The sequence below is a fragment of the Hydra viridissima genome, unplaced genomic scaffold (genome assembly GCF_058129835.1).
Source record: "Hydra viridissima isolate aposymbiotic clone 2 unplaced genomic scaffold, HvirCarnegie_v1 scaffold_10, whole genome shotgun sequence".
Lineage (NCBI taxonomy): Eukaryota > Metazoa > Cnidaria > Hydrozoa > Anthoathecata > Hydridae > Hydra > Hydra viridissima.
Window position 1 is genome coordinate 17,211,595 of NW_028324309.1, and position 143,417 is coordinate 17,355,011.

A 143,417-nucleotide genomic window follows, 5' to 3' on the forward strand; every position below is an offset into this window, starting at 1 on the left:
TTCAAAATGCAAATTAAGTCCATTATAAACTCAATTCCAAGGAGGATCTTTTGTGGAAAATTTTTTTTTAAACTCTAACACCAAAACAGAAAGCTACGCTTTTTGTTGTAAATTTTGATGCATTAAAAAATTTAAACATCTTTTTTTTAAAATTTATAAAGTTTAATTTTTGATAGCTTAAGTATCTTCTTTTTTTTTTTTTTTTAATTTGCTTTTAAATTTCTGCCGACCAATTCCGTTTGAGTACACGGCAGAAATTAAAGAAAAAACAAAGAAAATAACAAATAATGTAAAAGATCAAATAGCAAACTTGCATCAACTGTGGTCGAAATTCATGGACGTCAAATCACTATTCGTCATCAACTTCATTTTATGATGATAGATGGGAAAGTCGCACAGTGTTTAAGCGATACACCTACCAATTCATCATGTTTCATTTGTAAAGCTACTGCTTCACATTTCATTGATTTTGAAGGAGAAAGACAAATCAATAAAGAAACACTGTTATTTGGTATTTTTCCATTACACACGGGAATCAGAATCATGAAACATATTTTGCACATTTTTATCATTATCTGTGATATTTTAGCTTTGGAGAAACAACTTTTATATAAAATAATTCTTTTTTTTTTCATCCTCTCGCATTTTTTTATTTGCTGTAGAAAAAAATGCGAGAGGATGAAAAAAAAAACGAATTCAAAGGGAGTTCATAGAAATATTAGGACTTGTCATTGATATTCCAAAACAAAGCTGTGGAAATATAAATGATGGAAAAACAGCTCGCAGAATCCAGGATCCATTGTTCTTCCCACAGTATTTCTAAATGTTTAGTTTCGTAACTTTTTGATTTTTATTTCTCGCTTATTGACAAAAGAAAACCGGATAATTTGAGTCGAAATGGTTGTCTCGATTACTTTGACACTACTCTCGCTTACATGTACTACCGACAGAAAGTTTGCAGCAGGGTACAATATCTTGATAAAAATCCATTTAAGGATCCAGAGCTTATAGCTGATATCAAAAAAGTCAATTTTGAATTTATTAAGAAAAACAAAACCATCCTCACCATCAAAGTGGGCATAAAATGAGCTCAATTAAGTTTGCAGAATATTCACACCAAACTCAAGTTTGCAGAATATTCACCAAACTGCCGAGTTATGGAAGAGTTATTACAGTTGGAAGCAAATGTCAAGTACACTTCACAAGATATCATACTATGACGAACAAATTATCAAGAAAAACATCTTATCTCTTGGAGAATTCTCAGAAGAGGCCCAAGCAACTAAAAATAAAGGCTATAAACTTTATAGGCAATGGACAGTAGGAAAAGTTCCTGAAACAATCAAAATCACGATCTGTTGTTCATGTTACTTTCATCACCTGATCCTTACTTAAGTTATCTTAGATGTAAATGGGCCACAAGCAAAAGTGAGTTAGATCCAGAAGCCTTACATTTACTTGATTTGGACAATTTTAATGTCTCCATTTAGCATGTGTCAGTTTGTTGTTGTCGTGCAACAATAGTTTACAAATGTTATATTTTCTGTTGAGCTAATTAAATATATTTTGCATATTTTGCATATTTTGCATATTTTGCATATTTTGCATATTTTGCATATTTTACTTGATTTGGACAATTTTAATGTCTCCATTTAGCATGTGTCAGTTTGTTGTTGTCGTGCAACAATAGTTTACAAATGTTATATTTTCTGTTGAGCTAATTAAATATATTTTGCATATTTTGCATATTTTGCATATTTTCTCATCGTGTGTTCTAAATATGTAGTAACACCTTTCTTATTTCCAAAGATGTGACCACAAAATGTGACCTTGAAATGTGACTTTTATTAGCGCTAAAACTAATCTGAAATCTGCTTCCGTTTTGGAGATAATAATTTTGGCCACGTTTTTGACTTTTCGTCACATTGTGCGTCGGTTTATTCTATTATGAGAAATGAATATACAAAGTTTTAGCTCAAATGTGAAAGAGTGCTAGAGTAATCGGGTTTTTAAATTTTAATTTGTTTTTCAAAGAAAAACTAATTTTTATTTCAGTGAATTTTATAGAAAATGTTTTTAAAAATGTTGTGTCAAGCATTTAAAAAGATTTCAGCATGAACAATTAAAATTAAGACTAAACATAACAGCAAGGTTCTCAATAAAAAATGGACACTTACACCTCAAATAACCACAATTTTTTTTTTTTTTTTTTCAACTGTTTTTATGGTTTTTATATGTTTTAAAAAATCAAAGCTAAAAAAAATTAAAAACGTACCTGATGCTACTTTGCTTTTTTTTTTTCAAACTTATTTTCAACTTGTTTATTATTTCAAAGTAAACCTGTTCTTTTAGAACTGTGGGTTTCTGTGAAACTAATGCTTGAACTGGATTTTTTTACCCCCGATATACAGGGTGTCTTTTAGCTCCGCTTAATTGTGCTACATTTCTCGTTGCAAACGTAAATCTGCAGTTGCAATCTACTTCAAGTTTCTATCTTTAAGTTTAACAAAAATTTCAAGCTTTACTTATGATAAGAGTGTTTGGTTTTTCAGCATACATTTCAAACTTTCTTGCGTCTTCTTGAATGTGGCCTAAACTCTTTAAAATTTATTTTAAAGACAATTTACATTGCGTAATATAACGTGCAATATATCGTGCAATATACTGTGAAATATATTTTCTCGAAACTGAAGTTTGAAACATGTTTTATAAATTTTTCTTTGTCTTTGTGATAACAATTGGAAACGGAGAGAAAAGATAAATAAAGTATAAAATCTTACGGACGTAAAGTTTTATCGCGGCTAAAAACTCAGGTTTAACTCAATAATTTTGTTCTCAGATGGGGAGGTTTATGACATGTGGTGTGTTCTCAGGTGAGGAGGTTTATGACGTGTGATGTGTAATTTATAGGTAAATAAAACAACATCGCGAGGTTATTTTATTAAAAAACTTTTCTTTGGAAGCCGAGAGGTTTTATAAATCTCCATGAAAAAAGGATGTAATGAAAAATTGAGAATAATGATAACTATATATATAATCGAAATTAATTATTTATATACGTATATTAATATCCTCTCTTTTTACTCTCTTACGTCATATATGATACATTTAAGCATATATTTATGTGTATTATAAGTATGATTTGTGTTTAAACAACAACTTTTTCTTCGATATCTTCAAAAATCTATATCTCTTCATTTCGTAAATTTTCCATTTTTGTTTTGTTTTTAAAAAATACTTTAAAGTAGACGCTTATTGACAAAAAAAAATCGGATAATTTGAGTAGAAATGGTTGTCTCCATTACTTTGACACTACTCTCTCTTACATGTACTACCGACAGAAAGTTTGTAGCAGGGTACAATATCTAAATAAAAATATACATATAACCTCAATTATGCATTGGATCGCTATCCTTATAATATATTGTTATTCTAAGTTAAAAACTATATTTATAATCATTCATACAGACATTATTTTACTTTTACAAATAAACAAATCTGTTTTTTATATTATTCATTTATATTAAGGATTTTGATATTACTGAAAATAAAGTTTTTGACTAAAAACTTAACGTGTTTTTTTTTCAATAATAATTAGTTTCTTTTTTACAGGACAAGATTGTTCTGTAAAAGAGAATGTTTTAGTTAAATATTTGTTTATTTTTCTCCTGAGACATTTCAAAAAAATTTAGTTTTATTTTCATATTTTTATATTATTGTAGAGCTCATGTTTTTGTTGCCATAAAAGTTTTTTAAAATGGGAAATAGGAAGGAGTAAATAGAAACAGAAATCGAGGGAAAACCGTAGGGGGGTGGGGGGATTTGTTTATTCTGAAAAAGGATACTCTTTCGTAATGGTTTTCAAAAAAATGAAAATACCACGTGATTGCATACAAAAAAAAATTTCAACACTTTCAGAGTACTGGGTCACTTGCTTTTAAAGCAAGTCAACTAGGCTTACAAAATAATCAGTTTGGTTGGTAGGCAAATTAAATGGATATCTTTATCTAATAGAACACTAACAGCTAAGAAAATTCGATCGAAGTCTAACTAACATAATGAAACTGTACATCTACAGTAAAAAATCGCTTATGAGAAATTGGCTTGCAATCGCTTATGAGAAATTGGCTTGAAACCGGCCGTGTACCTCACAGAAAACTACTTCTAAGACCAAAAAAAAAAAAAAATGATTAATTTAAGCAAAAAGGTATGATTGCATGTATGTATGTATGTATGTATGTATGTATGTATGTATGTATGTATGTATGTATGTATGTATGTATGTATGTATGTATGTATGTATGTATGTATGTATGTATGTATGTATGTATGTATGTATGTATGTATGTATGTATGTATGTATGTATGTATGTATGTATGTATGTATGTATGTATGTATGTATGTATGTATGTATGTATGTATGTATGTATGTATGTATGTATGTATGTATGTATGTATGTATGTATGTATGTATGTATGTATGTATGTATGTATGTATGTATGTATGTATGTATGTATGTATGTATGTATGTATGTATGTATGTATGTATGTATGTATGTATGTATGTATGTATGTATGTATGTATGTATGTATTGTTGTTTTCTCGCAGCGAACACAACGTTTCAGCTCTACATTTTCTCTTCTCCTTAAAATTCTCTTTACAAAAAGTTTTCCTTCAATTTATACTATACAAAGAATCTCAAATATGCTCATAAAATAAACCGCTTAAACTATATTTACAACATATCAAATAAACTACGTCAATCAAATCCGCCGTAAATAGTTTCTTCACGCAATTCAATTACACTCCTCCTTGATCCTTCGGGATCACATTTAATTCAAAGCAACTCTTGCTTTGCGGAACATCACAACAATTGTTTCTTTTGCGGATCCAAATCTCAAATACCGCTTCTGGCAATCCAACTACAACGCCAGTCGCACCCTCTCGTCAGGCTACTCTGCCAAACACGAGAAACGTTTTAGATCAGCAAAAGAGACATCCATTTGTTCCTCATCTCTCATCTTCTGCTTCGTACACAAATCATGCCACGTAGGCATCCGAAGGAAAAACTCGATAAATAAAGACATCTTCGATTCTCTTCACATCCTTCTTATCTTCTACTCACAAACAATCGAAGACTAAGTATTACTTCGCAACAAAACTGGAAAGAGCACTGTCAACTCAACGCGTTGCTTCTCTGCAACAACTTTGGTTCGCTGCGACCAAATTGCGGCATCGGATATACCATCGTATTTTTCAAAGATGTTCTAATTATTCGAAGATGGCTCCATCATGTGCCCGGTTAGCTTGTTGTTTTCTCGCAGCGAACACAACGTTTCAGCTCTACATTTTCTCTTCTCCTTAAAATTCTCTTTACAAAAAGTTTTCCTTCAATTTATACTATACAAAGAATCTCAAATATGCTCATAAAATAAACCGCTTAAACTATATTTACAACATATCAAATAAACTACGTCAATCAAATCCGCCGTAAATAGTTTCTTCACGCAATTCAATTACATGTATGTATGTATGTATGTATGTATGTATGTATGTATGTATGTATGTATGTATGTATGTATGTATGTATGTATGTATGTATGTATGTATGTATGTATGTATGTATGTATGTATGTATGTATGTATGTATGTATGTATGTATGTATGTATGTATGTATGTATGTATGTATGTATGTATGTATGTATGTATGTATGTATGTATGTATGTATGTATGTATGTATGTATGTATGTATGTATGTATGTATGTATGTATGTATGTATGTATGTATGTATGTATGTATGTATGTATGTATGTATGTATGTATGTATGTATGTATGTATGTATGTATGTATGTATGTATGTATGTATGTATGTATGTATGTATGTATGTATGTATGTATGTATGTATGATGTGTGTATGTATGTATGTAAAATTTGGTAGAAAAACAAAAAGAAAGATGATTGTTGAAGGAAATTACTGCAGTGAGGAGAGTAATGCAAGTAATAGGGTTGGCACTTTTATTTTGATGTAAAAAAAAAAGTTACTTTTAAACAAAAACTACTTTACATAACTTAGATTAAATTATTCAATATATTTACATTTTCAAAGTGATTCATTTTTTAAAAAACAGCATTATATTACATGCAAAAATTACTTACATAAAGTTAATTTCAAAAATGCTTAACCTTTATTTTTAAAAGTAATTTATTTTTACAAGTATTAGTAATTACAATAAAAGAGTTATTTACTTTTTGTAAATTACTTTTAAAAGTAAGCCATGTTGGCCGCCAAACGGGACGCGGAAATTTTCCTTGAGCCGCCAGAAAATAAGAAAGAAAATTCAACGCTTGTTTTCACATTATTAAGCAATTTAAAGATTAATTAGTGCAAAATACATTTTTCCAAAGAGTAGATTTTTTTAGGCGGGGAATAAAAGATCTCATAATGGTAGAAAAAATTTATTATGAGAATTTTGCTGATGAATAAAAATTTTTACTGATGAATAAAAATTTTTAATGAGATTTTCATCGTGGGAGTAAAAATCCTCATACTGCATCGTAATTTAAAACAAATAAAAAAATATTCATAGTAACTAAAAGCAATTAACAAGCAATTTAACTTAAAAAGCAATTTAACTAAAGCAACTCTGTTGCAAAAAAGTAAATTCTATTTAGGAAAAAAATTTAATTATTGTAAAAGCTTTAATTATTGAAAAAAATTCAATTAAAGCCGTTAATCAACTATAACGTCACTAAACATATTTCATAATTCGTTTAACGCATTATGAAATATGTTTAGGGTGGGACATAACCGTTCAGAAAATTTTGTAAAAACTGTAAATCAAGTAAGTGTAAATTATTTGATTAAAAACGATTTCTGTCAGGGGTATGATAAGCCGATAGACTTTCTATTAAGGGTTAATGTACCTCATTTTGATTATCTTGGTTGTTAACAACAACCACCCTGAATATTCGAGTCGAAATTTAGAAAATGATTGAAAAATGCAGACCAATTTATTCTAACTGTTTGAAAAGTCTAAAACAAAAACAAAGAAACCAGTTTTTTAAAACAAATTAAAACTAAATTTTTCACACTTTCAGAGCAAATTAAAAACAAGATAAGATTTGATTAATTTTGTTTAGGAATGTAAACAACGTACAATTACATAACAAAATCAATCGCTGGAGCAAGAAAAAGCCATCAATTAGCCATATCATCGAGCCCCATTTGAAGCGTATTTGTATAATCTTCAAAAACTATCCTTTATTAAGGTACAGCTTTTTAAAAAAAAAAAAAAGCGCCTTAGATAAAAAGAGCCTCTTGAATCGTTAGGGTGGGGGGGAACCCAACCACGCCCCTGCTTACAAACGCTAAAATGTTTAGGAATTGCATAGATAATAACATACAATTTTTGTGGTTTGTCAAATCGCCGAACCCCGTATAGGCATTTTTAAAAGACATATTTCATAATAAAATGAATAAAATTTCTTCCACAGCATCATAAAATATATAAAATATAAACGATATAAGTGAATTACTTCCATTCTCAGTTACATTAAATCCCAAGTTTCATAGTAATTTTGATCTTCTCTTCTTTTTATCTTCTCTTGTAATCTTCTCTTTAGGTAGCGTTGAGTATCGGAAGTTTCTTGAGCTCAAGTTGCATCTTTTATTTTCGATGAATAATACTAGCAACACTGAATGAGGATTTTACCCCTTACCGAACTAGCAGGCGAATAACAAGCCACTTTTGCTTTAGCAGCTAAATTGGAATATTTTTTGATATTTGTACAAAAATTTATCAAATTTCCATTTTTTTTAATATAAAGTGTAGTTAAAAAAGATGACTCTTCTTTGATATTTTCGCTTTGATTGTGTTTATTCTACACATAGATTGATACCACACAATGTTGCAAGTGTAGCAAATCCATTTTTTTGTTTCACAGACTGTTCAGGTGAATCTTGAAGTTCGAATCGAACATCTGAATTTGGCACTTCTAAAAATGAAAATGAGTAATAATATTTGTCGATATGTAAACCTTTTTATAGTGGTATTTTAAAAAGTTGTTTAAATAAGTTTAAATATATTTAAATTTAAGAATAAATAATATTTTATAACAAACCGCTTCTCCGCTGTTTTTGGTCATTTTGCAAACAAGTATTGGCGTCAAAAATCAAAATGGCATTAAAAATCAGAACAGTGCAAGTCAAAAAAAAAAAAGTTTTGGTCATTTTGCAAACAAGCGTTTACAAACGTTGACTGCTTGGATATTGTCGGAGCATTATATTTGAAAATGTTTTCAACAGTTTACTTTCTGTTTCCGGATATTCTTTTTCTGTGAGACACTCGTAATTTCTCGGATCGAAGGAACATGCCAGCAAAGTTTGTAACTTTTGTTTTAAAGATATCTTTTCATCAAAGTATACCTTCATAAATTTGAGAAGACTACTTCGTAACATGTTTTCTTTCTCCGCCAAAGAAGATGATTGTGATAGAAAACATTTAGCTGAAGATCCATTGAAAATTGTTAAAAGGACGGCCATATTGAATAATGCAATTTCTTACGGCTTCATCTATTTCATCTTCGTTCTGATTCCCAAGTAATTTATCTTGAACAAGTTTTTTTTTTTTTGAGAATTGTAAAGGTACTCTAATTATATAAAAAGTAATTTTATAAAAAAATGCATTTTAAAATACTTTTATGTAAGTATTTTAAAATGCAATTTTTTTTACAATCAATCTAAAATAATTTTTTTAAAAACAAATTCTTTTTAAATGTAAAAGTAAGTTACGGTTTGAGGTGAAATTATATTATGCAATGCAATTTTTAAAAAGTAATTAACTTTTAAATGTCAAAGTAAATTACTTTTCCATGCTACTCAATTTTACATGTAATAAATATAATATGTAAATTTATATGTGATAAATTTTATATGTAAATGTAAATTACTTTTTGATGTAATTTACTTTTACATTACATTTGAAAGTAAATTCACCTTTACTTACAAAAAAAAATCATTTTCTAAAAGTAAATCTATTTTGTAAATTTACTTTGAACGTTTATAAATAAATACGTAATTTACTTTTTCATAAAAGCTTACTTACTTGAGTAAAAAAAAAAAGTAAGAAAAAGAGCCATCCCCATCAAATATCAACAAGGTTGATTTTGAGTCTGATAAACCATGTTTGTATTGTGATGAACTCTATATGGGATCTTGCTCTAGAGAGTCATGAATTTGCTGTCAAAAATGCAAGTTTTGGTATCACTGTTTGTGTGCAGGCGTGAAGATAAGAAAAATATTAAAATTGTGTGAACTGTGCTCATAGACTAAATGTTTTTTTTCTAAAATCATTTATGAGATGTTGCGTTTCCGTTAAAAAAAAAAAAAAAAAATTTCTTAATTACCTAATTTCTTTTAAGTGAGCAGCTTGTTGCATACCAGTGCTTTTTTTTTTTTTTTTTAATGTTAATATTTTGTATAAAAACAAAATTATTTTAAAAAATTCTGAAACTCATCATTTTTAAGCATCGTAGAGGGAAAACAAACCTGTCAAAAATTATTTTTAAATCTTTACGTAATATATCACTGAAGCGTAAAACTTCAGTTTGACATCATAGACACCAATTTTCACCAACTTTACCCTGTTTTTCAGTTTAAGCAATCCTCACTATTGCAGCAAATCCTTTAATAGAAAAACAAGAACCAGAAAGCATTGTTCATTTTGCATAAAATCCAATTTTGCATTATTATTGACGAAATCCTAATTTTCTAATACACCTATTTTTACATCACATATCTTGACAATATTCTAAACACAGAAAATGTTGGTTCGCTAGAATTCGGCACTTTACAAAGTTATTTTTTCCAGCTCTTCAAAAATGAAAAAACCCTGTTTTTTCAAGTCTATTTTTTTTTTAAAAAAAATTTCCTTCAGCTTTTTGACCTTTCCAGTCTGTGTGACCACCATGTGGAAGTAATGCGCGCTCTCATAGAACGTTTGTACCAGCGTGCATACATCGGAAATCACTTGCTTTCATAAGCATCATTTGTCCCAATGTCTGTAAAAAAATTTCATTGAATTTTATCTTAATGTAATTTCTTAACAATGGAGAATATCACCCAGGAGGGTGATTCTTAATTATTTGTTTTACACGAGTTAATCCTTTTGGGAAGGAATAACAATTGAAAACCAATGACGTGATAAATTCTTATACCTGTACCACAAATGTTAAAATTTGTTCAGTTCATTAGAGTCATTTTTTTTTTCAAGACCCGTTTGCTATTTGTCGATTAAAATTGTTGCCGGTGGGTAAATGATTGGATAATTACTCTAATATAAGTGATGTTAATATTTTTATATCATAAATTTATTTTTTATATTACATTTATAAAAACTACTTTGAAATATGGTTATTGAAAACAACCAGGAATTAATGATATCCTAGTCGAAATTCTATTACTGTTTTATATTATAAAGTTGTTTTATATTTTAAAACAATTATCAAACTTTGACTATGATATAATTAATTCGTGATTATTAACTGAAGTATTTTCAAAAACCATATTTCAAAGTAGTCAAATTTTTACAACACGATTATTACGCTTTAGTTAAAACGCAATGAAATTTGAGTTTTTTCAAACTGTCTTAAGGCAATTTTATATTGAACTTTCACGCTTTACTGTTGGGTTTGGAGCTAATTTTCAACAAATTTTATTCAATAAAAACTATAAAAATATTTAACAAAAAACATATTTAAATGATTATTTCGGGGCGTAGTCGCCATCCACTTCGAGAACTGCTTTCTATATTCTTGGGAGTTAATGATTCCACGGGCGAAGAAGTCACGATTCTTGGAGGCGATCCACACTTTAACATCGGCCACCGCATCATCTAAATCGCCAAAAATTCTGTCCCTTTCCCAGTTTTTCAACGAGCAATTGACGTGGTAATTTGTATCAGCTTCAATCAGTGAATAGGGCAGATTTCATCTCTTATTGGTCTTCGATTCGATGACACGATCTTCAATATGAGGACGGGCCTTATCCAATTGGAAAACAATATGGTTCTTTTTTCGTGGTCGTTTCGCTTTGATTGCAGAGTGAAGGCGGTCAAGTTGAGCCAGATGGATGATCCTGTTAATGTTGGATTCGCCATTTTTGCCGCTCATTTGTGTCGTTCAACCAGAAACAAATGCCGTTTAATATAATTTCCCAGTGGATGATTCCGCTTCTATCCCACCAGACTCAGCACATAGCCTTCATACAGTGGACATCTTTTGGAAATCCTTTGGGTGAAACACCTCGCGATACTAAAACCTTCTTTCTTTTGACGTTTTTGAACAACAACCACGATTCATCCCTAAGAACAAGATTTTTCAAAAATGGTGTTTGTTGGTATCGCTGCTGTAAATCGGTAAAAATACCCACACGCTCTGCTTTGTCGTTGTTAGAGCGCTCGTGAGGGACCCATCCAGCCAGGTTCCTCACCTTTCCGAGCTTTATGAGACGAAGGACGATTGTTGAGTGGTCGACATTGAAGTCTTCAGCCAGCATTCGTGTTGTCAAGCTTTCGTTCTCTTCCACCATTGTCAGAAGTACCTGATAGTCAAAATTCGATGGCCAACCTCTTCCTTCTTCATCTGCAAGGTTTGTGTCGCCCATTTTGAACCTCTTGAACTATCTTTCAACTTGACTCTTGTTGATTGTTCCCTCACAGAAACGTTCGTTGAGATCGCGAAAATCGTTGAGATCGCTCGTTGAGATCACGTCTTCCAACCTTACTTAAAGCAGCAGAGCAAAATATGGCGAATATGAATATAAAGGCACTCATTTTTGTTGCTGAAAGAGACTAAAATGCGTGCCTTCATATTCATATTTGCCATATTACAAAACTCCAATTTTTTCAAGAAAAAAATGGCGAAGAAAAGCCGCAATAATTATGAACCAACCCAATATTTTATATTCTACTACTAATATATTTTATATTCTACTAATAATATAAAATATAAGGTTGGTTCAATTTTTTTTATAGATAAAGTGTTTCAAGTAATGACCTGAGATTTCGAAAGTTAAAAGTTAAAATCCCAGGTTAACGAAAGGATTGCGAAAAAGAGGGGCGTCAGATTAATTCAGTTCGATACCGTCTATTTCAAGCATCAAAAATTTTTACTTAAAATAGTGACAAAAAAAATCAGCATCTAGGAGGAGTACTGTTGGTATCCCGGGAGATAGGAGAATGTTTGGAGGGTGAATAAAATTTATAATTTTAATGTTTTTATGATAGTCATTAGATAAAGTTGTTTAAAATTTTCGTTACATAGTAAATTTTACGGTTGTTCTACTATATGAGTTACAAGTCGCTAGCTACCTGTAATGAAACTGCAGTTGGCTGATGTATTTCTTTTAGCAGGCTGAAAATTATTGATTACCTTGATTATTTTTGTTCATCCTTTTAGAAATTAATTAAACAATAACTTTTAATGGGTGTTTTTCATACTTTTTATTTATTAATTTTATTTCACCTTTTTTAGCTTTTGTTTTACAATTTATGATGTCTGCTGATCAATTAGCAGCACAAGCAGCAGAGCAGTTGAGAATTCATGAAATAGCTGAGCGCCGCTTAGATGCTGCAAAACATCAGCAAAATGCTTCACTCCAAGAAAAACTTACAATGCGTTTAAAAAAGAAAGAAGAAAGTGCTCAAGCTCAAAGAGAAAATCAAGAAAAATCACAGCTATTAGCTTCAGGCTTAGTAAAAGTAGAGTTACCTTAATATTTGATCATTTTTGAATCTATACATACATACATACACACATACATACATACATACATACATACATACATACATACATACATACATACATACATACATACATACATACATACATACATACATACATACATACATACATACATACATACATACATACATACATACATACATACATACATACATACATACATACATACATACATACATACATACATACATACATACATACATACATACATACATACATACATACATACATACATACATACATATATACATACATACATACATACATAAATATAGACACACACACACAAATCAATCATGTGCTTTTTCAAGGATTAGTTTTTATTACGTGAGTGGTAAAACACACTCACTAAAGCACTTATATTTTAAAAATTCATTGTTAAAAAAGGAAAACTTACGTAACAAATATATTGGTATTTTCATCTAACCTGTTTCTATTGCATTAAGCTAGTTGATTACTTTTTTTTAGAAATACAATATTTCTTTGAATTTTGTTACTTTAAATTGTATAAGAGTCAAAAGGGGATTTTATGTTTTGCTTAAAAACATATCCTACTAAACGCATAGACATTTATAAATGTCTATGAGTTTAGTAGGATATGTTTTTAAACTAGCTAGTTGCTTTTAGCTTGTTTCTAATTCCATCTGAGCAGGTTATTTAAAACTCATTAAAAGTTGTTGGAAAATATATGGAAAAGTTCTAAATTATTTTTAAGATAATTTAAAATGTTTATGCTTAAAACTATGATAGTCCAAATTATTAGGAGAAGTTTAAAAGTGATAAAAAAAAAAAAGAAGAAAAGATACATCATTAAATTAAATTTTTTTAACAAACCTTCTCATCAATAGATTTGCTAGAAAAGTTGAGTCACAGATCAAAAATTATTTTCCTATTAAGGAAGCAATAAGTTTCTATAACAAACAGTTTTTTTTAATTTTTTAATCTAGAATAAATAATGTGATTATACTAGTTACTGTAATGGCTTAATTTTCAGAAAGAACCACCTGCTGGTGTTGTTACATTTGGCTCTATGTGTATAAAGAATTTGGCAGATATCCTTGAACAGACAGAAGAAGAAACAGCTCTTAAGTAATTTTTTTTTTTCAATTATTTTGGATTTCCTTTTTGTAGGCTTTTTTATTTTTTTTAAATTCTGAACTATTTTCTTAGTTTACAGCCCATTATCATAAAGTCTCATAAGTATAACATAATCTTCAGTTTTCCTTCAGTAAAAATGTTAATGTGAATAAAGGAAAACAATTTTTAAACTTAATTGACTATATTTTTCCAGTTCAACACAACTTTCACAACATATAGAACAGGAACTCCATCAAATTTGATGATTATCTTTGATTTCATTATAATTTTTTAATTTTTAACAGTCTATTACCCTTACTGAAAACACATAATGTTCTTTACAAAAACATCTTTCTTTTAAATACATGTAAAAATTATTTGATCAGTAGAGATTTGTTTGATGACAGTATTAATGTTCTTTCCTAAATACTTGCTTAAATATGTTTGCACTTATAACATTTTAGATTTCTTGAGGAAATTCATGAGTTAATTTTAAACGAAGTGAAAGTCTACGATATTTACACAGCTAAAGAAGAAGTAAAGAAATTTTTTTAACTAAGTTTTGGTTTCTTTCTCTTGCTGCAAATAGTTTCTGAAATAACATTCGATTGTAAAACTATTACTGTCAAATATCATATTGTCTTAATCTTAAATCACATTATCTTAATGTTTGATGATATTTAAAAATCTAACTGCTGATTTTTGCTTGAAAACTGTGAAATTATATTTTAAAAATAAGATTCAAATAGAAAAATTTTCTGTAAAAATCTGAGATTTAATAAAAGTTATGCAAGGCCCCTTAAAGTTCTGAAAACAGTAAATACTAAATTAAGAATTGTAGCGTTTGTTTTGTCATTTGTTACTTTAAAATTAAATAATTCTGGTAGCTAATGTAAATCCATAACTAGTGAATAATTCCAAATCAAGTTAAGAAGCATTTAAAAGAGCTGATTTTGATCATAACAAATAACAAATTTTATTTTAGGTTGGAAAATATTTGTTTGCATCAGAAAAAGTTGAAGATATGATTAATTTGTAAGCTGATGAATTTGAAAGTTGGTTGTTGTGTCTTCATGTTATGTCTTCTTGTTTAGCTTTTATGTTTTTTGTTTAGCTCACTTTTGTTTTGTAATTTACTTTAGTTCACTTAAAATACACACCAGTCTAAACAATTACAATTGGAATCCAAACATCTTAAAGCTTGTTTCTTGTAAAAAGGTTTTTTGAAATTTATCAACTGTTTTTTTTTTTTTATCAACTAGTCCTTGAATATATATCATAAAACTTTTTTTGTTACTTGTTAAATTTTTATAGTTTGGTTTCTTTAAGTTTTTTTTTTTTCTTCGATATACTTTATTTATTACAGTTTTAAAGTTGTTTTTGTATAAATGTAAAAGTTTTTTTATTCTTAGCTTTTTCGATCTGAGGACAGCAAAGAGGGCGCACAACCTTTATTCAGTGGACCTCATATGCAAATTGGTATACATAGGTAAATTAAACTTAACTTTCTAATAAAGTTTTTCTTTTTCTTTTTCTTTATGTCTGTAAATAACTTTATATATAAAAGGTACTCTTTTAATTTTTAATTTAGTTATTTTTACATAATTTTTTTATTACTTTTGATATTTATTTAATGGCTATTATCTTTAATATTTACAGTTTTTATTTTGATAAAGTTAGTGTTAATTATTTGTAATTTTTTGTGTTATCTTTTTGTGTTAGTTATTTTTAACTCTATGTTTTTTATGTTAAAAATTATTTCAATAATTCTTATAATAGCATTTAATTGTCAATTAGCAGCTCAATATATAGTTCAAATATATCAAATATATAGTTCAGCTATTGTATAGTATTGTCTTTTGCCTGCATCTTTCTCCAAAACAATAAATCTACTAAGCCCATAATTATTGTTAGCTAGGAAGCATTATGATTATTAGTATGATTGAATGCAATGTGATCCCATGTGTCTTTGATAACCAAATTTTGTGTGCATTTCTATGCAACATTGATCCTTGATTGCTATGGTTTATTTTTTTATCAAATCAATAAGTAATGAAAGTTGTTGCCTAATAAGCATTTTAAGTTCTAAAACTTTCAGTTAGCAAACAATGTAACCATCTATACATAGAAACTATGTTGGTATTTATCACCAGTTTTTTCTCATTTTTCAGCTCATTTTATTTACACAATATTGCACCTGTTTAATGTGCATTGTTTTATTTATAGCAGGTTTATATCTCATCAAAATATTGAGCTATTTTAGATACTTTAATGTTATCTCATTTTAGGTATTCTATCTACTCAGTGTCTCAAAGTTAAAGTTTTTTTCTTATCCAACTGTAAAAATCTGTGACAGTCATTAGACATAACTTTAGTATGGTTACCATTTCTTTTTAGGAAATCTGATTTTTTCTTTTTTGGCTTTTTTGTTTACTTTGTAAAAACCAAAAAATGTAAAATTGAAACTGTGCCTCTGCCACTTTATTTCTATGCAGAATGAATTCAAACTTTTACAAAATAGATCACAGATTTTCAATATATTTTTGAAAATACTTTAAACTAAAATTTAAAGTACTTTCCACTTTACAAGAGGTTAAAAACTATTGGTTGAAGTTAAATTTAACTGTTAATAAATTTAGGCTTTGCCTTATATTGTGCAACTTTGTTCTCTTAGCTTTTGTTTTTTGTACTTGGATCCGCCATTGACCAAGATTTTTATAAACACTTGGATAAAGCAAGTTCATCCAAGTGTTTATCAAAATCTTGATCAATGGCTGCTATTTCCTTTTTCAATAATTTTAATGAATAATTTAATATCTTCATTTGTGAAAATTACTGACACTCACTAATATCAAAAAATCTACAGCACATGAGGTGTTCTGCTATGCAAATTATGATATTCTTTTTTTGTTATTTTTACTCTATTTATTGTGGCTATTATATTATTGTGCCTCTATTTCTACTCTGTTTATTGTGGGTTTTTTTGTTTGAAACTTATATGGTTTTTGTATTCAAAACTGTGCCATCTTTGTTCTAAATATTGGAACAATCCCATTTCTATGTTTTTGTTTAGAGGTGAAGCTACACTGAAAAAAGATGGGTCATACTCTGGTCTAGCTGTATTAAAAGTTGGTTCAGTTGGTAACTTTGCTCAAGGTGGTCAGGTAATAATTTGTTATATTTGTTTTTTAATTTTTTTTTTTTTATGTAAGAAATACTCCTAAAGTGTGTCTTCTTTTTCAGACACTTCTTACCTCAGTGACATGGGAACAAGTAGATGCATCTAAAATTGATCAGCATAATAAAACTGAACCTGGTACTTTCAAGCTAGATGGCTTCAGCTCTGGTTGTAAAGTAGTTGAGGTGATGACTGAAGAAGTTAAACTATTTTTACTTTTTCAGCACCAAAATTGTATACTCAATGAATTAATTAAGTTAAATTATTATATTAAAAATATTTGTCAAGATAAACTGTATTTTATTCTTAGATACTTCCAATTAGTCTTAAAGACCGTTCCAAATTCTTTGGTTCAGTCTGTGCCCACTGCAATGGTGTTATAAAGCCTAATGAGCAGTTTTTTAGGGTAACAATATATTTGGATGTTCTGCAGCTTCTTAGTAATTAATTTAACATTGCATTGTTTTCTTAAGCTTTTTCTTACCATAAATAACTAACCTAATTTAACACAAAGCAATTTATTTTTTTGACTTAAATGTACCTTCTTAATTTAGGCTTTAAATTGTGTGTGGCATATGAATCATTTTCGATGTTTTGAATGCAAGATTGATCTTCAAGGTTCTTACATTGAGGTTGAAGGATCACCATTCTGCAAAAATTGTTACTTGTTAAAGAATGCCCCAAAATGTAAAAGTTGTTCAAACTCTATCACTGCAGGTTACATTAACGCGCTAGGTGGTTATTGGCATCCAGATTGCTTTTGTTGCAAGGTATATTATTTAAAATAAAACATTTGTGTTTTGCCCTACATTTCTCAATATTTTATTTCTAAACATGACAACTCTGATTTTTTTTAAGCGCTGCTTGAAAAAACCATCAGCTGAAGTACAAATCTATGAACATGATGCTTTCCCATATTGTGCTGGCTGCTATGAACTAGTTGCAGAGTAAACAAAAGTAACCTTCTGGCACTAGTTTTATCTTTATGTATTCCTAAAGACAATTTTAAATGGATAAATATTTTTTGTAAAACTTTAATTTATAAATCATTTATGTTTTGATTTTTTATTGTATTTTTAAATGCTAAATTTTATTACACAAACATCTTTAGCAATTAAATTAATCTACTATTACCTTTTTTTGTTGATAATGTTAATTTTTAGTTTTGTAATGTGAAAAATGTTGCATAATATTTATGATTGATATGACAGAACATATTTAATCAAGAATTTTTTATTTAATAGAATGTTTTGTATACAAATTTAGAATTAGCACAATCAAATAAATTGTTTACATTAAAGAATTTATCTTTTTTTTTTTTATTTAAAAAATTAAGTTTTAGTGTATTTTGGAAGTGTCAGAACTAGTAAAATGTGTTATTCACAGAAAAAATTTATATTTTTATAAAATCTGTTAGTATACTCTTTGTTGACAGAGTTACTTGATAAATCTTTTTACTGTTTATGTTAAATATTAGAAAATGTTTAGAAGTTGAAATTCCAGTTTAAGTTGATCCAGTAGAAAGGCTACAGTTTTTAGGATTATAGAAAATGGCTATGATAGATAATGACTTGGTTTGTAATTTCAAAAAATGTAGAAAAAGACTAGTCAATAATGCATGGGTATGTTTTTATATATTGCTGTTCATAAAATTTTAGATTAGGATATTAACATAGAAAAAGTTAATTTAAATTCTGTAATAAATATAATATATTTATACAAAAAAATTACTTAAAAAAACCGTATATGTGTTTTGTTTATATTCAGGTTACTTCTTGTTCACGTATCTTTTCTTTTTGCTGGGTAACTTTTAAAGAACTATTATCATGATAAAAGTTTTTTAAAACTCCTATCAACAATTATGGAAATTTGTTTTAAAAAATGTTAGGCAAAATATGCTGCAATAACCTGATATTATTTTATAATTAAAATAATGATTTTTTAAATATTTGATAAGCTTACTATAGTCTTGACTAAAATATTCAGATACATTTTGTGATGAGGATGGAACAAGAGAGTTCACTAAGGCATTAGTTTGTCCCGCTTGTAAGTAAAAAGTTTGCAAGGTTCCAAAGACTTTCAGGTTTAAAAGATAAACATTGTACGAATAGTGCAACTAAAGTTTAAAAAAAAAGTTTTAAAGGTAAATACTTTTTTAGGTGAAACAAATTTAAGTGGTAAACATGACATTGTTCGTCATGATCTACAACCTGCAGATCAGTACAAATCTGTAAGACAAATATTTTCTTTGTCAGCTTCCTGTATCTTAAAATGTAAAACTTTTTCTATATTTCTTTTCCTCGTAACAAAGATTGCTGTATCAATATATCAATATAAAAAACAAAACCTGAAAAGAACCCTTAATTTTTTATCATTTTTGTAATTTGCAGATGATCTTGGCTGGTTTAAAACCAGAAGTCATCATGGAAATAGCATCAAGGGCAATAGCTTTCTGGACTTATCAGGTTAAAATAAGCTATGAAGGTTTCATTTCTTCCAGATTTCCTTTTTTTTTTTTTTTTCATGCTTACTTGAATAATATGTGCGTGTTGCTTAGGTAAAAGTTCTCAAAATTTCCATTTTTTTAGTCTTTTTAAAAAAATTTTGTGCACTTTTTTCTTTTAATCTGTTGAGGAACTATAAACGTTTTTTGAATTTATGAAATTATTTAAAATTTAAGTCGCAGCAAGAAAAGTTGTTCCATGAGTACTCTTCAAATAAAAACAAAGAATCAAGAAATAAATTGGAGCATTATTACGAACAACTTGTTAACAAATTGCAAGCTGAAATTAAATGTATCCTTTTTTACACTGGTGTATCTGTAAAAATGTCTAAGTTAAAATTGGTAAAATGTATGTTGTCGTTTATGTATCTGAAAGAATGATACTTGGTTATTTTTACTGCATAAGGTAGTTAAAAGTTCTTTGTTAATTGTGTTTTTAAAATTGCAAAATGAAATTTGATAAAAAACATTCTAAAGATTTGTTTCTTCCTTTAAAAATTTCTGCTTTTTTTCTTAATTTCTTTTTTGAAGCTGTGAAAGTAGATTTGACGTGTAAGTGATTTGACATGTAAGCATTTTTTTAACGTTTAATTTTTTTTTTTGGCAAGATGTTTTTTTCTGTTGCTATTATTTCTAGCGAAAATAAAAGAACTTTCAGAAACAAAACAAAGGTTCAATGAATTAAGTGAACAGCACCAGGAAAAGTCCAGGCAACATCAAAAATTGCAGGTTAATAAATAACAACAAATTTCACGAATTAGTGTATTGCCAAGATTTATATCCCAGCAGAACACTTTTATTATTTTTCAAAAAAATGCAAATATTTACATTCTTGCTAATTTTTCTAAAAAATAATTGAAAAAAAAAATTAGAAAAAGTAATGATCAAAGTATTTTGTTATAAGTGCTACCTGTTTGTATCTCTATTTTAGTTTGAGATTTGGTCTGCAAAATGTTGATTTTGTATTATATTTTCACATTGGAAGACAGTATTTATTATAAATGTAATGTTGTAGTAGACAGTCTTAACATTGGAAGGAATCTGATGAGTGCATAACAAAATCATGACTAAACGCAGACCGAGTTCATGAAAGCTTTAATTTATACAAGGAGTGTTGCCTATATTAATTTATTTTATGTATTTCTTTAGATTATGTATGACACACTCAGAAGGTGATTTGTTAATTGATATTGTTATAATGACGCTCTATGCGGTTGATATCTCCTAAGATGAAAAATTCATTTTAGGCGTTCAATAAATCCCGCCGTCTTGGAGGAAGTCCCCCAAAAGTCATCTTCTGCTAGTTCAAAAAGCAATCAATTTCAAATTCCGTTTGGTTCGGTTTCTTTTGGTAACAAGAAAACTTATTATTATTGGTTATTTTTCTTGTCTTTTACTGCTTCTTATCTGAACAATGAGGAGACTTTACATTTCAGGTTCAAATCGACATTCTCAACCTTCGTTTATTGATTTGCCTAAAAATGTTTGTCAAAAGATTTCGCAAAGTTGTCACAATTCTCCAGCACATGTGGATGGTAAGATTTTTCCGTCTCTGTGGAAAAGTACGTTTAGCCGTTTTTTCTCAAAAGCATAAAATTCACTTTAGGAGAAAGTTTTGTTTTGAGACCTTATCCTACACCTGTTATCCATCAAGAGCAGACGGAAGAAAATTTCGGCAATCGCTTCACCTTACAGTTAAACACCCCAAGATCAAAATAAAACAAAAAAACAAAAAAAGTTTGAAAATGTTTGTTATCCAACATTTTTTTTTTGTATCCGTTAGTTTGTCACAAATTGTATTTTAAGTGTTATTTGAAAATATACTTGAAAAAAAAAAAAAAAAATGTTTATAGATTCTTATTTAACAAAATTTCTGACAAATAAAAAAGTAAGTGAATCGAAAAAAATTCCCTTTAAACGCAGCTCTGTAAGAAGAGAAAGAAATGTTTCGTCTGTGTAGCAAAAGTATTACCTGATGAATAAGTTTAACCCCATGTTCAAATCCAGGGTCGGAGGACTGAAGTACGTAATTTAAAAATTGTCTTTTATTATTATTTTCAATTTATGCGCTCTAATCTGCCAGCCCTAAATATATTTTCTTGCTATTAGTTTAACGTCTCTCTGCTATTTTCATCCTCTAATGCAGTATTTTTTTTTTAGCTTAAATTTCTAAAAACGCAATTACTTTTAAAATGACAAACATAACGCGATGCTTATTACATCTAAAGAAAATTTTAAAAAATTTAATTATACTTACATGGATTATCCTCTTTTTTCACGTGGTTTTATAAGAGAAGCGTCCATTGGCTGATCAGACAAACAAAAATTGTATAGTTAAGGTGGTCGTCTAGTAAAAAAATATTAAGAAATCAAGTTTTTGTTTTTGGTCTAGTTTAAAAGAGAAATTTATGCTCTTTCAGAAAATAGATACTTTTGCACATTTTTTAATTAAATTTTTTTTTAATTTACTTATTTTAAAGACATGGATAAAATTTTTCCCTTAGTAACGCCCTTAGGAACAATGCTTTTGGTTGTTTGGGGCCAAAATTGTTAACCAAAATTTATAATAAAAACTTTCTTAAGAAAGCAGAAACTTAAGCTCTGATATAGTGTAAACCGAGCTCTAAATATACGGAACTTCAATATTAACATCTGGCAAAACTATTTGTTTTGTTAGTAAAGCATGGTGTTTAGTTTTATCTAAAACCTTTACGTGACATTTTAATAACTAACTTTGTTTAGATGGCTAATAAAAATGATAAACTAAGAAAGAAATTTAAAAAAAAATTTAGTGGGAACCAACATACTAATAGAAAAATAGAATTTCTGGACAAAACTTCACGGACATTAATGACGTTAAGCACCAGTTTTGTCTTAGTTCTGCAATTTCATGGTGCAAATATCAAGTTGATAAAATATCGGGATTGTCTAAATACAATTCAAAAGGTTTTATTCCTGAAGTTGTTAAAAAAGAAATTGAAAAGATTTTTATTGATTTGAGTAGTGATGAGCTTTTGTCGCGATGCTTAGAAGGCACGAATCAAAATGCTAACGAAGAATTTAATCAGATTCTCTGGCGGAAATGCCCAAAAAGCACTTTTGTTTCAAAAGATGTACTAGAAATGAGTACATTTTCATCAGTAGTAAGCTTTAATGACGGATTTTTAGCTCTAGCTAACGTCTTAAAGAATCTTCATTTAACACCAGGGAAATAATTTATTGATCGTGCTTTAGTATTTGATAGTAAAAGAATAAAAAATATACAAAAAAAATCAACGGATAAAGAAAATTACCAGGAAGGAGGAGAAAGTTGTTCTAAAGGATCATTTTAAGTTTTTTTAATTTCTTTGTTAGTTTTCTCTGTGATATTTCAAACTTAAAACACACATATCTCAGCTTCTATAGATTGTTTCTTAATGAAATTTTTAGGGTTTATTCATCTGTATATAAGTTAGTATGTGAACCAGAATCTAAATTATTCTTTGAGTATTTTAGAAAATATGAAATGGTTTTTGTTGAATTTTACCCTTTTTTAAATTTCCCCAAATACATTGAGCTGCCATTTTTTAATGATTTAATATTTAATTATTTTAATTGTTTGTAAAGGTAAGGGGAAAGGGGAAGGGGAAGGTTTAGAGTTATGGATTAGGTATATGGTGGTTAGGATTGGGGTTAGTGGTGTGAGTATTACTTGGTTAGGAAAGGGCGAAGTTTGGGGATAGTTTGGTTAGGAATGGGCAAGGTTTAATCTAAAAGTACTAAACTTATATTCATTGTCCTCAGTATATTCTATAATGTAATAAAACTCAACAAATGTTCTGTTGATGTGTAATGGTTTGCACTCTTATATTTTTAACTTTTATATAATACAAATAAAATTTTCTTACGCTTCTTGCAGTGTTCAATACTGTTTATATCAATAACTCCTCTTTCTTTTGTATCTTCGTTTATTAAATATCTCTTCTTTAATTCAATCTTTTGGTTATTCTCCAACAATCAATATTAAAATCTTCTTCTTTTCTTCTTTTATTCAACTGCTTATTAAACTGCTTATAAAACTGCTTGTTCATCAAAGTACTCTTCCTATTACAAAATTCTCTCTCTTTTTAAAATTCTTCTTAAAAAAAAAAATCTTCTTCCAAAGAGACGACCGCACTCATCAGTCGCTCTAATCCCTCTATCTCTAATTCTATCAACTAACCAACTCTCTTAACTTCACTTAACTGTTCGACTCCTTCTTTTTTGAGCTTTTACAGTTTTTGCTTGTTTTCCAGTTGCGATATCTTTTTATTTATTTATATGGCAGGTTGATGAGTCTTCGTGTTTACGTCTTTTCTCAGTTGTTGTTTTTAACTTAATTCTTTTTGCTTTATCATTTATTTACATGAAGAGTGGGCGAGTCATCTTGTATGTGTCTTTTCCGATCGTTGTTTTTAACTTTTCTTTTAATCTAGTTCTTCCTCCTCACAGATTTTACTCTACAAAAATTCAAGTTGATAATTTTATAAAACAGTTGAGATTTTTAACACATTTCAGATAAAATTTCTAACATACAATAATGTGTACAAACAAATACTGATTATTCATGTTGGATTCTAAAATTTTTCGAGAGGAACCAAGAGTTCTTACAAATGCTTGCTGTTATAATCAATAAGATATCCCTACAGATTTAGTAAATAATATGGGTGATCCACTGGTCTCTTGTATCTTTCTCAGTGTGCCCTGAAGCTGTGGTGAGTGACTCTGTGGCCTGCTCAATTTACTTGCCGAGGGTTCTTTCAAATGATAGATAAAGTCTTTGATGTGAAAGAAAACAGTTTGGACTTTTGAAGTCATTTGCATTTGACAGAGCAAGGAATGAATTTTGAAAATGTGTGATTTTTTCAGCATAGTCAAAGTGCAATTATTTTCCAAAACAAGAGGGTACAACGGCATAAATTTTCTGAGGGTATCAAAAGAAATCCTTAAAAAGCGGTCTTTCTATGCAAGTCTTTGAAGAATATCAGTATATCTCAGAAGTTTTCGACAATAATTGCCAGCAAACTGACCTCCATGGAAGGGTTGAAGCTGGGTGTAATGGGGTTTTTGCCATTCATCAGCTTTATGCCAGCTTTCTTTTTGTGCTTTGAACAACTGGTCACACTAAGCAAAAAGTGAAGTACCATTGGCGGGATAATGTCTAAAACAGCTATTGAGTAAGACACATTCAAGAGTGGCTCATGCACCACATTTTAAAAGTGCTTTGCTATTTAAGAATTTAGGCCTGAATCTTGAAATGAAATAAATCACTTTCTAAATGAACCAAATGTGCGAAGGTTTCAAAGTCTTTTTGCCTGGTGGGGGAGGGGATGAAGGGAATCTTGCAGTGAACAAAAAGCTGCTATCGCTGCTGCAGTTTATTGTTTGTCACAGATATGTATGTGTGTGAAAAGCTGTCAGCTAATTGTTTCCCAATGTCAAAAAACTTTTCGTTAAATTTTGATTCAACAATGAGTATTTGTGACTTGACTTATTGGTGAAGCCACTTTTTGATGTTGTTATTTGACAATTCAGTGTTGTTTTGAATGTGGACAAAATCTTGAGCTTTTAAAAGTGGAGCATCCTCAATGAGTCTTTTAGCACATGATGGGCCTTAATGAAAAAGTTGCAAAAGAACATTATAAACATAATTTGCAAAGACCAAAAAAAAAAGCATAACATTCTAGCAACATGTATCTAAAACTTCTTGTGAAGTATAAGCCAAAGCTAGTGTTTACTTAAAGTGATTAGCATAGGACGGCCTTCACCACTGCAATTCTGACAGTTCCATGAGGTGAAGATTCTTTTGAAGAGACAAGAGTTGATGCAATTTGTTCACTGACATTTGGATCCTTGGAAGCAAGTTACTTTATATTCTTTCTGAAAATGTATTGATTGCAATTTGGGTAGGATATTCAGAACACCTCCTTTGGTTTTGTGAAGTTCCAGAACATTGTGAGCTATCCAGAGGGTGGGTTTTGGAATACCTTCATTTGACTAATTTGACAAATGATGCAATCACAAAGCTGATCACGTGTCTTTGAGAGAGCCACATTCTCACCCTTACTCTTTTTTCCTAAAAGAACTCTGCAGGAATTGCATATTCCATTTGGCACCTTTGGGTCAGAAAAGTCAGATAAGAAAGAAAAAGATTTTTTGATTTGTTCAATCAAAGAACTTGTCAGTTCTCGTGAACATTTGCTCAAACAAAGGATACAAATAGTTTTCTTACAATCTTCATATCTTTAGGGATAGTTTGGGATTTATATTTTAAATATGAAAAAAATCCTTTTGAGAATGATTAAAAGCCTTAAGAAACCTGCCTTTTCCCGGAATTTGAGATATTTATCTAGGTTGTTAAATACTCTTAGGGCTGCGCAAAATTTAAAAAAATGATGTTAATTGATTAATGGGCCATTTAAACTCCAATAATATCATATTATATCTTTTAACTTTATTTCAAGATCATATTTAAAATTATATCTGACTGGTTGATTCAAAATATTGAAATTTTCATATAAAATTTTTTTTTTTCGGATGGTCATGAAAAATTTAAATTTTTTGATTTTTCTTTTCAGAAAATTGTTCACTCCGATGGAATTACATTCCATTCTGGATAAGTGTGATGATATCACTGCCTGTAATCTATATTTAAAAATGTTTTTTCATTTGATTGCAATAAACATATGCAATGGACATTATTTGTCTGTTGAAAGTTTTGTAATGGGATTGTAATGACATAATTGTAATTGAAAGGTTTGCAATGGCATGAAAGGTTTGTAAAGATATAACATGAAAGGTCAGTAATGACATTTGTCACATGAAAGGTTTGTAATGACATTGTAATGACATCTTTCAACTTATCTCATTTAGATCGACTTACCCAGGGAGATGTTATAAAACATTAAAAAACTTGATATCTCAGTTATTTCAAATGTGTACTGAGGGATCATGTAAGAGAATTTGATTACATTAGTGATTTCGTTAAAAGAATTAATCGAGATTTTCAATCCAAGAATCTGCTTTACGATGAACTTTTTTCTTAACTTGCGGATCTTCATAAATTATCCATATATAAATTTTTTTGACCTAATGTGAAATTTAAAAAATGCTTCTATTTTTTGCCGTCTATTGAAATACTGTAGATGCAAAATTCTTCTTATTTCAGAAAATTCCTTTATTTTGTTTGATTTCATAAAACGAAATTATATTTGGAAAGCTTTTTACGACGTTATGTAAGGCAAGAGAACACATCTTTTTGCATCACTCAAAAACGATGCTGCACGACCATTTTCCCTTTTGCTTACTTCTTCATTTCTATAAAGGAAGAAATGCAAATGAAGCAGTTCAAAGGATGAAGAAAGTATACTTTAATGCCTTCTTAAGCACATTAATGACTTATAGTTGGTTTGCGAAATTCGCCACTAGAGATCGAAGTCTGAGAGATGAGCCATGTCTACTAGAATCTCAGCCAGCGTTGCCTAATAAAAGGTCCTTCTGCTTTATGACGTCAGATTACACTTGGCGAAGAAGACCGAATTAAAGGTGATGGAGCAGGAATAGGAAGTTCTGTCTCATCCTTCATATTTATCAGACGTATGCATGTAATGCATGTAATGCATGTAATGCATGTAATGCATGTAATGCATGTAATGCATGTATGTATGTATGTATGTATGTATGTATGTATGTATGTATGTATGTATGTATGTATGTATGTATGTATGTATGTATGTATGTATGTATGTATGTATGTATGTATGTATGTATGTATGTATGTAAGTATGTAAGTATGTATGTATGTATGTATGTATGTATGTATGTATGTATGTATGTATGTATGTATGTATGTATGTATGTATGTATGTATGTATGTATGTATGTATGTATGTATGTAAGTATGTATGTATGAATGTATGTATGTATGTATGTATGTATGTATGTATGTATGTATGTATGTATGTATGTATGTATGTATGTATGTATGTATGTATGTATGTATGTATGTATGTATGTATGTATGTATGTATGTATGTATGTATGTATGTATGTATGTGTGTACTAATATGGAACTAATAAAAATAAATTATCACTAAACTGATTGTAGATTTTAGATCAAACATCTAAACTTTAGGAAAGAATAAAAATAAATAACATTTTATGTACAAAGTAAAAAGAACTAAGCCGTGATATTGGGTTTTATCACAGAAAAATTATAATTACAATGCTAATAACTAAACACCCTCTATTTGGGGTATAAATTTGGCTTAAAAACCTACCTATAAGAAATTGTGTAGAACAATTTGGTGCATACGAAAAATTGCGACAAAAAATGTGTTTCCCCCCTTTTCTTTTTTTTTATGTTTGTCAAGTTTATTTCGAGATAATTATAATTTAAAGCGAATCCTTTCCAAAAACGTTTTGATACTACATTCGAGTGAAATCAGAGTACTGTAAACCAGTAGCAGATATACAATCTCCCAATCCAACTGTTTTCTTTGCCTCTTTACACACAAGAACAGCGCAAAAATTATATTCTATTCCATTATGTGACCAGGATGTCACTGGATCAGCGTCATCTCGTTTAACAAGAAAACGCCTCAGTTCCCAAAACTTAACCGAGCGAGCGAATACTTTAGGAACACGCATTTCAACGTCGATAGGTTCCAACTTTTCTTTATCACAAGCTTGCTTTGAAGCAGCACGAGATCCAGCTGCCGTTGCTGCCAAACTATTGCTCCAGTACTCTGGATAAACAGCCATTAAATGATACGTTAAGCAATGGAAATGTACCCGCGTTAATCTTGAGCTCTCGGCACCATAACGTGTGTTTCTTCCATAAAATTGCAACAACCAGTCAATTATATCAGCCATCAAACCTAAAGAAATGCTAAATTAAGAAAACTGGAAAATGGAAGGAAATTCATCAAATATTTTATAACCCAAAAAACATAACACTTTATCAATTTTACCTATTTCTGGTGGCCATTGTGCGAGCTCATCTGGAGAACCAGGTCCTTGTAGAGAAGTTGATATAAAAGCTAACTCTTGTTCGTTCAAACCAATTGAGTCAACAACCGGAAATATTTGCCCTGCTAAATCCTTCATAAACTGTACTGAAGTCATACTTGCCAACTCCAAATGTATAGGAGTTGTAATGGGCACCTGCTGTAAATAAGCACGAAGCTCACTCAATTTTTTTTCAATAACACTTGGGGCTTGGGATTCTAATAAATGAAGCCCAGACACCATGATGAGATCAGGTTTAAAGCTGATCAAAGAATCTATAAAAAAAAAAATTTTTTAAATGATGTAAATGTTGCAAGTTAGATAACAACATTTTAAATAATCGTTTTTAAAAATTCGTTTTATTGAAAAGAAATAATAATCAAAGATTTAAATTTGTTAACTTTAAAAGTATAAAAAATTTCTACCAAAAAATTTCTCCATAGCTAGCATTTCACCATTTGCTTTGTCGTGTGTTATTATAAATCGATTGGCACAGGCTGACACATGTGCTCCCCAAGTATCACCCTTTTTGTATTCCATAATCAAATGGTATTCATCATGATCTTGTTTCATAGAATCAGGAATGATTATTTTATTGCCTAATAAACTTTCTAATTTTGGACCAATAGGACCTCCAAGTAAAACCTAAAAAATACAATAAAGTTACAAACAATGAAATATAAAGAAGAAATCTCTGAAAGAACAATCAATGTCTTACTGTGGTATTTTCACCAGTTGCCAACATTTTCAATGCCATCAAAGCAGCGTTTCCTCCCACATCATACTCAGATAAAAAAAAACAGAATAATATACTCTTCATGCAAAAAATTACACAAAGAAATTTTAAACAGATGCTAATTTTTCAAGACCACATTTAAAGAGATAGTGTAAGTGGAAAAAATGAGCTAAGCACAGGCTCTAATAATTAATTTAAAAAAGCTTAAACACACTAATGCAAAAGTAATATACTGATTAAAGCAATTAAAAACTGTTGCACCAATTGGACCAAGTAACTCTACACCAGAAGCATGATAGGTTATTACTACTTTATTGAATTTTATTCATTATCTTTAAAATGTTTTACTTTCAAGATTTTATCATAGCAAAGTTTGGGCCAGCAATCTATAGTTCTGTGTACTATTTCTGAAAAACTCTAGAGTTGTTAGTTAAACCGAAATAAACAACTTATGTTTATTTCTGTTTTTGATTATGCTTATAATAATCTTCACTTACACTAATCTGTTGGGTGTCGGTTTGTAAGTAGATAAAATTTAACATACACAAGTTGTGTCATTTGAATTTTAAATATAGAAACCATTATTAATTAGTCTCATTTTAATACAATTTCTGATGTCCACAAATGTCCTACTCACATAATGATGTGGCTTGCTGATTCCACATCTCTATTTCAGTTGGATTCACCAGGGATTCGCCTGGAGTGTCATGATACTCTGCAGACTTAAAGCTGTATTGAGAATTTTTGTAGCATGCTTTGAAAAACAAATAACAAAGAAAAGTCCTTAGAACTTGAGGCAAGTGATTATGGCTCACAATACTTAAATCAGGTCCCAGAAGAATTTTAAAAAAAGTTGGTATTGCATAATATCAAGTATTTATCGTGTTTTCTATTTGGTTAGAGTTATTACATAACAAGATTTTTTTATTTGAGATGGATGACTGTTGCCATTTTTTGTCAATTACTTTGTATACTGCAATGCGAATATTATACTTTTAACAGGTGCCAACAGGTTCTTTAAGTAATTGTTACAATAGGGCATTTATAATGATACAAAAGAAAACAAAAAAAAGTGATTAAAACTATTTTTTAAACAAATAAAGGTTTTAATCACTAAATTTAATCATTTTTTGTTCAAAAAATCACTTCTTTTTTCTTTTAAAGAATTAAAGAAATCGTTGAGAAACATCTTTACTTTCTTACTATTTACAAATATTTTAAAATATGCACAAAACTTGTTAACAATTTATTATCAAAATTCATAAAATACTGTAAAATTTACAAAAAATAGTGATAAATGCAGAATACAAATTAGGTTTCAATTTTACATGTTCGGTTTGCATATGTAAAAAAGCTTACAATTACTGATTTAAAAAATCAAGATTTTGAGAAAAATATACATCTTACATACAATTTTTGAAAAGATTTTAGAAATTTTGTATTATCATTTTAAGTTCTTCAAAAAGATAAAAACGAGTTGACTAGCAATTTAAACAAAAAGTTTAGTGAAAGGCTTTTCAGTATTTCTTATCATTTTGAAGTCAAAGTAAAATGGAAAACCATTCTTCACATTTTAGAAACCTTTTTAAATTTGGTTGAATACAAATATTTGAAAGTGATAAAAGTAAAAAAAGAGACAGCTTAGATGGTAATAAGTTCAACCATGAAGCAGCAATATCTCAAAATGTCTTCTGAAAGATGCATTTAATTTTTTTAGTTGCATTCAAAAATAATTTTATTTATGCTTCAATATATTTACAAAATGTAAAAATTATAGGATAAGTCTCAACTTTTAGTCCCTCAACTTTTTGTTGAAATTCTTTGAAAGTTTAAAAAACTAATACAATTTCTTTTAAAGTAATTAATTGCAAACCCTGATACATTTAAACATACTTTAAGTATGTTATTTAGATGTATGTTATTTAGATGTATGTTATTTAGATGTATGGCATTTAATCAAAAAAAAACTTTTTTAAATACTTTTTTTAGGTTTTGTAAAATACATGAAAATTTTTAAAAAACTGACAATTAGAAACTTCGGTTGTTGAAAATTATGAAATTTAGAACTAGAAAATCAGAAAAATTGATGTAATTGATTTCATACTTTTGAGTTTTGAAATTAATACTTTTAGATTTTTTTTTTTTAATCTTGTACACATTCATTTGTTATATAAAATATTTTCTTATACAAAATTTCTTTTCTTAGAAATCAAACCCTTAAAAAAGTGTAACACTTTTAAAAATTGTTACACTTTTCTAAGGGTTCAAGTTCAAATCAAAGGTTAAAAAATTTGTTTAGCATCACTGATTGCATTAAAAATATAAATAGGTAAATATAAAATACCTCAGCATTTTGGATATTTTTTGCCACTTGAAGAATTTGATCAAATAATGCTTTTGATGTAACAAAGCGCTCAGCAGCAGCGCACTTTTTAAAATGAAAATAAAAGCATTCTTCTAAATCTTCCAATGTTGATATTACAGCATGATCTTTAGATACCAACTTACTTTCTATTTGAAGATTTGTAAATACTTTTAAGGCAGGTACAATTAAGTCAACATTGGCATTTATACTAAAAATAAGAATAAAATTCTTTTTTTTTCTCAATTATAAAGATGTTTAAGTAAAAAAAAAGAAATGCTATAGTAAATTATAACTATTTGCATTTGGGTTTTCGGTTTTTAACCTAAACAACCAACCTCTATGCCAGCCTTTAAAGATAAATGGAATTTTCAGCAGTTTAATAAAATTCTTTATTTGTTTAAAGCAGCAAAACTTTTGGTAAGACAGGTTTATATGATTTTTAAAATTTTAAAAGATATTTAAAATTATAAAAGCTACTTAAAATTTCTTATAGAAATAAGATCAACAGTTTTAACTGAATAGAATTTTTTTTTCTGGAACCTTACAACTTTGTATAAATATATGGACTGTTTTAAATTTGATTTTCTTCAAATAACTGATATAAATGTTTGTGCTTTATTTATTATTATCTTTTAAACCAAACACTGATGCTTAATAAAGTATTTGCAAACAAATAATCAACCAACCAAAACTAGATTTTTAAAATATTAGCTCATATTATTTATTACATAGATATTTAATTTAAATAATATAATAAGATAAATAATATAATAAAAGGATTCCAAGTTCATAAACTCAATTAATGAGTTAGTGGCTAGTCCTAGGAATTTCTTCATCAATATTGTAATAAACTTTCTTAGTACCAACTAAGTAGAAAGCTCAATCAAAATAAAAGTAAAAAAGTAAAAAAATTAGAATGTATCATGAACAGAAACTGACTTTTTACATATCATCAAGAGAAATTTAGCTGTTGCAAGGAAAGGTAAAAGATGGAAGATTCCATCATGATATAAAAGTAAAAAATCATATCAATTTTTGGTCATTATTTAATTGCAGATATGATGCCAATATAGTGGAATAAAATTGGAATTCAAAAAATCATAGGAAAAAAATTCATTTTTAAGTGTCTTTTTTTGCCAAATGTACTTAAGATTGCAAAGAGTAAATATTTTATTAAAGAAATTACACTAAATCAGCAATTTTTTGAAATGGAAAGCAAGGAATAACTCTTTAAAACTAAAGATCCTTTAAAAATATTTTTAAATTTAGTGTATTAGAACTAAATACCTGCTTTACTTATACCATCAGTGAAATTTTGTTTCTAATGTGGCTGTGTAATTATTATTATTTGCTTAAATTTTCCCAAATGATTCTCTAGATAGAGAGGGTTTAGATGGGATTATTAATAGTTAATTACCGTTTCCTTTACTCACTAAACTCATTTAAAGAAACGTCGTTTCAAATATTTCATATAAAATTATTTACCATAAAAAATATTTACCCAACACCAACTCTTGCAAAATGCGTCGTTGAGTTACCAATTGTAATTTCAAGAGCATTCATGGCTTCGTCTTCTCTGGATTTTAAATATTCCCATATAACTGTTTTATTTGTTAATATTATTGATGATAGAAGAATTGCTATAATAAAATGTTCGAAATAGTTAGCCATATTCCTTTACTAAAAACAAAGTGGATACAACTAATGGCTTATATAGAAAAAAAATTTTCCTAACTACTAAGCATGCGCCTAACAGCTAATGAAAGAAAAAACCTATTTAGTTGAATAATAATTGCTAAGCAATCGCTACTTAGATGCTTTGCTTACGATCAATTCAAAATCTGTTCCGAATGAATTAGCTAATATAAGAAAAGAAACCCTTTAGTGGAATGATTGTACTGGTGTTCATGGTCTAGAAAATACATATATTTTTTAATCATCGATTGTCATCAGTTGAAATCATGTTCAGGCTACAAAAATAAAGCAATTTTTAAGTTTTTCATTTGTCACTCTAAAATTTTTATGTGTTTTTTTCTAACGTCATAATTTTTTTCCATACCAAACATTAATTTCGTCTAAAAAAAAAAAATGATTTGATTGCATGTTGTTAAACACAACAAAAATAGCAAAATGCGAACATAACATATTTAACGTCCATTTGTCTGTGGTTTGAAAACAAGTTTTTCTACGAAGAAGGTATAATCCTCTTTAAAAAATAGCAGGAAATTTTTTTTTTTGACAATACATTATTATAATTTTTAGCCCAAAAAAAAAGCAACACATCACTTAAAACTTTTGATTTTAATTTTGCTTGTAGAAAACCATTTAAAAAACCACTTCGCAAAGAAAGAAGTTAAAAAAAGCGACAGGACTTTGACTTAATTTGTGATTCAAAAAAAAGTGTGCGAACTCGTCAAAGACCTGTATTTTGAAACCTCGAGAATCCCAACCGGCATCTACCAGCTGAGCTTAAAAGAGAGAAAGAATTTCCCTCGAAAAAAATGTTTTAGACCCTCTTCTGTAGAAAAAAGGCGAATGAAATGTTCTTCCGAGAGCAAAGGACCAAAACTGCATCATTTGAACATGACAACAACTAGCTTCCTCAGCTAGTTTAATTAAGCTTCTTCAAATTATCAATGTCCTTCAATCAATGATTGGAAGAAGTGGAGCTCCCCAAGTCTTCAAATTTATGGCAACACTCAGGAAATTCAAAACTGTTTCTTCTAGTTGATTCGGAGCTACCCTAGATGAAACTTACTAAAAGTTGATCAGCTCAAGAACTCTAATTTGTTGACATTTCATTCTTAAAGCACACGAGTTCTTTTATCATGTTGCATATTTTATTAGAAGAAAGAAAGCTTCGATTGGCTTCTTTTTTCGCAGTGTTTCGCAGCCTTTAAAAGATTTTTTTTGTGCTTGTTTTAGTTGACCATGCGGTGTAAAAGAATGCAGAGGCACTGCATTCCAACTTTCAGCAACATTCAAAAAGAAAACACCATCCCCACCCAAATCATAGAAGATCATTTTGTGACGTTGTGGAATACAAACGCTTTTAACAAATCACCAAAGAACGCTTTAAAACAAATCCGAAACTTTAGAATAATATACCAAAAAATAACGTATAAAAGAATAATATATTAAAGATGGAATTGTGGTGCAACTACAGAATACAGAAATTAGCTATTAAATTTGAAAAATGTTAAATGAATATCAAGCAGCTGGATGACCATGGTGTTTTAACTTCTGAAAAAAGCACAAAAACTGCTATGGAAACCAGAGCGACAAAGTTAAAGGTTGTTTGTTTCAATATTTTTTATGTTGCAAACTAAAGGAATAATATTTTTCTTTATCCATTTTTATTTGCTCACCAGAGAATATGACAATGAATAACCATAAGAGTTGCCTAACCTTAGATGCCTTTGACTTGGGAAATAAAAACTGTATTATTCATAAGCCTTTGCACAGTACAGTTTCTGATCCGTTTAAAGTGTATAGTAAATATAGAACTGCATAGTAAATAAGATAGGAAAATCCATTACCATTTATGACATGCCAACAATATTACATCACACAAAACATACATACATATTATGAAAAGGGTTTTCTCTCATTTGCTTATTTGCTCATTTGCTCATTTTTCATCTCATCTGCTTCAAACATTTTTGTGTTTAGAACAACCAGAGCATATTCCTTTTTAACAAGAATGTGTTCCAGGATCATCATTTTTTTCCATCAGAAAATCATCTCCATTGAAGACATTTACAATAGAGACATGAGTAACAATACTTTCAGTTCTAATCAACTCTCCTGAGTTTAAAACTTTGAACTCATCCTTTCCCAATGGCTTCCAAAAGAAGAAAGAAACTTGGTAAATTTATAATAGCTACACACATGAGAATAGAGAATAAAAAAGAGAAAAAAAGAAATGGAAAAAAGGGAAAAGAATTTTATGAATGGTCTGTTTGCAGTATTAATTTTTTTAATTTCCAGAAAAATTTTTTGATTGGTGCATGCTTTATTCAACAATCATTTCAACGTCGTTAAATTTTAGAATCAAAGTTCTTAACTTCTCTTTACCCAATATTAAATTGAGATTTCACAACTTTTTATTTATTTTAATGTCGGCAAAAAGATTACATCAGTTCTTTCTAACAAGGAGGAGGACACAACCTACGGAGCATTCACCAGCGCATTTCTTTATACAAATTTAGACATTTGTTTGTTGTTAGGGGTTCTGTTTGTTAGCTACCCGCAAAACAATATCGCTAAAACCTTTCTGTTAATTGAGTTCAGTTAATCAGAACATACGCTGAGAACAAAAACGGAGAATCAATTTCTTGTTTACGGAAATTTATTCATTTTTAACTGAAAAAAAGAAACAGAAAAAATAATGGCCATTAGAGCTCTTTTATAAATCGTTAAAAAGCTGAAGAACCGAGATAAAAATTTCCCTTCTTAACTGACGTTTGTGTGGGTTGCCACAGAATGCTTTTCATTTCAATTATTCATTTTTATTCTTTAATGATTAAAATTTATTGGTATATTAGAAGATGTCAGTGGTTGTGAGATTGCTTTATGATAGCCTTGTGTTCTTGTGGCATTATGGAAGTAGGTACTAAAATGTATGTATAGAATTAGAACGTCACGAGATATATAAGGTGTGCAGGGTAAGCACCTTCGCATCGCCGTTCTTCGTAGTAAATCGAATTACTTTGTAAACTTTGAAGAACCATTCGCAATTACGAAGTTCTGAATTTCCAAATTTTTTCGAAACTTCGTACCGTGGTGTGACCAAAGTCCTATGCTATAAGAAAGTCCTAATGTCACAAATGATAGATTTTTTATAAAATAAATATTTATTACATTATAACTTTTAAATAAAACTACTAGATATCTAAACTACTAGATATCTAATTAAAATAAAAAAAATCATTCTCCCCAAATATTTGATACAATATAAAATCTATCGTTTGTTGCATTAGGCCTTACAGCATTGGACTTTGTTAGGTCATACCGCGGTAATTACGAAATTCCGAACTTGCGAATATTCACATCTCGTAGATAAAAACGAAGTCCGAAAAAAAATTTTTTTTCGCATCGCTTTCGTAATACTTCGTATGCAAAGGTATGGTGCTGATTGCAGAGGAGATGTGGAAGATGTCTATTAAGGTAGGAATTCTGAGTCTTAAGCATATACAAAGAAATATTTGAAGTATATCCGCATATTTTAAATGTGTCATTTATCGATATATTTTTCTTTTCTTTGGGTTTTGTAACTTTTTCAAAATTTTTAAATTTACTAATGTTTGAAAGTTGCGTTAAGTCTTTAAAAATATATTTATATATTTACATTTATTTCCAATACATTTAAGAATTAATAAACTATAGTTAAAATATATTTATTTTATCTTAAATAGAGGAATACTTTTGTTACAGAAAAAAACCCTGTTTTTATTTTTGTTGACTTGGATTCAAACCACAAAGAGAACTTCATGTGGAAACCAGCTCCAATGACCTCAAAAAAAAAAAAAAAAAGAAAACGCTGATAATTACCATAACATTATTTAGCAGCAAGAATTTTAGTAATTATATGCCCTTATACGACACCTTACAATAGAAATATGTCCAGCGCTGAAAAGTAAACATGGATGGATTGGAAATCCAGTCGTTTTTTCTCCTTTTTTTTATGAACGACTTTGGCTGATTATTCTCCATCTCATAACTTTTTATTATTTTACTTTTGAGAATTTTATTTGTTAGGATTTCGTTAGTAATTCTTAACTGCGATATTTTTCCGAAAACTTTCATTCTGACTTGTCTTTTTGTTCGACTTGAAAAAATCTGCTTGGTATAGCAAAAGAACCAATTTTCTTAACAACTACATATGAATTATTAATAGCTGCACCAGTGATCCACGCCGCACTTCCAATTATAGGGGTAGCCATATTTCTTGCGCTGCCCACGAGAGTGGCAGTAGTGTTATAGGCAGTTGATGTTACCTTGGAGATAATACCTGTCTGTTCCAAATTTTTGATTTCAGAGTGTTGCAGATCTGAAGTTCTTGAATTTGAATTTGAAGACACTAACTATAAAGAACAAAACGAAACCAAAAACACAAAAAAAATTACATAGAAGTTGATTGAATTATATACATTATTTATTTTATTTTTTTCAATTTCTTCAGGACTTCGGTAAGCAAAAAATCGCAAAAAGGCAAAGTAACTAAAAATCAGTAATTAAAAGTAAGCTACATATTATAATAAGAATGTTTTTTTAAAAAATATTGTGGTGTTACAAAGGAATACGAGAAAACTTACATTAATTTCCTCTTTCACCATTTTTATTGCTTGTTCCCAGTTTTGAAATATCGCTTAAGAATTAAGTAAATAAATAAACCAATGTAGACTGCGATGTTATTAACTTACTGACTTTTTTTAACACGTCGCTTTTTTTTATTTTATTTGGGTAAGTATAGCCACATAAAGTTCACCTGTATAAAAACTCATTGTTTGCATCGAAAATTCATTGCTCTATTCATCAAGTGTTTGTTGTTAAAGAAAAACTAATTAGACGTTTTTAACGCACTTTAAGTGAAAAACTTTTTAAAGTTTCGGTTTCAAACTGATTTTTTGCATTTTTTTATTTGACAAAATTTTTTGACAAAAAATCTTGAGTTTTTAAACTGTTATGTTTTCATGAGCGGAAAACGTGGTCAATCTTTTGACAATTTAACATTATAGCAAAAATAAAATACTTTCTTCTGATCCGGAAACAAAATGGTATGAAAACAATATTTATTTTATTCACTCAATGATCCCCCCCCCCCTCTCTAGCTAGTCTCCCCCTCTAGCTCGTCTCAGTCACTGTTTTAATGATTTGAATTAAATGATTTGAAAGCAAGATGAAAGCGAAACAGTTTAAGGAAAGAAACGTATTTAAAAGAAAATTTAAAAAAATGGCATGAAAAAAACTATGTTTATTTTTGTCGTTGAAACGATTCAACTTCTTAAAGAACTTTTGTCTCGTCGGAGAAGTCCACTTTTTTTGCGATAAAAGTTTTCTGTACTTATTTCTGAAAATTTTAGCTAACTACATTTTGCCTACGAACATAAAAAACTGCTATATCACAAAAAATAACTCGATCTTGTAATCTGCGTTTACAAAGAAAATTGAGATTTAGAAATAATGACTTGTAAAAAAAAAATTTCATAATTGCAGTGCGACATTATGACGACATTCTCATGATTTTATTGCGGTGGTGGGTGACGGTATGAGTTTTGATGGTTAACCGAGTTTTGATGTTTAACCGAGCATCGGAGAAAGATTCAAATGCTTGAGTTCTGAACAAATTGCAAATTTGAAGGCAGAAAAACAATGATGCAAACAAGCTCTAGAAAATGTTATAAAGTGAAGCACAAAATAGGCGCTATTTTAATTTCGCACCCCCGCCGCCCACCCCTTATTTTTATTGCAGATTATAAAAGATCGTCGTTCAAAAGTAAGAAAACGTTTAGGAAACTATACTTTTAGACCAACTTAATATTCTCTAAATTCAATCTGAAAAAGTTAATAAATTCATACGAAGCGCTAAAATTCGCCAATTTTTCAACGTGATGACGAATTTAAAAAGTGAAAGTAATTATTTAGAACTTAAACGTGGTTTAAGTTCTAAATAATTACTTTCGTGGTTAAAAGATATCTTTCAAAAAACTACCTCCTGTTGCGTTTTGAAACGCGAAAAACGCGAGTTTTTTTTTTTACCGTTTTAACCAATCGAGATTGGTTAAAATGGTTAAAACAGTCGCTGAAAGTTACAAATGTGTAAAAATTAAATTTTTCTACCATCCAACAGTGAAGCAAAACTGGGTTTTTTGTGGCAAACTTTTTTTTTATCAGTTTTAGTTATTAAAATTATTTTAATTTACGAATACAAACCCTGAAAAAATAAAATCTTGCATATTTATTGCTCAAACCTTAAAATCTATATAAAAAGTAAAATCATATAGAAAAAAAAAATTACATCAAAAAATAAAAAATTGGTTTTATCTTCATTCTTGCGAATAAAACAGCAGAAGGAAAATTTTTTTGTATTAATGAAACAGTTTTTCTATAAACTGGATCCAGTTGCGACTTTTTAATTTCTTTTTTGTCCACTCCTGGAATTTTTACCGATGCACCTTCATAAAAAACTATTTTTTGTATTACCGATCTGGTGCCTAAAAACTACATGGTTATAGCTAACAAATCATCACAAAAAAAAAGTCTGAACTTAAAAAAAAATAAAATTCATAGAAAGCAATTTAAAATAATTCTCAGTAAAGTTTTATTTAAAAACAATTGTAAGAAAGTTAAAAATTAATAAATGAAAAAAAAAAAGGGTTTGGAAACACTTCGTTAAACTCATGTGTCACTAACAGGAAGAAATGTGAAATAAAATTTTTAATGATATTTATATGTAAACAAAAATATTTATACTGATGAATGTGTCAATCATTGAAAAATTTTCAAACTTCATTAAATCATTTTAATAAAATCCAATGTGACTTGTTAAGTCACATTTAAGATTTTTTTTTTTAGATTTTCAGATATGAAAGTTTACAAAAATAGGATAAAAGCTGTAAGCGAAGCAAATAATAGTTAAGCGAGGCAGATAATAGTTAAGAAGGATGACTTCAGGATCAGAAACAGAGAAATAGATTATTCATTACCAAAAACTGCTTTAGAAATATTCTGAAAACATTTAAAACGACAACAGGTGGCATTCAACGTCACCCAGGATCCGGAAGGTTAAAAAATAAAAATTAAAAAAATAAGGGAGCGTGAGCAGTCTTAAATATTTTGTCGAGTAAGAACCCATCCAAAGTTTTATCAGCAGGCATGCTGATAGATAAAAAATAAATGGTGGCAATTTCAACAAGATATGGTTCCTGCCGACACACTGCTCTGTCAAAGCTTTGAGTGTTGTATGGGGCTGTCCATCTGAAAAAGAGTTTGGGCAAGTTGTAAACCATTTAAATTTATTTGGTCTCAAAAGAGATTTAGTTGGATTGACTCAGGATCAGTCATATTGCATTAAGAAAATGATGATATTATTGATTTCCAGCCATTGTTGAAACGTGTTGAAATGTGCTTGTAATTTGGTGATATTCATTTGGAACTCAACGGATCGTAATCATATAATTCCAGAGCTGGTTTTAGATGTTCATAGGCTCTAGGCGCCAACATTTAAAGAGTCTTTACATATGTAAAGTGGCATGATTCCTTTTCGGGTCACTTTAAAAAGCACGAGTTAAATGATCTGATAAATTGGTAGCCACTGCAAATTCTCTAACAACATCTGCATAAAAATATATTTGTATTCAAAAAAAGAAACTATTTGCTGATGAATTTGGAACAGGCAATTTTATTATCAAGAATACTAGAGATTCCACATTCAATGCTTCTATCGTTTCGTTGATTTTAGAAATGGCCAGATGAAGAGAGTAATGTACTAAACTTTATAAACGGTTCAGTTTCCTTGTTGCTTGTTCCATGTAAACGGTTCAGTTTCCTTGTTTGCTAGGTCCAATAAAAACAAGTTCTACAGAAATCTCAAAGGTGTTAAATTGTTGACATTCGATAATTCGAATTATTGCAAAAGACGAAAAATAAATTTCTGAAAATGTTTAAACTTAATGACTTTTAGAAAGATTTACTTTCAAGTACTTTTAAGCTTTTTTACGTTATTTAACACTCATTTACTTATGGTAAATAATTAAAAAATTTTAGATGATAAATGAAATTGACAAAATTTGCTTATTTCAGTATATTTTCTAGTATTCCAGATAAATAAAAGCATTTGTAAAAGATCACCTTGGCAACCAAGGTTTAGATATCAGTAAAAGCCCGACAATCTTTTCATTTTACAATCTTAGCAGCTTTTTACAACCTTAGCATCTTTTTACAATCAAGATTAAAAAAATGATAGAACCAAAAAAGATATTTGGTTAGTAAGGTAGTTTTGAAATTTCTGGTACTCGCCCACCTTTTGATAAACAACACGAAAAACAGTATTTGTCATAAGTTGCAAAAACGAATTATCAATTTAAATGCTTATTGCGTTTATGATCAGCAACTTTGATTTAACTTAAACATCTAAATACTATTTAAATGCACCTTGCATCGCTGCATCGACAAAGAAAAACTGCGTCATCAAAAAGCTGCTAAAAGATTGTAAAAAAGTTGCTAAAAATTGTAAAAAGCTGCTAAGATTGTAAAAAGCTGCTAAGATTGTAAAGAAAAAATACAAACCTTGCAAACTATTTGTTTATTATGATGGGAAGTTGCTACCAGATGTTTACTGGAGATTTAACTAAGCAATTAGGCCGATTACCTGTTATGCCCTCATCACGTTTTGATGATACCGCAAAGCTCTTTGAAGTTGCAAAGGATCTGGTTATTATCATCTTCAAACATTTTAAATCATGGAATTCACTATTTCGAAGTTGTTTGAAGCTTTGATGCTACTGCATCAAAATACTGGAAAAGTTTTTGATCAACGTCCAGTTGTGGTTTACTAAGTAGAATATTTTTGACGAGACCTTACAACTAATTAGATTAGAGATGATGATTCTGCGACATAAAATGGATTAGGGTCCAAAGCTAACAATTATTATTATTTTCTCATGATTGCTGACAATTCAAAAAAAAAAACAACAACAAATAAGAAGAAAAAAGAACAATTTCGTCCAACTGAGGCTCACACGCTGAAAATACCTCCTTGTCGTAATGGAGATTTATGCGCCTCTCGAACATTCTTTCAAACAACAAATATTGACTCTACTTTTCTCGCTGTTTCTGACACCCGGAACTTGAAACACCATTTTTCATGCAGATTTAGCCGCAAGTTTGTGGAAAATTTGGTTTGTGTCAATAATTCTGCTAAGCGAGGATTCGACACTTCAATGACACTAACACAAAACGAGAAGAACAAAAATAATTTTTGGTATTGCTTATAATTATTGTGGGGTATACGTTAAGAAAAACATACATTTCTTTCGAATGTTCATTGTTGAATTCATTTAGAAAATATATTTGAATATTTGTTTCAGAAAAAAGAAATTTTAATTAGTCTTATGTATAGTTGCACGAAAAATAAAAAAAGTAACATTTATCGTAACTTTCGTAGACTCTAGGAACGGTACCTGTAGCATAATCTATTCATGCATATTTCAGTCAAAAGACATTTAGAAACTCAACTCAGAAATCAAATTACATTTTGACGTTAAACATAGATGGATCTCAATAACTACAACGATCGCTCCCCTCGTTTTAACTAAACGTTTTAATAAACTTGAATTCAATTCTCTTTACATAAATACGAGTTGGATTTTCAAACTTTATAAACACTTCTAAATGCTTTGGCCCCTAAAACTTGCTTTAGAAATATCAATTTTTATAAAAAAGAAATAGCCTATTAGCTTAGTTCTCCACAATCCTAAACACATACGATATTCACTATAAGAAAAACTAATTGAAATTTTCTTAGCAATTGATATTGTGTAAATTCATTTTTGGCAGTAGCTTTTAATTTGAAAGGATCATCAGATGTTGTAATTATGCTCTTTTGCAGACTTGGTTTGCCAAAAGAGCATTACTACATTATTTGATCAAGGTGCCGATGCTTTCAAATTAAACGTTTCTTAAAATTTAAATATAAAACTGTAATTGTGTTTTTAAAAAGCCACTTCTAGATATATGGGTTTGTAAGATATTTTTTGGAAATTCCAAGGATTCATAATTCGTTGTCAAACTTTAAATTTCGATATGCAGAAAATTACAAAAAAATGCATTTGTGTATTTCTATTCACCGACGATTTTAAAAATGTTATTTTAAAAATGTTTTAAAAATGTTATACAAACTTTTTTTGAATTTTTCATTTTCATTCGATTCTCCCCAAATGCAAATAATTTGATTTTAAAATCTATCAGTTCAACAAACCATCAATCATTTTTTACTACTATTTTCTGTAACTTTGAAGAAATTTAAAGCCATAAACATAGGCCGCCACTAAAATCATCAAAAGAATGGTTTAAGACACGAATAAAGATAAAACTCTCATTGGGTTGTGAAGATTATAAAATACATTTGTTAACAAAAAAATTACTAGAATTAAAATTATAAAATAAACAAATACGGCAAACTATAAGAAACTTCTCATAAACGTGAGAAACATTGTGATCTGCGAACATAGGAACCGTTCAAGATCCTTTATAATTACAATTTTTCTGGAAAAAGAAATACTTCTCAGCATCTGATAATTCTACAATAATTTTATAAACCAAAATGTTATACATAAAACTTCTCCGAAAAAAACAACAACAAACGAACAAAGAAAAACGCCTGTTTCTTAAGAAAATGAAATCCCATGAAAAAAGATTTCTAATTTCAAAAACCAAATAACTCATAAAGAGAAATTTGAATTTACGTTAGAAGTAATAAGTTTTAATACTTGGAAGAAATAAATTCTAATTTAGAATTCGAATAAAAAGCCAGAAAATCATTTCAAAATGCATATCGGCTTCATGCGCTGCATGGAAACGAGGCTTGCCTCGCTTTCTGCTTAATATAACATTAAGTAATGATAGTGCCAGGCTGGTTAAAACACAAGGAAATTTTCTACAAAATTATTTTGAAAAATAAACTAAAAATTTGTGCGTCTTGCGACAAACAATTGAATATTACGAACATATATATATTTTTAAAACTTATAATTAGTTTGTAGAATATTTATACATAATAAATGTTCAAAAGTTTGCGCATGACCTAAAACTAGCACAATTTTTTCTTAACAAAAATATAATCATAAGTTAGCGACAAAATAATAAAGTGTCCATTTAAAATGTACATATATCGTATTGTTGTTATTCATATAGCCACAGTATAAAATATGAATTAACCTCTTTTTTAGTAAACATATTGTATACGTGTTTTGTTATATGTAACTATGTAACACGGAAAAAAACAAAACCAGACGTAATTATCGTGAGGAAAAGGATTTTATTGCGTTACAAAATAACGCAAAAATGACATTAAATTATGTTAAATTATGTTAAATTTTTTTCGAAGAGAACAAAAAAAAGACATTTAAGCTCAAATAGAGTGTGCAGTTAAGTTAAATTTATATCAGCAATTTCTTACCTTAAAAAATAAACTCATTATGTTTGAAAATTTAACAACGAGGGGAAGGGGGAAACTATATGTATAAACTTAGGTATTCAACAAAAAGAATATCTATAAAAAATAAATTAGAAAAAAGCTCAATCTGCAAAAAATGCATTATTACAAAGTTTTGAATCGGTCACAGGTTGTAACCGGTTTGGCAAGCCACCTAAAAATAAAACGGAAACAAATTTTTAGATCCGAGATTACAGAACTGCGTCTCCAACAAGACAAAAATGTGGTGACAACATCAGAGTTCCAAAAACAAAATACAAGCCAGGAGGTCAGCTGCTTTAAAAAAGCTCGAGAAAGAAACGAAGACAAAGTGAAAAAATACCGATTTGTTTCTTTCTTGGGTGAGAAAACATCTTTATCAAGAAACAATGACATATCGATACCTTCATCTGGATGAAAAATTTATGTTTAAAGCATGATATATGAAGATGCCCAAGTAAGAAACGTATCATAACATATACATCATAAAGTAGCATATAAACTGTTTAATAACATGCACAATATAATTTATTAATAACGACAAAAATATTTGTGATGCTTTTGAAATGTATAACATATATCCTATATAAACATATATATATATATATATATATATATATGTATACATATATATATATATATATATATATATATATATATATATATATATATATATATATATATATATATATATATATATATATATATATATATTTTTAAATGACGACATCTTGTATGAGAGTTGAATAAATTTAATATATGAACTTCAATAAATACGAATTCTCTCAATACTAATTTTTTATTTTATCTAAGAAATTTTCGCTAGATTATTGATACTAGCATCTTCAGCTTTAATTACAAATATAATTAAATTAAATTACAAACAAACATTAACGGTAATGTCACTTTTTAATGGCTTCTTTAAACTTCGCTTTAGTTGGGCTTCTTTAATATTTCGTAGGTATAAAAAGTATGGCGTCCAGAATTGCGTTTTTACATGGACGCCATACTTTTTATACCTACGAAATATTAAAGAAGCCCAACTAAAGCGAAGTTTAAAGAAGCCATTAAAAAGTGACATTACCGTTAATGTTTGTTTGTAATTTAATTTAATTATATTTGTAATTAAAGCTGAAGATGCTAGTATCAATAATCTAGCGAAAATTTCTTAGATAAAATAAAAAATTAGTATTGAGAGAATTCGTATTTATTGAAGTTCATATATATATATATATATATATATATATATATATATATATATATATATATATATATATATATATATATATATATATATATATATCATTAAAAATATATGGAGCAGTATATTATTTTTCACCTGCATTACTAGAATCCATGGAAAGGTTTGCACTAAAAAATTAATGTCATTTTTATCAAAATAACACAACAAAAAGTACAACTACAACAAGTTAAACTTTTAACCGTTAAAATGTCAAAGAAAAGTTTCATAAAACAAAAACTAGGTACTTCTGTACAAGTTGGTTAACTATGTCATCAGCATCTACCCTTGTTTCATCAATACGCTTGTGAATTTCAGCTGTTCTCTGCAAAATAAAACATTAAAAAAAAATTTAATTATAAAACTATAATTATAACTCATGTATATATCAAACTTCTGTAAAAATAATTCCATGCAACCCAATCATAAACTGTTACATAAATATTAAACTTCAGTTTTTTTATGGAAATTAACTAAAACATTCAAGCTAATGCAAGACAACTATTTTTAAACCTCGTAGAGAGAAAATATATGTATACCTTTTGAGGTCTTGTAGGACCAGGACTTATAAAATCAAGATCTGCACAACCAGAATCACCAGCAGCTGAAATTTGTTAAGGATTTTCTGTATTTTTTTTTTTTTTTTAAAAAAAAAGATTTTTTTAATATCAAATCATGCTTCCTAAACTCAGAATAAAAAGATAAACTTAAAAGATACAAGTACTTGAAGGTTGTCTTGAATGATTTAATGGCTGACCAGATGACCTACAAATAAAATGTCTGTAGTTAACAAGTAACAAATACCATGATTACAAAAAAAATTATTTTTTCAAACCTCTACTAAATCAGATCGTTTAAACCTAAAATTTTGTTCTCAACAATCAAGTCAATTTTGAGAGTCAAAATAGATAAATTTAACACTTTGCACATAATTAAAATAAAATGGTTACTGATTACTGAATTACCGTTTTTCAACACTTGAACTTCTGAAATGTGAAGATGTGATAGAGTGCAGCTTATTGCTTCCACTGCTAGAACTACGGTGATGTCCTAACAGACTTTTACGTTCTTGCTTATCATCTTCTATGATGCTGTTTCGAGTAGCAACGTAAGTACCAGTACTTGCAAAATCAGAAGAAACACACAGCGAAACAGAATCACCAGTAGTACTAATAGATGATCGATGATCATTTGAAGATTCTTGGCTAATAATATTAGCATTTTAAATAACAATTTTTTAGAATTAATTTCAAATACAAAAATATCAGCCTCCATAGTCAGCCACATGATAATTGCTGGCCAATCAGATATACTAATAAGGACAAAATGCATTTAGAGAAAAATTTTTTGAGAATGGAATTATTTTTAAAAAAATATTACAAATAAAAAAATGGAAAAACCAAATTCCTTACGGTTTAAATAATGGATCTCCAGAGGTGAGGGTCATACATGCTGTTATCTAAAGACATTATAAAATATAAACTATTACTAATTTCTTAGTAATAGCTTATATTTTTGTAGTCAATCAAGAAAAATTTCTTGATTGACTTCAAAAATATAAACTATTACTAAGAAATTACTAAAAAATTAACAATTATGTAACAGGAAATACCATATACTCTTTTTGATTAAAACTTGGTACCTGCCTTTATTTTAGTATGAGCAATTCAGATAATCTATTACAGCAAGGAAAAACAAAACAAAACAAAAAAACAGTATGTCTGCTATATATCTATTTACTTTCAGTCAGTAAAAAAGAGCTTTTTACCATTTTTTTAACCTATTCTTTTTTAATAAAAAGCCACATAATGTATACTATATACTAAGTTTTGAACATAATAGTATAATTACTATATCCTAAAAATTATTCTTAAGAATGATTCAAATAAAAAAAAACTAAGCTTGAAAAACAAAACATAAAATTGCATCAAAAGGCAAATACAATACAAACTTGCTAGAACTCTACCCAAAGTGCAGTCAGCAATTAATTCTATTATGAAACACTTTAATAGGACTAGCTCAGTACTCAGAAAAGCAAGATTAGTTTAAAAAATGTCATAATTCAAGGAGTCAGAGTAAATTTGATTTCTAAAACAAAAATTACAGAAAACTTCAATGAATAAATTGATGTTCAACTCTTTGAAATGTTTTGAAATAAGTGGTTACCATAGCCAAATTGTGCAGAAAAAAAAAAACTTGGTCAGTAAGATCAAGAAAGTTAAGTAAACAAATTATATTAAGTAACGCAAAGAAGATGTAATTGTTTTGAAATAATTTGGCTAGATGAAAGCAAATTCAAAATATCTTTTTCAAAATTTGAGTCTAAAAGACTGAAACAAAAAAGTTAATAACAATTTAACATTGAGAGAGGTGGTTCCATGATGGAATGAGACTATAAGGCTGCTTCTTTAATGCAAAAACAAAACAGTAGGTCTGTAAAGGCATCCTCAAAAAATCTACTCTCAAGTGCTCAACAATTAAACATTCAATACAATTTGCGGAAAAGTGTTAAGCAATAATTGTCAGAAAATATCACAGAAGTTCTTGAATAGCCAACTCAAACTTGAAATCTAAATCCAACTGAATGCCCATGGGGACATTTAGATTGGAAAGTTCAAACACTTCAATAAAAAATGATTTATGTGATGTTGGTAAACTTTTAAATGATGGCTATCATAAATTATCACAAGCAGGTTTATTAAAAATTATCAGCTCTTTTTTAAAAAAAAATTTTAAATTTTTTAAGTGAAATGTGGAGAACTAGAATAGTATAAGACACAAAAAGGTACAATATATAAAACATATTTAGGACATATATCCTATATATGTTTTATATAGGATATATGTTATATCTTGGTTATAAATTATGATGAAAAATTGGGTATCAGAAGTTTTTATCGATATCATATTTTGTGGAAAATAAATTAAGATGCTTTTCATGCTGCTAAGAACAAATCTGTATGTAGAAATAATACTGTTGAGCAAACCTAACTATTCTTTTATGTTCAACATTTATGAATATCATCTTTTTAATTAATTATTGTATAAAGATTATCTTCATAAACCAATTTCACAAGATTTCTTAAAATACTTTCATCTTTAAAGTAACCAGTTTATAAGTTCATTGTAGAAATTATTTGTACACACCTTAAAATAAGTATAATGAAATACCTTGTATATTATTATATCTTTATATTAATATCACTAATTATATTATTTTATCATATTACTATCAATATTATATCTTTAATATACAGACAAATATTTTGAAATAGACATTTTTGTTAGTATTTATTTTTATTAGTAAAGGTTTATTATGATTTTATTATTTTGTAAAGTGTTTTATATAGGATAATTAGTTTATTTTTAAAACAAACAAAAAAACAAAAAAAGAATCAGTTAAAATTAAGTCATTTACTTAGACCATTTTTAAGACTATAAATGGTAAAATAGTGGAAGCTATCGAAACAATTGTGGAAGTTTAATTTGGCTAATTAGAACAGATAAAAATTGGGTTCCAATCAACACTGTAATTAAGACAAAAACTGGAAGAGAGCCAAGGTATAATTTAAAACAACTATTAACACTTATTATTTTTTGAATTTAATGCAGAACCTAAATTTATAGTACTTTTTTGAATCTTCTTTTTTTAAATTAAATTCTTAAGTATGAGAGAAACAAGAAAAGGTTCAAAGTGCAGTGCTGTGATTGCATGGTACATTTTGTGTTTAACATTTGCAAATTCGTTTCATCATACTATCAAAATTATATTGACACATGTAATGAATCACCCTCAAAATTCAAAACCTAATTTTGCAATAAGGTGACAGAAAGGGTGAATGGGCTTAGTTATAATTAGCTACATCTCAGAACCACTTGAAGTTGAATATTGGAATTTAAAGATATCTGTTTTTAATTATTCATTTTACAATTATCAAAATAAAAAATAATGAAATAAATAGTGACATTTTTTTGCACAGTAAATTTAAGATACAGATGCATTATGTTCCTACAACTAACTTTTCTATTCTAAGAAAATATTGCTTACTTTCAGCATTGAATTGTCTTGTCTGTGCTGCTTAGAATCCTTGTATCCTTCCAGAATATATCTTCGAGAAACACTTCCGTAACCAGCGTACTCTGCTAAATTAACATCAACGTATCCAAGCTAAAGAAAATTCAATAAAAACCATGGAAACAACAAAATAATAAACTAAAAAAAAATGTACAATATAATTTTTGTTGCAAAAACTTATTTAGCTCTAAGTATTTTTAAAAATTTAAGCTTAGTTTTTTGTACACCTAATCAATAAGTAAATGTTGAATATTTCAAGGGTGAAAATAAAAAAATGTCACGAGGTTCTCACATCATACATGCAATAGTTAGAAAATAAAACTCAAATTTAGAAAAATGTAAATTATTAAAAGTAGATATTAACTCCTAATATATTTTTTATTAGTATTTTTTAAAGAAGTTTTTTTACTTAAATCTCTTTTAAATTTTTATTGAAATTTTTGGAGATTTAGAGAGGACACTGGGACCAGTTCCAATTCCATTAACTTAGAAAAATTAATTACCACTAAATTTTTTTAATCTAATAAAAATTTCATCTTACATTTCCAAAAACAAATTACATTACTATTATGCCTTACTGTACTGGTATTGACTACTCAACTTGACAAAATGTGTCAGTTGTAGTCAGCATGAATTAAACATTTGGTTTATTTAAACAAACTGATATTTTAATGTTATTAATTTTTAAAAATTCATAAAAATAATTCTTAAAAAATTAAAAACAGGTGCAATATTGCAATTTTTTTTTCATTTCAAATTTGCATTTAATATTTAATGAGTTAAAACAAGATAACAAGTTTACAATTTAATATTTACAATCTAAAAGAAGATAATAAGTTTACAACTTTAACATAGAAATACTTACCTTTTCATGGTTTTTCCCGCCTTTGACTTCCTAAAAAAAAGGAATCTGTTGATAAATTCCAAAGTTTTGTTTAAACAAATTTGATTAGCATAAAAATATAAAACAAGAAAAACTCTAATTCATCTAAAATAGAAACTTTTGAACTTATGAATTCAATTCTTACTTTTTCAATTCACTTAGAAATTTGTAATATTAGAAAACTCTGAGCATGTAGTTTCTTGCACACTGTAATCATTATGCAAATGTGCTAATCCCATACACCTCTACTTACTTTTTTATTTCATTAAATAGCCTTGAAAAAATCTGTTATGCCCTACTTCAAGATACAAATAAAGGGACTACAATACAAATTCTGAATATCATTATTGGAAAATTTGTCACTTTAAATCTGATGATCTTCAAGAGTTTGAAGACCTTCCAGAAAAAATTGTATCACATTAGAAGAAAATTTAGTGGAAAAAATTCCATCACACTTTAACACTATTATATTCTTACAAATTAAAAGACAATAACTTTAACAAGGCTCTGTTTCTTCAACTATTAAGGGAAGCTTTAATGAAACTGATGGCCATATTTAAAATTAGGTTTTCTAAATAAACTTGAAGAAAGGTATTAGAATTCTTATTAAACTTGAAGAGGATTATAAACGATTCCAGGGAGATTGCTTGGATTGTGCTCTTGATAAACATAATAAAACAGACTTATTTCAGTTTGAAAGCATTTTTTCAGTTAATAAAACCTTATATTTCACTTTAAAGAATTTTGAAACTCTGATACTTTTTATACCTTGCGTAACCTCTTCACTCAAGCTCAATTGAGGTTTGAGCAGGGCTTAGAGATTCACAAGGAGAATAAAAAGTTAAGTATAGTTATTATATATAGTTATTATATATAGTTACTATGACTATAGATAAATCTCTGAGCATTTTTAGAAAAGAATTTTAAACAACTAAACTTTTTTTTAAATGAAATAAAACTAAAAAAAAAAACTTGCTTTTCGGACTGATATACGACAAAAACAATTTTCTAGCACACCAGTAACTTGAGATGCTGTCATTTTGCATGAAAAAGTAAATTGGTTTTCCCATTTTACACAGTGTGAAACCACATTATCTCTAAATAACAAGTAACATATTCAACTACATCATTTATGCTGGATTACAAAAGAAAGTGACTTTTTGTATATGTATTAATTTTATAAAATTACAGATGAAAATGCTCCCATAATTTACCCATGTTGGCTGTACTGATGTAAAATTAAAATCAAGGTAAAAAAATTCAAGTTAACTTACTTTTAAGATCTGAAAATGCATTAATACAAAAGAAAAAGCTAAATATTTTTGTATAAATATCAACAAATAATGGATTTTTCTAAGACTAATCAAGTGAACTATCATACTTTTAAGGCTTTCTACCTAAAAGGTAACAATTTTTGTTAATATTCAATATTAATTATCTTTACGAAGATAATCACCTTGAAGTAAGTCCTGAAAAATCACCACCATTGATTAAGCGAGTCTTGCAGTAAATAACACCATTTAAGAAGGGTATGCTACTTAGCTCTTGTATACTGAGTTTTACATCAAATTTAAGCTTTCTTTTCTTCATTACCACTTTCAAAACTTTTCCAAAGTGAATAAAAGTTTATGAAACTTTGTTTTCCACATGAAATTTCATCAATATAAAATATGAAAAAAGCTATTAAAATGTAGTGATGGATAATAGTTCAATTTTATTTTGTGTCTTAATGCGTTACCGTCGTTTGCACGGTATGTCGTCATATAAATCCTCACTTACGCTAATAAAAAAAAAAATTGTGAAACAGTCTAAATATGATTGTATATTCAGATATTGCAAATTGAATGAAAGTTCTCGGGAAAAATTGAAAGGATAGTTAGAGAATTGACCACAGATAAATGAAAACACGAATTCTTGAACGAAACCCACTCGAGGTTCAGGAAAATCAAATGTTATTTCAGGAATAAAAAATTGTTCATCAATAATGTTTCGTTATGTCATTCAATTTACAAATTCGAGTTAATTATTAATACTTTGATGGAAATGATTCCATGAATTATAATTCTATGATACGAACTCTCATTTTAAATTTTAGGTTATACATTTAAGATAAAAACAAACAAAAAATCTACGTTGATTTTCTGTTTTTTAAATTGATTTTAATTATTTTTGAGAATAATTAACATTCACGTACATTAAAGTATAACGTCTAGTAAACTGGCGTTAAAAAGGTAATGACTTATGACAATCGTAAAAACGTTTGTACTTCGCCCTCAATTATTCTTCGTCTGTCTAAGGATTAATCACCACATTGCAAGGAATATCTAAATGACAGATTATCTTAAATTCCCACAGGGTATTAAAATTTTTGTTACAACTTTTCTTAATTTTACCCCGCTTAACGGGAAGTTTTTATAAAGTATTTTAAAAATTAAAATAATTTAAAATTTAATTAAGTTAGTTCAATTATTTCATTTTTATATATTAAACTATTTTGTTTATATCTTATTAGTTAAATAAAAAAAATTCAAAATTAAAATATTTTTTGTATTGACCACGAATTATTGACACTCGAAATGACTACGATTTAGTAAAGAAACAAAGAATAACTGGCTTGGTGCGAATATCAAGATGAGTTAAAGACGAGTGAGACAGTTTTTTCAATCCCCTGAAACCAATGGAAACTTTGTGTACACACAGTACACAAAAAAAACAAAAACACAGTTTTGCTTTTTTTTTCTTTTTTTTTTTTTTTTTTTTTGCATGTGTGCTGTTTTAAATTTTGATCTGCTTCGGGGTGCTTGATCTGCTCAGATTACAAATTCAATAAATCACGCTTAGGAAAACTTAGTGCTGATTTTAACAATAAATTTTATGCCTAAATTGTGAAGGAATATTTCGCTTAAATTGCAAACATTTGTTGTATAAGAAATTGGGACTTTTTTAGATTTGAAACTATAAATCAAACCAATGCTCTCAGAGTTTATTTCACACACTTAGCGAGCTTGTAGTTTAAAATTTTTAATGCGCTCCAAATTTAACAGCAGTTACGTTTACGCTCGGATTATGATAAAAAAAAAAAAAAAAAAAAAGAAAAAAAGCTTGCTCCAAATAAAGCATTTATTTCCTACATTTACATGGATTTCCGATTAATGGATTTCCAGTTATCTTTGGCTGGAATGAGTGTTGCTATTAACAAGCTAACAAAAATAATGAAAATTGTAAAATATATGGAGCTTTCATAATCAACTCCTGTCGGAGTTCCTCGATACATTTCATGTTTGGTAAACTCAAGCTGGAAAAAGCATCCTAAAATTATTAAAACATGCATTAAGTTATGACTTTGTCCGCAACAGTCGAATTTACCAGGATAAAAACGCTCTGGAAATTTCGTAACATTTAATAAACCTGCCCCTAATAATGGTAATGCGCTGAGTAAAGCTAACGTTAAGCCACTTGTATCGCAATCCGAAGGATTATTGCATGTGATTAGTCGGTATATGTACGGAATAGAGTTCCAAAGATACGCAGTTATGTATGTCATTGTTCGTATAAGATATTTTGCAGACTGCCATTTTTTTCTTGATAAGCAGTTTAAAAATGTAGACGCAATCGAAATAAACATCGCTCCTATATTGAAGAAGTAAGAATTTTTAAAAAACTGAATATCTGAGAAAAGAGCTCTGGCGTAAAAGAACGTAGCTTGACCCGAACAGTATGTGTATATAGATATCGCTGCATAGTCAAGATAGAAACATCTGTGTCTTGCTTCGATTGACATCGAGTTAAACGTGTGCGCCAAGGTACTCATCAGACTAAATCCAATATTTCCAAATATACTGCACGCTAAAGGCCATGTTTTAACGTCTTTCAGATCCATTTCATTTTTAAAATACAACACAAAAATAAGAATAAAGAATACAAATGAGGCGAAATGCGAAAGAATATTGAAGGATTCGTTGCATGAAAACATTATCGAACTTTTTAGACAGTCTTTAAATGACATGTAGGGTTTTCGGTAACCTCTGACGATAAACGGGTCGTGAAATTCTGGTGGAATGTCATCTCTTTTTAAATTAAACATATCTTCAGCCAGCTGGTCCTTTTTCGCTCTCATTCATGGAAATGGAAAATGTTGTAACAACCTGAATAGTTTTTTAAATCTTCAAAGATCTCGAGGCAATTTAAAACATCTAAACCTCATTTGGTATTTCAAATTCAATGTCAAACCCGAAACAAAAGAAAAAAAATGAGCTTTTTATTTGTTGTAAAGTTTTGAATAGGAAGTTAATGAAAACCACTTGAAAAAAATGTTCAAAATGCTTGTGCTTAGCAACTTAATTCTTTTCGGATTATGTTCCTTAACATTTTTTTTAATGCGCTTTATTCTTTATCAATATATACTTAAGTTAAAAACCGCAATCAAAAACAAAAGTTACTTTATTTCATATGTTTCTTGAAAAAACGGAAACAAGAATTTAAATGAAAACGAGAACGGAATGAATTATTAAAAGGTGACGAATGCAAATACATTTATAAATCGTAAAAGCACCTGATATGAGAACGATAATGTCTTTCAAATGGCTTTGAACCCAATTTATCTACCATTATGAGACCGTAGTCAGGATAACATTTATTTTTTCAACAGGAAATTTCGATTTTTACAAGCTTATTTTTAAAAATATATCTCATCTATGCGGCGAGTAGGCGGATAGTTTGTTTAGTTCTGAAAACGTCTTATCTATCTGTTCAGATCGTTTGTTTTGAATGATTGATCTGATTGCATCGAAAATTTGGTTAACATATTTATGAGCTTCTTTCATAACTTACTCCTAAATCATCTGAACTAAAAGAGGTAAAAAATCTGAGCTAAAAGAGGTAAAAAATCTGAACGAAAAGAGGTATAAAAAACGATGAAAGCGATTTTATAGCGGTGTAGTGTTGAATCTCAAAAAAACTATTTATAATAGTATTGCAAACTGCTCAGGTACTTTTGAGAAAGATGACCACATAATTTCTCGATATTTCAACTATTTTCGAGTATTTTTATAGATAAACATTTTTTTTTATTAACGTGTCGTAACGATTTTGACTGACGAGTAAAACAAAAAAAACCTGCCATTATTTAATGCGTATAATTAAATATTATTAATGACTGATACCAATAAAAAAAAAAAATTAATTTGCATTTTCTACCAGAGAATTGAAATACAATTTCTGTCTAAACTCTCTTTATGTACCGAGGTTGGATTAAATAAATAACCCTAACTGATAAAACCGTGTTAGCGCGTTTTAACTTTTTCTATACGCTCTTTTTAAAGATTTCCCTCGATAAAATTGTAATCATTTGATTTTTCTAACATACATCACAATTCCTCTCTCAATCTTTTCTGCTTTATTTTGATTTAAGCCATGAGCAAAAAAGAAAAGTTGGATTTATATCCAGATTTTTATTTTTAAATTGGTTAACAAAAACAAGTCCGTGACATCCATATTATTATCTCATTCCTTATTTTTCTACATCTATTCATTTAATAATGCAATACCTTAGTGAAATTAAACGTTTTAAAGTAAAATAATATTATTTAATTTCTATAATATGAATTGGTTCAATACAAGGTATTCGTTGCACTTTTATGCAATAAAAGTCTACAATATACTTCTGCAATTCTTTTTATATCAAATCTTAGAGATCATAAGATTTGGGAAGTTGATTAAAAATAAAGTTCGCCTCACAAAAACTATTCAAAAATGGTTGTTAAATTTGAATAAAATACAAATTATTGTCAATTTAAAACCTTCTTTCCGATTCTCAGTTCTATCACCACAACAAGAAATATTCTCTTTCCGTTCATGATGTTGTTTTAATAAAAAAAAAAAAATTATAAAAAGTACCAACGGCATTTAAGTAATTACTATATTTCATCAAACAGAATTAATTCTAAATATACAAATATACAAGTCAATTTCTAAATATATAAATATACAAGTCAATTAACATCCGCTTCTATTTTTTTTTTTGATGCACATTAAAAGATTTTCTAGAAGGTTCCTTATCAAACGTGGGAAAAACAATTGCAACATACAAATTCACACCAACAACGAACATTGTTACATGTAGGGAGGGATTGCTATCAATTTCTAATGGAACATCACGTGACATCTCATACCTTATAAACTCCAGCTGGATGTAGGAACCTAATGATAGTAAAACATGCATTAAGTTGTGACTTTGCCCAAGACAGTCAAATTTCCCTGGGTAGAAGCGTTCAGGAACCTTTGAGACATTTAAAATTCCTCCTATCAGAAAGAAGAATCCATTCAAAGTAGCCATAAATAAACCACTTGTATTACAATCCGAGTTATTGTTGCATGTCACAAGACGGTAGCCGTAAGGAATAGAATTCCAAATATATGCAGTTATATACGTAAAGGTTCTTATTACATATTTTGCAGATTGCCATTTTTTTCTCGACAAACAGTTTAACAAAGTGGATATTATAGAAATAAGTATACTTCCTACATCAAAGAAAAAAGAATTTTTAAAAAATTGATTATCGGAAAAGTAGGGTCTTGCATAAAAGAATGTGGCTTGTCCGGAACAGAATGCGTATATAGATATTGCTGCATAGTCAAGATAGAAACATCTGTGCCTTGCTTCGATTGACATTGAGTTAAACGTGTGCGCCAAGGTACTCATCAGACTAAATCCAATATTTCCAAATATACTGCACGCTAAAGGCCATGTTTTAACGTCTTTTAAATCCATTTCATTTTTAAAATACAATACAAAAATAAGAATAAAGAATACAAATGAGGCGAAATGCGAAAGAATATTGAAGGATTCGTTGCACGAAAAAATTATCGAACTTTTTAGACAGTCTTTAAATGACATGTAGGGTTTTCGGTAACCTCTGACGATAAACGGGTCGTGAAATTCTTGAGGAACCTCATCTCTTTTTAAATTAAACTTGAACTTCTCACCCAGGTTTTCAATTCGCATTTTTTAAACTTTTATGCTAGAAAAATTAATATCTAACCGTTAGAAAAAATATTTTTTCCGTTAGAAAAAAGATTTTTGATTGCATTGCATTGTTTTCAAAGTTTAGATATCAAAGTGACGAACACCGTGGATGTTTAAAGATGAATTTGGATTATAAATGGATCCATCTCTTGGTTTTGTTAAATAGGTTTTTAGATCGTCGAAGGTAAAAAGTTGTTCACGTTTTAACATCATGATATTAAGTTACTTTAAATTTCTGTTAAAGATAATCTCTAAAAAAAATATTTTGAATGGAGAGTGTATAGAACCATAAAGTTAGCCTTCATTGCTTAGTAAGATCTTTTCAATTATTATCATTATTATTATTCATAAAATTAACTTTACAAGGGCTTTATAAATTTGTCATAAATTAGATAGTGCCAATCTTTTCTTGGATTAAATTTTTAATGGAAGTGTTCGTGTAATTTTACACGAATAAAACAACAGCATGTAGCGAGGAAAGAGAACTAGTGAGTAAAGTTTGTAGAATCACGTCCTTAATATATAAAGATGATTTCTAACTTTACTGACTTTGATATTGATGATAGACTTATCAAAGCTATAGCCAAACTTGGATGGGCTACTCCGAGTGAAATCCAGAAACGGGGGATTCCACCTGCATTAGAAGGAAAGGATATAATTCTACGTGCTAAAACTGGTTGTGGAAAAACGGCTGCGTATTTAATTCCATTGATACAAAAAATTTTAAAGAATAAAGCATCAAATAAGTCTAGAACTCTTAGTGTAGTCTTAGTGCCTTCTAAAGAGCTTTGCAAGCAAGCTTACCGCAATGCTATTGATCTCACATCCTACTGCTCCAAGTTAGTCTCTGTTATAGACATAGGAAATTCAACTGTTCAAAGTTCTTCTTCATTGATTAATACAGTTGATATTTTAATCAGTACACCAAGTAAAATTCTTGCACATATCAATAATAAAACAATTGTTTTAAAAGATTGCCTTGATTTCCTTGTTATTGATGAAGCTGATATGATGTTTTCATACGGCTATGAGCAAGATTTAAAAAAAATTATATCACTATTACCTAAAATCTACCAGGCTTTACTAGTATCTGCTACGATGAGTGAAGATATAAAAAGTTTAGAAACTTTAGTTCTTAACAATCCAGTTATTTTAAAGCTTGAAGAGTCTCACTTACCAGAAAAAGAAAAGCTAAGCCAATTTATTATTAAGTGTGAGTCCAGTGATAAGTATCTTCTTATATATGCTTTGTTTAAATTTAATTTGGTGCGTGGAAAAACATTAATATTTGTCAACTCTATTGATAAGTGTTATCGATTAAAGTTATTCCTTGAACAGTTTTATATTCGCACATGCGTTATTAACTCTGAATTGCCACAAAGTTCAAGACTTCATATCGTTGATGAATTTAATCGTGGTGTTTATGATATTGTTATAGCAACAGATGAAGCTACTGTTATTAACTCAGATTTTAATGTCAATCCAAAAAAAGAGAAAACCAATAAAAACAAGAAAGCAATGAAATTAAAAAAAGAATACACTGTTGCTAGAGGTATTGATTTTCAAGATGTTGATAATGTACTTAATTTTGATTTTCCAATAAATGGAGATGCATATATACACAGAGTTGGACGAACAGCTCGTGGAAATAATAATGGGACAGCATTATCCTTTGTTGCAAGCAGTGAAGATCAAGCTCATTTAGCAATTGTTGAAGAACGACTCAAAGTTGATGTCACTAACAAAGAGAACATATTGAAGCCATACCATTTCAAAGTTGATGAAATTGAAGGGCTTCGCTATCGAGTTAATGATGTTTTTAATAGTATTACAAGACTTAAAGTAAAAGATGTAAGATTTAAAGAAATCAAAGGAGAGATTTTGCATTCAAATAAGTTAAAAATGTATTTTGAAGAGAATCCAAAAGATCTTAAAGTGTTACGTCATGACAAAATACTAAAACCAGCTGACCAACAGCCTCATATGAAAGATGTACCTGAATATCTTATACCTAATTCTTTAAAGCATGTTGTAGTTAAACCAAAAAGAAAACGAAAGCAGTTCAATCCTCAAAATGAAAAAAGTAAAAAAAGGCGTGTGGATCCGTTGAAAACTTTTAAGTATAAGTAATTTTTTTTACTGTACCAAAAAAAGTTTTTCATTTTTATTGTATAAAATTTATTTTTGTTACAACTCTGTGCAAGAAGTAATGTGTCATTGATTTTTTAATTAATACTAAATTGATATCAAATTATGTTTTTAAGATTTTATATACATATACATATATATATACATATACATATACATACATACATACATACATACATACATACATACATACATACATACATACATACATACATACATACATACATACATACATACATACATACATACATACATACATACATACATACATACATACATACATACATACATACATATATATATATATATATATATATATATATATATATGTATATATATATATATATTGTTTCCATATCAAATGCATTTAAAGAAGATAGTTGTCAAAATCTGAAGATGCCCTGATATAATGTGTAAATTATTGAATAAAATAAAAATTTTTATCTCTTATTTATAAATAAAAAAAACTGTTATAATTTATTTCTAAAATAAATTATTTTTGAATAAAAATCAATTACTTCTTATATAAAAAAATTCCATCTGCAAAGGTCTCAACTTTGCTTTGACACCTTTCATAAACAACTGTAAAAAATTCAAATCAATTTCTTCTAGTTTTATTTTGATGCGATCAATCAAACTTGCCCTGTTGAAGCTTGCCAACCTCACTCATTAGCCAAATGTCCCCAAAAGTTCTCACTTGGTCGTGCTTGAGGTATATTTGGTGAGTTCTTTATCAACATAACATGTTTGTCCATCCAATTTAGAGAACCTTTAGAATAATAACTTGCTAAATATGGCCAAAATAAATAGTCACCATAATATCTATGAATAAATGGAAGAAGTCGTTTTTCTGATCACTCATTAATATAGATTGATGTATTGATTGGTACAGCCTTGGGAATACGAAACAATGACAGGGAAATCCCACGGTCCAATCGGACCAAACCACGGTCATCTAAACACCACAATTTTTTCGGAAAGTTCTCTTTTTCTACCAAGTGAACACTCACGGTGAACCAGAGAGACCGCCAGGTTTTATGTCGTGTCACTCGATCGAAACCTTTATTTTTAGTTTAGTATTGATGTATATGGTTAATTAAAAATATTTTTAAAATCTGATTTGCGTGCTAAGGTTGGAAATATCAATATTTTAAGTTTTTACATATTTATCACGTATAATTATCATAACCAAATTAAACACTTCTTCCATTAAGATCATTTATTGGTTTCTAAACTATTTCAAGATTCTATTGCAGGTATTACTATTAGCAACCTTTTCAATTGGATTTGAAAAAGCTTTTCAAACATGTAATAGGAGCAAATTGATTTTTTTTTTCCCGCTCCCCTAACTTTTCGCTTAATCTTGTGGCACACTGTAAAAATATACATACCTAAAATGAAAGTTGTTCTTGTGAATTAGAGCTCTTGAGATATTACAGTTTTTTAAAAAATTTTGTGGCTATGAAAATAGCCGTTTTGACAGGATTATAGTCACTGTCCTAGACTTGTTGACTTCTTTTTGTTTTTAGGGCTGCATATCAAGTTAATGTTAAATTCTTCTCCCATTAAAATTAACTACAGAGGATAGCAGTTGCTCTCCATGTCGAGTATGCTCTTCTTTACGTTTAAATCTACTCCATGAAGGCTTAAATTTAGAATGAATAGCTCCACACTGTTCAGCAAACTAGGATAGGCCACAGTTATGGTATTCAACAAAGGGCTGAACATGACACAGCAAAATGTGAAACTTCCAACTTATTGAGATTTTTTTCCCTAGAACCTGTGCAAGGTCTTGGGTAGATAGGAAGGAGTTTTTTAATTTAGTAAATGCTAACTTATAATCTGACTCAAGAGTTGTACCAAAACAAGAATCCTTTACTTTTTTAAAGTCTTTCGTGCACTGAACTATAGGTCTAAGTTGAGGAACCTGAGATGTAACAACTTTATCAAGTTCATCCAGGTTTTTCAAGATCTTGTTGGAATTATTTCCATCCCAACCTCTACCTTGGTACCCTTTCTGAAGAATTTTTAGTTTTCAGCCAGTCATCAAATTCATGCCAAGTATCCATAAGCAGACATCCTAAAGTAGATACAACTCCAATCAAAAGATGCAATTCAGGAGGTGGTACTAAATGCTGGATTAGAATATCTGGATTCTCCTCTAGGTAGAGAATCCTTGGATATATCACATTCATATAATGTTGCATGTTAGATTTCTTGGAGTTATTTTCCACAACATATTTTTCATACCAATAATCTAGACTCCCAAGAGTTCTTAGTTTTCCATACTCTTCATTTCTCATCCCTTCACACCACAGGCAAGCTCTTTTTCCTGCATGGCCTGACAGACCAAACACAGCATTGGCGCACTTTAAATTAAATGCTGCAAAAAACTTGACATCTTGCAAATTGAATTTTTCTAATATTATTCTTAAGTTATGGTTTGTATCAGGAATATCTTCAGTTATTGGAAGAGTATGACAACGCTGAACACCACTATTCATGCAAATTGCAGACTTTGTACTTTCATTTGCATCAAAGACATTGATTATAACTTTTAAAAAAGATCCTCCACCATCCATAGAAATTCGTACAAATGCTGAATGAAGGTCTAGAGCACGTTGATTTATCAAATCCAGTATGAAAGATGATTTCTCTTGAACATACACAAGATCCTTTGAAACTTTTCCATCTTCGCTGTCTAGGAAACCTATCAGTAAAAACATTTAAATAATGTCATTATTTATTTAGACACTAAAAAATAGTCTTCACATTCAACGACTTGTTGAAGCATCTTCAGATTGGGAAAATTTAGGGATTAAAGCTTTAACACAAAAAAACTAAACGTATATTACACAAAAAGGATAACAATAATTTCTAATTTAGTTACAGTATTTGTATGTGTAGCCATCACAAATTCATGGTGGAGGATCTCTTTCTCTTTACATATAAAACATATTCATACAAAATGTTAGAACATTCTGAAAGTGCACTTTTGTGATTAATACCTATAAATTAGCTTTTCTACCTTACAAAAATGTGATATGGATTCCTCAAGATCATTCAATTTGCCAAAAGTATTAGGTTCTAAAGCAGTCTTATTCCCTAATCCTTTCCGAAGAGAAGATATTAACTGTATGGTTTCGTTAATAGAAAGTTCCAATGTTACTTGAAGTTCTTTTATAACCTGTAAAAATACTTGTTTTACTCTTCTTCGAATTTGCCTTGTTAGCAGGACATCCAGCAGTTACAACCAATGGGTTTCCACCAGTTGATAAAGAAAAAGTTGCTCCTTTTGGAATCCAGTCAGCTTTCATCTTATCTTTTAATAAATCTGAAGCAGCTTGTTCAGCTTGAATGCTTCCCAGGCTCTTGGCAGGAGAGATCAAGTTTGTTGCAGCAACTGAAGAATAACAGTTGTGGGTGTGTCCAGGTGCTAACATTGAGAAACATTTTCCACAGAGTTTTAAGTTATCTGGTGAAGAAGATATGGTTCTGTTTCACTACTTTGGAGCATTAAATCTGAATTCCTGGTCAGCATTTTCCACTCAACCTTCAAAAGTGGTATTTAAGTACATAGTTATATAAAGATAAATGCTTCATTGCAATCAATAATTTAATGTAAATAGTGGCATGGTGTTTTAAATAAAAAGGTAAAAAAAAAAAAACATGAAATTTTTTAGAGATTAATAGGCTTACTTTATAATAACACTTTAAAAAAATCAATCAGTGTAAAAAATATATTTTTTTTAAATATGAGAATTACCTTTGATACTCTCTCTCCCCACGAGCCTCTGGGTGTATTTCCCGACTTCATCAAGTAAAGGTTTCTTCTAAACTAGAGTAAACTACAGTTAAATAATTGTAAATTTCAAGGAAATACCCAGGATATATATACAGCTTCATCAGATCTTCTTTTTTAAATTTACAGGGTATAAAGACTTGGACCTCGCTCCAAAAGACTCCCAGGAGCAGCAGTAAAAGGCATTTCGTTCAAAGACAGCACTCGATGAGCTTGCAACAGCCATTTTCATTCATTAAATAAAGTTTAAATAAAATTTAATAAATGAAAATGGCTGCTGCTAGCTAATTGATTAAAAATATAAAATCCAAAAAATAACCCGGGTGTCTTGTTTCAAATGACATGATTTTATAAAAAAAATATGACATTTTGAGAAAAATGTGACTTAAAAATGCAATCTTTAGAAAAAAGTTATTGTAAACTTTTTTTTAATTTTTTTTTTTTAAATTGATTTTACAAAATCTGATTCTTAGATAAGTATATGTAAAAGTTGTTTGTATCACTTGATAGAAGACACCCGTTTTATTTTTATTCTTGCATTAGACTTAAGGTGAGTTTCCACTCACCTTAGTGAGTAATTTTCAAAATTAAATTACAAACTGCGCATGCTCACGTGATTAATTTTCCCATCCTTTTCCCTTTCCCCTAGTTAAAACGGACGAGTGGAAGCTCACCTTTAAGCTTTTCATTCCCCACAGTTTATGTAGTCATTACAACGACTTTTTTTTTACCGATTTTTTAGTAACTTTTTTAAGCATTTATTCAAGATTTTTAATTATCATTTTTAACATGTTAACACGCGATTTGATTTAAAAAACATTTTTAATGATCAATATAAACTATTACTAAAATGATAATAAAGGTTTTGGTTGAGTGACACGACATAAAACCTGGCATAAATCAATCGATAGTCAGTCAAGATTTTTTAAAATGTTGACCGACTATTTCGATCTATTCCTTCTTTTTTCTAAGTGGTTTACGATTTCACAATTTTTTATATTTGTGTTTTTATAAAAAAAAAAAAAAAATTCAAGACGTTTTGAAAAAGATTGTCGTTCTACTGAATTTAACCTCTTTAAATAATTGTGTTTAAAATAATAAAGTAAACATTTCATAGATTTTTTTACATATGCATCAAACCACCTGAATGTTTAATCAGCTAAAAATATTAAACTAAAATTTGTCCAATAACTTATGGATCACCCATTACAATAACTTGTTATTATGATCACAGTTATGTTGTTATGTGATAATGAATCATCAATATCAATAGCTTTCTTAGGCAGTTACATTCAATTGTACTTAATCCGAAACATTTGTTTCGTTATACACAGTTTGTCAGAATAAGGGTTTAACCTTAACTTCTGTTTCCAGAGAGACTTTGGTGGGACGTTATCTGACACCATCTTGGTGACTCACAAAAATTTTAAAAATCTTACGTCTTCAAGAGATGTTAATATCTTTATTTTTGACTCATAATTTTCAATAAGCGGCATCAATTGTTAGTCTTGCTTTGCCAGATTTTACAAACATTAATTATAATTCGGTGCTTTATTTTACACATTATTATTTTACTAAATAGATATATTTTTTACTTTTTGAATCACTTTAGCATAAAGATTTTTAATATGTATCTTATATAACATTTCAGAAAATGAGTGATTATAGTATCTGCTGATAGGTCAATTAGAGTAACCAAGTTATCTTTCATTTCTTGTAAATTAAGACATAAAAATAAATGTTTGTGTTCCCGTTTTTTCTTTTTTTAAGTAAAAAAAAAAAGATTTGTACGGGTTTTTACGGGAAATTGTGCATTCCTCATTTTTGTTGTTGTCATAATGTCAAGTTAATCAACAAAAATGTCTAATCATGCTAAAAATCACGAGCAGTGTAGAAAATCTGTTTGTGTATGAAGAAGAGTGATCGTAAGCTTACAGACTTTATCATTAACAGAGCTTCTAAACTCTTTAATGCTAACCTAAACTTTGAGGATGAAAGAATTTCACAAGGCATTTGCAATCCATGTCGAGTTCAGTTGCAGAAAAGAAAACTACATGTTGATTGTTCTGACTATAAGTTATTTGTTATGAAGCCTCAAACAAGAACATCCACTGCACGTGACTGTCTTGTCTTTATCATATGATATCTTTATCTGCAAAAACGCCAGAACGAAAATGCATGAAAAGATCCACTTGGCGACGTTACTCAAAAATCAAAAACGATGTACAAAGTGTTTTTCAGTAGTAGCAAGAGGATACACACACCACTGTACATTAGGGACCAAGCGTGAAAATCTGAGAAAACTTGTAGAACATGACAACAAACAGCTTAACAAATTGCATAAAGATAAATTTGCTCAGGCTGGAAAGTTGTAGACAGAATATTTTTGCACCACACAGATTGATGTTTCAACAGACGGAGGTCAAACATCATCGAAACAAATTGTGGCCCAATTTGTGGTTCAAATCTAAAAAATTTCATTAGACAAATCTTGTTGACACGGGAAACGACATCAAAGCCAATTGAAAATTTTGGGATTGATTATGGAGGTTCATTTCAGAAGACGACAGTTTTTGTTGTTTGTGATGAAAATGATGGTCCCAAAAATGTGCATAAATCTGCATAGCTATTGACCAAAAATACTGCACAAGACAGTGGTGTAGTACGTCTTCTTCTTGTTGCAGTTGGTGAAGATGTTGCTGAGAACTAAAAAAATCTTAAAACCATTACAAATCTTATTGAGATAAATAATTTACCACTCCTTTTCATGTCGCAAGATTTTCATGTAAGTTGATCATTTTCATGTAAATTGATCATGTAAGTAAGATCACACATTTTCATTTTAGTTACCAATCTCCACAATGAAATCCAATCACGTTATAACAAGCACCCATGTTGTTGGTGTAATGTTGCATCTGACAATCTCATGAAATGTGGAAACTTGAGGATAGTTGACACCTCAAAACAGCAATACTCTTCATTTGTCAGATTCAACATTCATCTTGCAGCTTCCACTTATGGAGCTGCACCTTCTCTTAGGAGCTGTTAATCATATTTTAAAAGGTCTTTCAGAGGTTTGAACAGGAGCAGGTAAATGGGTATCCTCTTTAAATACTCAACTACAGCCTTATCACAGAGGACCTCCTTTAATAGCTTGCTGAACAAGAATGTGCATTTCAAGTATTTGGTTTTGTGGACACTTTCAGAAAGTTCAAAGATGTTGTTTCGGGTTGTTTTGGAACGAGCCTGGATGAAGACTATAAAGCAAGAATTGATGAATTTCAAAAACGTATCTTGCACTGCCTGTAGCAGTTACACCAAAAGCACATATAGTTTTCTTTTATATTAAACAATTTATACAGAAGGAAAAACATCCCCCAGGTATTTTTAGTAAGCGGGCAACTACAGCCATGCAACTTCAAAAAACAACTTCAAAAAACATTGGCAAAGACTCAAAAGGGTTTCAAATCACGCTGAATATAAAAAGCATTTGCTAAACCACCCAGTTGATTAAACCATCCAGCTGATTACAATAGTAAACGCATCTAAAAGTCATTTTGGAAGTTATGTTGATATAAAAATGTTTTGAGAAAATAAATTATTAGAATTTTAAGTTCTTTCAGTAATTCAAGAATCGTAGTTCTAGGATGGACACATGTGTGGGAAACACTACCAAGATATAGAGTAGTCTAACTTTATTGACTATGTAAGATAAAACATCAAGTTATGATAAATGTTGGTGAAATCTGGCAAACGAGACTAATAATTGATGCCGCCATCATGAAAATTATGAGTCAAAAATAAAAATGTTAATATCTCTTGAAGACGTAATTAAAAGATTTTGAAAATTTTTGTTAATCACCAGGATGGTGTCAGATAACATCCCACCTAAGAATTTTTTTGGAAACAGAAATTGAGGTTAACCCACTGATCTTAAAATATTACTGGATAAGCGTATACGGGAAAATTTTTGAAGCCAATTTTGGCCTCCCAAGATGGCGGCGGAATTAACGAATGGTGATATGAAAATTAAGAAACTGATGATAATTAAGTTTTATATCTTAAGCTCAAATATTGATAAATATATAAGTTTCTAATAAAAATCTAGTTTTTTTGTTTAACATAAGATTTTTTTCATAAAAATAACGGAATTATACATATTTACATAAATTTCAAATATAAATATTTTTTTATTTAACAAAGCATGTTGTTACAAAAAAAATTCTCAGTAAAGCTATAGTTTTACTGAGAATTTTTATTTTATTATATTTATTCTAAAAAACCATGCTGTTATGTTACTAACCTCCTAGCACACAGCTTTGGGTAGTTAAGAATTAAAGGGTACATAAATTGTATAACAAGTGCTAATTTTTTGAAATTTGAGATTTCTGCACAACCAAACAAAAACTTTTTCTTCACTATTGTTAAAAAAACTAAATTTAAGCAAATTAAAATTAAAGTTTGTACTTATAAGTACAAATTTTAATTTTGACATGGTAGGCAGCTGATTTTATTTTTAAAAAAAAATATTTTTTAGGCATTAGTTTATCAGACAGGCACTACAAAATTATAAATGCTACATGAACTATTAGCTGAGCGCTGTGATTACACACAACTCAGAGGTTCCTTCTAGAATTATAGAACCTGAGCAAACTGTATTGATTGCAGGTACCGCAGAACGCATTTTTTCTTTTCATTAGGACTTGTTGCTAAACCATTTTATTTTGAAGACTCACAAAATCAAAGAAGAAAAAAATTGAAATTACATCACACACACACGCACGCACGCGTGCACACACACATAAATGGAACGACGGAATGCACTGTAATAGTTGCGCTAGTATGTCGGTCGCCAAGGTTTTATGCCTTTTTCTCCATTTTCTGTCTCAACTTTGTTTTCAGGACACGAAATCATGTATACAGCCTGGATTTCGAGTGGACATCGAGCCATTTAATCCAGAAATTTTTACAAATGATTAATACTTAGCATCATCAATTACAGATCGGTTTCATTGTTATATTTTATAAGTATTTTTCATTTATTTATATTTACTGTTACTCTATTTCATTTATAGCATTCAGACATAGCGGTATTAAACATGCAATTATGATTTAGTAATTGTCTATTATTATTTTTGCGAATCAATAGAAGGAATGCACAAGATTCCGATAATTCAAACTAGCCTTTCACAACTTTACAAAAAATTAAGCGAAAAGAACAACACTGTTTCAGAATACTTATTTAAACTCTTCCTTTCTGTTAAGAAAATTCCATCATTCCAAACGGAAACCTTTTAAATCTTTTGAGTTAATTAGCTGTGTTTACTTGTTACCGACTTGATCACGAAGTCATAGCTGTCATAGCTGACAGTAGTAGTTTCTGATAGACGGTTTAGAATCATTCAGTTCTGGACGAGAACGTACGGGAAAAGAAGGTCTGAACAAAAAAATATTTCTATTGGATAAAAGCTGGACTGGGGGAGGGGAAACTATGTATTTTGCTTAAGTTTTTGACAACTCACTTAACTAATAATTACAGCGTCAAGAAAAAATCAACAAGGTTAAAAATCACAAAATTCTCTCGCGAACTTCCATTTTTATTTAAAAGCGAAAACTTCTAAACTTACATCTTCGCTTTTGGTCTTTCGTTTCTTTTATAAACACACGGTTTTATTTTTTAAAACAATAAATTTTTTTTTTGAATTTTACTTAAATCTGTGACAAAGAGTTGACAAAAAAAAAGTAATAATTATAAAAAATAAATGAAAAATATTTTAATTTAGTAGCTTGAAAGAAAAAAGAAATAAAAATGGATTATTGATGATAAAGTGATCAAGTCAGAGACCTAACTTCTTTAAAAGGTCGAATGGATCTGTTCACAGGGACTTAAACGAAAGGAAATTATTAATCAAGAAAATTTAAATATCATTAATTCTTAACTACCACCCTTTTGTTTAGCAGAGCCGTTCTTTTATGTTTTTTATCTGGTTTTTTTATTTGTAAGAAAAATAAAAACTAGTTTAAAAATACGATGACTTAAAAGAGATGGAAACGTGAAACAATCCTACACTCCACAATGGATCACGAAACGGCAAAAAAATAGTGTTGTGACCAAAACTAAAAGTTGTAACTAACTTAACTAAAAAAACCGCAACTAAATTTGGTCGACTAACTTTTTAGTTTAACTAAAATTAGTCGACTGACATTTTAGCATAACTAAAATTAGTCGACTGACTTTTTAGTCCAACTAAATTTAGTCGACTAAATTTTTAGTTTGCGAAAAATATGTTGTCACTATTACCCAAAAAATACTTTTTTAAAATCTTGTTTTATGCGTTAGCTGTGAAGTAGTTTAAGCGCCATATTTTTAATTACAAATTGCTGTAAGTTACAATTTTTATCTGCAGGGCATCTATTTCAAGGTTCGATTTTCACAGTTTTTCAGGTTTTTGGAGAAAAGTGACACTTGGAAATTTGTAATAAAACTTATCTAATTAGTACCCCGTTATTATTAAGTACTTGTTTTAAATTTCAATGAAAAGCGGTTTAGATCTGGATTTTTTCAATATCTAATTGAAGTGAATTACAAATTATAAAACACATTTGAAATCAATTTATAAAAAAAAAAATGGTGCCGTGTTTTTGAAAGGTGTGTTATGTGCAGAAGCATTTTCGGATTTCCTTTTTATAATACCTGCAATGACTTGAGGAGGTTCGTTCTACACTCATAAAAACGCAGATATTTACAGTGACAACAATAAGGCAATAGAAAGTTAGGCAATTAATGTTTTTTATTATTTCTATATTGTGTAATTGAATATATGTCTGGTTGAACTCTCAATTTTGTTTTTCTTTGAAAAATTATTATTAAAATGCAAATAACTAATCATGTTTTCGGTATAAAATATCAGTTGTTTTTGACGGAGTTGTTCTGCTCTCAAACCAATTTTTATTTAATTCAATAAAGGAAAATTTGGAACAATACTAGGTACAAACAAAACATTTTTATTACCTAATTGTCACAAATTATATTACGTATTTAAAAACAATAAACTTTGATGAATGTCTTTAAATTGATTTATTTGTCATAAATCATATTATTTTCATAATAATTGTTCATATACTTTCATGGTATTGGTTATTCAGTTTTTTTTAGGTCTAAATCTTGTTTTAGTCAACTGATTTTAGTTAGACTAAAATGTTAGCCGACTAATTTTAGTTCGACTAAAACTAACCTACAATAACTCCCACCCCAACAAAAAATCCAAGCATCATTAATATTTTTTTACATATTTTTTTTTCCGAAACCCTAAAAATATTTATCTTACATGAAGAGTAAAATCATTAGTTTTATTTTTAGAAAAATGAAAAATAAGTTTTTATTGATCGATTTAATTTAACGACTGAGAAAAACTTGAAAACCGCAGCGACCCTTTTCTTTTTAACTTCCTGTCATAATAAAACTAATTGTTAAATTCTGCATTAATATTTGACTTCGTATTCAATAATTCCTTTTACCAACACGTCAAAGTTATGCTATTCGATATATATCTTTAAATGCTAATTGTAGATCAAAGTTTGTGAATTCAAAAACTTAAATACTGATATATTTACGTGTTTTTCGGATGTCCGTTTTATTATTACTATTATTTTTTATTCAATTCATACCAAGCAGGTAGTTTAACAAAAACATAAAATTCTTAAGATGTTGCTGCTTAGCCAAAGGGTATGTTGTCGTCAAAAATGTGGTGGGGGATCTTAATATGGAAATTTCTTGAAAAAACGTTAAAGAAAATTTCTACCGCAGTACTTCGTTTGAGTGTTTAAATTCAAGCGTTCACTTTTGGCAACTCTTGATTCACTAAACAACCACAAGCAAAAAAGAACAAAACAACAACAGATGGCGCCGATGACAACATTAATTTGATGTTCACCTGCTGAAACAAAATCCCAAACAGCGTCTCTAACGCAACCAGTGATTTTACCTCTGCTGGCGCCAGAAAAAATCTTGTGAAGCTTTCGAAAATAAATCGGCGCGGTTACGGATATTCAGGAAAGTACCAATTGGTATATTTTCTTGTTATTAAAAAAAAAAGAAATAATAACAAAAAAAAAACCTTATACAATTGGTAAATAAATAAATTTTACTTTTGTAAATTTCACTTTAATTAATAAAACCAAAATACTGAAATCCCTTGGGATAAATAAAAAGAGAATTCCGCAAATGATAAAAAGTATAAGATATTTAATAAAGTGGAGTTTTTTTGAATTCCGCGCTATTAATTTACGTTTTTTTTTTCAGAAATCGGCTTGTTAATCGTGTCTACAAATCTAACAAAATGTCGACGTAAGCCGTTAACTAATATCTTTTCCCTGCGCATTTAATGAAGATTTTTATTACAACTTCTATTATTATCATTAACATCGAGAAGAGTATTCATAAATATTCAACAACTGTACAATTTTCTGTTAGATAAATGCATATTTTTCTTATCTAAAGCTTTTTTTTGGGAAAAAATGGAATATTAATTTCAGCGACAAATAACATTTTTAAAAAAACAGTTTAAAATTTTTATTATTACAGAAGAAAAGTTTATTATTTCTCGGTTTTAAAAACTTTTTTTTTTTTTTTACAATACTTTTAAAAACTATCGGGTGCTGTACTGGTGGCAACGAATCTGTGAGAATCATTCGAATGATATTAGTCACGATTTCTTTAAAAAAAAGCTACAATCTAAATGAATACCTATAATAAAGCCACCTGCAATAAAATAAACTGTTAACGTGGCGTTATCGTTTCGTTGTGATTTCGTATAAAGGTATATAAAAATACTTCGTATCTAATGGTAAGATCTGGAGGAAGAATATATTTTAATAAATGCTATCCACGCGTTTTTTATTTTATTTTTGAACTTAAGTTTTTTTGCCCCGAAATAAAATTGGAAAATTTTTGTCTTCGTTGAAACTGTTCATGAAGTTTTTTTTAATCTAAAAAATCTCATCGCCTCTAAAAACAAGTTATATATTTTTCTTTTCAGAATTCCAGACTTTATTTTCATTTTAAAGAATGAAAAAGGAGTTTCCATAAAAATTTTGTAACAATAAAAAAAATTGATTATAAAAATGAACTTTTAACTTTAAATATTCGTTTTTTCCTATCGAACTCAGAGAGCAAGGAGGAGATGGAATCATTTATATATAAGTGATTCATCTCATATAATCATACATAAGCTGCACATTTAGAGCTTTTAAAATTTGTAAACCTGGGTAACAAATGTTACATATGTGCTAAGCATTGAGCGCAATCTTCGGTCAACTAAAAACACTGATTTTTGTGCAACTTTCGCGATGTAATTCATAAAAATTTAAATATTTTACGTTATGGCAAGCACGTAACTTTAGGAGAAACCACCTGTTCAGGTGGCATTTTTTTAGCAAACTATGGATTTTTTATGAATTTGTGTGTAGTAAACGGTAATCCATTGTGTCGACTGGTATTTTTTTTATGTAATATAAAGTATCAACGAAGGAGAGTTAAAAGGTTATGTGAAATTTATAATAATTACACTGGAGACTAACACTACGAAGAAGACCAAGTGTATTAAATACGAGTATCCTCACAAAAACTTCATTTGTTCTGGAACTTGTATTTGGTCCGTTCTAATCCGTAGAAATTTCAGGACTCTTATTTATTTTATATAATAAAACTTATCAAACCATCTGCTGAAAATGGTAAGTTTACTTTCATAAGCTTTTTTTAAATTAAATGTCTCGCGTTTAGTTTGAAAATTCAGATCAAAATAATTCTCCGAAACTAAAGAGAAAAATGAGGCCCGGACATATTCAATAATGATTTTCTATTTTTCTTATAAATACCTTATTTACATACAGGATAATTGTACCTTTATTCACGGTATGAGATTTCCGAACAGAATATTTGTCGGCGGCTTACCAAAAACAGTAACGTATTTTTTGCTCATCTTTAAACCTTTGAAACTCATTTAGAAGTTGAAAGAGAAATGTTTTGTTAATGTTTTGATTGTTATCGGAAATTCCAACGTTCTTTTTTTCCAGACAAGTGCGCAAGAAGTAGCAAACTATTTCGATAAATACGGCAAAGTGTTGGAGGCAAAGGTTGTTATGAAGCAATGTGGATTTTCAAGAGGTTATCATGTTTTCAATTGAATCGGAAATATTTCGACTCTTTCTTTATTTGCCAGAATCGTTTACAATTTCTTACTTCGGTACTTTTTGCATGTTTTTTGAAACTGCAACGTTCAAACAAAATTCCGGAATGGACTTTGTAGTTTGCATGGAGTTTTTTCGTTTTTTGATTTAATTTTTTAATTTCAGGCTACGGTTTTGTGACTTTCTATACGGAAAAAGATGTGGTGGAAGTTATGAAAGCTGGGGAATTATTTTTTAACGGCAGAAAACTTAATATTGGACCAGCAGTTAGGAAGCAGGTATTTTTATATTTATTATTACAACTTAGGATTTTTTGTAACAGAAAATGAAGAGCAATAACAAAAATAGAACAAATTTAAATGCTAACTGTTACCATTCTTTTATTTAAGTTTTCCTAGTTCTATAATAGAAAGACTTAAAATAGAAATTGATTTTAGTTAATATTATTAATTTGAATTTAGGTCCCAGACACTCCCGGGGAGCCTGTTGTAGTTGTTCAAAGCAACAAGCGACAACCTGCTGTACGATGTCGAATGATTCCTCCACCACAGCCGGTAATGGTCTGTCCTTATCCTAGAGTACACACAATGATGCCTGTTCATGGAACTACGTATTTCATCCAACATTGAAATAATTTGCTATGGAATCTTAAATATTACATCAACTGATTATTTTTTACTTTATATATATTAACGAATTTAAAATTTTGAGTAGTAAAATTTTAAATTATCTCTCTTTCATGGCTCAATGGTCTAGCGGTATGATTCTCGCTTTGGGTGCGAGAGGCCCCGGGTTCGAATCCCGGTTGAGCCCCATTTTTATCTCAGATTTACTAAACCCGAAGTAAATGAAAAAGGTCAAACGTAACTCCTAGATAATCTGAGATCAGCGAGGGGAAAGAATAAAGGAGATTTTCAATGGTTTTGAGCATAAACATCGTTAAAATCAAAATGCGCACCAAGTTGTCTTTAAATAAGTTTTAGGACAATGGAATACAAGAAACAAACTTTGAATTCATATTCGACTTGAATTTCAAAGTCAGTCTTCAAAAGTTAGCCTGAGCGAGAATGAGTAAGCGAAATTTTAAAATTTTAAATTACCCCCATCTGAGTAGGTCAAATTTGAAAACTGTAAGAGGTTGAGCTCAAGGCGGCAAAAGTACTTAGCAACCAATAGCGGCGAAGTGAATTTTTTTTAACAGCGATAAATTTCACAATGAAATTTGTATAAATAAACGATTGAATTGTCAACAATAAAGAAACAAAGCAATCATTTTTATGTTGGTTTATTATCAAAGATAAATTTTGCCTACCCCAAGGCCACACAATTTTCAGTTTTGCCTAAAATCGCACACCAATAAAAGAATAAAAATTAACTCTATTACTTAATTTTCCGGGTTTTACGTTAAGCTAAAGTTTAATGAAATATTAAATGAAATTTACCATACCTTACACCTAAAATAATTTTTTAAAAGAAATTCAATACTAAGGATGATAAAGTACAATATAAAAATAAAATATGAGCTTTAGGACAAGACTAGAAAACTAGCATTTCTTAATATAAAACATAAGATAATGCTTAAAAATGTAATACACAAATGTGCAATTGAAATATAATAATTATTCATAAGATATTTTGAATTTTTTCAACTCCAAAGAATGGTTTCTTCATAGCAACTAAATAACTCCTTTTTAGGAAATACAGCCAAATTTCATTCATGAATTTTATAAATTGTCTAGAAGTGTCACTATCTATTTATAGATTTATTGTATTACTATGATCTTAAAATCAATAACTTAAAGTTTTATGTCCGACTTGGTCCAACTTTAAAAGATATCTTTATAAATGGGCAAGAAAATATAATCAATTGAGTACAAAATTTCGCGAAACTCTGCGGCTGTTGCACTGTAGGGATAACGCAAAACAAATATCGAAATCACAAATGAATTGTATTTTAAAAATATATATATTGTAATTGTTTAGTCGAAAAAAGCCATTGTCTCCTGAAATCGCAAATCTTTTATAGACACCTGTACTTAAATTTGCTTGAGAGTGATTATGATGAGTGACCTACTCATTCTTATGAACTTAATGCTTTATAAAATAATTATTTTTGTCAGTGGCTCTTATGTGGTTATTCTTTTACTACCTATTAAGTTTTCCACTGATATATGATTTATATATTAAAATTCATTCTCTAATATTTCTGTCAAATAATATATATATGATTCATACACCTTGTACAGAAAGTTTAAACGCACTTGTTTTTTTTGTATGTTATGGAAAGTTTTGACTGGTGCAAAGAGAAGATCTGATGCAAGGTCTTCGTTTTTTGTTTTTTGTTTTTTTTTCATAGCCAATTATTAATTAAGAAAAAAACACAACTTTGAAAGGAAAAAACACAAAATCTTTTCTGAAATGTAATATCAAACAGAAATAATTAAAAAATTGATGAGAAGACAGTGCAATAAAAAGTTTAAACGCACTTATTAATTTTTTGTTATGCAAATATGATATGACCCCCGTTGTTTTTGATACATGCTCGTAATCGCTTTGGCATTGATTCAATAAGGTTTTAAATCATCTTGATCGGTATTTCAAGCGACAATTTTGTTAATTCTATTTTAAGCATTTCGTGACGAGTTATTTGCTTTTTTGTTAGTTGTTAATCCATCAAGCTCCATAAATTTTCTATCGGGTTTAAGTCAGGTGATCGTGCTGGCCAATTGGTAATTGAATGTTTCGTATATTTTATGACAGCCAACGCCTGAGCCTGATATGCATCCCCATATGCCGACAGAGCCATCACCTTTTTGAATACAGCTGCGTGTGTTGCTTCAAATATATGTCCGTATTTTTGCGACGAACAAATCTCTTGTTTTTTCTGTTAATAATTTCTAAAATCGACTTATCGCTAAAGATACTCATTTTTCATTGTTCCACTGAATAACTTGAATTCTCTTTGCACCATTTTTTTTCGTTTTAGACGATCGGTTAACGACAACATAGGCTTTCTTACAGCATGAAACGAATTTATTTCTTTTTTGCGCAATAACTTACTTATTGTCGTACGACTAACTTTTTTCTCTACAAGTGAACTATTGATTTCTGCACTCAAAGCTGATACTCCTACTTTTGGGTTGCGGCTGCTAGACGTATAAAGCATGTTTTCATCAGGAGCTGACAGTTTTTTTTGGCGCCCAATTCGGGGTTTATCATTGACACTAACAGTCGATAAGCAACTTTTTATTGTTGTATAAACGCTGAATTCAGAAATATTCAAGTGTTCGCCGATTTGTCGATTACTCATTTTCATTTTAAGCATGCCAATGAATTGCCATTTGCTTTTCGATGAGACAGCTCTTTTACTCATGAAAATATGATCTTTTGATAAAAATTTATCAGTTGAAAATTGCTGAAGGTTGAATCAAATCGTAGACGCAGTTTTTTTTGCAAAATAAAAAAAAGAATAAAGATGCAATTACAATATGCTAACGATAGCAGGCTGTTGAGTGATGAAAATGCGAAAGACAGCAAGGAGAAATCAATCAATTAACAAGAGTTACGAGTTTTCCAATATAAGCGCGTTTAAACTAAGCACCTGCGTATCGTTATCGAAATATCGAAACTAACCGATATTTTTTACGATAATGGGTTTCGATATGAATTGGTATGATCCGATATGTTTCGATATAATTCCGATAAAATATCGTTTGGTTTTCGATATACACGGTATCATTATCGTTTTTAGTGATAAATATCGTATTATTTATCGTTAAAAAATGTATAACGATATTTTTTTAGTTTTGATATGATTCGATACGTTCCGATAAAATATCGTTTGGTTTTCAAAACTTTTCGATATTTTACAATATTTTGTATTAGATATAACTAAATGTTAAGCTAAGCTATTTTGCAATGTATTTTCTCAATTTATCGATTAAAATATTGATAAAAATTAATAATCGCCTATTTTTTAACGCCATTTTTTAGATTAAGTTGTTAAAAACGGCTCAGGCGGTTAGGAGAACAATCCAACTTTTTATTTTTTTAAATAAAAACATACCGTGGTGTGACCTAACAAAGTCCTAATTTAAGAAAGTCCTAATTTAAGAAATGAACAATTTCGTATATATAAAAAGAAACATTTGCGGAAAATAACTTTGTTGTTTTAACCAGATATCTAGTAGATAAAAAAACTAAATTTTTTTCTCTAAATGTTTATTTTATGTATACGAATTTGTCATTTCTTAAATTAGGACTTTCTTAAAGCATAGGCCTTTGTTAGGCCACACCACGGTATGTTTTTATTTACCACGTAAGCACTCCAAAAATTTTTTTAATTTTTTAAAAAAGAAAAAATAAATTCTTTAAGTAGTCGTAACAATTGTGGTTTATTCGATTAAAACTCGTTGTTAAAGTCCGCTTTTTTAATAATAAGAAATACTTATGTAATTAAAATATCGTCAAGCTGAAATGTTGCCGCTAATTGTGGCGAATGGAAACTTTCGAATCGGAAATTTCTACTTCCACAACCTTTTTTTTTTTCTGTTTCGGTCGAAATTTCGGTTCGAACCACTACACAGTGGGCCAGAATTCACTTTAACTGGACAAAACTAGTAACTCGTTATATAATAAAGATTTAAAAGCCATTTTTGCACTGTTTACTAACTTGAGGATTGCGGTTTCAACGGTGACGTTAATTTAAATACTTGCTTGCTATGGATACCTAAATTGCTTAGCAACATTTTATTTACCAAAATTAATACTAACTGCACAATAGTAATAACTTTTAAAATATTTATCGTATTACCCCCAAAATAACCAGATTATGTATTTTTCTTACAACGAATGTAGTCCCACGGTTGAAACTTTTATTTGGTTAATAGAGCCATCTGAAATACCTAGCAACCGTTCATTTTGCATAGTTGCTAGCTCAAGTGACTTTCTTAAAACAACGAAGTTTTAAACCAGACTAATATTAATGTGGCAGTTTGATTGAAAACTACTTTATGTTTTTGAAAAATTAAATAAATACCCAACTACTAATTTTAGGTGTTTTTATACAGTTCATGGGCTCAACTTTACATTTCTTGAAACTACCTACTCCATATAAAAAAAGAACTTAAAGCTTAAACCTTTTTGTGTTTATAATAATAGAAAAATTGCGGTTAAAAATTTTTTTTTTACATTTTTAACAAAAACCAATTTTCTTAAATATTCAAGAGGGTATTGATTAGAAAATTAAGGTGGTTTTAAAAGTTGCATCACTTCTCGATCAAATGGTTTCTTTTTTGCTTGAACTTTTTATTTTCTATAACTACTGATAAGTGGATCTGAGGAACAAAGTAGCCTTCTTAAAACATCCATGTTAGTTTTTTTTTGGGAACATTTGCGTGAAAAATGCTCTCGAAATTTCTTAAAATCCTTGTTGCGTGATTCTTGAGCTTCTTCAGAAAGCAATCCAGCAGGTAATGAAAATTGTCGTACAACTTCATGTCCATGTGATAAAATACGATGTAAACTTTGTGGCATATAATACCATGAATACAGTTCAACATATCTGTTTGCAACATTTACACGATACACTTGGAAAGCATCTGGATCGATTTGCAATCCTGAGGATAATGTTTTTAACAACATAAATCATTTTCATTAAACATAATTCAAATCCAGATACTATTTGAGCATTCTCAAAAAAAACCTTCTCCCAGTATTTCCATCATTCGATGTACCTGAACCATCCGACATGTACATATTTACAAAATATTATAAATAGGTATTTTAAGATGCATAATTATTAAAATAAGTCTCACTGAGACCCAATTATTGCATGACCACTTTGAATAAAATGCATATAATGCTTTCGCCACATAAAGTGGGATACATCATTTAATTTGTAAAAATCATCAATAAAAACCATGCAGACATCTGCGGATAATAAATCAAATTTATATTGATAATGTACATATTGGACAACGTACTTCATGTCTCAAAATACTGGACCATCTTGGACCGCAAACGTATTCGATTTTATGAGTGAAATTTTGACTTAAAAAAGTTTTTTAAATACGTCATCATTTGAAATCAATTTAGTTGACATAACTTACGTGGAAAATAGTGTTGCAACAGCTCATCTGAAAGGTAATACTTGGATTATGCAGTAAAAAGAGAGGTTTAAAAATTATTTGTTACTTTGTGCTTATTAATGACACAAAAAATATCAAATTTGAAAAATTATTTATAAAAAAAAATTAGAAAAAACTTTTTTATCAGCAGCTTCAAATGCAAACGGCATGATAATTATACAAAAATATATACATTTTATAAAAGCTGGATGTTTAAGCTATAAAGTGGTATACAATGATGTCATTTTTGAGAATGTTTTTTTTTATTTTTGTCCGCCACCTGACCCACTGTGCACTACCATAATGAACCGAAACTTTCATTTGGTTTTTTTTAGCTTAGAAGACTTGTTTTTTATTAAGTATGGGATCATGACGATTTCCTAATTATTTTGGTGTTTTAATCGTTTGTGGTTAAATCAATTTTCGATTACAACATTGTGGTAACTTTAATTGAAATCACGTGACATAATTGATTCAAGTTACTGTTCTCAAATCAATCTTTAAGCGAACTTTAAACTATAAAATTTTTCATAGGTTCTTCTTTTAATTAAATCATGTCACTTACTGATCGTTTAATTGCCTTACATCCAATAGGTCAGTACAAAAACAAAGCTATTTTATTATTTCAAATATTTATTTATTTAAGCAAATTTGAATGCCAAATAAATATCATAATAATGGGGTTTTTGAATATTATTGTTATTATTATCAAGTATCTATCTATCTATCTATCTGTCTATATATATATAAAATTTTACGAGCTGAAAAAATAATTTTACGAGCTGATGATGCTGGTAACCATAATCCAGCGAAAATTTCTAATAATAAATTAGTATTTGTATTTAGAGAATTCGTATAATTTGATGTGTATTATTAATATTAACTTTTCTTTCAAATATTTTGGGTTCTACTTTTAACTCTATATATATATATATATATATATATATTATATATATATATATATATATATATATATATATATATATATATATATATATATATATATATATATATATATATATATATATATAGTTAAAAGTAGAACCCAAAATATTTGAAAGAAAAGTTCGAGAGGCAATCGAAATTCAGTTCAACAAATGCGGACCTAAAAATGGAGGTATGAATTTATATGACGGTCAATATGTAAAAACGCAATTCTGGACGCCATATTTTTTATAAATACGTAATATTAAAAAAGCCCAATTAAAGCCTAATTTAAAGAAGCCATTAAAAAGTGACGTTACCGGTAAAGTTTGTTTTTATTTAATCTAATTAATCTAATTAATAATTTGTAATTAAAGCTGAAGATGCTAGTATCAATAATCTAGCGAAAATTTCTTAGATAAAATAAAAAATTAGTATTGAGAGAATTCGTATTAATTGAAGTTCATATATTAAATATATGTATATATATATGGACCGTTTATTTTGAAAGTGGTGTAAGTCAATTTTGAAAGTGGTGTAAGTTCAAAAAATGTTAGAAATCACATAATTTACATTTAACTTAGTGTGCACTTTTTATTTATAAACAATTTACAGTTAGTATTTAAACATATCCATATGCTTTGATCAATTTAAAATTCGTTGATAAATGAAATTCCAAGACAATTGATTATGAAAATGGTGTAAGTCCATTTTCTTTAGAATTACTCATAAAGCACTTACAAAAAGTTTATCAGTCAAATTACGCAAAAGCGTAATTCGACGGATAGGATAGAATGAAAAAACCGTTAGCCACAGAAGTGCTTAACATTACATGTTTTAACATGTCCCGAGAATTTGCGTAATTGCAAATCAGCAAAATGTTTGTCTAAAACAACGCATTGTTATCAGTATTATTTTGACAGTATATTTTTTACAATTACTTACTTTTATTCTATAAAAAATAGATAATTTCATATTAACATCAGATAGTGATACAGGTAGGAAGTAATAATAGATCATTATTTTACTATAGTTTAACATATTTATTTTATTCTATTGTAAATGTAAAATCACACAGAATTAAAGCCCATAAATATAAACAAAAGAGTAGTCTTACAATCGGAGGATGAGGATAATTCCACTAATAAAAACACATGTTTAAAGAAAATTACAAAAAGAAGAAGAATTATAGAGCTAGAATGTACATCAGATGAGGATAATGTTTCATATACCCAAAACTTCCCCAGCAAGCACACAACGTTGAAACATCGTTGAAATAACGTTGATCAACGTCGATCATTTCAACGTTGTTTCGACGTTGTGTGCTTGCAGGGTCGATTCTGCAAAAGAAAATAAAGGACAATATGCCCAAAGAATAAGTAAAACTAAGCGAAATTCCGGAAAAGAATATTGTACAAAAATTGGTAAAATGATTCCAGAAAAAAAATGTGAAAATAAAAATTGTAATTGTTCAAAAAAAATGTGTAGAACGCATTAATGAAGCAGAACGTAAAAAGATTTTTCAACAATTTTGGAATATGAGCGACTTTGATAAACAAAACTTATTTCTCTATGGAAGTGTTCATAGTTATCCTGTAAAAAGAAGAAGAAATTATGCGGGAACTTTGAGGACTAATGTGTATAAATTTCACTTGAGCACTCCTCGTGAAAACATTTTATTATGTAAGAAATTTTTTGTAAATACTTTTAAAATATCTACGGGACGGATTGATCGCATCCTAAAAGCAAAAGATAATTCAAACGAAACATAAAAAGAAAACGCATGAAAAGTTTTCCGGCTTTAGAGAATCATTACACTCGATCCCAAAATTAAGAACGAAAGTATTTGAACCCTGAAATGAACATAAACAAAATGTTTAATTTATACTTAGAAAAATGTGTGGAAATTAATCAAATTGCAGTTAATGAATGGACATACAGGAAAAAATTTTAAAAGAGATGTTAAGTTATATTTCTATCAACCACGCCGAGACACGTGTGAAAGATTTCTTTAACGTGAAAGCTCAGACAACAAACAGTGACGAAGAAAAGACGACTCTTGTACAAAGACACGATGTTCACTTTAAAAAATGCCGAATTAGCAAGAAAGGCTTTACAAGAAGATAAAATTCTAGCAACAGAAAATCCAGTAGGGTATTTTGCCTTTTCTTTCGATTTACGAAAAGCCTTACCATGTCCAAAATTATCCGTTTCGATCGCATATTATAAGCGGAATATGTATGTTTTAAACGAGGGATTCCATAATTTTCACGACGGTAAAGTTTTTATGTATGTGTGGGACGAAATTACTGCGTCTAGGGGATCGCAGGAAATTGCATCTTGTTGCCTGAGACATTTACAAAATGTGACGACCCAAAATCATGTTATAGCTTACAGTGATATGTGCACTGGGCAAAATCAAAGTATTCAAATGGCATTGATGTGGTTAAGAGTTGTCTAGTCATCGGAAAATAACATTGAAATCGACCATCGACCATAAATTTTTGCTTTCTGGGCATTCGTATTTACCAAACGATGCAGATTTTGGTGTTATAGAAATGGCATTACGAAAAAAGAATTTCTTGTACAATCCTGAGGATTACTATGAGATTATAAAACAATGTCGACGAAATAATAAGTTTAATTTGTACAAAATGATAAATTTAATTTGTACAAAATGAAACGTGAGAACTTTATTTCAACAAAATGTCTAGAAAATGCAATTCAAAAAAGAAAAAAAAAATACTGAAAGAGTAAAGGTAAACTGGCTGAAAATATGTTGGCTGAGACTTTGTAAAAGTCCATCATATACTATTTTATATAAAACATCGATGGAGGATACAGAATTTAAGACTTTAGACTTATCACCAATCGTTCGAGGGAGACCACCATAGTTTGAAAGAATTGCGCTAAAGTCTTTTTATATAAATCCCAGACCCATTACACACGAAAAATATAAGGATATGATGCAGCTATTGCCTTATATACCTCCTGTGCATCATAAATATTTCAAAACACTTCTACATAATGAGCCTACATAAAAGCCAGTAACTAATGTCAGGCTCGCTTAACGTTGAGAATTAAAAAAACACTATTTTTTATTTCTTGTTATTATTTTTTTTAATAAAGAAAATCAGAACAAAACAATGTATTTCAAGTGAAAATTAATTTTTGATCATTGAAATTTATTGATTTTTACAATTCAATAATTATGAAAGTGGTGTAAGTCCTTTTACGACCCTGAAAGAATATGTTATTTTAGTTAAATTGACATGCAAGTCATTTACGTAATCAAATTACACATTTCTAAATTCGTAGAGATATTTCCAAACTTAGTACAACTTATGCATATTTTTTAATGGACTAAAATGCTAACCTTTAAATATCTCGAAAGCAGAAAGAATGGACTTACATCAATTTCAAAATAAACGGTCCATATATAGCAGCTTTTTTCATTTTTACATAATACATGATTTACATGGTAGAATAGCATTAAATTACAGACACAATCTATTTTAGCAATTGCATGAGTATTTTGCTTCCTTTCAGAACACAATTTTTCTTACATGTTCTCGTTATTTTCAACACTTCATTAAGCAATTAAAAAAAAAAAAAATTGATATAAAATAACTTAATATAAATTAATTAACTTGGTGCATGCTTTGATGTGTCATAAAAAAGTGTTGCGAAGAAAAAATAAAGAGGCTGATTGAAAGCCTATCATTTATATTAAGTGTTTTGGACAGAAAGTTTCGAAATGAGATAAAAGTGAAGACTAGAATACCAATAAATCGATGACCATGCAAGATATTTGCATGAAATTTTATCTAATCATAAACATAAGCACCTGTTACATATCCACCAACTTTCATGTGGATGCTGCCAGTAGGTCAGATTTAATAAGCATTTTTCTAACTCGCATTTGAAGGCACGAAAACAGTATTTTCAAAAATTTCAAAGTCAGAAAAAAAGGCAAAAAGGTTTTATGCCATTAACTCTCTTTTTCGAGAATATGTACCTAAACAAATCTGTTATTTACCATTTGTCACATCTAGATTCGAATGTTTGATGAAATATCTTCAAAGATTTAAAAATGGCAGATTCCAACAGCCACTGCGTCACTTAGTTTAAAAAAAAAAAAAAAAGACACTGGAGAATATTTGAAGTTTACTGAAAACTGAATTCAAACAAAAAAATAATTTTTTAACCGGAAAAAAATAATTTATTAACCGGAAAAAAGAACATACAAAAAACAATTCCGTTCACTCGTTAAATTCATCATGAAAGTACATGATTGGTGAAAACTAGACAGTAAAGAGAGTATTTGAAGGGACTAGGATTAAATGTAGAAATAGGATTGAGTGTAGAAATAGAGCTGTTACTAGAGAAAATCAATTTATAAATTAACAAAAGCGTAATTCAAAAAATTCGTGTAAAATGACAGTCTAATCATAAAAATTTGTGTAAATCGCTCTCTAATAATAAAAATTTCTGTAAATGGCATAGACGAAGCATTTGTAAATAATTATCAATTAAAACTAGATTAATATTTGTTAAAGAAAAAGTAGCGAGCCACCTCGTGATATGTTAAATGATCGAGACAATGTTTAATAATTTATTTTTATACAATTATACAAAATTTTCTTTATTTTTACCTATCACTGATCTTATTCGACGCTGCAAACCATCATTTTCTTTGTTTGAATAAATGAGTTCGTGTTGCAGCTTGTCGATGACTTTAAGGAGGGATTCGCGCTCCATGTGAAGTCCGATAACTTTAGCATTAACCACTTTTAATTCGTCTAGAAGACGCGCGTTCTCACCGATTAACTCATCGACATGTTGATTTATTGCATCAGTAATTGTTATGCTGTTAATGGTTGTGCGTTCGCAACTGCTGTACGATGTTGCAACATTTACTAAGTTAGTGTTTTCTTCTTCAGCCACAGAATTTTTTAATGTTTGATTAAAAGTTATTATTCCGTTCTTATCACGAGATACGCGCAGTTCTTCAATTATCATTTGTATAGGAGGAGGTTTAATGGCAGATAAATATCGTCGGGGTTTATCGTCGTATAAAGATATATCTGAATTAGTAATACAGAGGTTAAAAGACATTTGAGGGATAATAAATTCATCTTCGGCAAACTCCGCAAGATTATCTAAAGTTGACATGAGTAACGCGGCCACTAATGCTTCCATGCGAATTTCTGCAAAACCCAAGTCTGCGTCTTCCTCGTGGGAAGACTGGCTTCCTGAGGTTATTCGTATTTTTAGAGCTCCTTCCCCGGTGATGGCGCTCATGTTCACTGTATTTTTATCGTCAGAGCGATCCTCTCCTAAATTCCCACGAGTATCTAATATCTGAGAGTAGTTTAAATTTCCCAGTTCATTTAAAGCTAATGTTTCGGCCGCTAATTTTATGACACTATTATTTCCATTAACCTGTAAACCAACAGTGACCGCCCCAATACGAACGCGTAAAACGGATACTAATTGATTTACTGATTGCGACATAGAATCATAAAGAGAATCGCCAACTTGTACTTCAGCATCGCGAACTCCCTTCAATTGAGATTCAAAAATCATTCTCGAATAGTCGTCAACACCAAAATTTCCACCTACATTTTGACTTTCAAAATAATCGAGATTTTTAGTATAAAATGCACCATTGTTAAAGTTATCAGCAGAAGATACATTAAGGATTTCAGGTGGGGTTTGATGAGAAGATAAGTTTAGGATTTCAGACGGAGATTGATGACATGATAAATTAGTAGCTGAAGTCAAATACGATGCACTTTCGTTTAACAAACTACGTTCAGGGGCGTCTTCATTTCTTAAGAGCAAACGTTCCGTATACAAACCTTCTGATTCGCAAACATTTTGAGCGTTGGGGGAATTCTCTTTTCCATCTACTGATAACGAATTCGAGGCATCCATTTTTCTGAGAGGCAAAATGTTTGACGATGTACCAAGTGTCCCCCCGTTTCTCGCCCGTTCCCTCTCAAAACGAACTCTATCAAATAACGGAAGACGTTGAATGGGATCAATACCATTGCAAGGAGAAAGAATGAGATCTATCACTACGTTAGGTACGGACACATTAAACACTACAATTTCGCTTTCATTTTCTTTTAAAGGACTCTGACCGTTATCTTTAGAACGCAGATTATCTATTGCAATTCGTTCAGATACCGAAGTGAACAATTCACCGACCCGAAGCAAGAAAAGCAGCTGAAAATGGTCTATTTGAACTTTTATAGCTTTGGATACGGAGAAAAGTATTCCAATCGCTGCATTCTCGCTTTCAAGAATTGAATTGTCCTCTTTAATCTCCGCCGTTTTTATAGTTGAGGAGGAATGATCACACTCTAAGTATTCTGGGGGTAAAGAAGTTACACTCTTATTTCTTATGAGACGAGGAGTGTTATCACCTTTAGATGTGTACGGCGGAGGTGGTACGTCCTGTTGATAATTTTCACCATAGTCATTCAGTGAATGTGTATCACTTGCATTGCAGTTATCCGAAAGAGTGAACAAATCACTCTCAGAATGGCTAACTCGTAAAACATCGAATCCTTTCACATCTTCGTCAAAATAGTTTTGAATGTAAAATTTCGATTGTGGAACGTTTCTCTTTTTACAATTTTGGAGTTGAAGTGGTGTCGCGGATTTACTAAACTTTGGGTTGTTCGAGATTTCTAGATTTGAGCAACTTTCTAAAACGACCGACTCGACAGGACAATGGTGTGAATTTTGAGCGTCATATACGACATGCATCTTTTTAAACTCGTGCTCATTCGGCTCTGTTGTACTGACGTCGTTAGGTTTAGTAAGTGACAATTTTTCGTCATTTTTTACATAAGTAACGTTTTGACAAAACCACAGTCTTAATGGAAATGCATGTACAAAAGGAACTGGCCTACCACAAGCTTTCTCGATTCCTGTAAATTCGATCCAAAACTGATCAAACCAAATACACCATATCTCCTTAGGTAGGTTATTTTGTTGTCGTAAACGTTCATACAAGCCTTTGTCTCTCTTAGTCAAGTTATGAAGTTGATGATAGTTGATACTATAATCATTTAGCCAAGTTGAGTTAGAGATTGGCGAAGTATCTGATTCAATATTAGGAAAACATGTCATATCAGCATAATGCCTTGAACCAATAAAATTTTGCAAGTCGTTTAAAATGTCCGGCTGAGTACATTTCTCACCTACGCGGCAATTTGAGACGACAGCTTGCGAAATTTGAATTTGAATGCTTTTCGGGCGCTCTTTGGAGTGATGGAGATCAGGAAACTCCATCAAAGGTATATGAATCTAGATAAAAACGTTTTCGCAATTAAACGAAAATTTTTTCGCAGTTTAAACGTACCTTTAATAATAACACGCGAAGCGCAAAATAATAACCTTTGGCATGAGAGCTTCCAGACGTATTTCGATGTGTTCAGCAAACCCAGGTTCTCGAGATATGAGTTCTTTTGTCCAATCCTAAAGTTAGACGTTGCGTAGACCGAGAAAAATTTGCTTTAAAAAACTCTAAAATTCAAAACGAAAGTTTCAAATAAAATACATACGAGGCCAGCAATGACGCTTTGGGCAAATCTATTCAGCCAAATACATGTTAGCGGATGGAACGTCAACTGTGTCGGGTTTAAGGAGATAAACAAATTTGGAACGGGAACTTTGAAAGGGAAAAAAAAAAATTTTATCTTAAGGATTTTTCAACAAAATGAATTCTAAAGTTCGATCAGCATTTTACGATCATATATAGCTTAATGTTACCATTCTATTTTAGAAAAAAAAAAAAACTTAAAATATATACGCGCATAATTTTTTTTGTACCTGGTAAGTTATTGGTCTGGGCATAATAATACATCGAGTGATCAATATAAATAGCTGGCATTTCTTTAGGCAAAAACAAAGCTTCTTTCTCTGAGGATAAAAAAGGTTTATTTTCCATTGTCTTACTTGTGGTTACTTGCATAATTTGAAAGTCAGAGCAGTTGACAACAAAGAAACTTTCATATAGAACCTCTCTTTGGCGCTAAAATGTAAATCAAGTATTTTAAACAAATTGCAAAGCAGTTCGAAAATTCGAAATTTGAAAAATTTAAAAAAAAAAAAAAGACAAAATTAAGTTATGCATATCTAATGATCAAGTTGAATAAAAATTGTTTTCATGAAAGAAACGAGATCATGAAAGAAGCTAAAAAAAATTTCATGGCAACTTTGGCAATATACCTGAGCTCCATGTGGTGCTGCAGAATTATGAGATGTCTTTCGTATTTTCCCTTCTGTTTCACGAAAATTTGTCATTAGCTGATGCGCCCATTGTTTTCTCTGATACGCAACTTGATCGTCAATTCTAACCGCACTTCTATGACTTCCTGCAACATGATAGGGACAATGATCTAACGAAATATTGGTTAGTGAAATTTGTAGAGCAGCTCCTGCTTCGTCGAAATAATTATCAGCAGGTTCTTTAGATTGATTGCCATTTAGACTACTATCATCACATAAGTGCAGATCAACTTGATGAGTTCGTAAATGTATAGAAGTCTCAGTCAGGTTATAGGCTGAAAAAACATTGTCCTGGCTGACTTGACCTTGAGTCTGTGTTGGTGTAGATTCAACTCTTTGAGGGATTGGCATGCTTCCTTGTGATATTGGAAGGAATTGGCTTCTAAGTTTTATCAGATATTGTACAAAACTAGAAAACTTAAGCAGTTGAGATTGTGTTAATACCCATAATATGTCATCAAGTATGATAGCTAATTTGGAAGCAATCATTGTACAATCAGATAGCCTTTTTTTGATCACTAAGCGAATAACACTGTTATTAGTGATAAGGCGGAGAGGAGTGGAAAAGACATCCTTTGACTAAAACACATATAGAGATCTTTCATCAAATATTATCACCATGAAAGAATACCTAACTACAAAAAGCTAGATTAACATTGTTATTTTTCCATGTCACAAATATCTTTTTCTCTCCAATACTCTAACATTATTTAATTTTGCCATTTACATTAAAATAATGGTTAAAGTATATTTCTGAACAAAAATTTTTTACTTAGTGAGAAAAAAAAACAACAACAAGATTTTGCAAAAATTGTGATTATGAAATAATAAGATATATAAATAAAATAATACTAAATAACCTCTGGCTTGTAAGCTGCATCTGCATCCACCTTCATTGTTCCCCACCTGATTTCTTTGAAAGTCAACACTTCACCTCTTACTTCATCCTTCAACCTTGTTACCCTCAAGCTACTTGCTTGCTGCCAGTCAGGTGTAGTGCTTTGGATAACAATTCGAGATATATTCACAGATGCCTTAAATCCAGCAGATGTAAAAGCAACCAAAACTGTATTAATCGAAATATACATCCCATCAAGGACTCGTTCTGCAAATCCATATTTGGTTGGTTTGCTGTAAAAAAATACTTTTTTTGATCAAAATAGTAAACACTATTAAGTAACTACAACTCTCTGGATATACATATTAAACACAGTATGGAAATAAATATTAAGCAATTATTAAAAAAGCTGATATCATTAATTTAGTACTAGGATCTTTTTATCTTTGACAACACCCTCAAATTTTCTGCTTACAAAACCAATTAATCAAATAATGATCTCCCTATATGATTCAAACTCATTAGGTTAGTAAACAATTGACAGAAAACGATGAGGGATCAATCTGTTAAAACAATTCGATGAGAGATCAATCTGTTAAAACAATTCCTCAAACAAGCCATATAATCAATCTAAACCTAAAACTGACCTCAAGAACTAAATCATGCTGTTATTTTTTAACTGTTACATTATTTTGTACTTAATAAACACTTGTTACAACTTTTTTTCAATGATATCTTTATAAAAAACCTGCCCTATAAATTTTATGTTTTTAACAACATTTTAATATCAGTTATTTAAATTATAGCAACTAATAAAAAAAAGTTTAACAGAAAAATGTTCACAAAAATTTAGAGGTTTAATGTAGACGTTGAATAAACAGATTTTTTTGCCTTTTTTTTTGTTGGTTAATAGTCCAATATTAGAATACAATATTAGAATACAATATTAGAACAATAGTCAAATAATAGAAAAAGGTTAATAAGATGAAAACCAAAGTTTATTATTTTCTAAAAAAAAAAAATTAAACTACCAAAGGACCAAACATTAAAACAATGCTTTTTTTTTAGACTTTTAGTACCACACATAAATTAACTCAACCAGATTTTTTTCATAAAAATAAAAAAAATAAATTAAGAAAAAAATAAGAAAAGAAGTTAATCAAGGAGTCCAATTTCAATATTATTGTTAGACCTCTTTTAACCTTAATTAAAGCTGCCAAACATCAGGGTACAAATTCAACTGGTGCTTTAATTTCTCCCTAACAAATGGTAGCAGCTTCAGCAAAACGAAATTAATTTAATTCTCTGGTCACCCAAAACGCTTAAACACAAGTTTTGAATCCAATAAAATCTAATTGAGTTTGGTTGGACAAAGTCTAAAAAAGTTACATAAATAGTATAAAACAAGATTCAGATGTCATTTGGTGAAAAAGTCCAATGCAAAAGAGATCCATAACTTGCAAAAGAGATCCATAACTTGCAAAAAGTATGTGGGGAAGGGGGGGGGGGGGGACATTTTAAATACTAGCTTTGTTTCTTGTTGTGCCAATTTTGATTTTAAACATTTTTATTGATTTATTTTATTATTGTGCTTGCTAAAATTTTAAAACATAACTGTATTTTTTAGTATAAAACCAATGCAAAGTTAATGTAGGAAAAATTTTTATTGAAAATAGGAAAAAAAAAAATCTAAATCTATATATATATGAAGACCACACTGGAAAAATGATCAAGCTACATTTTTGCTTTTTTTGGGGTTTTGCTCCTGTTATATTAGGCTGCAGTTTAACTATATAATAATTGACTATATAACTGGAAAACCTATCAAATTACACAGATATTTAGCTTAAAAATTAGTGAGCTGTGGTTTTTTAAAGTTTAAAATCTAATTTACTCAAAACAATAAAAATGTAGGTTGATCATTTTTCCAGTGTGGTCTTTTTATATATATATATATATATATATATATATATATATATATATATATATATATATATAAAACATGGATTTTTAAAATTACCCATTGTTTGAAGAAAAAACAGGTAAGTTTGCTACTTTTTCTCTTGCAGTTTCTGATGCAACAATCTGTACTTCAACACAATCCAAGCGCTTAAAAGTTTAATGCAAAAAATCATTACATAGCACACCGAAATTTTAACAATAAGTTAACAAAATAAAACAGAAAGTAACAAACAATAATTGTGCTGTTTAAATTTAATGTATTTCATTTCTAAACACTCCTTCATAATTTCATGATATTTTTCTATACGATAAATTTCAGCCACTTGTACCCAACTTACGATATTTTACAGCCACCTGTAGGAAGATATTCAAAAATAACTTTTTTCTCAATATTTTTATAAATTTTACCAAAAATTTCTTATTGTGCTTATTTTCTGCAGATTAATTTTCACTCATTTTTTGGTTAAAAAGTTTGTAAGGAATTTTAAAAAAATTGAGGATCTTCACAGACCTTCAGTGATATTGGCTTGAATAGCAATTCTAACTTATACTACAATAGCTAACACATTTTGATTAGCAATTATGAGTGAAGATTAGTAATGATGATTGAAGTTGCTTAGTAGCAATGCTAACTACTCTGTTGTCATGCTTACGTGAGTTTAATTGTAAAGTTTTATTTGTTCATTTAACTTTGTTACTCACCAGACGTATTGGATCAGATTTTAAACTTGTCCAAGGCACCTTTAAAAAAATATTACTAATTTATATATTCATATTTAGAAAACAAACACAAAATTTTGACAAAAAAATTCTATTAACTTTAACTTAAAAATTGCATAACAAAATTTGATTTGATTTAGGAAAGAAGAACTCACTTTGGCAGAAATTTTATTACAAGTCACTTTAGTTAGCTGCAGCCATGGAGGGAATTCTAAAAGCTCTGAGAGCACTCTTTCATCTAGTTCAAGATTCGTAAGCTCTCCTTCTCCTTTGAAAAATTTCAAGCTTATTGAGTTTGGATCAAGATTCTTTGCAAATCTAAGTAAAAACTTATTACTTCATAACCTCAAAAAATAAATAACACAAGGTTCTTTGCAAATCTAAGTAAAAACTTATTACTTCATAAAAAAATGTTTGCTTGCTGGTTGCTCGTAACTTTCATTTAAAACTACACTAAATACAGATTTTTAAAGTTCTTCGTCACAATCAAACACATTCACACAAAGAATAGATAATTATGTATATCCACATAGAAAGAGGAGCACTTTAAAAATGATATTTTTATATGAACAAGTTGCAAAATTTACTTCCTCCCAATTGTTTTATTTTTTTAGCTTACTTTTTTTAAACTTATTCTTTTTCTAAATTTTTTAATGTTTCATTTTAAATAATTAAACTATTTTTCTATCTGACAAAAGCTAATTTTTAAAGTGTGGTGGTTAAAGTTTTTTGCATTTTTTGAAGGAATTTCTTTAAGCTATCCAATTAAAAATAACAAAAGTCCCTTACTTTGCACAATGTTGGGAAGATTGCAAAATTTAGATTAAGGGAATCTTATGATAAAGAAGCTGTAGATGACAACTTTAAGACTTTTTTGCAGAACAAATTTAAATATTTGGAACCTGTAGGAATTAATAAATGAAAAAAAAAAGCTTTATGTTCCTGCATGTATTTAAAACAATGTTTGGTGTCTTTATATATTAAGATGAATTTCTTTTCTGGTGATATAATTGTCAGGAAAAATGGTGCCTATGTAAAATCATTAGAGAAAACTTTAAAAGCATGAAGTAGTCTTAGAAATAAAAAAGATAATTTCTATGAATGGAATAATGTTATGTTTTTTTTTCAGGGAGCCACAAAAAATAAACAAAACTAGGAAACTTTAAAAGTGCCTGATTTAGACTTTCAATGGGGGCTCTTGAACATATAAAAACTTGTAAAAAACTTATTAAAAAATTCTTGTTTTACAAGTTTTTGAACTTATTTTTATGTTTTTTGTTTTTAACAAGGTTGTTTTCACTTACACACACACAGACACAGACACACACACACACACACATATGTGTGTGTGTTACTTTATTGAGCAAAAAAATACTAAAATTGATCTTTTATCTTTAATCAAACTAACCTTAGAACTATTAGTCTTTCAAATCCATATGTATCATAAAGTTATACTAACATTGTTATTGTTGTACAAAGCTAACTTGACCTCTAGTTAACTTTGCACATTTTGTAAAAAATTTTGAAAAATTGCTAATTACAAAAAAAAAAAAAAAATCGTCAATTAAATTAAACTTAAGGCATCCTAAATAAATGATTGATTAGCTTATATAAATGTATTAGCAGTGTAAAACAGATTTTTATAGATGAAAATTAAGAATAAGTCAAATTTCTTTGCAAAGCACAAAATCATTAGAGATAATGGCTGCTTCAAAAAATATGCATTACTTTCATAGATTTTGTAAATTGCAACTTGGGAATTGCTTATATAGTTTTTAAATGTAAATACCCTTAAATCAAAATATTTCCCAATAAAATCAAGATAAATTAGAGGGGTAATATAACTTAAAAAACTAGAAAAGTTGTTATAAATTCATTAAGAAATTAGCTAATACTAAATAAATAAACATTTACTAAAAGAAAAAGCTTCAAAAAGCAAGATAAGATATACAGCAGAATTGTTAAACTTATTTATTTTTTTCTCTAATGATGTGTTGCTATAAAAGCATGCAAATCTGTTCAATCATAAATAGAAAATTAAATATATTTATTGCATTCATTTTTATAAATTTAACTCACAACAATTAATTTTTACTTTGATGACATAACACATAAAAAAACAAAAATGTTAAAAACAAATATCAACTTTAAAAATTAGTATTCAAAAATTGAAAATGTTGATAACTACCATAACATTTAACATCTCCTTTCTTTTACATTGAAGTTATAAATCTTTGTCATACATGCTTTAGAGAGAGAATGTAGATAAAGGATAAACTAATGGTGTTGAAACCTTTGCTCTATCCTTTAAGAAATTATACTCTCGATAATTTTGTTTATGGTTTATATACTTAAGATGATTAGCATCAAGTTCTATTAAGCTCTTTAAATCCAGTAACATATTTAGAAAGAAATTTAAAAGTATGTATCTGTTTATAGCTCACTTTGTCAGTTGCTTCGTTATTTGATTCTTTGCCCATGAAGCCATCAACTATTTCCTTGTCTAAGACATAATATAGAATAAAGGACTTCAAACATATCAAACAATGTGGAGTTAATAGATTTGCTTTTTACTAACAATGCAACAAAGCAAATGAACTTTTTATAAAACATTTTTTGGATACATGCTATGACTTGATAAGACGAACTCAGATAATTCCCGTTTAGGTTTTTATTAGCCCGGATCGCGAGTTTTTTTAAAAAAAAAACAAAAAAACAAACAAATTAATTGGCACAGCATTTTGAAAATGGTGTTAATTTTGGTTTTTAAATTGAGTGTTAGAAAAAACACCCTCAAATTTGAAAATCATACTTTTAAATTTCTACAAAATTTAATAACTTTTATAAATATCAAAATTTAACTGATTGAATTTTTCCTTGTTGAAATTCATGCATTTAAATCAATTTCGTTTTGAAGTTTTAAAGAAAGAAAACTCAAGCACGGTTATGACATTTGACAAATCAAAAAAAAATTTTTTCGAAATAATGTTTAATAAGCGTTTAATAAGCGACACTTCAGATATTGACTTTTAAAAATAAATGCTGAAATCATAGCAAACGAAAATATTGCACTGATGTGGTTTAGCATATCATACATTTTGCAAAAAGAAAAAAAAAAAAAAAAAAAAAAAATCGTGTTGTTTTTTTTATATTCACTGAACCGTAAGACAAAGCTGTAAAGAGAAGCAGCCTTTTCCAAGCTAGCGACTTTTTACAAATGAAAAGAGCTAACAGTGTGTAAGATCTGACGAACACTACTAGTGACATAAGAAATACCAAATTTTATCAAGTTTACACAAATGATTCCATTGCGCTGATGAAATGACCCAGCAAGCACACAACGTTGAAATAACGTTGATCAACGTCGATCAACGTTATTTCAACGTTGTTTCAACGTTGTGTGCTTGCTGGGGATTTATTCGCACTCATGAAATGATTCAGTTGTGCTCAGGATATTACCATTATATTATCAATATGGGTTTATCACACAGGTACAGGAATACCAACTAGGAGCAGAAGTACCAACTGGCATCAAAAATATTCTCATTAAGTGAAAAAACAAGTTAGGCTTTTTACACTTTGAACCAATAAACAGCCCCCATTCTTCTTGATTATACATGGGAACACCTAATTGTGAAACAAAGAAAGTTTGTCTTCAAAAGTAGGTGAACAAAAGTCGCTCGAACTGGAGTAAGAAGCTTTTAAAGAAATTACTCTTCGTTGAATCAAGTGGTTTTTAGCTTTCTAAGAATTATCTTCTATTAGTATAAGCAAATAATCGAAAAGTAAATAATCTTCAAAACATTCAGGAACTTTTACTAAATGTCGTAGTACCTTAAACATAGAGAAACTAAGAGTTTCAGATTGAAATTGTAGGGTTATAATTTTATGAGCTTTCAAAGTGGATCAACGAGCTATGTTTGAAAACTTTGTTAAATTAGAAGGCATTTTAAATTAGTCATAACTTTGTAGGAGAGGGCAAATCATGTACTAAGCCATTCAGTTCCATCAAAACACGGATCATCTTTTAAATGTTTAAATATAGACGAGAAATTTTTTTTATTATCTGATATTATTTCTTCAGTTTCGGTACCGGATTTTTCGTATTTATCTTCTGAGGAGAAAAAACATTTTAAAGAGTTAAAAACAGTCTCCTCGGTGGAGAGCCACAGGTGTAACACGCGAAGATATACCAGAATGCTATCATCAGATCTGAAACAAAACAAGAGTATGATACCCTTTTCAGAACAACTTTAGAAAATGTTTATCAAACAACCTCATTTTAGAAAAATCAATTAAAAATTATTGGATAGAAAAAAATTGTTAAAATGGAAGGCAAATCCACCGAACCAAGTTAAAGATAATTAGTATCGTTCCTTAATTTAGTCAGTAAAAGAAATTTCACACAAATTTACCTAGGGCATAAAGGTGAGTTTCCACTCATACGGTTTAGCTACGGGAAAGGGATGGGAAAATTAATACGTGAGCATGCGCAATGATTAGTTTTCAAAATTAAATTACTAACTGCGCACGCTCACGTGATTAATTTTCCCATCTCTTTCCCTTTTCCGTAGCTAAAACGGATGAGTGGAAACTCACCTTAGTTTACTAATAACTTAGTGCCGACTTAGTAACCGTTCTTGAGAAAAATAATTTATCAGTATTAATTTTTCTTACCTGTATATGTGTATTCAATTTTACTCTGAAAAAAAAAAAAAAAAAAAAGATTGTAAGCAATTCTTTTAAGATTAAACAAATCGCAATTGATATTGAGAAATAAACATCATAAAGAGAAAAAAAACCAAAAAAAAAGCTGAAATCAAGAGTAATTTAAATTCATCAATCATTTGCTTATTAACTTATTAGAGGCTAGTTCGTCTTTTTGTTCTTAATCGCAAACGATGAAACAGAGAAAAATTCTATATATTAGCAAATACATTATCATGCCCATATATTATATCAGCAAAGTGAATCGAGGTGAATCCAGAATCTCCTTCGGTGAACAGTAAATCTAATGTCAATTTTATTTTTTTTATTTAAAATGGATGATTTGATTATGATGAAAATAGAATCATATTTTTATTTAAAAATTTCAAAAGATACCCTTGATCTAAAAAGAATAAAATTTTCATAAGAATGGCACTTCGTAACTGGAAAACAGCAATGGCAACATTCAATCAACATCAGAAATTTATTGGGAGTTTACAAAATTCCTCTGAGACTCACTTAGACTATCGAGAGTATAAAGGTTAACAAGTTAACGCAGGTCACCATAAGATACCATAAATACAGCAGCTGAATGTTTTTGTTAAATCGTCTATTGACAATTAAAACTCATTAAGTGACACTGCAGCTAATTTGAGATAATCAAGTTTTAGTTAGTTTACTTTATTAACCCCAGTTAGCACACAACGTTGAAACAACGTTGAAACAACGTTGAAACAATGTTGATCAACGTCGATCAACGTTATTTCAACGTTGTGTGCTTACTGGGAAACTCCATTTATTGAGATATCAATGTGATATCTCTAGATAAAATACTACTATTTCGGATTGATTTACGCACTTAGCGACATTTTCTTGCAATATGTTGTTAATATTTGGGCATCATAGTGTATAAAAGTCAATTTCCCATAAAACTGTATTTAATGAGTTTTACTTGTCAACCGACGAAATATTCCCCAATAGTTAATAAGGAAATGATAGACTTAAGAAGCTAATCAGATCTTCGAATCAGAATTCAAATAAATTTTAATTTCGAGGAGCTATTGCAAGCTGTTGTATAATACTTGTCTAATGAAAAATAGAGAAATTTTCTAGTTTTAGAGCTAAACATGACTCAAAATTGACGAGAATCAGTCTACTCGAGTTTGTATGTCAGAGGTTTCAACAGTGTACTTGATTGCCCAGAACGCCTTTTAATTACCATAAACAGTTTATTACGAAGCTATTAACGTTATTTTTGTAGTAAGAGAAACGTTCGATCAACTTTGCTGCCTTAATCTTTGAAAAGTTGGACTTTTTATTACTCAAGTCATTGAATTCCGAAGATACGAACGTAAAGTTGACTTTTGTAAATGGAAACCACTTCACAGATGTCGAGCTTTTAAAAAGTAACACTCAAAATTGCTATCAGGAGAAGAAAAAAAGCTGTTCCCAAGAGAAAAAAACATTTTTGACTTACATAGATTGGTTTGATATTTATTTCGTGCTCAAGAATCTGTGCTCAAGAATCGCGCTTCACCTAATGAATTTTATATCTTGTAAAACTCAATGTTTCTGTTTTTTTTTTTTTTTTATCAGTAGTTAAATCGGCAATAATTTGATCAATAAAGTGTAATTTGGTAAAATGCTATACTTATCACTTACAGAATATCTCATAATTATCAGCCTTGATAAGTATCAAAGTATTAAATCTCATAATTATCAAAATTGATAAGTATCAAAGTGTTAAATTTTAGAAAAGCCTCTGCTCCTCAGTTCCGATGACAAATCTGCGGTTTGTTTACAACGTACATTATTTTGCATTTTTGTAAAACGTGCAATTAGTTACTGTGTACGTAACGTCCGAAGGATTTTATATGCAATATAATCTAATGTCAGGAAAGTCATTTGTCTGATTAGTTTTTATTTTTCAAACTTATCTAAAGATGAAGCCAAATGTAAATGTAATAGCGGATGAGCGACTGCAAGAAGAATATAAAGCATGGCAAAGATTCCATCCTCAGGTAGTTTTTAAGTTATATTCCTAAAAATACATATACCTTATTAAAAGTGATATTGAGCAGATTATTTATATGTTCTACTCCTATCTGCAAAAACACATGTTGTTAAAAATTAGTAAAAATTATTTAAGCTGCATATATGTTAATCAGAATTTTACAGTTTAAATGAATACAAAGCATGAAACACGAAATAGGTTTTAGATCCAAAAAAATTTACAATGGCTATTCTATCAACATATTACTTAAAGTAATATGTTGATAATTTACAATGAAATTTACAATGGCTATTCTATCAACATATTACTTAAAGAAAAAAAAAAAAAGTCTTCTTCATTCTATAAACCATTTTTTCCCTCATTATTAAAAGATTGGTAATTTTTATTTTAAATGTTTTTGTTAAAATGTTTTGTTTTGTAAAAAAAGACTAAATCACTTAGAAAAATGTCATTCTAAAGTTAATAGTTTTAAAGCTACACATGTGCTATCAACAAATATAGCTAAATGTACTGCAAAGAAGAGACCTCCATAACTATTTCTTTTGGAAAATGTACCTACATACCATTTTTTACTTAAATTTAGAAGCCTAAATTAATTATTGTTGTGGATTGCATATAAATTAAATACTTTAAGTAAAAACCAGTAAAGTTTTACTCCAACATCCCTAGAGTTCTGAAAGCTCTTATACATTATTCTACAATATGTAATTTTCTAACAATCTATAAAGTTTGCTGCATGTTTATTGGCTAATTTGTTCATTTTTTAAAGGGTTATAAAGCAAAGCCATTAAAAAAAGATGGCATTGTGAATTGGAAAATATGGAGTTGTTGTAAGATTTATTTCTTGAATTGTTTTAAGAGCTAAGTAAAAATTTGTAAATACAAATAACTAAAAATCGAAGAAAGGTTTTCATTAGATTTTGCTCTTTAATTTTTTTTCTAAAAACAAAATCATGAAATCTGCTGTTGGCATGACAACAGTTTTACTTGGTTATGAGTTTTTATTTCATTTTTATCTTTTAGCTGTTCCAGGTAAAGAAAAGGTAACAAGAGTTTAAAATTTAAAATTTCACAATAGCTTCTTTTTTTTTTTTTTTCTTAGCTGAGTTTTTGAGGAAATTAATTTGATTGGATTTAGCAGGTTTCCGAATTTTGCTGGTTAGTTAATAACTCAATATAAAAAAGAGTGCTGGAATTTTACAATTTTTATATTGCTCTAGACACCTTGGGAAGGTGGCAATTACAAGTTAAGACTTGAGTTTACAGACCGGTACCCATATGAACCACCTAAATGTAAGAATATTTCAAGTTTTTTTTCCTCATGTATTTTTTATTTCCTCATTTTTGTTTTTATATGACTTTACATATAGTTTGATATTTAATTCATTTTTAATTTAAAATGCTTTAAGTAATACAAACTAAACCACCTTATTTTGTGACATTTTTCTAGGTGTTTTTGACCCTCCTATATTTCACCCAAATGTTTTCCCATCTGGTAAAGTTTCTCTGTCGCTGATTGAAAAAGATTGGATACCTCAGATAACCATTAAACAGGTTCAATATTTATAGTTTTTATTTGTCAATATTTATAGTTTCAGAAAGATGTGTTGTGAATATTTTACAACTTAGCATGAAAGCAAGATGTGTTATTCCTCTAAATAAATCTTTTAAGGTTCTACATGGTGTCCAAATTCTGCTAGATGATCCTAACTTTAATGACCCTGCACAAGTTGAAGCATTTGTTATCCACAGGTACTGTATGTTAAATTCTCTTGGGAAAATGTTGCATCATCAGCCCTAACTTTACTCACAGTTCTGTTGTTAAGAAATTGTAACAACTTGTTCCTTTTTAGCCAAGGGAAGCATCTCTATGACCAACGCATAAAAGAACAAGCTAAATTAATGACGAAATTATGAATTCAGAAAGTTTTCATCAATCAGATATTTGTCATTTGCGAATATATTCACGTTTTGATAAAAAAATTGACAACTTATAATTTCTGTAATATAATCTCTTGCTCTTATCGGCGTCGTAGGACTTCTTATGGCTGTTATTATTATATTGTAATAAAAATAAAATATTTTAAATTAATAATTGATAGCCTATTTTCGTTTATTGGTTAAGTTTCCGCTAGAGTATAGTGCATCGCTTTTTAAACTGCTGTTGGTATACGAGGCTTAACTGAAAAGATTTTTAATTTAGATATATTCAGTGGATTCGTTCTCGTTTGTTCATTCCTTTCAAATCATTTCAAAAAATTTTCAGTGTTACTGGTGTTTTCAAATTCCGCGTTAAAAAATTGTATATGTAAATTATTTCGCAGAGTGAAGTAGACGACATTTGAATGGGATGCTTTTTTTTGCAATCCAAATTAATTTATATCAGCTTTGTAAACTAGGAAGAATGCAAGTTAGGAGTGCAGAGCATTAGACAATGTCATCAGTTTAAGAAATGAGTGTAGTGAGTTTATTCATAGTTAACAGTCAGTCTTAACATGTTTAGTTACGTTCACGTTGTGTCCCTAAATTATATATTAAGTCTTAAAACTACGGCCCCTTTATAAGATGTGGTCGATCTTTAAAGATCTTTCTCCCTACTTTTTTTTTTTTTCATCAGATTAGCAATCGATGAAAGAAAAAAATGAGGAGAAAAATCTTTGAGATCATATTCTGGTCCTAACTAAACTGGCTTACACTTTTCGACCCTAACACTATTTTGCGAAAATATAATAGTGAAAACATCTCTTAATAGAAAAGCAGAGAACAAAACGATCGCATTTTGAGATCTGGTCGCACAAATGAAAGACTGTAAAGTAAATCGTGTTATAGAAATTAATTTGACTAGGGATTAAGGGATCTCTATTTAACCGCGATTAACGGTTAAAATAAAAGAAATTAAAGCGAATAAGTCTCCAGAGTATATTGAAATTAGTTTTCTATTATGTAACATTGTTCGCCTATTAAATAGCTTTTTTGTGTGATTTAACAGAACGTTAGCTTCTTTACTTCTCTCTCACCTTTTTGTTAGTTGGACTGTATTGTTGCAAAAGAACACATGTTCCCAACGAACATTAAAAAAAAAAATAGATATATTTCAAAATAGCAAATAATTGAATCTCAAATGTTATTTGCCGAGCTTTGAAATTAATGAAAACTCCTTTTAATTCGCTACAACAATACAACAACAACTTTTGTGTGAATTCTCACTTTGCTATTGTTTTCGTTTACCTTGTCGCTGTCTTACGATTCAGATTATCTTGCTACAATTCGAAAATTTTTTTTTTTTTAAATCTTACACCTGTTTTATCAGCTTTTCTCTTTAAGACTTGATGAGGTCATCAATTAACTGCAGATCATTAATGTTATGTGGGATTTTAACAGAGTACATATTTTTTTCAGGATAAATAGTAATAGGATTCTATAATTCAAACCACGTCATCTCCACTTTTACTCGGGTTAGAAAGCGGGCGAAAGTTCAAAAATCCTACATGACATGCTAACCCCCCCCCCCCCTTTCACAAAACTAAAACGTTTAGTAAAATTTAAAAAACAAAAGCACATGAAAAATAATTTCCGTAACAAAACAATTTCTATACAATTTAAAAATCTACGCAACGCAAAACGTTTGAAATAATATTTAAACAATAATTGCCAAACTTTAAAACAATTCTTTCTTTAGGTCATTCAAACGACGAAGTAAAATCTTCCTTCGCTGTTTCTCAAGCTCCAAATCAACAAGAAGTTTTTGCTCTTGTGCTTTTAATTCGTTTAAATGTTCCAGACCTTTTTTTAATATCTGAATTTTTGGCGCTTTATCGTTCGTAGCGAGTTCTGGAATATTATCTCTTAAGATGTTAAAGCGAATTTTCAGGTCGTTACGTCGTTGACGCTCAAGGACATTGTGTGTGGCCCTGCTTAATATTGGTTCTTGTTTGATGTTTTGATCTTCGAAGTTGTTGCGATGTTCAAAACTATCATAATGTTGTTGTTCGAAAATTTGAAGACCGGGAGAACTCAGATACTGGTATTGTTGCAACGGAGAATAACTTGAAACGTACGATGCTGATATATTGCAATAATATGGTTGACTATTTGATAGACTAGAGAAAGAATTATCGTTATTATTAATAGCGGTGGGATATTGAAAATAATGATTATTTTGCGAGAGTTTTTCGCTTTCGTAATAGCGTTGATCATCGGATAAACCATCCCAATAACCTATGAGAAATGAAAATTTTCAGAAATAACAAATTACTATTATTGTAATTATAAATATATTATAAACATATTATGAATATATTTTCAACAAGAAAAGTTTAAGTCTGGTAACAACGGAGATTTATGCTGACTGTGCAATATTTTACTGATTGTTTCTCTGCAAACGCTGGCACGCTTTTGCGCCATCTATTTCTCAAGTAACTTCGGCATAATTGAACAAAACTGAACGCTTCGTAAGAGGGAAAATAGACTGAAGAAGACATAAAGCGGAAGTCAGATAAAGATTAATATTCTTAAATCGAACACGTTTCTGGATTACGAAATCATTTCGTTATTAATTATATCATCAGTCATTTTTTAAATGACTAAGGCATACAATCCGATTGTCAAGATTTTGACCAACTGTAAATAAGCATAATATACAGCTGATTAAAGCCTAAGCAACATTTCATCGGAGATCAAAGTCTATTATTTAAATAAGACAAGTTGATTTCTTACAAAACACATCTCGCAAATATTTTTAATCCCCCTCCCCCCCTCCCCCCTCCAAAAAAAAAAAAAAATCAAAACATTGTTACGCAACTATTTCAACACATGTTCAAATGAAAACCGTTTTCAAAGAAATCCCAACGAACGCCTAAAGTTTAAAGATTGCACCGCTCTATTGCAATTGTCACTTTCCAATTTAAAGCGGGCAGAAATTTTCCTCCCTTCAAACTTACTTCTTATTAAATTATTTTCTTATCAAATAAGGAATAACAAAAAATCATAGGTAAAGTAGAGAAACTACCTTCAGTGTATGAAGTTGAAACGTCAAAGGACGGGACTACTTGCAAACCTGAAACAACGATAAAATTCAAAATAGACGCTCATGCCATTATGGCATAAATGACACCATTTTTTAAAATTATGGAAGTATACATAAGAAACAAATAAATTGATTGTTGTAAAACCGATCATTACTTTATTGGTTTAAATTAAATTTGTATTCTTAACCATTTTTAGCAAATTTTTCTAAACTCTTTTTCTTAAAAACAAAATAAAAACTTAATAAACATTTCAAACAGTACCTTGCGCACCTTGTCCATACATCCTGCTCCTAGAAAAAAAAAAAAAGTTTTTTTTTTAACGCGTGTTTAATGCTCAAATGCAAATATGACGAAAGTAATTGAACCCATCGGGCTGCTTTTTATGTGAGTTTAATATTTAAAAAAAAAGGTAATCAAAACTGAGAGAGTGATTTTCTTGTTGTTAGGTTTTCCTTTCGTTTAGTAACGTAACAAACCTTTCTTGACTTTGAGAAGTGCTCGCGTTTAGAAAACTGTAAAATACCGCTCAAATCTTTATGAAAGACCTTTACGTCAGCGATGGAAATTTTATTGGTTCGAGCGAACAATGAGCACAGGTGGTCTTCCAAATGTGAATTATAGAAAAAATTGTTTTAAATATTGTAACTTTTCTAGTGCAACTTTATCAGCCAATTTGCAAACCGTTTGCTAATCTTTGAAAGTAGAACTTATTTTTTTGTTTGATTAACTTGTAAAAAAAATTGAAAATGGACCATTTATTTGTTTTTTACACACCTGAAAACGGCTTCTGTAATTTATTTATCTATTTATTTATCTATTTATTTTGATAGCTCATAATACCGCACTGAATTTATGTAGTAATTTGATGTTCAATATAAAATCACATAAATAATAATACAAATAATGATATAATTAATGATAGCGGCCTTTTTCTGTTAATTAAAACCCTGTTAGAAACTAAATTTAACAAAAAAGATAAATAAAAAGATGTCACTTTTGTTTGGTAAAAAAACGTTTGCATCGCCTGGTTTTTATTTTTCTTAAGCGCAACCCATTCTCTATTCGCGTGGGTTGCGGTTGTAAATGAAATTAGAAATCTTCCAACAGGTGTTTTAATGCGACAGAGGTCAATTTATTCTAATTGCACTTAATTGCTTACAGTACAACGACGTGATGACTTGAACAAAAATTCAATGGAAAATTTTCTTTTAATATTTGTTCAACAAATCAAAATATACCAAAAAAATAATAATAATAATACCCTAATAATATAAATAAATGTTCAAACTTTATTAAAAGACTTCTTACGTTAAAATGTTTGAAAAAAATAAAAAATAAATAAATAATAATAATAATGAATTAAAAACTCATCTTTAAATAACAAAAACAACCACAAGAAATCGTTACTTAACTTTTTAAGGCACGTGTCAAACACACTCCAACATTAGAGGTTAACTTAAGACAAAATACTTACTGGCTAAAAAAATATAAGCTGGCCATTTTCTTCACCATAACAAGAACAAAGAATGTGGCTGAGAAGCTAAAAAATCATTTTATCATGACTTATTATAAACTAATTACAATTAGCTAATGGGCTCATTGAAAAAAAAATTAGTCTCCGGCTAAAGACAGACAGTCTATCATTCTATATACAACATATGACGGTCGTAAAAAAGTTCGCACCTTTTTTAGTTGCTTATTGGTTTGTAATAATTTAATATGTCAAAACTGACTTTTTCAAAGAATTGCTGCCACTTAGAAGTTGTTTTTCCAATATTGCGACACGAGTATAAATACCACCATTCTTGATTTATTCCGTAGAAAAATGTCTGACCATTAACCCTGCACGAGATTTATATATATATATATATATATATATCTTATTTTTGACAGTTATATCTTATTTTTGACTTTTTCGTACATGATCGATACAGTTGTTTGAACAATTACATTTAATAAAAGATAGGGAGGGAGCCTACAACTGTTTCAATCTAAAAAAAAAAGTGCGAGAAAATTTACGCAAGGCCGTTGTATTAATATTTTTTACAACCTTAGAATCCTTTGAAAGTAACCCAAGTTTTACGATTCTTATTTAACAGAAAACAAAACATCAACAAAAATTAAACAAGTTCTAAAAGAAAGAATTTTGAGTTCAGCGATTTTAAACTTGTAAAATAAAATTGAAACAGTTAGATATTTGCAAAAAAAAAAAAAGGACGAATCGAGTTTGTGCAACGCCGTACAACATGGCAGTTTATACGCCCGTCTTAGCTATTGAAGAATTGCGAGTGGTGGACTCGGAACTCTAAAACTCTTTTATTAAGCTAGTTTATTCTAAACCATATTAAATAAATTTTTACGGATTTGTTAACAACATTTTTTCTTCTAAAATTGTTAAAAGATATTTCTTTCTTTCTTTCTTTCTTTTTTTTTTTTTTTTTTTAATCATTTATTTATCATTTATTTAAAAGGTTACAAAGTTCTTTACTTTTTAATTGGTGCATCTTCGAACACAATCATTTGAGTATTTGTCTTTGACATATGTTTAAATGAAATTTTTACCTCAACATTCCTTTTTTTAAATTGTGACAATAATCAGCTGCAGAACGTAATTTATTGCTGACTTTCATCATGATCACAATCAAATTTTAAATAAAATGGTAGCAATCGTAACAATGCATAATCCCAATAGTTGATCGTTTTAATATTTTATCGTCTTAATGTTTTCACAAATACCAAAATCAGGAAGATTGAATTCTTCTTTAATTAAATAACCCGATTTGTCACGGTAGAGGATTTTCACACCTAACCTCCTCCTGCTATCCGGGCATAGCAAAGAAATGGGGGTCAGCGAACTTCGAAATTACCCAAAAAACCTCTGAAGCGTTTTTGAAGTTTCAAAACAACAAATGAAAATTCATTTAACTAAAAACAAAAGAATGTTCTTTTGTTAAAAAATCTGGTAAATTATCGCTATCAAAGTAAAGTTCTTATAAACTGCTTCTATGAAGTTATAGGTATGCTGCAAAACTTTACAAACTCAATTGAAGTATACCAAGTTTTCTAATTAACGGTAAAAAAAAAATGTATTACTTTATATTCCACCACCTGGTCAAATATCAATTTTTTTGTTTTTTTTGTTTTTAAGATTCTGATACAACTTAAATGTATTATATAAATTAGTTAATTATATAATAACTATTTTAAAGGAAGTACAAAATACATTATTGACAGCGATTAATTATAACAATTTCGTTGTTTTTTTTGTTTTAAATTTTTAAAAACCTGTTAATGATAAACCATTAAAAATTGAATGACGTTTGATATCTTAAGATTCACTCAAAACCGTAAGTTGAAAGTTAATCTTAGTTTTCTCTATCTCTGGATTTAATTACTAACAGCTGTTTAAAGAGCAAATAGAATAATTGAACTTTAAAGAGTGAATTTAGATTATGTACATAAGGAAAAAGGTAACATTTTAAAACACAGTGCACAGTGGAAAAAAATGGACTAGAAATGAATAAAAGCTCTTAAAAATTTAATTATAATTTTTATAAATATCTCAAGTCTCAAAAATATAAAAGTTTTTACTTTTCTAAGTAATTTTAGATTTTTTTTTCTTTCTTAAACAAAAAATCAAAATTAATCAGTATATTATAATATATATATATATATATATATATATATATATATATATATATATATATATCAGGCGCGGATCTAAGGGGTGGCTATTATGGCAATGGTCACAGTTTAAATTTAATGGCAGTCACGTTAGTTATGGGTTTTTTCGTTTAAGGAATATCCCTAAAAATTTAAATTTTTCTGCCGTAATTGGTATCAATAACTAATCCCAACTTCACTCGCAGCCAAGACCAATATCTTCTAGCTAGCTGCTATCTATATGTTGTTGTCCCATCTTACCTGTCACTTGTGAAACTTAAGTCAGTGGGGAATGTGATTCCAAACTTCCAAGTCAAAGATGAAGAATATAAGTCCTTTTACTTTTTTTCGATAAAATTTTCCATTAGAATTATAGAATATTAATCTATTAAAATTTTATAGATTAACTTTATTATTTGATTATCAAAAGTTAATGCTCGCTATTATTTTTTTTTTTATTTCTTTGTTATTTTTTTATTCTTCAATTAAAAATTTAAAGATTCTTCGAAGATTTTTGGATTTTTTAAATAAAAATCAAAAAAAAGTTAAACATTTTTGTTGTTTTAAGTCCTTTCATAAATCAAAGTGAATTAAATACTTTAAGTCATAAAGATTTTTAAAAATAATGATCATGGAAGCGTTTTAAAAGCTTTGTGATTTTTTGGCATTTTTTTCCCCTTTCTTATAATTGGCATAGAAAAAAAAATTGTCCTTAATTTTTTGACGTCATTGATGCACTAAAACGTAAATAAATTAAAAAAAAAAAAAAGTGCATTTTTTGTAATTAAAATTTTTTTTGCTGAATTAAAAAAAAATGTTGGTTTCAAACTTGTTTCCAAGAGTTTTACCCCCGTTTTTCGAGATAGTTTTACCCCCGTCCCACTGTTTAGTGATACTAACGTTCATCACTGTTTTGCAAACACAAAATTTTGTATCAGTGCAAGAGAAATCTAATCTGAGCGAATTAGAACAACCTGGAAAAAAAGTCTGGTCAATTTTTCAATGCTTTTGTAGAATAATAATTTATAAAATTTCTTCGAGCAAAGTCACAAATTTATTACATTTAAACTCCATTACTTTTAATGCGTTATTTAAACTTTGTTATATTTAAATTGTGATTTAAAAATAATTATCTTTTTATTTTTAAATCACAATTTAAATAATTATTTAAATAATAAATAATCATTTGGTCAAGTTTTTCTCTTTAACGCTTTAGTACCTACTAGAGTACCTACTTTTGTCAAACTATTTTGCTGTGAGAAATTTTCATTAATAGATTAACGAGGTTCGTTTTATGGTCGATACTTACAAGAAAAATGTTTAATTCTTGGAAAAATATTCCAAGTGAGCAGAATCCTTTTGTTAAAAACATTTTTTACAAACTTTTGAAAAATCTTTTAGAATGCCTTTGCATAACGTGTGGCAAGGAACATTCTCTTAGAAGCTTGATGCACCTTGTAACCACCTAAGTATCGCAATATAAGTTTAAAATGTCTATTCTTTCTGGAGTTTTTAATGTTTTATTTTCTAAATCCTCTTGGGAAATATTTATAAAATAGCGGCTCAGTGTCATAACTGACTGCCATAGTCCATAGATATTCACCATTGAAGATCAGTATTGGTACATTGAACGCTCGACTTGTGCCCTTATTATTACATCATAGATTACTTATTTGCTATTTTCCTTAGAAATATCCGTCGTAGCTTTTTTTTTCTTTTGTGAATTAAATTGCGGAATGAGAACTCAAAACTGTGTAATAAATATATGTAACATTTTAACGGGGGGCTTATGAGCATTTATAATTGTCTAATAACGTTGTATTTACCACTGACACGACGATACCATTGCATCCAATTGAGTTTAAGTTCAATCACATTGCAAGTTGTATTTGAATCAATGTGATACTCCTAGCACTTCCAGACAGTAGTGTTACCTTATCCAGTTATTTTGACTCAGGCTCGGAAAATAAACCAATGTTCCTCTGCGACTGTTTCCTCGTTTCACTTTGTGTCTTTTTTCTCTTGCTGCATGAGTTTGTCAAATAAAATCCTTTAACTTCAATTATAGTTATAAAATCCTTTAACTTCTCTTTACTAGTTATAGATAAAAGAAATGGAAATTCCCATATATACATTTTTTATACATAATTCATTCTCATCTTCCTTATATATACTCGCGTATAAGTCGACGTCGCATAAAAAGAAACGAAAATTCCGAATATACTCATGTTCAAGTCGACGCCTCTTAAAAATAGAAGTAACATAAGTATTTTATTCTTCATAAATTAGAAACCCGTTTTGGTCATAGTAATACCCTAATTTCACCATCTGCTGGAAGTAATAATACCCTAATAATATATATTGGTCAAGAAAAAAAAATCTTCGAAATATTCATCATAAAATATCCAATTTTTAAAATTTTTAAAATTTACAATTTTAATTATGAAGTTAGAATCAATCGTCTCCAACAAGGAGACGATTGATTCTAACTTCATAATTAAAATTGTAACAAGGAGACGATTGATTCTAACTATTTTTTTAATGACTATTATTTGCTTAATTACCTGCATCATCTTTCAAATTGTCTGAATTGTCTTTCATTGCCCCTTTATCATTTATAAGAAAGCATCCAGAAGCATCCATCCAGAGCATTACAGAGGCCACATTTCAGGAAAGAATGTTCGATCATAGAATTAGGGAACGGTTTCAAAACCTCATCAACAAAAGTGCCACAAGGTCAGGTTTCTTTAAATTGCTACTTTTGAATAAACTGCAAAGCTTGAACTCATTAACTAAGTCCATTTCTTGCGAAGTCGGTCTTTAAAGGGTTTGCTGATACAGACATCGAGTGGCTGGAGTATATGCTTGAGGTATTAACTTCCACCTGAAAAAACAGCAAGATTTGTTTGAGATCAACTGCTGTCTTCTTGTAAGAATCAAAAAGTACCAACAATGATCTCTTGCTAATCATTGATCCAGGTCTTTTGTTCCAGATCTTACTGATCATTGATCCAAGTCTTTTGTTTCGCGTAATCAGAACTGCATACCTTGCTCATTCACCTCTCCTTTGGGATAAAATTTTGCCTAAACACTTACACCAGATAGAAATTTGCGACTTTTAAGTAGAGTTACCCTGCCTGCCAAAGCAACAGTAATATGAGTTCTTTCATTTCCATTTGCTTTATTCATAACAGTTTTTTGCACCGATTGTGTTTATAGTTTGCTTCATACTTTTTTTACAAATGACAAAAAAACAAAATGAAAACTTTAGTCAAAAAATAAAACGAAAACACTTTCTCTTCCTAAAAGTTTCTGGGAAATTTCATAAAACTGGTTCTCCATCCAGATGATGCTTTAAATGTGGAAATAAATGATTTTGGTATTTTGAAACATTTTTTTAGTTAAAGAGGAAAAAACTGAATAGAGATCCCCTTGTGACTATAAACCCACTTTGTCGACTCTCTAAAACCTATGAATTAATCTTTTTTTAAATCAATAAATTGTACAATACAATCTCGTTGCTTTGGTCGTTTGGTTTATGGTATTACAGAGAGCTTCTTCATTTTTTTCGTCTCCAACAAGCTTTAACATCATTTTCTCTAGCATTTTTTGAGCTGCCATTAATCAGCTAAGTCCACGACTCGTAATATAAATCCAGCTTTATAAGAACTCCCACTTCGTTTCATTTTTAAAAATCTTCCTATAGCTGCAATTAGCAAATTGTCAATCAAATTAAAACCAATTAAAATTGTAAATGATAGTTAAAACGAAACTAACTTTACGTCATCTGAACGATTTTAAAGTTTGACTTTTATTGACGTGCACAAGCAAAAAAATTCTGCCAGTAAACAAAAAAACTATGACTACACAGATTGAGTTAACACATAATCAAATTTAACAACATGTACACTCAAAGTGAACTGGTCTAGACAATCGTGTCTAGACACATTTTCAAATAATGTTAAATTTAAAAAAGTTTAAAAAATGGGAGCTCGAGTTATACACGAAAATCGACATATATTAAGTATAAATAAACAAAACAAAAAAAATTTCATTTGTTTTATTTTCATCCACGAAGTTTGTCTAAAATTTCTCGAACTATGAGTATATACGTTTTTTCTATAAGCGTTTTCTTACTCGTAAATAGGTTTTCTCGGATATACGGTAGTTAAATATTTTCTTAGAAAAACAAAAAAGTAATCTATGATTTAGATTCAACCAAATTTAAAACTACCGGGACCTCGGCTCTACTACATTTGCTACCGTACCGCTAACATTTTGAATATGTTTATGTTAAGAAAATTTTTATGTAAAAACCACGTAAAGGTTAGCTTATTAGAAGAAGCTGGCTTCAACATGAAAATATCTTTTTCCCCTAAGTTCTGGTTTCTTTTGAATATGAAACCTTGTGACATGATGTATTAATTGTGATAACAAAATGACATGAAGCCTAACTTATTATTTTCCAACAAACGGATGCCACGTGATGCACCGTAAAAACCACCTTTTAATGGCGCACACTCTAAATTAAATTGAGATTTTTTTTTTTAATTCTTAAAATTTTAAATAAATAAGGCAAATTTAATAAAAACTTTAAAGTTTTTATAAAAACTTATAGGGGAAGGTGGGGAACAATGAATCGAGGAGCGCAGCGAATAGGAGAGATTTTCTACAAGATTAAGATTTTGTTTATCATGATAATTTTGACCACTGGTTTTTAGATGGTAATTATCATTTTTAACTAACAAAAGCAAATTTTCTAACTTTTCCTTTGCTTGTTATGGAGATCATATTATGGAGATTATGGTTGCAATAAAAATTGAAACTTGTTTATCGAATTTTGATGTATATGCGTCCTTTTAGCTGGTAAGCTTTTCATTTATAAACACTCATATCCCAAGAAATAAGACTTGATTTTAATTTGGTATGGGGGGTGAGACACAGTAAATCGGGGTACAGTGAATTAGTTTATTCATTGTACCACATGAATAATCTTAAAGATTAATTTCACACATTTTTTTTACAAATAAAATTGAATAATACATAATTGAATAATAATATTTGAATAATAATAATAATAATTGAATAATAATATTTGAATAATAATAATACTATATTTATTAATAATAATACATAAAAATGAATTTAATAGTTTCAAGTTATTACATATTGTGTTATTATCATTTTTGTTAATTTTTTTTAAAAAAATTTTAAACTTATGAATATAATAAATAAAAAATATATTTGGAGTAGCTTTTTTTAATTCCAAAAAGTAACAGAAATATATCAAAGCTAAGGATATTTAACTTTATATCTCAAAAAAAGAATAATATAAGAATAATAAAAATAGTGTATTCCGAGATTTAACAACTTTATGAGGTGTGAAGGAAAACACAACGTCAAATATTTGCTGACAAAGAAACAAAGATTATTCATAAAAGCATTATTTACATTCATTTTCCTCAAACAATAAGAAAAATGAATATTGCATAACATTAAATATGCAGCAACATTTGCGCAAAAAAAAAAATTTTATTTGAACAGTCTTTACAAAATATTAAATTACAAAGCTCGCTACGAAAATTTCACGTTTGTCGATTTAACTCAATAATATTAGTCTTCTATTTGCACAGTCAAGTAATTGATTGCGGAAATCACTGAAAACTTGAAATACTGAATCGTTACTCATCTTTGATCAATTTTTTTTTGAAATCTTTAAGAGCGATATTTCTCTCATCTTAATATTGATAACTGCCCTATTCCCCCTATACCAAAATTTCCGTGCTTGTGTGCAACCTCCATTTTCTTCCCAAATAGAAAGACCAACAATAACATCCATATTTGCATTAAGCGGCAGTTGAAACAAACTATTTTTATCACAACGCCAGGGTTTTATTTTAGAAATCTTCCTAATAAGATTCTCTTTCATCAGTGCATTTCATCAATAACATTACTCTACCTGGAGCAGAGCGTTGATCAAAATCAGATTTTAGTCAACTGTTCGATTGGAATGCAATAACAGAATTAATTACAAATATTTTAAAAAAACATAAAGATACTCTAGAAATTCAGATTTTTTCCCAGAAAGTCTCTGAGTCATAAGTGATGATTAATTTTCAGAGAGTCTCTGAGTCATAATTGATTATTGTAATAACAAAAAACAGCTAAAGAAAAAAATAAAATAAAGATGGATTTTACAAGATTAAAAAATCGATATGTCAAAACAAATTTAATGGCAAATTTTTTATCGAAAAAAACCCTCCTTTGATTTAATCGCTTTTTGAGGAACCTGGACTGGAACTACCAAAGTGTTTATGATTTCAATTGATGAGTTTATGTCTTTCTAGATGTTTTACGTATACTCATTTGATGACGGTTGCAAACTTTTCTGTACAAAACTGTTCTCGTCCCATAGAAATTCAATAGGATTTAGGTCTGGGGATTAAGGAAGTCAAAACTTGTCTTTGAATTTTTTCATCAGCATTTCTTTCAAGAAGTACACGCTGCATAGCTTTGAGCAGTATTTGAGATCATTATCCTGCTCGAAAATGTATTGAATTCTTCTTTTTTCATTATACTACCGATTTTAACTAAATCTTCGACGCTTCACAATAAACATCACGCACTCTGGTAAGATCTTCTTTTGTCGCTTCGGTGAACTCAAACTCTTCTTTTTGAACCAAGTACTTCGAGCTTCAGTTTGTCTCTCTAAAGTTTTTTTCTTCCAAACCTTCTTTTTTCCATTCACAGTCACCAAGGACACATTCGTCGTCAAAACACATCGTAGTACGAGATGTTTATTCTTATTGATTATGGCTGAACAAAGGAGAGAAACAATCCTGAATGAAGCCATTTATCAAACAAAACCTAAAGAAAATTTACCACCTATCAAATTAGAAAGTTTTTTCAATTTTTCGAATTTAAAAATTCACTTAATGAAAGCTTTTCATAAATGCTTACCAGTTTACTTTCATAAAACATTTCTATTATTTTTTTGTCTCATCTCTCACATCTCACGAAAATATTAGCACGAGTAGAATTATCTTTTCAAATTAAACGAATAAAAGCGAAAAACTTACAAAAGCAGTTTTAAACAAAGGTATATGCTTCAGTTCGTAATTAAAAGCTGTTCAATTCCATACCAAACTTAGACTTGCGTGTCAAGAACTTTTTCAGTTTTTTGAATTTAGAAATTCACTTAACCAGAAATAATCAGCTTTTTAAATATCGTTCATCGTATTGGACATCTCCATTTGTGTGATAAAAACAAAATTTATTTTTTAATATGTAATATTTTGCAAATTCGAATTGAGTTATTTTCTCTATATAATTAGATTCACTACCATCTAAAGTGGTCAGATACCAATTTTCAGCCAATACCTTCCACAATAATTTGAATTATTCAGGAAAAGGTACCACTAAAATATCCATAATGGAGAATATTGGCACAAAAAAAGGCATTTCCAGTCTAAAGTTCAAAACAACCTTTGTAATTTTTATAATCAATCAAAATACAAAAACCGTCTTTTACATGGTCAAACATCTCTTCTTTTATTTGAAAAAATTTCAAGTCCCAGGACTTAGTGAAAGTGTAACCCTTGGTTATCTTAAGTACTAAATTTCAGCTGTTTTTTTAAAGTTATTCAAAAAAAGCCGATGCTATAAAATCCATCATGGCAGACGTGAGCATTGATGATTTGATAACTTGATCATTTCAAGCTTCATCGTGACTCTTTTGGAATGTTTAAGATCGTTTGTGAATACATTTGTTTATTGCCATCGCATGAATAATAGCAGTATTGTTTGGCGCAGATATGCGCAACAGCCCCCGTCTGATAGAAAATAGCTTTCATCAGTCAGACACAGCGTTTTACGTCACTCTAGAGTATAGTCACTTATAGAGTATATATGAATAGCCCGAAATCATCGATTAGAATCGAAGTTGCAAAGATATCACAGGATTCGCTGCATTTTGATATGAAGTATTTAAATATAATGTAAAAAAATAAACTTTCATTTACTATCCACACTTTGTATATTAGTAAATCCAATAAAAAGATTTATGCAAAACAAACTACGCAGCAACTTTTGGTAGACCTGAACTACCAATCTAAAATCTACTAGCCAATCTACTAGCCAATCTACTAGCCAATCTACTAGCCAATCTACTAGCCAATCTACTAGCCAATCTACTAGCCAATCTACTAGCCAATCTAAAAAATACAAGCAGTACTATTATTGAACTTCAGCACAATGTCAGCGTGCTTATTTACTTTATCAAACAAATTTTTAAATGACAAAAAGAAAGCTTGAAACCTTTACATTGATTGACATGTTTACTTTCCATTTTGTAAGTGCAAAAGTTTTTCTCACTTGTGAACTTGATTATCTTGAAGAAATGTATCACATTTCTTCAAGATAATCAAATTCTCAAGAGAAAAAAACATATAGCTGCTGTTTTCCAAACAGCGCATTTTATTTGCACAATAAAATATAGTTGCTCACAACCTTTTGCTGAGTTAAAAAAACAATGCTTGAGTTACTTCTCTTTAAAGAATTTAAAAATCATGTTAAATTATATGCAAGTACTGGGCACCCTCGAAGTTGTTGTTGGTCTTATTATCGCCATCGTTTCATACGTACTTGCAAATAAAGGAAAATTAAATTTTCAAAATACGCCTATTTGGAATGGAGTCGCCGTAAGCTACTATTACTATTATGAATTTTACAATTACTTAAATACTCCTATATTTCAATAAAATATTTTGTTTCCTTTTTAGTATCTTGTTCCTGGAATTCTCGGAACCATATCCGCTATACAGCAAAATCGTTATGCCGTAAGCTTTTGATTTACATTTTTTAAAATTTATAATACCCTTGATGGAACTTTAGCAAATAAAATTAAAAAACAAATTACGGTGATTAATTGTAGAGTAACCCAGATAATGTGCATGAATTGTCTGTTAAGAGTAGGGGAGAGGGGGGCAGCTTTGAACATTTTTTAATTTTTTTTTATAAATCAATATTTTAATTATTCAAGCCACTTTTTTTCTTCTGAATATTTAAAACAATAATTAAGGAATAAAGCTGCAGTGTTTAAATAAATTTTGAGCTAAAAAATAAGCCAGAATATTTATTTCTACAGCATGCGCGAAAAAGTTCAAAACTGCCCCAACCTGAGGCAGCTTTGAACACACCTGGGGCAGCTTTGAATTATCTCTGACAAATGGAAATAACAAGTAATTAAATTTTTTTTTAAAAAATAAAGCATTGATTTATTTTAAAATTTCTAATAGTAAGTTTAAGTTTCTAATAGTAAAAATCAGTTATTTTTTCTAAATTATCTTATAATCATTCTAAAGAGTTGATCTAACAAAAGTTATATAAAGCTATTTAAGCTGTAAATAGAAGTAATTTTTTAAAAAAACAAAAACTTACAAAACCAACTAAACCTTAAACTTAAAAAAAACACGATTATAAAATAAATGGAAATGGATTAAGTTTAAGTTGGGTATGTCAAACCATAATTCATTTTAGAGCTTTTTATTAGGTAGTCTCTTAACATTATTTCCTTATCTTTGTTAAATACTTGTGCGACAGTATATTTAGTTGTCAAACCAAGCTTGGTCTTAGATAAAAAGTTTCTATACTTCTTTATTCTGTAATGGAAAATATTACGTTTTATATTATAAGCTACAGCAGCTTTGTTTAGCCTCATTAATCCATTTGCAACTTGGAGAACAGCATTATTAACATTATCCTCTATGACTTCTGTAACTCTCTTTTTTTTGTAATTTCGAACCATTTTTATCTTTAATAATCAAAAATCAGGCCGTAAATAATCAAGCAACAAAGTATGAGAGTATAAACAACGATTCAAAGGTGCCCCATTCAATTTATTCAAAACTGCCCCAATAGCGATTTAAATAATAAACGATGATTTTTCCAAACAAAATTATCTCAACGATTGACATTTTCTGCTTAATTGTAAATCTTATGAGTTATCCTACCTTATAAATAACATTAAACATCTCACTAGTTAGAAACGTGGTCAAAAAATTCTTACAACTTTCTATCGAAATGTTTACGGTTTGTCCTCAAAAACAAACCAATCATATATTTTGTCCACTTTATGCCAAATTCCAGGAAAGACAGGTGACAACTGCGAGGGTAAATATTATCTTCACAAAATATTTAGTTTTATTAAGTTTAAATACAAAAACGCTTCAAAAATGCATTTTTTCAAAGCTGCCTCCGTTCAAAGCTGCCCCCCTCCCCCCTTACCCAGACAAGTGAATTCATTGCCGAATTTCAAAATTTAGCTGGAACAGTTATTATAAATGAAAAACGTTTTTCTCTTTTTTTGAAGAATTTTGTTTGTGATGCACCTGCTCGTATATTCCTGAAGTGTATGGTAAACCACACAGGTTACAATTCTTGTGAACAGTGTAAGATTGCTGGCACATATGTTTAACATAGAGTTGAAAATCAAATTGACACTTGTATATATTTTGAAATTAAACAAAATTTGTTTGTTATTGCTCATATTATCTCTCACGAGTGTTAGGATTCCAAATGTCTTTTCAGCTTTTATTGTAACAATCTATAATCTGGATTATAATTACTAAAAATTTGAAAGTGAAATTTATTTTTAGTTATGATTGGGTTTAAATCCAAGATGTATACCACCCAGGTTTGTATCATAAATCTATAACCCTTTGTTTTGATATACTATTACATCAAAATGAGGACTTTTCATTTTTCTAGCTGACAAGGAAGAATGCATGACCTGCAACTACACTACAGCAGCTGATAGTAGCATCGACGAAAAAAAGGTTGAGGAAAACTGTGATCAGAGGGTGGCTTTACCACAAGCACCTGCACTTTATCAATCAAGGGGGAAAAAATGCAAGAAAAAAAGACCTGTTACTTCTTCTGATTTTGAAAGTAATTATAGTGAAGTATGCCAGAAGATACCTCAAAAACAAATCGAACTCCATTTTGATGTATCTGCAGGTACCATTTTACTTTTAAAAGTAACAACTAGATTTTCCATGAACATTGTTTTATGAATCTGCTTTTTTGAAGTTGATTGAAGTATGATTTTTTCTTGTTGTAGTAAGCATATCAGACAATGGTTTGGAAGATGAGGAAGATAATGAATTTGTACCTTTGTCAAAATCAAATGAGTATGACATTTATTTTTTGGTTAGTTTGTTTTAGTGATTCTTAAAAAACAGTTCGTCTCAAATTGATGCAATGTTAAAAGTTTGAAAAGATTGTAAAAGCTATGTTAAGTTTTGGAATTTGTAACTATGTAGTGATCCATGTTTAAAATACATTTTCTTTGGTTTCCAGATTTCCAGCGCTCAGTTCTTTCCTTTTAACGCTCAGTTCTTTCCTTTCAATGCAAGGTTCTTTGTTGGATGCGCAGCAACGGGGGCAGAATTGGAAGCAGTTCAATAAGCAGCCCAATTAACTGCACTTTGATTCAAGATATGGACACGATGAACACCATCGATGAGTTTAACATGATACATGCAGAGCCTTGGTAAAAGAAGTAGAAAAACTAAATTTACGGTTTCGAAAATCTACTGCCTTATACAACGCTTTACTACATAAATTTCCGAAAACAACGGAAACAGAGTTTTACAAGAAAACTCAGAGCATATTAAGAAATGCTCCAGCACGCAAGAATGCTGAACTAAAAAAATAATATATCGAAATAAATATTTAGGTTTTATTTAGTTTTTAATTGTATTGCACCCTCTAATATATGTGTATTGCATGTTTTTGAAATAATACTTTTCATCTTTACAATATAAAATACTCATCTGATATTTATTTTACGTAACACTAATTTTTAAAAGTCCAAATGTTTTAGTATTTTTAAATCTTTTTAAAGCAAATAAGCCGTCTTCAAAATTACAGGTATGAGGTGTCTAGAAGACAACTGATAGGTAGTAGCTTCACAGATGACTAATTGAGATGCCTCAACTACATCTGAATTCAGACGTCTAAAAGGTGTTAATGTAGTAGCCGTCTTTAAGATTAATAATTTAAAGGTGTCTTGAAGACATCTAATATGCAGATGTCTCACAGATAATTGAAATTAGATGTCTCAAAGACATCTGAATTTAGACGTCTAAAAAGGGTTAACATCGAGATTTCTTTTAGATTGCATTTAGACACCAGTCTGAGACGTTGTTTAGATGTCTAATATGCATCTTGGCTCAACAACGGTCCGGTTATGGCTGCGAAACATGACCGGGCCTGGCGCAGTGCCTCCATGCACATTGGCTTAATTATGGCCCAGGGCTTCCTAGCCATTGCAAGCTCTGGCGTTTCAACGGGCCACCACTGGCAAATGCATAAAGGTCCTATGCAAGCCCATAGATTTACCTGAGCCGAATCGTTGATGGGCCAAAAACAGTAAATCGCCATTATTATAACGTCCCTCTTCATCAGTTTTATATATTACATATTCATATCACTCAAATGTGAAAACAAAGTTTTAGATTGTTAATTTATTTTAGTTGAGTTATTAAAGCCTGCCATTTAAATGTTCCTCATTAATGGAATAGAGAAAATACCATTAAGTCAAATCACTTTTTTTCTATTTTTAAATTTAAAACAAAATGAATATAAATTGCTTCATCAAAATAAAACCAAACTGGACAAACAAATTCTATTTATAAATCTTATAAAGAAGAATACGTTGATTAAAGTAAACTATTTTTGACTTAATTATTATGTAATATGTAATGTAAATTTTTAATATAATATATGATATAAATTATGACAATTGTAATATATAGTATAAACTATTATATAAAAATTTCAAAAAGATGTGATTTATATACATTTAAATTTCTTCAGAAATGTTTTGTAAGGGGCTACCTACTTTACAATTTTTTTTATTATCATTGATAAACTATTTAAGTCATCATCAAAATCCCTTTAAGAAACATTTAGAACTAAAATGTGAAATCAATCCGTGTACATAATTTACGCCAGGCTGCAATTATTGCAACCATACTAACAACGATTGGTATTTAACAATATTTAAAGCTATTTATCTCAGTAGACTTTCTTATGGCTCTTTGTTCAGTACGATCAGTAGCTCCTGCCAAATAGTGAACAACGGCTTTTTGAATGTCACTTTCGGATGTATCTTTGGTTGGACCATTTTTTCTTAATGCTCCCTTGAATATACATCATTTTTTGTTATAATATACATCACATTAATTGTTAATATACATCACATAACGTTTATATACATAAATAATATACATCACATTAATTATTACTAAACATAATACTAAGAATAAAATATAAATTATTTATGTTATCAAAAAACCATAATTGGAGCATTCAACCGCCTTGATAAAGTGCCATCGTGTGTGAAAATTTCATGGTATAGGTTATTCAGTTTTTTTAGCAGTAAATCTTGTTTTAGTCGAGTAATTTTAGACTTAAAAGTTAGTTGGCTCATTTTAGTTAAGGTAAAACATCAGTCGACTATTTTTTGTTACACTAAAAAGTTAGTCGACTAAGTTTAGTAAGAATAAAAGTTTAGTCTGCTACTTTTAGTTAGACTAAAACTAACCTTAGCTCCCACCCCTATATTTTTGATTCACGAAGCAACCATACAATGACTGAGGTTTGGACCCTAAAATCTTAACATTACTGGAAATGTGAAGATTTTAGGCCAAACCTCAGCTAGATGTGTCTTTCAATTTCAATTTTGCTTTAGTCTAAAAGCCATAATCTTGTAAACATCTCAAAACAACATTTGTAATGATGCAGTTAAAGAATGGTGAGGGGCGGCGTTTCTAAACTAATGTTTTATCTATTTGTTGTTTGTCATGTGTAGCTGCAATAAGGTTGAGGATTTAGGGATTCATGGGTTCTAGTAGGGAGTTTAGGCAATTTTTATAACCGAAGTAAATCTTTTTTATTTAAAATTCATTGGATTTCTTAATATATTTCTTTTTCAAAATGGTTTCAACCACTTCTGTTGCTTATTTGGTTCCAAAGATATTCGTGTTTTAATATTTTCTATTCATATGCTTTTCATGAAATATTTCCTCAAAGTATTTCGTTAAACTTTTAGCACCGAAAAAAAAACTACTTGACATAATAAAAAAATAGCTGCAAAATCTATTTTTATGTGGGGACGAAAGAATTAGCTTAATTTACTTGTATATAAACAAAGCTGAAACATTTAAAATTAAATAACTTGATAAATTCTAAAGCAAAACGACGTCCCCAAAAAAATCATTGTAGTGCAACCTTTTCTAAAAAAAATAACATCTATATATACGCATATACTATTTATTTTCATGGGTGGGTTTTTATTCTTCGACACCTACAAAAAATCATTTGTTGCGTTTTTCGGACGAAGTTTTTCAAAAACGTAGGGTAAGGTTGCTAATATTGTACCGATGCCTATATTGTACTTTTAACATAACTCGTTATTTTTACAACCCACAAGAAATATTTTAACTTATTTTCTATCTTTGCTGAATGAAATTAAGGAGTCAACTGTTTTTTTTTTTCATCCAACTGCATTAAGGCCAGAGTAAGCTCTTGTTGGTTTGTTATTGGAGATTTCTTATTTTAGGTTTTTATGGCTAAGCGTATTTCACTAAAAAAAGCAGAAGATATGATTTGTTCAGTGTATTTATGTTAAAGCATAATTTATCTAAATTCAAAATAAATACCTAGAATTTAAAATATCTTATTTTTAGTTGTCAAGTTTTTTAATTAACTGTATGTCAGATTAGTTGCGTAAATTGTACCTCAAGGCATGTCCTAAATTGTTCCGGCGCAACCATTCTGACCGCTAAAAAACGCTTGTAAAGTTTAACAAAACCCTTTTGAGATTTCAATTAGAGAAATATCCATACTTACAATACGAACTTCACCACTTAAACAAAAAAAATAAAAATTTTAGTATTACTTTTGTATTAACAAGCAGTCCTTAAAAAGATGCACTCTCTAGTTCAGTTTTACCAATATGTCAAGGCTGGTGTCAACATGGCTGTGCAGGTGTTAATCAAAAACAGACACAATATATCTGAAACTTTTGCCAAAAATAATATTTTTATGTATTCTTTTTTACAATATTTAGTGTGGTTGTTTTTAAAACAGATATAGTATATATTGTTTTACATTATTTAGTATAACTTTCTTTAATAACTACCTTCCTCCTCTATTCTAATCTTAGCTAACCCATTGGTAAACATACAATTTAAATAAAAATTGTGCCATTTGTGGTGATACCAGAAGAAAAAAAAATTCAAGTTGCATAGAGTTTATTAAATAAAAAATTTCATTTCATTATATTATGGGCAGTTAGGTGTTATGTTATGTTATATCAGAATATTTCCAATTGCTGATTTTATAAAAACCGTTCCTTTTAATCAGTTCTTTAAGTCCCTTAAATCTAAAATCATAAAATATTTGCAAAGCTGTAAAGTAATTGAAATCAAGAAAATGGTACAATTAAAGATCTAGTTTCCTTAATTGTACTCTTAGCGCTATATTTTTAATTTGATTCTTCGAGACTTAACGCTTTTTAAATTTTGAGTTTTTTAAACATCTTTACAACAAACAATCCCTAAATTATGAAATCCTATTGAAAATCCATGTTTTCACTCAGTAGCTTACCTGCATTTTTTAGTTTTGTCTTAGGGGGTACAATATTGGCAACCTTACCCTACGATAAATTTTATTCAGTAATAAAATGTCACGTGACAAAACTCCCTATTTAAACTACAGTTTTGTGTTGAATATAATTGATTTTATTTTACAAGATAATATATAACACACATGTCAAAATTAAAGGTCTGGTTTCTATATTTTCTCCTCTGATTTTCTATTATGTACTTTTATGAATCTATTAAACGGATAAAACAATTTAAAATGGTATATTTTTTAAATTTATTTTGACGAAAAAAATAAATTAAAGAAAATATTATTCAATTCTTTGCTGCTATATTAATTTGTTTATAAAATCAATTTTTAAACCTCTTGCAACCTTATTTGAGTATTTTTTTAAAAAAACAGTTCAAGTACTAAATTTAAGAGTTTTTATTTAAGAGCAATAAAATTAATTCAAAAATAAATATTACAACAAGTTCCTTCCGTTTTACATTGATTAAGTTTGTATCGCAACCGTTATGATTTACAGGGTTTTGTTCATCTATAGTCGATCTTTTATCCAATCATTTCTTTAAGTCTTTCTTTAATCCAATCATTTCTTTAAATAAGATATAGGAGTGGCATTTTCAATTGGAGAAAACGTATTCTTGTTCGATGTAATTTAAAAATACAGTTACTTAAAGTAACTTTGAAGTTGTTGTTGAGAATAACGATTTATCTTGTAAATAGCGGGAAACCATTACTTTGAGGTGTCAGTTAAGATACTCTTTAAAATTTGTTGTGTTGATAAATTTTATAAACACAATATGAATTATATGAACACAATATGAATTATATGAACACAATATGAATTATATAAACACAATATGAATTATATGAACACAGTATGAACTATGACAAATAAATCAATTTAAAGACATTCATCAAAATTTATTGTTTTGTACGTAATATAATTTTTGACAATTAAGTAATAAAAATGTTTTGTTTGTACCTACTATTGCCCCAAATTTTCTTTTATTGAATTAAATAAAAATTGATTTGTTAGCTGATATTTTACACCAAATACATGATAAATATGTTAGTAACAATATTTGAAAGAAATACAAATTAGTTTTTTTAGTTAACTTACTTACACTTTTTAGTTTCGGTCACAACATCACAAAAGTACCACAAGGTGTTTATGATCAGGTTTAAAGATCTTCTCTTACTGTTTCTGAAAAAATCATTTCAAAATTTAAATCTACGATGAAGCAAAAAAAGATTCTTTTTTCCCACAACTTTCGTGAAGTTAATAAAATTTAACGAAATTGATAAAAGATATACCAGGATTCCATCTTTAGTCTTAAATGTTTCTGAGTTCCTTTTTTTAAATTCTTTTTTTTTCTTTTTTTAAATTGCTTTCATGTCAAAATTATATGCAGCGAGACAATTAGTGACAGCTGCTTTATGGTTTATCATTTTTTTAAAACGTTTCACAAAACCTAGCAAAATTAATAAAAATACATTTTGTCATGTAAATGGAGAAGATTAACAACTGCGTATAAATATATGATCAATAATCAAAAGAAATTAAAAAATCGAATTGAAATTCAAGTGGGAGAAAAGAGACCAATCGTCTTGAGCAGTCAATTGTACTCCATCGATTGCAGGTAAAAGAAAATGTCAAAGGCATCTGTAATCTTACCGAAGCCAAAGTCAGTTGTCGGTTGAGTAGGGGATTTTCTTAAAGAAGATGAGCAATTCCTTCACTAAATACCTGATAACTGGTAACTGATCCCTCATTTCAAACAATAGTGAGCTTAGCAAGGTATTTATAATCTCCTCAAAAAAAGATTATATTTGGGCTCGCCGCCAAATAACTACACACTGTCAAAATACCAATACGTTAAGCATCAAGAATGCCTGGACAGGTAATAGTAGCAGCCGCTCCCTCAATTTTTCTTCTGCCTTGACCAGTAGTTTCAGCGAATTATCTTTGAAATGTATTACATTCATGTTTAGGAAGATTTGCAAACTCTTTTTAGTTTTTGAGCCTTTTTGTTAATTCTCTGTGATATTGAGGAATTATCAATGCTACCTCTGCTATTATCTATGACAATATCCAATAATTCTACTGTTGCAGTTAAAGAGACTCGAAACCTTGACTAAACAACTTTTATGTCCTTCCCATTTGCATTTGGGATAAGAAGAGGTATGAAATCAGAGCCACTTTTTTTTCCAGGAATTACAAAATATATATGTATATTTCCAAATATATATAAATATTTATGCATTTCCTCATTTAGACCAAAATGTTAAAAACTGTTAAGTAGTTTATCTTCTCCGCTCTATTTTTTTTATTTCTAGACCTGCACTTTTATCTCTCCTTACTATGTTACCTCTCTCTTTTCAAGTTCATTAATCTTGTTTTGAACTTAGTGTCATTTTATTATTAAATAACATATATTAAACTTGTTTATAAACTCATGTTCCTAGGAGTATGCTGCAGCACTACATTTATACTACCTGACGGGGAAGTAAACAAGATCGACATGGAGCTCGTCCCCTTAAGAATAGTCATCAGGATGCTAATCCGGACGACAGCAAGTATTCGTCTAGTTCCCGAAGGAGAAGCAAACTCTGGGACGACATTCCACGGGGTCTTCTCTGGACGGAGTGTGCATGAGTCTGCAAGGCAATTAGCTGGAGGACGATAAACTACAACTCATGATGCTAAAGTTTTTCATTTTTTTCTTTCAGTTTTGAAAACCGCTATTTTTGTTCTAAACAAATGATTTTGTATATCTAAATGGTTTTACTAACCAAAGTATATATATGCATTCATGTAGCACAAGTATTTTAAATTGTATTTAAACTGGTTGATTGATATATCCGTTTATATTTACTATAAAAATATTTACTAGGTTGATCATGAATGAGGGAAAAAAAACCTTCAATTAGATCTTCTTAACTAAGTTAGAAAAAAAAATGCTTTTCACTTAAGAATCCAGTTACTTTCCTGCAGCTTTCATGAAATTCATTGTCTAGGGAACAAGAACTCACATCACTGGATGAGAAATTTAAGTTTTTCTTATGCTTCATGAGTAGCGTGTAATGGAAGTACTTCTACCAGTTGGAGTTTTAGTTTTAGTTAACACCTACGTGATTCCTCCAACGAAAAAACACTTCTCCTTTTGGATTTTTTTCAAAACATTAAGTTAAAAATAAGAAATTCTAAATACGATAAGCATACTAAACACACCCCTTTATCAGCAATGCACAAGTTGTTATTACGCGAGGTAAGAATTATTTTATTCTATCTCCCATTTCAAACGTTGAAAGAAAGTTTTTGATTTTTTAGTAGAAGTAAAAATTACCCAAATATTTAGAATTACTTTTTAATCCTTTAAAAAATTATTCTATAGAAAAACTTTTAAAATACAATTGATTTTTCAATTCTTTTTCAAAATAGTTCGTTTAAATATAAGTTTATTAAAGCATAAAATATTACTTATAAGTAATATTTTATGCTTTAATAAACTTATATTTAAACGAACTATTTTGAAAAAGAATTGAAAAATCAATTGTATTTTAAAAGTAACCATAACTTAACTAAAATTAATAACTCAAATTCTCCCAATGTTTAATATGGGAGATGGAACAAAGTAATTCTAACCTCGCGATTATGTATGAACAACCGTTTAGAAAAAAATAGTTTTGATACGTGGGTTTTCTATGAGCCCAAATTGAAAGGGATAAGTAATTTAACTGATTTTAAAGTTTTCCATGTGTCCTGAACACCTAAATTCATTATGTAAGATATCATGTTATTTTGATAAAGTTTTCCATGGGTCCTGGACACCTAAATACAATATATTAGATAACCTGTTATTTTGACAAACATTTCGGACTTTTTTATCATTTACTTTTAATCACCACGGCACCTTATTTAATATAAAAACAGACTTTCAAACCCAAAGTTACAAGGCTTATCAATACACCTCAGAAAATCTTTACACATTTTAGCACGCTAAAAAGTATGATTGTATAAATTCGAAGAAGCAAAACGTAAAAATAATGATTTTGAATTGTGTTATGATCGAACAAAACTATTGTTGAAAGTCTTACTTAAAAAATCTATGACATTTTTATCCAATTTTTTTTTTTTTTTTTTACTTTCTACTTTCTCGTAAATTAACAGATAAACAACAATATCGATAACGTTATTCAAAAATAATCACAGTATCAGAATGGTGTGAAAATAAAATTATCAACACTTTCTTTTCCGTCTACATTTCGTCTTTCGCCTTTTTACTCGTCGTTTCAGGTATACAACTATAAGAACCTTCAAGTGGAGCAACGGTGTTTGGTGGACACTGTTTGCATTCGCCTGGCCCATCCTCTGCTTTGAAATAACCAGATGCACAAGCCTTGCATCCAAACATGTGCGGACTTTTTTCGTAACCACGAGGACATTTTTCACAGTAATAGTCATATAGACGAGGTTCGGAAGCGTTTGCACATTTTGAGCATTGTCGGGTCATGTGATTGTAGAACATATTTTCGTCTAGGCAATAATTTTCTTGACCAGGAAGAAATTCTTTAGTTTTTTTTTCAGATTTTTCTTCGTTTGTCCTTTGTAGCAAAAGTTCGCCCGTACAAGTAAATAAAAGTTTTCATCTGGTTGAGGCATGATTGGTTTAGAAGCGCTTTTGAGAGTTATCTTCAAAGAAGATTTCTCTAGGCCTGGCAACAGATCGCCAGTAATCAATCCCTTGGTATTAACGCATATATCTCCAAGCTGAGATTTACAAGGCACTAAATCGTATGCATTTTTTCTATTTCTTTGCAAGTTGAATCTGAATTTTCTGTGTATTTATTTACGAAAACGATTCCGTCGTCTATGACGTACGTTTTACCGTTTACCTCTTTTTCTAAGACAACAAAATTTAGAATTAATTTATAATCATATGACGAGCTCGGGGGGAGAAACAAGTTTAGTTCTTCAAAGAATATTGGCCCATTCTGCTGTGAATCAATCCATTGGTTATCAACTAACCATTGTTTTCCAGGTATTTTAAAGAGAATTACTCCATCAGTCTCTGTGGCATTATTTATGGTATACAAACTAGAGAGATCGATTGTTCCTTTCTGTTTCTTACCGAGAGAGAGAGTTGTGCAGGGATGCAAAAAAGATCATTTTCTCTTACAACACCAGGGCAATCACCCATGCGACATTGATTGGCACTTATCAATGGCGCTACATCACCATTAGGATTTATGAGAAGACTATCGGATTTGACAGGCTGTTTTCCAAAGCTCATACAAGTCAAATAGTTGCATGCATTCTCCATTAATATAGATTTGTGATAACGCAGCAAATACATTGTATTTGTAAACAATAAAGTTTTTTCAATTTCCTCTGAAGCAGTCTTTTTGAATGTTTCTTCTATGTTCTGCGTACCTGCATGAGCAATTTTAGCTCTTACCACTTTTGCTAAACTATCCATTATTTCAGTTTGTAATTCTAACATGTCATTGTATAGAGCGCTTATTACTTGACTATTTACTCTAGCATTAGGACAAGCACCTCTGGCAGCGGCAACAAGTGCTGGAGTTGCACCTACCGCTGTATCGGGATCTTCAATAATATCACAACTTGTCACAATCAATTCATCCAATAAAGCTGAATATTCTTGAACTTCATGTTTAACAATTGCTTCGTCGAATTCATTATAACTTTTTAGGAACGCGTCTGAATCTTCACTCTTAAAAGGCTTCGAATCATCTTTGTTAAGTATGCGCATGATGTCGGCAAAATGTTCAGCGTTTAAACTTACTTGTTGCGTAATTGACTCACTGCGAGTTGTTAATTAGGGTAAAAAGTCATTTTTTATAAAAGTAAGCTTTACAATAACATTAGTTTCTTTCATGTCTTCGCTTAATCGACTTTCAATCTCTAGGAAACTATCAGCTCCGTTTACAAACCACGAAAGCGGATTCCCCATTGAAACAGCAGCCAGCGTCATTGTAGCAACCTTTTGATTAAGATCTAAAGTACTAACTTCAAATGCATATTTAAAAATTTCTGCTAGCTGATTTCCCAGAACATATTGTTTTTTTCTAAGAAGTGTATTTGACTTTGTCCAACTATTGTATGCAGAATCAAGGTCTGCGTTAGCTCTGTTTTCGTCCTACTCAGCCAAAGTTCCAAAGTATTCCCCGAGAGCCGATGTTATTTTGACTGAATTTCAGAAAACTTTTGACTCAAAAAGTTGTTTTTGAGCATTTCCAAATGATTTATGGAGGTTTTAATATTAATTTTATCTCCCTTACTACTTGAATTAAGATGGTTGAGCGTGTCTAGCAAAACGATTTAACTAAACAGAACTCTCGATACAGAGGGTTTAGCTCGTGGCAATCAACCTAATCTCTGGATTCTTTTTTTTTTCTCTTTTAAATAAAAGTTTTACTTTAAAAAAGTTAAGTTTTTATATTCTCATTTATTTATTTCTTTATTCTAAAAAAGTTTTAAAACAGCTTTAAACAAAATAGCTTAAAGTAAAATGAACAATCCGTACTTTTTCTGTCAACTTTTAAAATTGAGTTTTTTTTTATTTCGTCTGCTGAATGTTTATCAAGTAGAGTGCAATCTTTTTCATCGTACCAATCACCACAATCATTGTCAGTGTTGCATTTTTTTATCAGCAGGTTTACAAACGCGATCTCGACAACAATAAACATCGCCATTCTTGCATGGATTGAGACAATATTCATGTCCAACCAAATCTGATCCACATTCGTAAATTGTAGGCGTGTCTAAAGTGTTCGAATGAAATTTGCGCAAGAAGAATAAAGAAAAAGACGAAAATGTAATATATATAAAATAATTACATAAAATAAGTATATAAAATAAATGAAACAAATGTAAAAAAAAAAGAAGTAAAACAATAATATATTAAAAGCATTTAAATGAAAACAGCCTTTAGAGATGCAATTTTTGTTCTTTACTATACCACACTATTGTTTTGTAATTTACCGTACTTAACCATGATTTTTCCGTACTTTCCTATGCTTTAAGTCAATCAATTCGATCCTCCTCATATCGTGGATGACCACTGCTTACTCGGAGACGAACAGTCTGTCGAGTAGCAGGCTTTAAATCACATAGTCCAATTAAGGTTTCCCTCCCTCTATTTCTCTTTTTTTCCGTAAGGTCTTTTTTCTTTGGCAGAGGTTAACTGCCCGCATATTATTTTCTCATCAAACCAACTAAATCTCCGTTTATGAAGTGTGTTTCTATTTTCAACAAGTCTGTTAACTTGAATTTAAGTTTCAACTTTTAGTACTTGATGTGGTCAATTAAGGTTCTTCGAAAGGCTCTACATTGGATGGAGCATTCGGTTCAGTGCAATCAACTAGATTTGATTCGATTTCTTGAAGATGAAAAATCGTAGTTGTTTTTGAAGCTGAAGACCAGTATTTAGATAAATCACCTTTGGCTTGCTTTGCATTGAAAAAGTATTTCAAAATATTTCAGAGCCTTTTTTTTCATTTATACTTTATTCTATATAGAATATATCTCATGTTATCATGTCATCATCTGTTCCTCGACTTTGCATGACTGTTGACATATTTGTCAGCTCTTTGTACAAATTGGCTTTTACATTTGCGTAATAATAAAAAATTCAAAAATTTAATAGATTAATGAGAATAAGGAACTTTCATACAGAGACTACGCAACAGCAAGTATAAAACTTGTAAAATAGCAAACAACAGCTTCTGGTAACAAATAACTATTGAATATCTAGTAACTATAAAATATCCAGATATAAAATATCTGGTAACTATTGCATAAAGTCAAGAAATGCATTTCGAAGACTTACGAAACTTTTTGTTCACAATTTGAAAACAATTTTTTTTCTTATTAGTTTCCATTTTTCAAAGTAATACACAAACTGAATCTCTTCCTTTTGAACATTTTAGATCAATTGCGATCTTTTTTTTTTTTTAATAAAGATTATGAGGATACAAGCATCATCACAAAAACTCTATTTGTTAATAATTAGAATTTTTATGACTACTGCTGATACAACTTTTTTTTTTAGTTTTATCTAATAATATATAAATCTAAAAAACTGGTGCGTCACAAATTTTGATAACTTTCCCTCACTTTTCAAGTAACATCTTCACAAAAACACAAGCTCTTCTCCACCCCCCCTCCCCCTCGGCGAGTAATGTTACACATTAATGACTCCATAAAGAAATATTTTGAAATTATTTCATCCTTTAAGAAAAATTTTGTACTTTTTCTGATCTTAAGTGGTAATGGATTTTTTTTTTATTCATTTTTATTTTTCTTGTTAAAGATAATAATTTTCATTTTTTTTTATTTGCCTTGTTAAAGTTATTATTATTATTTTTTATTTGTATTGTTAAAGACAAAATAAGTAACACAAAATAAGTATAAATTAATTTTTTCTATAACCAAATCAGGATGTGGTAAATCAGTCACCTGTACATTAAATCTATTGGATAACTTTCTTTTAAATTCTGGTAGCAGGTATGGAAAATTAATATTACTCTGTTTTGTCTACGTTTTTCATGTTAAAGTGATCTACAGGTTCTATTAAAACTTGGAACATGATTTTCTCAGTTCGGAAAAACATGGAGTTAGAACAAAACAAATCTAATCTCGCGATATGGGTGTTAAAGCAAACATTTTTGTGTCATAACTTAAGAAACTTGTCTTTGATAAATATTTATTTTGCTGACCGATATGTCTACTTTTAAATCCAGTGTAATGTTTCGCAAAACTGAACAAAAATTATCTATTAAAGATAGAGTAGCATATACATCAACTCAACATATATCAACGAAAAACTAGAAAATGATTGTTCAAACGCAAAAATACATTCCCAGCGCAGCAAATAAGATGCTTGCTAAGTTTCACAACGACATTATAAACTCAACAAGGCTGTTCTGTAAAATTATGACTAAGGTAGCGTTTCAAAACTTTGTAGTTCACCCCTCTGGCCCTCTGTACAACCTAAAGTTGCGAAATTGTAACTAAGCTATAATCAAATTCGAAACTAAATTTTCATTCTATAAAAACAACTGGCCCACTGTGCTCTGTTGTAATCCATTTCGAAACTACGCCATCACCCTATAAAAACTAGTTAAACAATGTTGAATTTTGGATAAAAATCATAAAACCATGTTTTAGACAGTGCTGCCAGACAAACCTTCGTGATTCATGAAATGTTAACATCAGGTAAGACCTTTTTTTCGCACCTTCCTTCTTTTTTGCTTTGTTTATCAATTGGAGATAAGAAAGATTGTCGTTAAAGATAAAGGAAAATTGGAGTCTGTTTCATTTTTTGACCAAGGCAAAGTATTCTATCTTAAACGATACAAGAATAAAATAAAAACCTACCAAAATGCTAATATTCATCAATTTCTCAACAAGATCAATTTAAATTCCATGACTCAAGACCACTACATTAAAAACGTGGGTATTTTTCATTGCTTAAATCTAAAAAGGTTTTTCTAAATGAATTTTCCTACTTTCTTGGGGATAATTATAAGTTTTGAGGTCTCTTAAGAAATTTGATGCTTTGTTAAAAAAAAAGCGAAACATTGTACTTTACTCAAAGTATTTTCCATCGTTAGCAACGACACTTCTTCATCTTACGGCAGCAAAAAGATTTTGATTCGTCGTTTGAGACGATCCATGAATTGACCCAGTTAATTGTCGCACTTTCTCATCTCTTTTAAGATTTCTGAATATTGAAGAAAAAAGAGGCTCTCCAAAAAGCTAGTTTTTGCTACTTCCCCAGCACCATTTAGTTTTATTAATTCAAAAAGTATCAGTTTGTTCGTTTACTATACAAACTTACTTTTAAGTGGTTTAGGTGGTTTTAAGTGTGTAATAAAAATCAAGGTCTTTAAAACGGTATTCGAATCCCAACAATTTTAAACATTATTTCTTTTAAAAAAAGCTTTTGAATGGAGTGTTCTGCAGGACTTTGGAAAACTATGAGCATCGATAAACTAGTATAAAGAGCATTTGATAGAGGCATAGAAACTGTCGTCTTAGCTAGAAACTCTTAGGAGCACAATGAAACATTTACTTTGTCTAATATAAAGTTGAATCTATCTTATCCTTAAAAGAAACATTTTCAGATGCCTCTATGCTTACGTACGCAAATAAATCAAAGAGACAAAAATTAATACCTAAGAAGACTGGAAATGGATAACAAAAAAAAAACCAAAGTGAAGCGATTTTTTACTTTTTATATGTCATTGTAAACACAATTTAGTTTTATAAGATTTTCAAAAGATGGTGTAACTAGCGTTAAATTCAATCGTACTGTACTGTAGCTCTGTTCATCTTAAATTGTTATTGTCTCTCTCTATTTAAATTAGCCCGTGTTGTGTAAACAACATACTTTTATTATTCTCTCATCATGTCAAACATTGTGCAAACAAAATACAATAGGCGGGATGTGCTGCTTTTTCAAAGAAAAGTGCAAATCATAAACATCGATTGCGGTGTGAAACAAATAAAAAAAGGAAGAAGCTCCATCATTAAAATCATGTGAATACTTGACTCGGGGATTTTTGCATTAGGATGTCACGAGGGGTGAAAACTGGATCCTTTGCGCAATTTAAAGCGCAGAAGTTTGAGGGCAAAGCTCGACCTTGATCATCTTTAACAGCAAAAAAAAAACGAGTATTCGTTAAAAGAGGCTAAAACCGTTCACCTGATGGGATTAACTTGTAGTGATCTCCTTTGAGTTACTTCAGCCTACGAAACCTTCACTGGGGAACGTTATCAACATCAATTGAGCCGAGCATTAAAACACAAAGATCCCCATAAGCCAAAAAAGTATGACAAATAGATCTTTAAGCACAACAATGATCGGTAAGATGATGCAAAAAATGTTGAGATCACATTGGAAGCGCTAAAATTGCATGTCCTGCTCCGCTCCCCGTTTTCACCATGCTCCTTCCAACTATCACTTGTAACAGTAAAAGACTCATGGCCTGGCCAGCAGCACTTCACTTCTAATGAAGTTTCCTAAAAAATTGGATGTTTCGTGGATTGTCTAAAAAGACCAGAATGTTTTTAAAGCCAAAAAGTTGGGAAAAGTCGAAGCTAGCGTTGAAAAATATTTTGAATAAAATACAGTTCACCAATTTCTTTGAATGAAGCTTCGAATTTACAAATTAGCCCCCTAAAAACTGGTTTGCAACCCCAACAAAATTAATATTAGTTGAATTCGCACTGTCATAAAACTGAAGAAGGAATATCCCTGAAACTTTCCGACGCTTTAGTAATCATTTCCGCTGCATCGTTAGCTTGCTTTCTTGGAGAACCAAATAACAACTACGCAAAGCAGAAATACAACCTTTTTCAACTCATCTCATTTGTAACAAACCACAACAATGAGTTTGATTACACGTTAAGTTACTAAAAACGGTTCTTTATGGATAAGTTACTGCTCCAATTCGCGTTACTTTACGTTTCAAACATGGCGTATTCACCGTGCGGATGACGTCATAAACTGGAGGCGAGTTTTTTTTAACAGAAAAAAATAAACACCTTACTCTTTTCTTTTTTTTTTTAATCAACAATGCAAAATAAAATACAATATATATTTTTTATCAGCAATATGCAGTAAAATACAATATATGCAGTAAAGATATAAATAAATATATATATAATTATCAATTTAGACATTTCAGGCATCAGAAAAAAAGATTTTTTTCTTTGTTGGCCAATGTTATTAAATACTGAGTTTCAAAATTTTTTGTTTTGGTTCTTTTTCAGATCTTGGAGAATACAAATTACAAAAGTTTTTAAAGAATATTTTTGAAAGTATAACCCCATGGTTTCTGTTCATATTTAGTTGGTATGATTCAGAAATAAGCATCATTAGATTGCACAAAGAAGAAATACATGTATTATCAGCTACTTCACGAAACATTATATAGCAATATATTACCCATTGACATACCAAATCACCAGGCACTGTTAATCCCCCATGATTGATTTCCTCAGTAAAATCTCTGAATTTCTCATAATATAAATACGAGTCATCTGAATCTTTATCATTTCTAACAATATATCCGGCTATGTAAATCAAATTAATTTTACATCTATAGATAATATTTTTTCTAATTCTGGTAGGTTATCAAATATCAAACATTTTTCTTCATTTAAATAAAAACCACATCTTTCACAAGAATGCCCTGATGTAGTAAAATCAAGACCAACACCATTATTGTCTAGCTTTAAAAGTAGTTTTGTTTTTATAATACCAACTTTCTCAAGTACTTGTTGAACAGTAATAAAGTATGTACCACCTGATCCTTGCCTGAGTTTTCCAAACTGTTTCTCTAAAGGATCAGTTGTAAATGTTCCAAGCAAAACATATGTGTGACTTGTAGACAAGAGGAACTTTGACAACTCCACAAGACCATTACAAGTATGATAAAGACTATTAGAAGTATTTTTTGAGAAACATTTAAAACAGACTTTTTGAGAAGAGCACATTTGTTTAGCCATGTTTCCAAATTCTAACAGTTTTTGAAGATTAAAGTCACCAGAAGAGAAAATAGCAGCTCGATTTGGATCACGCATACGTACATCTGCATAAGGGCTATGAACATTAACAATTCTCCAAAATTCATTTATTACTGAAAGAAAATAAATAGTATCATCAACATCTTTTAATTCTGGATGACATTTTAAGGCACACACTGTTTCTTCACAAAATACTTTCAGACAAGTTGAAACTTTTTGCCTTTCAATTGGTTTGGAAAACACAGCAATGTCAGTAAGTTTAGACATTTTAATCATTTGATTTGATTCTAATTTATGTAATGCTACAATGTGAGACCATTTAGCAACTTTTTTTTTCCTTTTTAACAAAAAAAAAATCAAGTTCTTGAGTTTTTTCAGTTATCCAATTATTGCGAATATTTTTTAAAAGGTGTACATAATCATATAAGAGATATATATTATCTTTTGTTCGCCAAGGTACACCATCTGTCTCAAATTTCTTGAAAAATGCCTGATTTATCCTGTTACCATCACAAATTATAGATACAACATTACCACCTGCTGCTTTTATGGCAGATAAAAGAAAGCTAGTTTGTTCAAAAAGAAAATTTGAATCAACTTTACACACAGGAAGCATTTTGCATAAAAATTTGGGTCCACCAAACAAAGTTACAACCATAAAACTTAAACAGTATTAGCAAGAACACTTGGATTGTTAACTGCTTTTCCAAAAACTGTTCCCCCATGGTACTGCAACATAGTCTTAACATAAACTTCATCTAATAAAAGAATACAATTTTTATGTCTAATATCTGTTAAATTTGAAAAAACCTTTTGTAAATAAATATTCTCATGAATAGACTTCACTTTAGATGTTAGTCTTGTTAATGTTGTAATGCTAGGAAGTTCAAAGTCTTCTCTGAGACAATTATATGTAGAACGTGACATTGCAAAGTAGTCAAATGCTCTTACCATTGTTTCAACAGAATACTTTTTATCGGTAAAATATTTATCACCCATTGAAAAAAGTTGCTGTTGAATAATATTTTTTTTACTACTTATCTCACAAGTATTTAAAAATCGAACAGCTTCTGTAATATGGGAACATCTATTCAATATGGTAATTCTGTTTTTTGAGAGAGTTTTTATTACACAACTAACTCCACAATGAAGTGATTTATAATGAAAATTATTATCTACTTTCAGAACAAACAAAGGTACACCTGTGCTATGGAAGAACTCTAATGATTGAATCAATACTTGATTCTCTGTTTTAATATTAAATACAGTTGAATCCCGTTAACTCGGACCCTGGATAAGTCGGACTTTTATTAAGTCGGACGGAATTTCAATTCCCCTTGAACATTCTCTATCAACTTACTGTAAAATCATCCGCTTAAGTCGTACCCTGGTTAAGTCGGCCTTTCGCTAACTCGTACTGTTTTTTGGGGTCCCTTCGGCAAAAAACTTCGCTTAACTAGGACTTTTATTTTGAATTTGTATGTAAGTGCGTATAATAACAAAACTTCCAATACTTCTATCAAAGTTCTAAACTCTAAACGCTCGAAAAAAAATACTTTTGCGTCAAATATAATTAAATATAGCTAAACATTTTCACGGAGAGCTTTCGATTTAGTTAAACGTCGATTAAATTCTATTTGTTAATAACTATTACATTAAAAATTTAAAAATATCAAGTAAAATTCAAAACTTAGAACGTTCGAAAATTAATTACTTTTGCGTCATTTAAAATAGCTTTGAACGCTTCAAGGCTGTTTGAAAAAGAATTGTGCGAGTCGCTGAAAGAAACATCGATTTTGGACTTTTTTCGTGTATAGTATATATACTATATATATAAAAATATATATTTTACATAAGATTATATTATTCAATATATATGTACATAATATTTATATATCGAGGAACATTCGATAAGTCTCGAAATCTCAATAAGTCGGACATTTTCAAAAAGTCCGACTTAACGAAAGCTTTGCTTAATTCGGACATTCGCTAAGTCGGACAAAAATTATATACCCCTTCAGAGTCCGAGTTAACGGGATTCTACTGTAGTATATTAACTCCATTAAAGTTGTAGTTTTCAATGTTTGCTTTCAGATCATTAAACGATTTTATAACATCTTTAAAATTGAACTCAGACAACTTATCAGGTTGAAAATTTCTAGTTTCTGAATGAGTTCTTGAAGTAGTTCTGGGACAAGCAGATGGCTTAGGAATTAAACTTGGTTTTACACACGTAAACACAGATGGAGGATCACGAGGTCTTTCTTTGCCATAATCTTTTGTTGAAACGTATCCAACAGGCCAGTGCCTTTCACAAACAACGGTGTCTTTCCCAGTGGCGTACCTAGGGTAAATAGCGCCTGGGGCAAACACCGATCTTGCGCCCTTCTTCCCCCACATAAAGTGCTTAATTACAACTTTTTAACAAATGATGACACAAATTTTATTTTATATAATATTTTTATTTTATATGATATATTATTTCTTAACTTATTTTATATAATTCTTGCTTATTGTATCGCAACCAAGCCTATTTTGCGCCCCTTTCAGTCTGGCGCCCAAGGCACGTGCCCTGCCTGCCCTACCCTAGATACGCCACTGGTCTTTCCTATCTGGTATATTGTCTCTTGGTATAACAGCCAACCACTTTTTTCTTTCTTCTGGTGTTCGAGGAAGGCAAAAAGTTTTTTCTTTGGAGCTTCTATCATAATTTCCGTTGCAATTTGTGACACAGCATTTACGACCCATGTTTATTATAAATATTATTGATTACTTAAAAACTTTGACTAAATAATTTAGCAAGACCCTTCAACGCTTCACAAGTATCAAAATTAAAAAATGCAAAATGTTCGCCTCCAGTTTTTGACGTCATCCGCACGGTGAATAGGCCTGTTATAAAGTACGCCACGGTTTCAAATCAACAAAAACTGTAGCAACAATCAAAATTCTATGCTTAAGATTTTTAAAAAACCAAGATCAAATAAAAAGCGTTTGCCTATTTCTTTTTTCAAATATTGTAAGTATTTTAAAAATGAGCATAGCTGTTACAAATTATACATGTTTAATATAAACTTCATATATTACCTTTATGAGCAGCAGTTTAATGGCAACTGGTTGTGGTCTTGTATACGGTCTAGCTTTACAACTGGTGAACCTGACACAACTTCGTGTTCCTCTTATAAGTTTAAGCCCATAGTGTCAATAAGTTCTAACGCTGAGGGCTCTTATTATTGATTCGCAAGAACATATAGGAGCTCCCATTGCCGAAGATCTTTCATTCTAATCAGCCAGTTAACTCCAAACATTTGCAAGGACTGAGCCGGTCCTATCAAGCTTTGGTGCCTACAATTTTACCTCGGTATTGCTTAAACCGGGATTCCATGCAAATTTAATCCTTCCACTGACGCAGGTACTCAAACACTCAAACATTCCCTTTCAAGTTCATAAACTAAAATGCCAAAACTGGTTTTTGCTATAGTAATTCATGTCTTTTATATTCACAAACGTGAATTCTTCAAGTCAGTTTATCCAGTTGTGTTATTATAAATGTCTTCTTGCGTATTAATGTGTATCGAAGTAGTGTTAGTGGGACAGGTCATCTTTAATAAAGTTGGGCACTTTTGAGCATAGTAGGGTAGTAACGCGACGCGTGAAAATGGTCATGGAAAGAGCCAGTAAAACAGATGACGTGACGGAGTTTTCATGTGCGAAACAATGAAAAGCTTTTAGTTCGAGGTATTTGTAAATATCTGCGGTTTTGTGAAGAGAAGCACCGTGCACAAGATGTAAACTTTACAATAAATTTTTAGCAACCCTTAACGCTTCATCTAGATTAGACTCACAAGAAATCTGTTTGTCATCATTTAAACCTGAAAAGTCTTCGAACTCTTTGAACTTAAAGATAACATCTGAAAACCCATAATGGTGGTGAACAAAGAAGACAAGGAACAGGGAATCAAAACATCAACCAAACTCAAATGGAGCATAAGTATGTAAATACCGGGTTAAACAAAAAAAAAAAAGCATTTAAATGAGAGGGGTTTGTTGTCAGAGATTTGATGGGAAGTGATTTTTTGTATTTCATTAGTTTCAGATTTAGATTGTTTCCATATTAGTCGTAAAATCGACTTCCCATACCTCAACCAACTTCTCTTCGTAACTACATCTGGCAGCTTCTCTACACTTTCGTACATCTGGCAGACTATTTGTACCATACAACCTAATGTCATGATATTGACTCACAGCCGACCAAGATGACATACAAAAACACTTTACTTTTTTTTTCATAGATCCTCTGCTACTGTTGCATACCAACAAAAGTAAAAGCCATCATGGTTGAAGGTAAAAGCATTATTTTTTTATTTTTGAGACGGAAAAATATATTTTTTAAAACTATATGGAAATATGGAAATATACAATATGGAAATAATCTACGAATTTTTGTTATTGAAACAAAAAATAAAAACGCTAAGGTTTTTCAGTGTGCATTCTTTTCACTTTTAGTAGTGAACTTAGATGAAGAATTACGTAAAATTCTTGCAAAAAGGTTGGAGAAGAAAGATTGTTTCAAATATGCTACATTTATTGGTTTGACGTCTGTCGAGTATGATGAAATCAAAGAAGCTAGTAGAAGTGATTATGAAATAATTTGGCAATGCAATGAAAAGCTACATCAAAAAAAACCTGGTGAAGAATGGCTTTTCATAAACAAGGCGCTTCAAGAAATGGATTGCAAAGAAGTTATAGAGGAATGCCAAGAATACTTCACCGAAAAGTGTGTTTTTTTATATTTTGATATAAGATTCAAGTTCAAGAGAGCCGTATAATATTTTTAATCTTTTGAAAACTTCTTCCATAGGAGAGATAATCCAGAAGAGATAGGTATGCGTTATTTTCATTAATTTTCTGCGTTGTTAGAAGTCGTTTCTTTTAGTGTTGTTTCATTTTAAAGGTCCATTATTTAATTGGGGCAAGAGAAAGTTATTTTTCTATGGCTACAAACCCAGGAGCGTGCGAACATCGAAAAGAGAGTTTCTAGAACTCTCCAAGGAAGTCAACTTTTCTAAAAAAGTTGCACAAAATGGATATTTCGTAAAAGATATGAACCGCGAAGATTTTGAAAATGAATCAATATCTTACTTTAATAATAACTTAAAAGACAATGACGGACCCATTGAACCTATCGTTGTCAACCATGATGAAAATATTGTTAAGTTGCTAGAGAGCTTGTGCAATAAAGTAAATGATGCTTCCTCTAAACTTTACTTGATATGCAAATATAACCCAAGTAAACATTTCGAATTTCTTGGATACAGTTGTCACCCGAAAAAACTTCCAAATCGCGACTGTTTCATCGCATACCTACAGAAAGAAAATATCTTTTTACTCATCCAAACTGCAAAAGAAATAATTCATTCGAAAAATGAGTTGGAAGATTCATTTTTCAACGCCACTTTAGTTTATCTAATGAATAAAGATATCCTTAAAGGCAGCAACGCATGTATCATGGCATTTGTTGCTGCTCCGGGCACCAGAAAAGATTTTGAATCTCGGCAAGATATTGAAGAAAACATCGGAAGGAATCTTTTTGTATTCTCTGAAGAAACCAGCGATGAAGAGAGATTTATAGACTTTATTCGCGAAAAGATCAATTTTGTTAATGATAACAGGGAGAAAAACAAAAAATATGACTCAAATATATTTAAAGTCATGGGTAGTAGAGTGTTAGCATTTCTCGCAACGGTTGAAAATTATTTGCCAATTTCTTCACAGGCTGATGACGGAAGCTCACCTACTGAAAAAAGATATCTTTTTTTATATAAAAAGCAGCGAGAGGTTTTAGAGACACCGAAAAAACATATCATAATTACTGGTCATTATGGAAGCGGAAAAACAATTTTAGCAATGCTGAAATTAGAAAGAACGTTAGAAAAGTGCAATGAAAACTCAATCATATATTTTATCTCCTACGATCCGCTCAGTATAATTGATAGCTTTATGAAAGAGTTTAGATCTCCTATTATCCCAAGAAAAAGCGTTCGTTCATTGATCTTATCGAAATGTTTATCAGATTCTTTAAAAGAACTGAGAAAACAGCATTTGGGTCAAAAAATGCTCGTCATCGTCGATGAATACAACGGAGAGGAGTTAACTAAGAAAGAAGCTAGAAAAATAAAGAGTTTATTAGATGAGGATTTTAAAGAATGTCTGTTTATCTTGATTCCTCAAACGATGAAAGCCATTCGAAAAAAAACAAGCTTTGAGTACAAAACTCACATGTTTAAGGAAACTGGAATGGATATCTATGAACTCCCTCACACCATGCGCACAAATGTTTCGATTAACAAATTTATCAATGTTGCTGAGGAAATAGTTTCCAGAGAGGAAAAAAAACTGTACTTAGATAAAAAATGGAACAAACCATCTCCCATTTACACTGAAGAGCGAATCGACGATCCAGAATCAAAAAAGAGTTTGACAACAAATCAAAAAGGCAGCAATATCAAAAAAGAGTTTGACAACAAACCAAACTTGGATCAAGAGTCAAGCAGCAGTTCAGACTTAAAGAAAGAGTTCGAAGACTTGCCTGTTTTAAATGAGGACAAAGGGTTTTCTTGTGAGCCTGATCTAGATGAAG

The 143,417-nt window shown here is 29.6% G+C and overlaps 15 protein-coding genes, 1 non-coding gene and 1 pseudogene across 28 annotated transcripts in view; 8 read left to right on the forward strand and 9 right to left on the reverse strand.

Annotated features, from left to right (window-relative positions):
* Positions 1-10,255: 10,255 nt before the first annotated feature.
* On the forward strand, positions 10,256-18,364 carry LOC145181508 (uncharacterized). Of its 2 annotated transcripts, XM_090101349.1 has the most exons (13): positions 10,256-10,314; positions 12,041-12,255; positions 12,540-12,766; positions 13,804-13,898; positions 14,351-14,423; positions 14,872-14,921; positions 15,029-15,104; positions 15,299-15,375; positions 16,960-17,050; positions 17,130-17,249; positions 17,375-17,470; positions 17,619-17,834; positions 17,923-18,364. In XM_090101349.1, the coding sequence occupies exons 3-13, from the start codon at positions 12,557-12,559 to the stop codon at positions 18,013-18,015; spliced, it is 1,197 nt and encodes a 398-aa protein (XP_089957475.1). In that variant the 5' UTR covers positions 10,256-10,314; positions 12,041-12,255; positions 12,540-12,556; the 3' UTR covers positions 18,016-18,364. The 2 variants fall into 2 exon arrangements, with proteins under 2 accessions (XP_089957475.1, XP_089957474.1); XM_090101348.1 differs by lacking the exons at positions 10,256-10,314; positions 12,041-12,255 and adding an exon at positions 12,273-12,402.
* On the reverse strand, positions 11,254-11,670 carry LOC149883415 (histone-lysine N-methyltransferase SETMAR-like). Its single transcript, XM_090101074.1, has one exon. It carries the CDS (start codon positions 11,668-11,670, stop codon positions 11,254-11,256), a length of 417 nt encoding a protein of 138 aa, XP_089957200.1.
* A 158-nt stretch (positions 18,365-18,522) lies between the features above and the next one.
* On the forward strand, positions 18,523-21,411 carry LOC145181718 (E3 ubiquitin-protein ligase CCNB1IP1-like). Of its 2 annotated transcripts, XM_090101351.1 has the most exons (12): positions 18,523-18,686; positions 18,832-18,847; positions 19,051-19,110; positions 19,224-19,294; positions 19,455-19,529; positions 19,745-19,859; positions 20,099-20,119; positions 20,205-20,296; positions 20,717-20,739; positions 20,815-20,918; positions 21,004-21,102; positions 21,174-21,411. In XM_090101351.1, exons 1-12 carry the CDS (start codon positions 18,615-18,617, stop codon positions 21,284-21,286), a joined length of 861 nt encoding a protein of 286 aa, XP_089957477.1. In that variant the 5' UTR covers positions 18,523-18,614; the 3' UTR covers positions 21,287-21,411. The 2 variants fall into 2 exon arrangements, with proteins under 2 accessions (XP_089957477.1, XP_089957478.1); XM_090101352.1 differs by lacking the exon at positions 18,832-18,847 and having other exon boundaries at positions 18,527-18,690; positions 19,032-19,110.
* Positions 21,412-27,931: 6,520 nt separating this feature from the next.
* Positions 27,932-33,398, reverse strand: LOC145181536 (ADP-dependent glucokinase-like). 2 transcript variants are annotated; one of them, XM_090101331.1, is made up of 6 exons: positions 33,197-33,398; positions 31,675-31,903; positions 29,313-29,378; positions 29,020-29,239; positions 28,558-28,869; positions 27,932-28,464 (listed from the first exon to the last, which is right to left on the reverse strand). In XM_090101331.1, exons 1-6 carry the CDS (start codon positions 33,364-33,366, stop codon positions 28,013-28,015), a joined length of 1,449 nt encoding a protein of 482 aa, XP_089957457.1. In that variant the 5' UTR covers positions 33,367-33,398; the 3' UTR covers positions 27,932-28,012. The 2 variants fall into 2 exon arrangements, with proteins under 2 accessions (XP_089957457.1, XP_089957458.1); XM_090101332.1 differs by having other exon boundaries at positions 33,181-33,398.
* A 3,724-nt stretch (positions 33,399-37,122) lies between these two features.
* Positions 37,123-38,308, reverse strand: LOC145181612 (uncharacterized). Its single transcript, XM_080056742.2, has 2 exons — positions 38,013-38,308; positions 37,123-37,781 (listed from the first exon to the last, which is right to left on the reverse strand). The coding sequence occupies exons 1-2, from the start codon at positions 38,031-38,033 to the stop codon at positions 37,500-37,502; spliced, it is 303 nt and encodes a 100-aa protein (XP_079912868.2). The 5' UTR covers positions 38,034-38,308; the 3' UTR covers positions 37,123-37,499.
* Positions 38,309-43,800: 5,492 nt separating this feature from the next.
* On the reverse strand, positions 43,801-52,873 carry LOC145182036 (EEIG family member 2-like). The gene is made up of 12 exons (XM_090100202.1): positions 52,545-52,873; positions 52,065-52,185; positions 51,071-51,100; positions 50,179-50,298; positions 47,543-47,589; positions 47,096-47,335; positions 46,849-46,895; positions 46,670-46,734; positions 46,379-46,455; positions 46,230-46,261; positions 45,234-45,300; positions 43,801-45,065 (listed from the first exon to the last, which is right to left on the reverse strand). The coding sequence occupies exons 1-12, from the start codon at positions 52,676-52,678 to the stop codon at positions 45,017-45,019; spliced, it is 1,029 nt and encodes a 342-aa protein (XP_089956328.1). The 5' UTR covers positions 52,679-52,873; the 3' UTR covers positions 43,801-45,016.
* A 1,297-nt stretch (positions 52,874-54,170) lies between these two features.
* LOC145182004 (membrane progestin receptor gamma-B-like) lies at positions 54,171-55,419 on the reverse strand. Its single transcript, XM_080057232.2, has one exon. The coding sequence runs from the start codon at positions 55,203-55,205 to the stop codon at positions 54,222-54,224; it is 984 nt and encodes a 327-aa protein (XP_079913358.2). The 5' UTR covers positions 55,206-55,419; the 3' UTR covers positions 54,171-54,221.
* Positions 55,420-56,991: 1,572 nt separating this feature from the next.
* Positions 56,992-58,180, reverse strand: LOC145181069 (membrane progestin receptor gamma-A-like). Its single transcript, XM_080056059.2, has one exon. The coding sequence runs from the start codon at positions 58,089-58,091 to the stop codon at positions 57,096-57,098; it is 996 nt and encodes a 331-aa protein (XP_079912185.2). The 5' UTR covers positions 58,092-58,180; the 3' UTR covers positions 56,992-57,095.
* A 7-nt stretch (positions 58,181-58,187) lies between these two features.
* Positions 58,188-60,318, forward strand: LOC145181068 (putative ATP-dependent RNA helicase DDX56). Its single transcript, XM_090100201.1, has 2 exons — positions 58,188-58,296; positions 58,505-60,318. The coding sequence occupies exon 2, from the start codon at positions 58,641-58,643 to the stop codon at positions 60,240-60,242; it is 1,602 nt and encodes a 533-aa protein (XP_089956327.1). The 5' UTR covers positions 58,188-58,296; positions 58,505-58,640; the 3' UTR covers positions 60,243-60,318.
* A 1,491-nt stretch (positions 60,319-61,809) lies between these two features.
* Positions 61,810-64,288, reverse strand: LOC149883416 (uncharacterized; annotated as a pseudogene).
* A 9,348-nt stretch (positions 64,289-73,636) lies between these two features.
* On the forward strand, positions 73,637-74,965 carry LOC145181935 (protein boule-like). The gene is made up of 5 exons (XM_080057144.2): positions 73,637-73,794; positions 73,954-74,022; positions 74,137-74,227; positions 74,416-74,528; positions 74,712-74,965. Exons 1-5 carry the CDS (start codon positions 73,792-73,794, stop codon positions 74,877-74,879), a joined length of 444 nt encoding a protein of 147 aa, XP_079913270.2. The 5' UTR covers positions 73,637-73,791; the 3' UTR covers positions 74,880-74,965.
* A 26-nt stretch (positions 74,966-74,991) lies between these two features.
* Positions 74,992-75,063, forward strand: Trnap-ugg (transfer RNA proline (anticodon UGG)). The gene has a single exon. It is a non-coding gene; the product is annotated as a tRNA-Pro (tRNA).
* A 10,393-nt stretch (positions 75,064-85,456) lies between these two features.
* Positions 85,457-95,817, reverse strand: LOC145182239 (bridge-like lipid transfer protein family member 3B). The gene is made up of 10 exons (XM_090100406.1): positions 95,574-95,817; positions 93,285-93,447; positions 93,112-93,150; positions 92,468-92,556; positions 90,470-90,740; positions 89,550-90,188; positions 89,151-89,352; positions 88,883-88,989; positions 88,716-88,796; positions 85,457-88,625 (listed from the first exon to the last, which is right to left on the reverse strand). The coding sequence occupies exons 1-10, from the start codon at positions 95,615-95,617 to the stop codon at positions 85,932-85,934; spliced, it is 4,329 nt and encodes a 1,442-aa protein (XP_089956532.1). The 5' UTR covers positions 95,618-95,817; the 3' UTR covers positions 85,457-85,931.
* A 3,846-nt stretch (positions 95,818-99,663) lies between these two features.
* Positions 99,664-101,856, forward strand: LOC145181136 (SUMO-conjugating enzyme UBC9-A-like). Its single transcript, XM_090065508.1, has 7 exons — positions 99,664-99,857; positions 100,620-100,680; positions 100,874-100,893; positions 101,071-101,143; positions 101,301-101,404; positions 101,523-101,602; positions 101,704-101,856. The coding sequence occupies exons 1-7, from the start codon at positions 99,780-99,782 to the stop codon at positions 101,765-101,767; spliced, it is 480 nt and encodes a 159-aa protein (XP_089921634.1). The 5' UTR covers positions 99,664-99,779; the 3' UTR covers positions 101,768-101,856.
* A 1,550-nt stretch (positions 101,857-103,406) lies between these two features.
* LOC145181511 (uncharacterized) lies at positions 103,407-105,417 on the reverse strand. Its single transcript, XM_080056615.2, has 4 exons — positions 105,354-105,417; positions 105,139-105,167; positions 104,859-104,906; positions 103,407-104,068 (listed from the first exon to the last, which is right to left on the reverse strand). Exons 2-4 carry the CDS (start codon positions 105,158-105,160, stop codon positions 103,509-103,511), a joined length of 630 nt encoding a protein of 209 aa, XP_079912741.2. The 5' UTR covers positions 105,161-105,167; positions 105,354-105,417; the 3' UTR covers positions 103,407-103,508.
* Positions 105,418-116,923: 11,506 nt separating this feature from the next.
* LOC145190587 (uncharacterized) lies at positions 116,924-120,367 on the forward strand. 7 transcript variants are annotated; one of them, XM_090065620.1, is made up of 6 exons: positions 116,924-117,239; positions 117,321-117,377; positions 119,196-119,233; positions 119,308-119,556; positions 119,660-119,729; positions 119,899-120,367. In XM_090065620.1, the coding sequence occupies exons 4-6, from the start codon at positions 119,325-119,327 to the stop codon at positions 120,017-120,019; spliced, it is 423 nt and encodes a 140-aa protein (XP_089921746.1). In that variant the 5' UTR covers positions 116,924-117,239; positions 117,321-117,377; positions 119,196-119,233; positions 119,308-119,324; the 3' UTR covers positions 120,020-120,367. The 7 variants fall into 7 exon arrangements, 5 of the variants coding, with proteins under 5 accessions (XP_089921746.1, XP_089921742.1, XP_089921743.1 ...); XM_090065616.1 differs by having other exon boundaries at positions 116,936-117,239; positions 119,660-119,748; positions 119,899-120,321; XR_016444647.1 differs by having other exon boundaries at positions 116,936-117,239; positions 118,910-119,556; positions 119,899-120,321.
* A 12,958-nt stretch (positions 120,368-133,325) lies between these two features.
* LOC149883417 (uncharacterized) overlaps positions 133,326-143,417 on the forward strand; it is a 13,380-nt gene continuing 3,288 nt past the window's right edge. For 2 of the 4 annotated variants that reach the window (XM_090100319.1, XM_090100321.1), the window contains exons 1-5: positions 133,326-133,462; positions 141,070-141,121; positions 141,284-141,554; positions 141,639-141,661; positions 141,732-143,417. The exon at positions 141,732-143,417 is cut by the window's right edge and continues 195 nt beyond it. In XM_090100319.1, the coding sequence (XP_089956445.1) occupies positions 141,112-141,121; positions 141,284-141,554; positions 141,639-141,661; positions 141,732-143,417 (1,990 nt within the window). In that variant the 5' untranslated portion in view covers positions 133,326-133,462; positions 141,070-141,111. Of the gene's footprint in view, positions 133,463-136,022; positions 137,034-141,069; positions 141,122-141,283; positions 141,555-141,638; positions 141,662-141,731 lie in introns of those variants that run through there. The other 2 variants (XM_090100318.1, XM_090100320.1) reach the window with 1 other exon arrangement.

Coding starts and splice junctions, on each gene's coding strand:
- LOC149883415 (XM_090101074.1), bottom strand. CDS start 11,670: ATGGGCGACACAAACCTTGCAGATGAAGAAGGAAGAGGTTGGCCATCG.
- LOC145181508 (XM_090101349.1), top strand. CDS start 12,557: ATGATGTCTGCTGATCAATTAGCAGCACAAGCAGCAGAGCAGTTGAGA. Junction 12,767..13,803: donor TAGCTTCAGGCTTAGTAAAA/GTAGAGTTACCT, acceptor CTTAATTTTCAG/AAAGAACCACCTGCTGGTGT. Junction 17,051..17,129: donor ACTTTGCTCAAGGTGGTCAG/GTAATAATTTGT, acceptor CTTCTTTTTCAG/ACACTTCTTACCTCAGTGAC.
- LOC145181718 (XM_090101351.1), top strand. CDS start 18,615: ATGGCTATGATAGATAATGACTTGGTTTGTAATTTCAAAAAATGTAGA. Junction 19,530..19,744: donor TAGCTTTCTGGACTTATCAG/GTTAAAATAAGC, acceptor TTAAAATTTAAG/TCGCAGCAAGAAAAGTTGTT. Junction 20,297..20,716: donor GGCAACATCAAAAATTGCAG/GTTAATAAATAA, acceptor GTATTTCTTTAG/ATTATGTATGACACACTCAG.
- LOC145181536 (XM_090101331.1), bottom strand. CDS start 33,366: ATGGCTAACTATTTCGAACATTTTATTATAGCAATTCTTCTATCATCA. Junction 29,379..31,674: donor AAAATATCCAAAATGCTGAG/GTATTTTATATT, acceptor TTTTTATCTGAG/TATGATGTGGGAGGAAACGC. Junction 29,240..29,312: donor CAACTGGTGAAAATACCACA/GTAAGACATTGA, acceptor TGTATTTTTTAG/GTTTTACTTGGAGGTCCTAT.
- LOC145181612 (XM_080056742.2), bottom strand. CDS start 38,033: ATGGTGAAAGAGGAAATTAAT. Junction 37,782..38,012: donor TGGTGAAAGAGGAAATTAAT/GTAAGTTTTCTC, acceptor TGTTCTTTATAG/TTAGTGTCTTCAAATTCAAA.
- LOC145182036 (XM_090100202.1), bottom strand. CDS start 52,678: ATGAAGAAAAGAAAGCTTAAATTTGATGTAAAACTCAGTATACAAGAG. Junction 46,896..47,095: donor AGTTCAAGTGTTGAAAAACG/GTAATTCAGTAA, acceptor TTTTATTTGTAG/GTCATCTGGTCAGCCATTAA. Junction 46,262..46,378: donor GTTAACCAACTTGTACAGAA/GTACCTAGTTTT, acceptor TTAATTTTTTAG/TGCAAACCTTTCCATGGATT.
- LOC145182004 (XM_080057232.2), bottom strand. CDS start 55,205: ATGAGAGCGAAAAAGGACCAGCTGGCTGAAGATATGTTTAATTTAAAA.
- LOC145181069 (XM_080056059.2), bottom strand. CDS start 58,091: ATGCGAATTGAAAACCTGGGTGAGAAGTTCAAGTTTAATTTAAAAAGA.
- LOC145181068 (XM_090100201.1), top strand. CDS start 58,641: ATGATTTCTAACTTTACTGACTTTGATATTGATGATAGACTTATCAAA.
- LOC145181935 (XM_080057144.2), top strand. Junction 74,228..74,415: donor GCAATGTGGATTTTCAAGAG/GTTATCATGTTT, acceptor TTTTAATTTCAG/GCTACGGTTTTGTGACTTTC. Junction 74,529..74,711: donor GACCAGCAGTTAGGAAGCAG/GTATTTTTATAT, acceptor ATTTGAATTTAG/GTCCCAGACACTCCCGGGGA.
- LOC145182239 (XM_090100406.1), bottom strand. CDS start 95,617: ATGGCTTCATGGGCAAAGAATCAAATAACGAAGCAACTGACAAA. Junction 88,990..89,150: donor CCAGACCAATAACTTACCAG/GTACAAAAAAAA, acceptor TCCCTTTCAAAG/TTCCCGTTCCAAATTTGTTT. Junction 88,797..88,882: donor AAAGCGTCATTGCTGGCCTC/GTATGTATTTTA, acceptor GTCTAACTTTAG/GATTGGACAAAAGAACTCAT.
- LOC145181136 (XM_090065508.1), top strand. CDS start 99,780: ATGAAGCCAAATGTAAATGTAATAGCGGATGAGCGACTGCAAGAAGAA. Junction 100,894..101,070: donor CTGTTCCAGGTAAAGAAAAG/GTAACAAGAGTT, acceptor ATATTGCTCTAG/ACACCTTGGGAAGGTGGCAA. Junction 101,603..101,703: donor GAAGCATTTGTTATCCACAG/GTACTGTATGTT, acceptor GTTCCTTTTTAG/CCAAGGGAAGCATCTCTATG.
- LOC145181511 (XM_080056615.2), bottom strand. CDS start 105,160: ATGTATGGACAAGGTGCGCAAG. Junction 104,907..105,138: donor GTATGGACAAGGTGCGCAAG/GTACTGTTTGAA, acceptor TCGTTGTTTCAG/GTTTGCAAGTAGTCCCGTCC. Junction 104,069..104,858: donor TTCAACTTCATACACTGAAG/GTAGTTTCTCTA, acceptor CATTTCTCATAG/GTTATTGGGATGGTTTATCC.
- LOC145190587 (XM_090065617.1), top strand. CDS start 119,325: ATGACCTGCAACTACACTACAGCAGCTGATAGTAGCATCGACGAAAAA. Junction 119,557..119,659: donor CCATTTTGATGTATCTGCAG/GTACCATTTTAC, acceptor TTCTTGTTGTAG/TAAGCATATCAGACAATGGT. Junction 119,749..119,898: donor AGTATGACATTTATTTTTTG/GTTAGTTTGTTT, acceptor TTTGGTTTCCAG/ATTTCCAGCGCTCAGTTCTT.